The sequence below is a fragment of the Myxocyprinus asiaticus genome, chromosome 7 (assembly GCF_019703515.2).
Source record: "Myxocyprinus asiaticus isolate MX2 ecotype Aquarium Trade chromosome 7, UBuf_Myxa_2, whole genome shotgun sequence".
NCBI classification, from domain to species: Eukaryota; Metazoa; Chordata; class Actinopteri; order Cypriniformes; family Catostomidae; genus Myxocyprinus; species Myxocyprinus asiaticus.
In genome coordinates, this window is record NC_059350.1 from 4,259,878 (window position 1) to 4,361,434 (window position 101,557).

Genomic DNA, 101,557 nt, shown 5'->3' on the forward strand with positions numbered 1-101,557 from the left:
ATGTAGGCCTCTACTAGCAATGACTAGAATGTAATTTTCCCCATAACCATCATGAACAAATGTCATTTACACCACATTTCAAACTTTGTTCGATAACAAGACCAATTATACCCAGTCACTTTCTGTCAATGTTCTTTTTTTGTTTTTGTTTTTTAACCTGTGTGCGTTAACAATTTCTTAGTATGAATTACATTGCTTAGAGGTTATTGGGACTAGACAGGCTCAACTTATATTTGCCAGCCTCATATAAGGTTTCCTAAAATAAATCAATAGTCTTTCAACAAATAAGCAACATTAAGTAATTGCAAAAGCATATGGTCTTCGCATTTGGAGAAGTTTAAATAATAATTTAATCATTTAAATTGGGTTATAGCACGTCTTATACAGTATAAAGGAAATTATGACTGGAATCTCAGTTAGCCATATGACGCATTGGATGCTCCTCAGTATACTTCATTCACATAAATCTGCACTTTTGTATAAGTTATAACTGAGTGAAGAAGAATGGCTTAAATTTAGTTCACCAGAGGGAACACTAATCACCCTCATGGTGACTTCACACAAATCACAACTATCGATCTGCTACAACAAAACAACAACAGTCATAAGAATTAAAACGATGTACATTTTTAAATAACAATTATAATTTTTCTACAGAAGTTCCCTTGTTTTGACCAAACAATTTATGCAGCCGCAGTATTGTACTTGATAATTTTGAGTTAGTAGTACTCAAAGCAAAAGTTTAAAGAATGTATTTATTTGAGTTATAATGCTATAATGCAACATTTCAAGTACTGTTTAATTAGGACCACTTAAATGTTTTTATTAATGACAACTTTAGGATTTAGAGAGTAATGGTAACTTAAGCTTAATGTTTATTATTCTTACTAGTTTTAATTGCGTAATATATTTTTACATTTTGAGATAACTAGTATTTACAGTGAGTGCAATAATGTGCTTTGGTGTTTCAAAATATTCGCAGCCTTTATCATATAGCCTGCATTTAGAAATGGCGGAAAGAGATTTATCATGGCCTTTACGTTACCATACTGTGTTGGAAATAAAAGGATGAAGAAAATGACAGGCCTACTACACAACATCTGCACTGCAAGACGAATGACACAAAACTCCTATTTGATCAATTCTAATCTATTACCAAATCAACAAAGCTGTATTAATGTTCTAAAAATCCCTCTTAACATCTGAAATCACTCCCATTTGTGAGATCAAAAACTCCTAATTTTTGTATTTCACTTTGGCAGTCATTCACTTTCAGTGAATTTCTCCACCTGTCCTTGAGACATTTTTCCCCAAGCAATTCCTGCACAGCTTTATTAGCAACATTAACGTTCATTTGGAAGGAAAATACGGAGCAGTGTTTAAAAAAAAAAAACTGACGTTTATTAGTCACGTTCCAACTGAAGACTCTAAAAATGAGGGGAAAGACTGCAAATTATACTGTTACAAGCAAATGGAATGTGGATAAAGACAAACAGGTATAAATACAAAAACAACATTGACAGCACAGTCGTAATATACTTTATGACTTAAAGAGATCTACTTTACAACTCTACGCCTTTCTACAAAAAAGGTCAAGCTACTTGGAGGCGAGGTTCAGTACTGCAAATGGATACAGTACATGAGTGGGACCCGTAACAACAAATGCAAGTATTGCTGTACTGAAGGTCCTCGCCAAGTGAGGTTTGACTTCAGCTCACAATTTGAGCTTTTTCCGGCGTCCGCGTCCATCAGAGGTCCCGTCCTGTTTGCGTTTCTGGGCCTATGGGTAAAGAACGGTTATTTATTTTTATTTTTTTCTGTATTTTTTCCCTTTTTCACCCAATTTGGAATGCCCAATTCCCAATGTGCTTTTAAGTCCTCGTGGTCGCGTAGTGATTCGCCTCAATCCGGGTGGCGGAGGACAAATCCCAGCTGCCTCCACGTCTGAGACCGCCAACCCATGCATCTTATCACGTGGCTTGTTGAGCACGTTGCCACAGAGACACAGCGCGTGTGGAGGCTTCACGCCGTCCACCGCGGCATCCATGCTCAACTCACCACATTATAGCGACCACGAGGAGGTTACCCCATGTGACTCTACCCTCCCTAGCAACCTTAGGAGACCTGGCTGGAGTCACTCAGCACGCCCTGGGATTCGAACTAGCGAACTCCAGGGGTGGTAGCCAACGTCTTTTACCACTGAGCTACCCAGGCCCCAAAAAGAACGGTTATTAAGTGTATATATTTATGGGGGCCTGGGTAGCTCAGTGGTAAAATATGCTGGCTACCACCCCTGGAGTTCGCTAGTTTGCTAGTACGAATCCCAGGGCGTGCTGAGTGACTCCAGCCAGGTCTCCTAAGCAACCAAATTGGCCCGGTTGCTAGGGGGGGGTAGAGTCACATGGGGTAACCTCCTTGTGGTCGCTATAATGTGGTTTGTTCTCGGTGGGGCGCATGGTGAATTGAGCGCGGATGCCGCGGTGGATGGCGTGAAGCCTCCACACGCACTATGTCTCCGTGGCAACGCGCTCAACAAGCCGCATGATAAGATGCACGGGTTGACTGTCTCAGACGCGGAGGCAACTGGGATTCATCCTCCGCCACCCAGACTGAGGCGAATCACTATGCGACCACGAGGACTTAGAGCGCATTGGAAACTGGGCATTCCAAATTGGGAGAAAAAGGGGGGAAAAAAATCCCAAAAATAAATAAATAAATAAATAAATAAATAAATAAATAATAAAAAGTGTATATATTTATATTATATAACCTGCTGACAGATGTTCCAGGTTCTTCAAAAAGGTCAAAGTGACAAAAGCTACCGTTGCACGGGCTTACCGAAGATGTGCGAGGGCCCTTCTTTTTCTTCTCTGCTTTCTCTCTCTCTTCTAGCTCCATGTTCTCACGTTCAATGAGCGTGATCAGTGTGTTGCACCTCCTCTGAAGCTCCTGCAATTTCATGCATATAACCTTGTTAGGCTGTTGAATAAGCTGCAAAAATGACTCGTTCTGAACTTCCACAATGTTTTATTCTAACATACGTGGACCTCTGAAAAAAACAAAAGATGAAAAATGCCCAAAATAGCCCCTTTAATATTGCTGTGATTTAATAGATGCCAAGTGTGACAAAAACTCACCATGGCAGTGCGGGACTTGAGGAACCAATCAAATCGGAACTGGGGAGAGTTGCGTATGCACTGGCGCAGCTCATCATATACGCTCTCTTTGTCAAAGCCCAGTTTGTGCAGCATGCAGATGAGAAATCGATCCTCCTCCTCGGTGTAGTTCTTCCCCTTGTTGGTGCCATAGGAGATCCTGAGCTGATGAAAGGGTGCCTTATAACGGCCAATCTGGAGAGAGAGAAAAAAGTGAAACAAAAACATAAGCCTCTGAGTGCGCAGTGATCACCCACTTTTTTTTAGCAGTTTAATTTAAAAGTTTAACACGTTCATTTTTCTTAAATTGCGATTAACACATTTACCGTTAATACGGCATAAACACTTGTGTGAAGGGTGGAATCTTTGTAATGTGTTCACCCGGAGTCATTACACTGATGCACACTTCACAAAGAGACACAGCAGCAGAGCCCTTCTAACAAGTGAAGCCTATAAGCTTTGCATAAAATAGCATAATGCGGCAGTCCCATTGACATTCTATGGGCAGTACTGTCGTAATACTCTCCTATGATAGAGTGGCGGAGGTTGTTATCGCAGTAAATAAAATAATCTCTGACAGCGCTTTCCTGTCAGTGATGAAATGGAGAGAGGAGCTCTTAGCGCTCTATGATGTACAAAACAAGCCCAGATGTGACTTGTAAGGTGCATTTTAATTACCACAGAAGCAAGTCAAGTTTTAACTAATCACCAAAACTCAGAATGAGACGTTTTTGTCGAGAAGTGCTTTTCATGGGAGTTCAAAGCTTGAAGCTGGCGTTGATGCTCTGACGCGAATCATGAACGCAGCTTCACGATTGCTGTAACAAAGCAAATAGTCACAGTCTGCAAGCTGATTGATATGGTGGAGGATTAGAGTTTAAGAGATTTAATGCCCATTGCAATTAAAATGCAATCTATGTGGGGACTAGTTCTTTCAATTAGTCAAGCTCCCACTTAAACGTTTAATGTTACTTGAATTGGTGCTATTTTAGTGCATTTCTATCTTTATACTGTGGAAGGCTTTGTTTGGAAAATGTTAATAAAGCATTATTTTGTTACATATTGTTTTGTTTTCTTTCCTAAGATGGAAATAAATGAATTGACAAGAAAATAAATATATATAGTGTTAAATTTCAGCACTTTCAAAATCTGCAATTAACAAACATTTTTAGATTAATTGAGATTAAAAAATGTAATAGCTGTCAGCACTAATTTTTTCCTATTCGTTTTCTGGGATTGGGATTCAAAAGGAACATTTCTGGTACAATACAAAGTCAAGCTCAATCGACCGCATTTCTGGCATAATGTTGATTACCACAAAAATATTTCGACTCGTCCCACTTTTTCATTAAAAAAAAGCAAAAGACGAGGTTACAGTGAGGCACTTACAATAGAAGTGAATGGGGCCAATTTTTGTAGAGTTTAAAGGCAGAAATGTGAAGCTTATAGTTTTATAAATGGCACTCATTAATTCTTCTGTTAATACTCATTTTATTTGAGCTGTAAAGTTGTTTAAATCTTCATTTTTACGGTCGTTTACCGTTTACGGCATTGCGTCGTCATGTCAATAAAGTTGTGTGATTATCACACTCAGATCATGTTAAAACATTATTTACATCTTGTGGCTATACTTTTGAAACACAAAGTATTTTAACGTTTATGGATTGGCCCTATTTACTTTCATTGCAAGTGCCACACTGTAACCCAGATTATTGCTTTTTTAAAGGAGGGACAGGTCGAACTTAAATTTTGAGGGAATCAACATTATGCCTCAAATGCTGTCGAATGAGCTTAACTTGTTTTGAACCCAGAACATTGAAATAAAAAATAAAAATAATAAACCAAACCATGAATAATAGAGCCCTAAGATTTCCGCGATGCGATAAACATGGACAGAATCGCGGAATCCAGTCATAAAAACGGAATTAACTATAAAACGGGGATTGTCATGGAATTTAGTAACATCACATGCACTCTGTGTATTAATGACAAAGCAGAGCATTTTAATCACTTTGAAGTGTGTAGCACATGCAGACTAGTGCTGGGCGATATGTAAAAATGTATTTTCGCCTTAAAATATATCACGATATCCGACTATGTCGTCAACTCCCCTGCCGAGGGTCGTTAAATTCCCTGCTTTGTTGATTTTGCTTTAAGAATTAAATTCATTTATTGAACCACGAAAAACAAACAAAAAGATATTTCTAAAATCAAATGGCACTTTAAACAAACCGAAAAGCAATTAAAATAATGATGTGAATGAAAAAATCTTATATACCACCTTCCCAAATCCAAACATTTACTGTCTCCAACGGGCCCATTTGCCATCACGCAAGTATTCGTCAATGACAACAGGTGGGAAATTAGTAATAGCCTAAAAATTAAGAACTAAAGACAATTATTAATGTAAAGATAATAATAATAAAAAACAAAAAACAAATAGATAGTTCAACATATTACAGTTTCATATTAGGTGTCTAATAAATAATAAAGACTAATAAATTCCCTAGTTCCCAAAATAATGCTGCCAAATGTGTTCTTATGGAATTTGTGTTTGTATTGCATTTCATTAGCCCATACAGCGAACTGCTTTTCCGAAGGTGAGAAATGTAGTCAAAAACATCTGTTTTTCTGCCAAAATAAAAGCTCAATTAAAATAGACGTGTGAAATCGAAAAAATGCAACAGAAATATATTACTTCTGTATAATAGAAAACTCTACAGTTTATCATGCAAGTGCGCAGTGGCTGCAAAGCATTGTTTGCCTCGATTCTCTGATTGGTGGATCTTTCATTTCAGGATCATGGGTAGTGTAGTTCTTCACCGGAAATCCACTGTTAAACAATTTCTAAAAAATGAAGTGATTTCAACAGAAGCATTTACCGTCGATAAACAACCTCAGAGCTTGCCGTAAGTCTGTCTTGAAAGGTTTCTACATTATCATTAAAAATCTATTTCACGATGGAGAAAATGAATGATATTCCCTGCTGCTGCACTTTACTATAAAACCCTTTCTGTGAAAATGGGTCATAAGGTGTCGCTCACTTTGGAGTCAAGTGCTTTTTTGATGCTGATCCTCCTCTGGATTCTGGCTTCTCCTCTCTCGATCTGAGCCATGATCTTCTCAATGTCCTGCAGTTCATTGCAGCGCTCCCAGAAGACAGCTGCTCACAAATGCAAAGAATGGATCTCAATCACATGAATCCTGTACATATCGTTTAGATGCAAGTTATCAAGGGCTTATCAACATACCGGAATATTCCATGACCTCCTCTGGGGTTTTGCCCTCGACCTCACGAGCAATGTTCTCAATGTCATCTCTTCCCCACTTCTCATTTGCCTTGATGAACTGGTTGAAGTCACGTTTGGTCCAGATAGTGAAGCCCTGAAAATATGAAAAAGATATTGTGTCATAAGCATTTCAGCCTAACTTACAAGGTGAAGTGTGTCATTTCTGTGCCATTTGCAGCACCAAACGAAACTACTAAAATAATTTTTAATTTAATATATTTTAATTAGTATGACTTGATTGGACAAGCAGGCAGTTCCCCCAAACTTGCACCACTGGTTGAGTCAAATGTAGTCATGCCTCCCCAAACAAACCGATTGCAATTCTGTTTGTCGCCACTAGTGGTGCAGAAATTAAACACTTCAAGTTGGGGGGGACATGTTCTGTATATAGCCCCGTCTCAAATTCCCTTCAGCTGATATTTTACCTGTGAGAGGAGGTTCTCCTTCTCCTCTAGCTCCTCCTCATTAAGTGGTTCTGCTTCATCAATCTTGGCCTGTTCCTCTTTCTGCGCTTGGGCCGAGTTAGGCAAATCAGGGTTTCTTGGCACCTGTTAGCATGGTGGCATTTTGTATTAGAAACTTTGAAAGGGATAATTGCATGTTGAATGTTAAAGAATTAACACAGTCAAACAGGATTTTTAGTGACAGAAATACAGAAAACAATATTTAGCATACAAGCTTTTAGATGCAATGCACGATTTCAGAAAGGCTACAATACCTGCAACAGAAGCCTAAAAAGAAAATCCTAAATAATCAACAGCCAGATACTGTAGTTAACATTAACCAAGTTGTTCCAGAAGCAGAGAAAGTTATTACATTTTGTTTAAAGATTATGAAGACAAGCATTTAGTTTGAAATTGAAGGATCTAAAGATCTAATGAGTTTTTAATGGAAGCCTAAGTGTGTTCGCATCTTCAAGAGAGCAAACATAAATCTTGTCAGTTTTATTTTTTCCCCAAATTCTGTTTTCCTTTAAATTTTTTCTGAATTCAGTGTTTTAAAGTTCTAACATTTTAATCATAAAAAAAAGAAAACTTTTATTCTGTACAACAGCACTCTTGCTTGTGAGATATTGCTTAAATATAATGTAATTATTGGTTTATTATTATATTTAATATTATTAAATCGAACATTACATTTTACTATGCATATAGTAGTAATATATTTCCATCACAATTTCTTCAATTTCTCGCTTCTAATTAAAATGAGCTTTTATTTTGACGGAAAGCTGATTGAAGCGCTTTCAGTGAGTGGTTTTTGACGACAGCTTCACACCTCCGGATAAGCAATTCGTTATAAGGCAAAATGTGCTTATTATGCCACAAAAGGTTTTGATATAATTATATAAATATATAGTCTGCATGTGCTGCGCACTTTAAGGTTAATAAGCGCTCTACTCTGTCATCTACACAGAGCGCACGTGATGTTTATGATGATGTGTTGTTAGTGTATGAGCAGTCGGCTTCACACATTCACTTTGAAGTGTGCAGCACATGCAGTGTTTATTGATTGATTTCATTAAATCTCAGGCTTTTTTATATTGTTTCTTGCTCTTGCTATGCTTTGTTATTTCTGTTTATTCAAATGTTGTGTGCTGTATTGTCTTTACAAGTTAGAGATAAAGATTTACCAATGTACAGTATATTTATTTAAAAAAAGAAAATTCCCCTTTTTCTCCCAATTTGGAATGCCCAATTCCCAATGTGCTTTTAAGTCCTCGTGGTCACGTAGGGATTCGCCTCAGTCCGGGTGGCGGAGGATGAATCCCAGTTGCCTCCACATCTGAGATCGTCAACCCACGCATCTTATCACGTGGCTTGTTGAGGCTTCACGTCATCCACCGTGGCAACCACGCTCAACTCACCACGCGGCCCACCGAGAACGAACCACATTATAGCGATCACGAGGAGGTTACCCCATGTGACTCTACCCTCCCTAGCAACCGGGCCAATTTGGTTGCTTAGGAGACCTGGCTGGAGTCACTCAGCACACCCTGGGATTCGAACTAGCGAACTCCAGGGGTGGTAGCCAGTGTCTTTACCACTGAGCTACCCAGGCCCCTCAATGTACAGTATATTAAGAATGCAAATACACAATATTTCAGACTATTTTTAAGATTTACGCATTTAAATCGCCAGACAAATTTCTACCAAACTGAAATGAGTAATCTTTATCAAAATGTACATATTATGAACCAAGCCTAATGTATTTAAACTTAAATACGTCACAATACTTTATGATAATGTCGATTATTTAAAGATAACTTCAGTTGGATGGAAATTTGTCATGCGCTTGAAATGCGTGAATCTTAAATATAATCAAGTTTTGAGTGCAGGATCAACTTTAATTTCACGTTGATTTTAAGTACTCCAACTTGGATTTCAGAAAAAAAGACACCTTGTAGCCAATAGTCTTCCTGTAATACAAGATCTCCTTCTCCAGCAGCTCAAAGAGTCGAGGAGGAAAGAACTGGAAGTCTTGAACATTCGGTTGTTTAGGGGGACGTGGGGCCTGTGGGAAACAGAAGAAGAAAAGTTAATTATGACTTCTGTCTGAAAGTGTTTTCCAGTTTAAATACTGTAAGGGCTAATGTTGCCCACAATACCTTTGGTGCTTTGGGCTCGCTGACTCGCAAGGCCTCTCTGAAATAAGCGTCCACAGCATAGTTTGCCTTGCGCTCTCTCTTGGGTGGCTCAATCCAGTTAGTGATGACCTGAAATAAAAAGTAAAATAAGTTAATAAAACAGGAACACAGAGCAAATTAAGAAAATGCACATTTACATTTCCTCATGTTACCTTTTTCTTTTCTCTATAATCTTCACCTTCAAAGTTGTACACACTGTTCTCGGTGTCCATGGTGAAGTTCCTCAGAGAACTTTCTCCAAGATTGGCCAGCTTCTCCTTCATCTCCATGGTCTGAAACACACCAGCAGAGCAGTAGTTATATTTCAGAATAATAGAAATGTGATAAAATAGCACTTCTATTGCATATAGAGGCATACTACAGCATATAGTTTAGTCCAGCTTTTTGGGGAAAGTACTCTAGATCAGAGATCCCACCTTCTTTTCTCCTCTCTCCAAGATGGCGTCAATGTCTTCATCAGTGATCTCGCTCTCCTTTGAGGCAAAGACGTGAGTGGCACCGTGTCGAATGATAGATAGCATTTCATCCTTGCCCAGTTTGTTCATGTTTGGATCTACCAGTCTGCCTGTTGGTGAGCAATAGACATGAACTCAGTGGGGCGATTCTCACGAAATCAGTCAAGAAAATGAAATGTAGAAAATGAAGCCTACATTTAGTACCATTAAGACTTTTTGCATTGTGACATTATTTTCAGGACACTTAAACACATTTTACCGCCCAATTCTCATTAGCGTAATGCTTCAGGATATTTTCATTTTATTACACACATTGTTTTCAGCGATGATTCTCATTACCACAACACAGTCTTGATGCTGTTGTACAACAATTCAAATAATATATTAGTTTTCACATTCCGGTAATGAGAATATCACTATGACTCTTTTCTTTTTTTTGCAGTGCAGCCACGAAAATTAAGGGGTAAAAAGTGTGTAGCTGCCTTAAAATTAATGTTGCAACTGTAAAAATCTTAATACACTCTGATACACTTAATAAAAGTGGGCAATACATTTTTAAATCAGTCATTATTTTAAACTAGCTGATGAAACGTTTGTTTCCCTTCTTACCTTGTTGAATGACAATAGAGTCCAAGCGGAGCTTCATTTCAGCACGTTCCACAATTCTTTCCTCCACTGTATTTTCTGTGATAAAACGGAACACACAGACCTGTTTCTTCTGACCAATCCTGTGAGCACGGTCCTGAACAGAGAAAACACAATGGAAATTAGTAACCCAAACCCTTATTTTCCAATCCAGAAGAGGTTTAACACTGTTTGCATGTGAAAAGGAGTCATTTCACATTCACAATCAACTGGTCAGAAGAGAAAAGTAATGTTTTAATGGTTATTAGGACTATTGTGCACACGGACCATAGCTTGGAGATCCACTTGAGGATTCCAGTCAGAGTCGTAGATGATGACAACATCAGCAGTGGCCAGATTGATACCGAGTCCTCCAGCTCTGGTGCTCAACATGAATAGAAACTTTGAGCTGTTGGGCTCATTGAAGGCATTGATAGAGACCTGAGGATGAGATGAGGAAAGATCAATTTTACAGAGTATATTATTACTTGTTTAATTTATGGTCACTCATTGATCCTTATTTATTATTAAAGACCCCCAAAATGGCTTAACAAGTGCAGTTTTCTTTCCTGTGTTGATGTATTTCCTCAGGAAACCAGAAGTTGGGGTGAAATATGGATTTCCTATCACTAGTTGGTGATAGCTGGTCAACATGATTACTCAACAGGGGGTCAGGGTAGCTCAGCGAGTATTGACGCTGACTACCACCCCTTGAGTTGCGAGTTCGAATCCAGGGCATGCTGAATGACTCCAGCCAGGTCCCCTAAGCAACCAAATTGGCCCGGTTGCTAGGGAGGGTAGAGTCACATGGGGTAACCTCCTTGTGGTCGCTATAATGTGGTTCTCACTCTCAGTGGGGCGCATGGCGAGTTGTGCGCGAATGCTGCGGAGAATAGCGTGAAGCCTCCACACGTGCTACATCTCCGCGGTAACGCGCTCAACAAGCCACGTGATAAGATGCGCGGATTGACGGTCTCAGACGCGGAGGCAACTGAGATTCGTCCTCCGCCACCCGGATTGAGGCGAGTCACTACGCCACCACGAGGACTTCGAGCGCATTGGGATTGGGCATTCCAAATTGGGGAGAAAAGGGGAGGAAAAAAATAAAATAAAATTACTCAAAAATATTGAAATGCATGATTCCAAGAGGATGTGATAATTTTGTCAACTTTTAGGAGTACACTAGCATAAAGATGACCTCAAAGATGGACTAAAAAGTGGACTAAAAGCAACTAAGAATTCTTTATTCTCCATTAGTTGGAACAGTTCTCTTTTTGCTCAACATTCAAACATACATGAGCATTTAAAGTGACAGAACACATGAAGATGATTTTCATACCTGTCGCTCCTCATGGGGCGTCTGTCCATCCAGACGACAGTAACCGTAGTTACGCCACATACAGTAATCCTCCAGAATGTCCAGCACCCTGGTCATCTGACTGAAGATCAACACACGGGAGCCTGCAGGAAAAAAACACATTTAAAACACCACATCAAGGTAATTTGCACTTTATCAAATTTCTACATTAAGGGGAAATGTTCAGAGATTCAGCTACATAGTTTATACCACGGTATTTCAAAGCAGCCATTAGTGGGGCAGTAGGCATGGGACGTTATGGTGATCTTACAATTCAGTTCAATATACGATAAGAGGTTCATGATTTGAAAAACCTCAATTCCATATAACACTTAAATTAGTTGTTTATTTTTTAGAAAAATTTCTCATCAGAACCAAGTTCTCTCATGCACATATATATCACATCACATCACATCACACACACACACACAACCGGTCAAAAGTTTTGAAACACTTGACTGAAATGTTTCTCACAATCTTTAAAATCTTTTGATCTGACGGCGCATGCTTAAATGTTTGAAATTAGTTTTGAAGACAAAAATATAATTGTGCCACCATAATAATTTATTTCATTATAAATCTAAAATGTAATTAAAAAAAAAAAGGTTTTTGAAATTGATGACTTTACTATTATTCTAAAATGTGAAAAAAATTTATAATAAAGAATGTTTCAAAACTTTTGACCGGTAGTGTACATATGTACACACACACACACACACACACACACACACACACACACACACACACACACACACACATATATATAACAAATAAATATATAAGCAGTACAGCTAAATGCACATACTTCTCTGGCTGTTTCGTGTTTTCACGTATCCTTCTACAGTAAGGAAGTTTTCTCCGATGTTGATGTTTTCAAGTTAACATTAGAAAACTTGGGCACGTCAAAAATCATATTTTGCATAAATAAATCTTTGCAGGAAAATATGCGTTTTGTATTTTGAGTTTCAAGCTGTACATCATTTACAGTTATGGTTAATGATTGATCGATTTTCATTCATTGTCGTGAAAGAATCTTAAAATTTGCCATTTATATTCTATTTTTTTGTATCATTTTCTTTTCATTATATCACATTTAGGCTTTACATTTTTTTTTAATTATACATGCTATAAATTTATGTTGTGAAATGGCATATATAATAAAGATATGAGCCGTCACTGTTTGAAATTGTCTGTATAATAAGTGCTAAAATGGTACTGTCTCTTTAAGAATGGCAGCGGTTCAACAAGCAAACCCCCTCACAAAGTGTTTTGGTTCAGCGGACATTAATGAGAGAGGAGTTGCAGTTTTCTTACCACATCCATTCTATATGCGATTCATTTTATTTTATTACTTTTTGATCAACAACTAACTGTAAAGAACAGAAAGAATATTAAAAGACACATTCAGTAAAAGTGGAGTGCATGGATCTCATCTTTGATGGACACACATTAGACGGAAAAAATGTTCAGTTTTAATCTCAAGCACTTTTCAACAAAACAAGGCGATTTTCCCGGGATTCCAGCACTAAAATTTCTAAAAGCCAAATCTAAGCACTTTAAGGACCTTGTGTGAACTCTGTAAATAGTGTAGAAAAAAAAAGTGATGAAGAGACTGATATATGACGGATCATTTCATTTATGATCCGTCAATACGGTTTGTCATTTATTGTTACGTGATGTTTCAAAATTCAAAACATTGCCCCATCCCTAGTGTATGGAATGAAATATGTGCCACTGGGATTTGAACTTGAATTTTAGGCCTTGAATTTGAACGTTTACTTGAATTACATTCAAATGCATGTGGCACGAATTCAGATCATTAAATTCAGATTACATTTTTAATACACTGATTCAGGTTTTATATTCAGATTCGGGTAAATTTGACAAAGACATACGGGGTACTCAGGAAGAGCAATCGAGCCTGTATGTAATCAAACTCCTTCTTGACCAATCACAACATAGCTCACAGTTAGAAAAGGAAGGGTCCACTGTGAAATAGTGCCAACGCGGGATCATGGCTGAACGAGTGCAAGTTACTTGCTCTGCCCTGATGCAAACTCCAGAAGTAATTAGTGTGATTGGTAAACAGGCTGTTTGATGCATGAAATAAATGTGAAAGAACTTGTTATTAAGGGGTGCTTATGATATTCAAAACAAAGTGCAGTTAAGATGTTTACAGTTGCCGAGCAACGTCAAAACGTGGTGCATACCAGAATTAAATTTGGTTGAATTTCCAACTACTTTCATGATTCATGTCATTAACGTGATATAAAACTATCAACACTGTCATATAAAGGCAACTACTATTGAATACGTTTTTCTAAGGGTGAAAAAAATTCCCATTTCACTGCAAATTCTAGTTCCTGACGGCTGGTATTTCTCACCCTGTTCTTTCAGCTTGGGCAGCAGCTTATCCAGGACAGCCATCTTGCCACTGTTGACCACCAGGTGGAGGTCAGTGGTGTAGGGTGGGCCGGGCTCGGCTCCATCAAACAGATACGGGTGGTTACAGCATTTCCTCAGTTGCATCAGCACATTCAACAGGCGCATTTTGTCCATCTTACCAGCCGAGTTCAGAATGTCAATATCTTTCATTAAAATCTTGGTGTACCTGAAAAGAAATAATGACAGGCTAATTATCACTCTGTGGATTCACATTAAAGGAAATCACCTTTTTCACATAGCTTTGAATGTTGACAATTTTACTCAACTCTTTTTTTTTTCCTACGTATTTCAAATTCTTGTGGATGACACTAGGGTTGGGCGAGATCAAATATTAATGATTTTCCTGGCAATATAAAATCAGTGGTGTAAAGTAATACTTTGTTAATGTACTTAAATAGCTTTTTTCAATATTTGTACTTTTTTTTTTTAGCCAAACAAATACTTTATACTCTACTTTCAAACTCTCACATGTGTGTGGGTGTGTGTGTAAAAATGTGATCTCAGTGATTTGGACCGTGGCATGATTGTTGGTGCCAGATGGGCTGGTTTGAGTATTTCTGTAACTGCTGATCTCCTGGGATTTTCACACACAACATTTTCTAGAATTTACTCAGAATGGTGCCAAAAAACATCCAGTGAGCGGCAGTTCTGCGGACAGAAACTGCCTTGTTGATGAGAGAGGACAACAGAGAATGGCCAGACTGGTTTGAACTGACAAAGTCTATGGTAACTCAGATAACCACTCTGTACAAATGTCGTGAGAAGAATGCTATTCTGAGATGTGGGTTGGCACAGTTTTGGCGGCGCGAGGGGCGCCTACACAATATTAGACAGGTGGTTTTAATTTTGTGGCTGACGTATGTCTGCGTGTGCTGTAAAGAGCGCTCATGTCAAGTTGCCACCCATCCACGTTTTCCCGGGATCGTTATGGTTTTTGGCTGGCTGTCCTGGAAAAATAAGATTCCATTCGCAAAATGTCCTGGAAATTAAACATTTTCCCGACGCATTCACTCACTTTATGTGCACACATTTCAAGAAGACACTGATCAGACATGCTCTTCTATACCTCTCTTTCATATGAACCTTTAGAAAGTCCTATTCATTTCAGTGAATCGGTTCATTTGGACGATTCATTTATATGAAGCTCTCCCAAACAGTCCTTTCCCTTTCATATGAAGCATCGGGAAGTTCGATTTATTTAAGTGAATTGGTTTGTTCGGAGGATTCATGCACATGAACTGTATTAAAGGGATAGTTCACCCAAAAATTCTCTCATCATTTACTCACCAAACTCACAAGATCAGAATTTTAGCAACAACAAAAAGAAAGATGCATTGTACATAGAGATTATAGCACGTGCTAATCTCAGGTCCCTAGAGAGGCTTTTTTACCTAGAAAAAATAAAGATAAAATAAATCAAGCAAAACAAAAGTAAAAAGCGTTTGAAAATTGAAATGTTTAACTATAAAAGTTAATATTTATTGTATCCAATATTACCTATGAGACTCAATTTTAAAATAAACATTATAAAAATAACAACATGAATGGGTCACATTTTTTTAGATGAACAGATTTGAATTTGTAGTAATTTTACTTTTTGATACTTAGTATTTTTAAAACCAGGCACTTTTTACTTTTACTAATGTAGTATTTTAATCGATGACTTTCACTTAAGTAATAAATGTGTGTGGTATCTGTACTTTTACTTAAGTATGTAAATTGAGTACTTTTTCCACCACAGTACAAAATTAAGCAACATAGTTGTGACGAGGAGGGCGTGGCAGGGCCGCGAGGATGCACGCCCGCCACTGAATTGGCCTAATCAGCCGGGAGGGGGATAAAGACGAGCCGGAAGCATCAGTTCGAGAGAGAGAGACACACAAGCGGCTGCTGTGTGTGTGTCTATGTTTAAGTCGATTTATGCCATTAAAAGTTATGTTGACTGTTCTGCCGGTTCCCGCCTCCTCCTCGCCTGTCCTGTTACAGAGGTTACACCATTACAATAGTGAATATTTTGGAAATATATTTTTTTTTTGGGCCATTATGTTTCCTAAAGAGCGTGTCATTCACTGTGTGAATCAGTTCCACTGTAAATGTTGGTGAATGAATTTTCTGATTCAAAGATTCGTTTGAGTCATCACTCGAGTCTCTGTGTGGGATTTTCCATATTAAAATGTTTAAGTAAAAGATTGTTTGGCAGCTTCCATGGCGAAAAATCAAGTTAAAATACAATAAAAGTATAATGATAAAAATACTATATATATGGTTTTAAAGACCTATTTTTGCAAAAAACTCAAAATGATTCAGGACTGACTTTGTTCAAATCTTTTCAAAGTGTTGTTTTAGTAAAAGTATACGTATGTAAATATTGCTGTTTATTACTACGCAATGTTATATTGGTGCATATAAATGAAACATTCTCATTTATGTAGTGAAAAATAGCATGGAAAATCATGCCTTGATTTTAATTCTTGTATTAAATATTTTAAATCTACTTGGCAACAGTGGTTGTTTGGTTGGAATGATGGTTCCTCTGATTGAAGGATCAAGCTCAGATCATACATTTCAGATATACAGAATTAATATTTACCATTCTCTTTGCATCTTGCTGAGCCCAATATACATCTTGATTTCCTTTTTGGGGAGGAGAGATTTCTCCACGTCGGCTTTGATACGTCTCAGCAGGAACGGACGCAGTACCTGTCCCATTAGGAGATTTGTTAATTATGAACGCATATGAGCATGTGTTTGTAGATTTGTAAGGAAATCACACTCACAGTATGAAGACGTTCCACTAACTTTGTGTCTCCCAGACAGTTATTGGTGTCAAACCAGGAATCAAAATCCTACACACACACACACACACACACACACACACACACACACACACACACACACAAAAAAAAGACGAAAGTAAAAACAATTAGGGCTGTCAATCAAATAAGATTTTTAATCTAATTAATTTAAATTAAATCACATAAATATTTGCTAAGAAAGCCCCTAAATAACAATAATTCAATAATGATTAAATAATTATATTTATATAAATAGAAATAATAAATATAAATATAATAAATAATAAAAGAACAATAATTCAGATAATTAAAATGCATTACATTATTGTAGCAGACGAGTAAAGCATTGATAAGACGATACAAAATGTGGCTTTAGAATGCAATATATTGTTTATTTCCATATTATTGAACATAAGCCAATCATTGGTCTACAGTCCACAGCAATCCATTTTGCAATTGAATTCGTCAATCTGTCCAAGATAGATTTATTAAAAGGGTTCGTCTAAGGATGCGTCAATGTACACGTGCAATCTCACTTTGGTTGCATCGCGTCATAAACACAGCGTTTTTAGGTTGCTGTGTCAAGTTAAACGTAATCTGAAACACGTCTTGAGACTCCTGCATTTTGATTTGTGCAAGTTTAAATGCAAGAACTCGTTCTTTTCTTCTGCTGTCGCTGGTGTCAAGAGCCTGAGTTTGGTTTGTTGTTTGTACAGCTGCACATTGCCTATACACCTGGAGTTTCGTTTACTGCCCCCTAAAGGGCCGCCAATATATCGGTTTTACGACAGATCGGTGCCAATAGTTGCTATTTGGAACTATTGGATAGCTGAAAAATCTCAACATCGATAATTGCCAATACCTTTTTTTCTCCATGTCCCTCTGTGGGTAAAGCTCTTCATCTGGTGAGTATAGAGGCTATAAAACGATTAATTTGTTGAATATTTGTTGAACAGAGCCAAGAACTGTCATAACCACTGTTTATGGACTAAATACAGATTATTACGAATTATTTAAAAACATACACACAGGGGGGCCTGGGTAGCTCAGTAGTAAAATACGCTGACTACCACCCCTGGTGTTCGCTAGTTTGAATCCCAGGGTGTGCCGAGTGACTCCAGCCAGGTCTCCTAAGCAACCAAATTGGCCCGGTTGCTAGGGAGGGTAGAGTCACATGGGTAACCTCCTCGTGGTAGCTATAATGTGGTTAGTTCTCGGTGGGGCGCGTGGCGAGTTGAGCGTGGATGCCGCGGTGGATGGCGTGAAGCCTCCACGCGCTATGTCTCCGTGGCAACGCACTTAACAAGCCACGTGATAAGATGCGCGGGTTGATGCTCTCAGACGCAGAGGTAACTGGGATTCATCCTCCGCCACCCGGATTGAGGCAAATTACTACGCGACCACGAGGACTTAAAGCGCACTGGGAATTGGGCATTCCAAATTGGGTGAGAAAAAAAAAAAATAATAAATTAAAAAAAAAAAACCCACCCACCCACTGCTCCGATGGTAGGAAAATTCCTTACTGCGGATCGCAGACATGATTAAATGCATTAATTTTTTGAAGCGTTATTTTTATATAATTAAATCGCACTGAATTAACAAATCGACGGCCCTAAAAATATATAATCCAAAAGCACAGATTCTAAACATTAAATAGGATTAAGTTTACTCGTACCATATAATACATTCAGCTGCAAGTAAAGCATCTTAGCAAAAAAATGTATAAGTTCAAAACTTAAACACCAGCAAACAGTGGTGGTAAAGCAATAAAAGTAACGTGTTACGTAATCAGATTACTTTTGAGTAACGAGTAAAGTAACGCAACATATTTAATTTTAGACCATAATATCGGAGTTACTTTTTAAATAAAGTAACGTTGCTTTTGTACACCTCTACTGTCCCTGTATTGCGAGAAATCAGGAGTAAAAGTGTGCAAACTTCGGGGAGGAGACCGTAGTGCATGATGGGCATTGTTGTTCTATAGAGAGTGAGGCCAGAGTCACTTCTATTTAAATGAATGGGAGAAACTGGAACACCCAACCAAGAAGCTCTGACACCCAACAGTCAATGGATACAGAAAGGAAGTCCCACCTTGCAAGTAAAAGAGCCAATCATCTTTTAGATACAGACATCGGCTGTCAATCAACTCACTAATGCGCAAGCGCATTTCGTGTTTTAAAGTAATATGAGGTCAACATTTGGTTGAGTGAAACGCGATTGATTCATGCGATTAAAAAAAAAAAGAATTATAAAAAAAATAAAAAATAAAATAAAAAATCAGTAAACGTGTTTAGGCAGAGGGATTTTTAAGACTAGTCTCCCACTGGCCACGACATGATACACAGGGTAAAATACTCGCTCAATTCACTGACTTATGCAGCCGAACTGCTCCATGACTGCTCCCTGTAACTGGGAGAATGGGATAAGAAAAGCTGACTCTGGATCAGTGGCTCCGAACAACGTTCTACATCGATTGTGTATGCAGAGAAAATGTCTTAATTTCTAAAAAGATTCTACAGTTTTATAATAAACATGTAGTTTGATTCATGAAACAAACTGTTTATATGACATTTTGGTAGCATTAAAAATAATTCCATTCAAGTTGAATCAAAATGCGCCTTTTGAAGTTGTATGCGATCAACCAGTGACGTCTGTACGCACCGCGGATCAACTCAAAGCAAGCGTGCACTGAGATGACTTCAGTAAAAAATATTCATTTATTCATCAGACTTATTCCTTGAACGTTTTAGGCTGGCATTCCCCACTGAATTTTATCCTGACTTTTGAAAACATCTCAAGTTGACTGACATTGTCGATGGGCACCGCACATGATGACATATATGATGCAGGTTCAAGTGTTGGACTTTGCTGCTTTAGGTAAGACTTGGTTATTCTTCATTATTCATATATTGGCTGCCATGTTGATGGAAAAACAAATCATGCATATTCATGTTATTGATTCTTTATTATAAATATGATGTTAAGACCTACTTTCTAAATATCTGTTTGTTTACTATGTTGTTCTGACATGAGTGTTGTACAGTAGCTAGCATGACCTGTAATGTCTCTTGTATGGAATGTATAGCAGAAGAGAAAGTGGCTGTGAGAAAAAAGTAACGCTTTACTTTCTATAATAAAACAACGTAATTAATTTACTTTGAGTAACGCAATATTCTAACAAGTTACGTTTAAAAGTAACGTTACCCAGCACTACCAGCAAATAATCCTTAAACGTGTACATTTGCTGAAGTGACAGTATGTAAGAAAGAATGGCGTGCAAGCAGCACCTCTGATGAGTTAAAGACATCTGGCAGCAGGAAATTGAGCAGCGCCCACAGCTCGTGAAGGTTGTTTTGCAGTGGTGTTCCAGTCAGCAGCAATCGATTCGTCGTCTTGAACTCTCGCACAATCTCTGAAAGCTGAGACAAACAAACAGTTTGATGAATACTCCCAAGACAACCCATTGTTTCTGGATTCTGAGATCTAACAGCAACAGATCCAAATTACAGTAACTGAAGTGGTTAAACATGCCACAGTTGCAATATTATAGATGTGATTGCAAACCTTTGATTTCTCATTCTTGATACGGTGGGCCTCATCAATGACCAGATACCTCCAGTTGAACTTCTTGAAGACGGCCCTCTCAATAATTAGCATCTCATAGGAGGTAACGCACACGTCCCATTCGCCTGGCAACAGTGTGTCACGGATAAAGGCATTCTGCAGATAGGAGACAAAGCAATACATCAATATAGAGCGCAACGATCACCCACTTTTTCTTTCAGATCAGCATTGGGAATCACTCCATTTCTCACCCTTTGATCCCGGTCACCAATGAGGCAGACTGCTCGTAGAGAGGGCACCCAGCGCTTGAACTCGTTCATCCAGTTATAAAGGGTGGACTTGGGAACCAGAACCATGTGAGGTCCAGGAATGTTTCTATAGTGCTTCATGTAGCCCAGCAGAGAGATGGTCTGAAGAGTTTTACCAAGACCCTAAAAGCACGGGCCAAAACAGAATAAGTGTGAGATATTTATGATAGAGAGTTGAAACAGGGTTCTCACACAGTCATTTAGACAAATGACTGATATAATCTCTGAAGCACTTTTCTAGTTGTTTATGATTGCTAGATAATTTAGTGATTGCACGCACAAAAAGCCATTTCTGGCCAATTAAATATTTTAAAACTAAACATAACTGGGCGTTTCTTCAGCTTTGGGCACTTTTAGCACTGTGAACTTCTGGAAACTAAAGTCTCCTTTAACATTTTTCTCATGCTCATTTTTTTTTTATGTCAACAATTTTGCATTAATCACATCGTCATGAAAATACCCACCACATCTCAAATTCTTTTTTGTTTAATAGAATTCTGTGATAGAAATGACATTTTTTAAATAAAATGACTCCTTTGTCTTGCTATGGTTTATTTCAAAGCTAACATGTTTTGTATCCTAAATACACACAATTAAAGAATAGTCACACTTTCTGCATAATTTGTTACAAAGTTACAGCTTGATTTGAAATTGCCGCCCAATAAAAACATTCTGCTCACAAGAGATACAGTACTTACCATGAATGTTCTTTGTTTTCTTCAAACATCATTGGTCTCATATTTCACCTCAAGCACGCTCTACACTGACAATTTTGTCGACTTGGTTACCAAGTACACTAACTTTCGCAAACATTTTATGAGGGTTTAAAACGGTTTGCTGTCGTAGAAATTATGCCAAAACTGTGGGACAGCTGTTATTTTTGAAAAACTGTCTTTCCCACAATAAATATTGAAAAGGTTTGTTTATTTTACCATTTCTTTTGATTATCATAGTTTTATTTGTATTTTTATGGATTAATATTGAAAGTATGGCCTGTCTGGGACAAGGCTAAAACAGTCAAATATATAAAAGCCATTTAAAAAGAACTAAAAAATAATTGATGATAGCCTGGTAAAAAGGTTTCTAATTATTAATGAGACCTTATTACAAAGAGGAAAAAGTGGAAATCTGTTAGTTTTAATAAAAATCAATCACTAGAACATGAAATTGCCCAAAGTTGAAGAAACACTATAACCATGCATATTAACTATAGGCAAGATTTCATGACTTATTCAGGCCTGGAAATCACAATTTGAAAACATTCTGATATTTCCAGGGAACTACAGATTCATACCATTTCATCAGCAAGGATTCCATTGATTCCGTTCTCATAGAGTGAAATGAGCCAGTTCAATCCACGGACCTGGTAGTCTCGCAGTTTGCCGGATTTCACATCTGTCAAAATACGTTTATTGTGGTGCATAAACCAAAAGTGCAAAGAATGAATAAAAGTATGTAGAGTAGGACATTTTAATATTTATATTTATAAATGATTAATTTATTTGTACATCAAATATATACAAGTACACTGATCAGCCGCAACTTTAAAACCACCTGCCTAATATTGTGTAGGTCGTGCCGCCAAAACGGCACCAACCCGCATCTCAGAATAGCATTCTGACATGATAATCTTCTCACCACAATTGTACAGAGCGGTTATCTGAGTTACCGTAGACTTTGTCAGTTCAAACCAGTCTGGCCATTCTCTGTTGACCTCTCTCATCAACAAGGTGTTTCCATCCACAGAACTGCCGCTCACTGGATGTTTTTTGTTTTTGGCACCATTCTGAGTAAATTCTAGAGACTGTTGTGTGTGAAAATCCCAGAAATACTCAAACCAGCCCATCTGGCACCAACAATCATCCATGCAATTATCTAATCAGCCAATCATGTGGCAGCAGTGCAGTGCATAAAATAATGCAGATACAGGTCAGGAGCTTCAGTTAATGTTCACAACCATTCAGAATGGGTAAAAAAAAAAAATTATCTCAGTGATTTGGACCGTGGCATGATTGTTGGTGCCAGATGGGCTGGTTTGAGTATTTCTGTAACTGATGATCTCCTGGGATTTTCACACACAACAGTCTCTAGAATTTACTCAGAATGGTGCCAAAAAACATCCAGTGAGCAGCAGTTCTGTGGACAGAAACGCCTTGTTGATGAGAGAGGACAACAGAGAATGGCCAGACTGGTTTGAACTGACAAAGTCTACGGTAACTCGGATAACCGCTCTGTACAATTGTGGTGAGAAGATTATCATGTCAGAATGCTATTCTGAGACGTGGGTTGGTGCCGTTTTGGCGGCACGACCTACACAGTATTAGGCAGGTGGTTTTAACGTTGTGGATGATCGGTGTATATGTTGCAAATTTTTGATGTGTGTTGAACTCACAGGAAGGCGAATCGTCAAAACGAGTGCATACACTGGTGGTTTTGCTGCTCTCACTGAGCAGCTCTTCATCCTCCTCCTGCTCAGTGCGACGGTGACGGTTACTGAGGAAAGAACACAATCAGTGAGCTATTAATGTGTGTTTGCACGCACAGTCAAACGAAGTTTACTTTGAAAGGCTAGCATTCACAGATGCTAGGCATTCGCGTCAAAACCAAAGCATACTTTGGGCTTAAGAGCCCTCATTTTGGCCAAATTCTAAGGCATCATTAATAGTATTCTTCACAAAACCTCAAATTCAGAATGTCTCACGATTTGCGCTTTATGTCTCATCTTTATGCTTTGAGCATTATGTTGTTAGCGTAGTAACATTCTAACATCAAACTCCATTGAAATCAATTGTGAGTTGAGTCTCTAGTATGTTGAGGCTCCATTCTAGTTTGGAGGCTGCCATAGAAGACAGTTCATTAGGTTTTGGAACAAAGCCATAGAGTTGACACTTTTGCAAGTTATTTAAACCAATAAATGTAATGGTATCATATGCCATGCGCCATTAAAAGAAGTATCTTTTCAGCTGACTGCAATACAGGATCCGGCTGAAACGGAGAGGGGAAAACTCACTCTCCAGCAGAGAGAAGGTTCTGCTTCTCGTCTTTTTTAATGCGAGGTCGGCCTGGCTTCATCTTCAGTGGTGAGGTCGGCGTCTTCTGGGCAGCTGGTTGGATAAAATGAGCAAACACTTCTGTCTGCTTCAGGAGGTACTCAAATCTGTTGGTCCGATCTGTTTTCTGTATAAACAAAGCATTAGATGTTAGAAGCGAACATTACAGACTACATTACAGACTACATTACAGAAAACAGTAATATGCGTGTGTGTCCAACTGAAGCTGCATTAGTTGTAATGGAAAGCTAAATGCATTACCACTTTTTCTTCATATCCACCCGGTTGGTCCCCTTTTTCCTTCTCCGAAGGAGGTGATGATGACTGCGCTTCACTATCCATTGCTGTGTCCGATGTTTCATCATGTCCATTTTCTGATGTATCATCCTTAAAGATAAAACAATTGTGTTGAAAAACACAGTGACACTACTGCATTTCATGCTTAAAACAAAAAATGTACTGAAAGACCCCATGAAATGGCTTGACGAGCATAGTTTCTCATGTTTACGTATTTCCTATTTAAACAGAAAGTTGGGGTTGGATGTCGAAGGGATCGTCTCTTTTTAAATTGCCAAAAGGCTTTAACTTACGACACAACCATGAACCAAGATTTGCAATTGCTAGTCAGAAGTCGTTTTTCAGTTTTCCGGATCAGAATGCGGCCAGTCAACAACGTTGCTTTTCAAAGGTATACTCTTTTGTCCACGAGCGAATATGAATGCACTCAACGCATGCGCACTACGACAGCAGGCGCTAACGATGCGTACAGATGAGGACTGTCCGCGAGTCGTGAAAATCTGGGCCCCACGTGGACAGTCCAAAATTTACATCACACATACTGTGCGCGGAATGATTAGCAACACAGAAAACCAAAGTATACTTTGGCCTTAAAGGCTCAACTTAGAATTCCGGATCGGATCGCGCTCAGTCGACCACGTTGCCTTTTCAAAGTATACTCTTTTGACCACAAGCGAATACGAACGCGTTCGACGCATGGGCATTACTGTTTTTTGATACTCTTTTAGTACAGTCAATGGCAGGCACTAGGGATGGGCATTTATCAATAATTCGGTATTCAAATATTTAAGCTCATAAAAAAACGAGTACTCGAATATTCTATTATTTAAATGGAGGTAATTAATGAGAAAGATGTTGTAAAATTATTTTTTAGTCATAAAGGTTGTGTCACCATTATAAAAAAAACAAGCTTCTAATTATATCCAAAATAAGCTTATATCATGTCCCGTGTTTTTTTTTGTTGTTGTAAACATTTAAACAAGCAATGCGTGAAAACAAAAAAGTACAGAATGAAAGCATTTAAGCTCACGCAAAGCGAAGAAAAAGAAACTGCTAAAAAGTAGACTGACGCAATTAATGTACAGGATGAATATAAACACTCTACAAATAATAGTTATGTTTATATTGTATCTCATGTCATGTTTTTGTTGAGAAAAACAAACATATCCACGTGCTCAGTAAACTATACTCATTTGTAAACACCAGTTTAATTGATGGAATGTCCCGCTGCTAGCAAAGTCTTTCTCAGATGCCATGTTTGTTGTTTACAGAAGCGTCGCGGGGATTACGTTGCAACGGGAATGCTGCTTTCAGACGAGCTGCACATATACGGGAGTAAAGAGTACACCGCTTATACAGGACATTTAAACAGGAACCCAGCTTTCTCACAGTAAGCCACATCGCAATAACCCACTTTTTGGTGTTCATCTAAACGTACTGACAGTTTGCACATCAAATGTGATCAACTTGTGTCCGCACTCAACAGCGCCACCCAGTGCATTCTCTTATAACCACCAGTTTTAGTTTGTGTGTTCAGGATTTAACATGCATCTCACTGTATATTTGGCCGGCAAAGCGAAACTTTGAAATTCGAATAGTATTTGTACTTTTTTAATAATTATTGCAAAACAATACTCGAGTATTCGACTATTCGTGCACATCCCTAGCCGGCACATGCGCCAATGATGCGCCCAGATGTGGACGCATACTGTGCACGGAGCGTTCAGCAACGCGGACAAGTATACTTTGGCCTTAAAGTTGAAGTATGTAATTTCTGCGACACTAGCGCCACCGAACGGAATTGCAAAAATAAACAACATTTTCAAAACAGCTTTCTAAATACGCCCCTCAACTGCAGTTGTTCAAACAGTCAGAGAGTCCCACCCACAACTCGCACTATTGGCACACTATGGCTGCGGCCACATCATCCAAGTGGATGCTGCACATTGGTGGTGGTTGAGGAGATTCCCCTTTTACTATGCAAAGCGCTTTGAGTGTCTAGAAAAGCAATTTATAAAATTTCACTATTATTATTATTAATGTTGTTGGGGCAGGTCTAAGTGGGTCGCTCAAAACAAACATTTTGATAGTGCCACAGAGATATAGTGTTTAGAGTTTGAGAAAATGAACCCATGAATAGCTCACTTACAGTTGTCTCTGCATATTAACCCTTGTGCAACCTTCGGGACATTTTTGTTTATTTAATTATTTTAGATGTGTTAATACCAACAGCATAAATTTTGGGGGGAATTTTGAGATTTCAACCTCAGTTCCTATAATACATCTACTGGTGACGTCATGTTCATTTAAATTCTCGCGATAGTTCAAGACAGGGCCAGTTTTGTGGGAACACTGTCAACAAAAAGCCGGGGAGGCTCGAATGTGATGTGCTTGCTCTATTTGGAAAGTTAATTCTTCTTTCTCCTATTTTATTGTGTTTTTTTACTTCTATTTCTACTCATCTATATATATAATTTTGTCGTAAACTATAAAACTGTGGGGAGAAAAGTCATACCAAGAATTTCACTACATGTCGTACTGTGTATGGTTATGTATGTGACCAATAAAACTTGAAACTTGATACACTGTGTACACAAATAGTTACACTCAGGACCTTCAGGACAAAAATGTCCCCATTGAAACCCATTAAAACTGTAATATTTGATCCCAGTGCCATTAAAGCATAAAATCATGAATTATATGATATTATGCTTTCATTCTGGAGCCCTGATTCAAAATTTACATTTGTAATATTTTCCACCAGATGGCGCCATTTTTCTTATGTTTAGCCTATGGAGCAAATACAAGCTTTTCTCCTATTTTCTGTTTGCTGTATTATAGAGCACTGCAGGACAATTGAATAAATGATGCAAATAAAATTGTGTGTGTGTGTTGGTATGGATGTCAGAGTGTGTTTTGTATGTGTGTATTGAGAAATGTATATGTGTATGTAAAAACAACAGTGGCATTATATAAACAAAGTGGCATTTAAAGGGTTAAAATCCTGAAAATTAATCAATCTTTGGTAGTTATGATCAGGACTGATGTTGGTTAAAAAAAATTAACTCATTGAAAGTGGAAAATAATATTAATATATAATATTATTATGGCAGTTTTTTTGACACGGACATTTTTGTCCTCTACGGACCTTTTTTTAAATTGACGCACAAGGGTTAATCAGAATGAGCTTTATTGCCAAGTATGCTTACACACAAGGAATTTGTATTGGTGACAGGAGCTTCCAGCGTACAACAATACAAAAACAGCAGCAAGACACAGGTAATAATAAAAAATAAAAAAAATAGTTATACACAAACGTACATACACATACATACACACATACGTAGTGCAATCTAATACAAATCTGTTATGTACAGTGCAAATGTTTTTTTTCCAGAGGAATGTAATGGCAGAAGAGGTAGGATGTGTTGGAAAATATAAACAGACTAAGCTGTGTATTGCACATTAATTATTGCTCAAAGGGGCAGTTTTAACTGTTCATGAGATGGATAGCCTGAGGGAAAAACTGTTCCTGTGCCTGACGGTTCTGGTGCTCAGAGCTCTGAAGCGTCGGCCACAAGGCAACAGTTCAAAAAGGTAGTGGGCAGGGTGAGTAGGGTCCAGAGTGATTTTTCCAGCCTTTTTCCTCACTCTGGAAGTGTATAATTCTTGAAGGGGGGGCAGGGGGCAACCAATAATCCTCTCAGCAGTCCGAACTGTCCTCTGTAGTCTTCTGATGTCTGATTTCGTAGCTGAACCAAACCAGACAGTTACTGAAGTGCAGAGGACAGACTCAATGACCGCTGAGTAGAACTGTATCAGCAGCACCTGTGGCAGGTTGAACTTCCTCAACTGGAGAAGGAAGTACAACCTCTGCCGGGCCATTTTCACAATGGAGTCAATGTGGGACTCCCACTTCAGGTCCTGTGAGATGGTAGTGCCCAGGAACCTGAATGACTCCACTGCTGCCACAGTGCATAAGCTGGGATATAAGTATTTTAACGCTTAAAAAGTTACATACTTCAGCTTTAAGTGGGAGTGACTATCTCATTCTAGAGCATTTGATTGGACACAAATGTGGATACACCCCAGAGTGCAAGATGATGTCATTGATATTTTTGGTCCATTTTGCCATAGGAGAATTTTAGATACGTATTGCTGCTAAAACATAATTTTGTCAACTTTTAGGAGCATACTAGCTGACCTCAAAGCGAACTCGAATTTTTATTTCATGGCATCTTAAAGTAACAGAAATTACCTACCCTCATGGTCAATGGAGGCGATACATTTTGACAAACAGTATGGCAAAAAAAAAGCCATGTATGCTATAGATTTTTGTGTTTACAAATGTTTTGTTTTTGACGACCGTTACAGCGGTTAGAGACGCGCGATTCGAATTCAATCCAGTTTCACACCACTTTTACAGCGATGCACAGGTGGCGGGTAATCTCAATTGAGGGTCATCATACAGGAAGTACACAAAGAAAGTTTTTAATGCATTTCTAAGTGAATGTTTTATAACTTATGAACCGTAAGAGCTTAGTCTTCATAACAGCAATAGGACGAGCTTACATTTGCTGGATAGATGTTAATAATTGTTGAGAAGGTCATATGAAATATGACAGAATATGTATGATATAAAGTTCAGTGGACTGCTCTGAGAGTCACAAAATACCAACACAATCAAATAGCCAAATCTCAGCAAAAAAAAAAACGTACTTATAATCAGATAGCGAAAGACACCCGTCTTAACTCCAAAACAGACTATAAAAGTGCCGTTTAATGATGTATAATGATATTCTGAGTGTCAATGCGTGTGAAATGGACGCCAAAACAGCTCCTCCATTCATCTGAGTAGGAACAATACAAGCTAATAAAAACTTTCAGATCCACACTCGAGACACGCGCTTCGTTTCGGGCTTCATCCGGTCGTGTTGTACAGTCCCAGATGAACTAGAGGGTGATTGTGAAATGAATGAGATGGGAAAGGGTCCACTCACCTCTGCCGGACCGGCCGGGTCGAGTTGGCTCGGCTCTTCCAGCTGCTGCTGCTCCATGCCGCTTTCTGTTTGTGACATAATAGGCGGAACGATTCACGTACTTCGCTCCGATCGCGAGCAGTTCCCGAGAAAATACGTTTAATAGCCTATAAAGTGGATAGGTTTGACCCGAAACTTTCCAAATAGAGCGAGCACACCACATTCGAGGCCCCCCGGCTTTTTGTTGACACTGTTCCCGCAAAACTGGCCCGGTCTCGAACTATCGCGAGAATTTAAACGAACATGACGTCACCAGTAGTCTTAAAGGGAAACCCCATTGCATTTGCACTACACATGTTGTGGGCCTTCTATTTACACAAAATACTTAGGAAAGACTGTTGCAAATTTATAAGTGATCATTTACTTTAGTTTTTTTTGTTGTTTTTTTCATTGCTGTTTAAAGACTGTTGTTTATGGTTTACATCCTAGTAAATTTTAGTTTACTAAAAACTTTTGTAAATCCAAATGGAGTCATATTTAGTTTTAAAAATAGCCCACCAAAACCTACTCAGTTTACTCACATAAAACAAGGCAATTTGTATTATGTGGGTTTCCATCCAACTATTTTTATGCAATTGCGCATAAGAAATCCTGAATGAAAACTTCTTGATTTGCGAATAAACTTTCTAAATTCGCTTAAAATTTAATGCACTAGGAGGAGTTTTGCATCAGTTAAATGAATGAATGTTACATTTATATAGTGCTTTTTCTAACACTACACTCAAATCACTTTACACAGTGAACAGGGGACTCTCCTCAGCCTCCACCAGTGTGCAACATCCACCTGGGAGATGCAACAGCAGCCATAGTGCACCAGTACACTCACCACACACCAGCTATTGGTGGAGGAGAGAGTAGAGATATAGAGCCAATTTATGGATGGGGATAATTAGGAGCCCATGATTGAGAAGGCCAAATGGGGAGAATTTAGCCAGGACACCATGGTTACACCCCTACTCTTTTACAAGAAGTGCCCTGTTATTTTTAACGACCACAGAGAGTCAGGACCTCAGTTTAATGTCTCATCTGAAGAACAGTGCCTTTTTACAGTATAGTGTCCCCATCACTATACTGGGGCATTAGGACTCACACAGACCACAGGGTTAGCACCCCCTACTGGCCTCCCTAACACCTCTTCCAGCAGCAACCTTAGTTTTCCCCAGGAGGTCTCCCACCCAGGTACTGACCAGGCTCAACCCTGCTTAGCTTCAGTGGGCAACCTGTCTTGAGCTACAGGGTGATATAGCTGCTGGTTAAAATGTGCATTAAGGTGATGGAAACGGTTTATTCGCAAAACGATGACATGTTTTGACCATTCGTGCATGTGTTATGAGTGTGAGATAGCTTGATGTGACTAGCTCACCGACTGGTCCGACCTTGGCAAACAATTCTTTGAACAAAGTGCTTGTCATTCGGAAGTGTTTAACCCACAGCTGGTCAATAAAGTGGTTCCTCAAAATCTGCCAGAACAGTTTTGAGAGCAGGCGCTACCAGGTATGCGGAGACTGGCGGTGTGTGGGCATCGCAGCTATTTCAGCCCACATTATATCAGATATTACACTTATTCTGCGGTGTCTCGTGGATGCATTTAATAAAATGAGATAGTTAGGGTGAGAAACAGATCAATATTCAAGTCCTTTTTTACTATAAATCTCTACTTTTACTTTCACATTCTTCTTATTTTGTTTTTGCGATTTGCATTTTATATGCATTGTGACACCTATTGGACAGGGAGGAGAATTTATAGTAAAAAAGAACTTAAATATTGATCTGTTGCTCACCCACACCTATAATATCTCTTCTGAAGATAAGTGAATTACTTTTATGCTGCCTTTATGTGCTTTTTGGACTTTCAAAGTTCTGGCCACCATTCACTTGTATTGTATGGACCTTCAGAGCTGAGTTATTCTTCTAAAAATCTTAATTTGTCTTCAGCAGAAGAAAGAAAGTCATACACATCTGGGATGGCATGAGGGTGAGTAAATGATGAGAGAATTTTCATTTTTGAGTGAACTATCCATTTAAACCTGTTGTTTTTTTTCTCCTAATGTGCATCATTTAATGTACAGTACATTTGCTTGTACTTATTGTGTTATATTCTTCCGGCAGTAAAAAACACAACTAATCCACCCTGGACAACCTTGAGACTTTCACACCTTATACCTCAAACTGTTCCAAAATTTCATTTTTAAATGACTTTCCAAAGAGCGTGCTACATTCAAAAAAGGTTTTTAAGTTGTTGCACAGTTTATAACTCTAGGCTTGAGTCACATATAATCATAGTGCTTTGAAAAACACCATGGTATTACCATGGTACTTTTTTGTTAGTGGCTCATTATAACTCATGTTATCTTATAGTCAAAAAAGTGCATTCATATTGGTATCTCTTACATAATATGGAACCAATCCTAATTCGATTTTTTTATAACACATACTGTTCCCAATAGGGCTATTAAGATAACTAATAGGATAAATGGTTTCTTTAAAACTTTCAAAAATAAATCTTTGGGGATTTTAAAACTAGCTTCCAGTAAGATTTCTTCCAAATATACAGAAGCAATACAATATAAATAAAGCTTTGATAAACCTTACTAAATGTTCTAATAGGATTAAGGACTCAATAATTATAGATAGGAATTCTAGTGGGAATTCCATACATATTCCAGTTTGATTTTGACTTCAAATGTGCAAGCCCAAATTTAACATCCACAGCTGTTCTCCTCTAGACGTACATTCTAAAACACTGTATGAGATTTTAACCCTTGTGTGACCTTTGGGAAATTTTTGTCTTTTTCATTTTTGTTTTTTTCAATCATTTTGGCTGTTAATGCCAACCGCATAAGTTTTGCCAAATATGTGTATTTTTTGGAGAATTTTGATTTTTCAACCTCAGTTCCTTTAAAACATTTATAATACACTGTGTACACAAAATAGTTACACTCAGAACCTTCAGGACAAAAATGTCCCCATTGAAACTGCAATATTTGATCCCAGTGCCATTAAAGCATAAAATGATGAATTCTATGATATTATGCTTTCATTCCAGAGCCCTGACTACAAACTGTACATTTTTAATATTTTCCACCAGATGGCGCCATTTTTCTCATGTTTAGCCTATGGAGCAAATACATGCTTTTTCCCTATTTTCTGTTTGCTGTATTATAGAGCACTGCAGGCCAACTGAATAAATGATGCAGCTAAAATTGTGTGAGTGTGTTGGTATGGATGTCAGAGTGTGTTTTGTATGTGTGTATTGAGAAATTTGTGTGTGTGTGTGTAAAAAACAACAGTGGCATTATGTAAACAAACTGGCATTTAAAGGGCTAAAATCCTGAAAATTAATAAATATTTGGTAGTTATGATCAGGATAGATATGATCCTGGGAATTGCCGTCCGGTCTCCATCCTTAATGTGGCTTCAAAAATTTTAGAAAAGGTTGTGTATAAACAGATGCATGAATTTGTATGCAAAACCAAATTGATTTATGATGTGCAGTCAGGTTTTAGGTAGTCTTATTCCACAGATACTTGTTTACTATATTTAACAGATCATATAAGGAAACAGATTGATGATGGAAAATTGTGTGGTATGGTTCTTTTGGACCTTCAAAATGCCTTTGATACAGTAAATCACTCAATACTTTTACATAAGTGAAGTGGGATGGGTTTTCTGAACACAGTGATTGCATGGTTGACTTCTTATCTCACTGGGAGGGCTGAAAATGTAGAAGTTGGAGGGATCCTTTCAGAGACAACACTTGAAAATAATGGAGTTCCCCAGGGAAGTGTACTCGGTCCTCTTTTGTTTTTGTTATATATAAATGATATGCAAGCTGCTTGTGATTGTAACTTGTTTTTATATGCTGATGATTCTGCACTATTGGTTTCAGGTAAGGATGCTTGTAAAATACAGGAGAAATGAGGTAAGGAACTCAGTAAGGTAAGAGACTGGCTCTCAGAAAACAAACTTTTACCACTTCTTAGTTATCTTGGTTGCGTTCTTGACAATAGCCTAAGTGGCGCTAGTATAGCCTTGAAAGTTCTAGGCAAGGTTAATGCCAGGATCAAATTTCTTGCTAGACATGTTGAATTTCTAGAAAGAGAATGCTTAAGATTACTTGCATCGTGTTTAGTGCAATGTTATTTTGACTATGCTTGTATTTCATGGATGTCTGATTTGTCTCGGATGTGGATGGGAAGGTTACAAGCATCTCAAAATAAATAAATTAGATTAGTTTTAGGGATTCAGCGTTTTACTCGTGTGGATGAAACCCATTTTAGACATCTTGGTTGGCTGCCAATTGAATGTAGAGCAGTTCACCTTAAACTTAATATGGTACATAGAATAATCAACAAAAGAGCTCCAGCTTATTTGAGTACTTATTTTTCATGGATAAGTGAAAAACATTGTTACAATACCAGGCAGAGTATTATGGATCTTACTTTGTCGTTTTAAAACCACGTATGGCCAGAGGTCTTTTGAATACTCAGGAGCACAGGAGTGGAATAAGTAACCTATACATAATAAGTGTATAACAAATATAGTTGGTTTTAGTCTGAAAGTTAAAATACTTTCTTTTTTTTTTTCTAGTTAAATTGACTTACTGATGAATTATATTTTTTAATAATGAGTATATGTATAATTGTGATATTGTATTGTAGGTGTGGACATTGTATGTGAAGTAGTACTATCACTGCCGGTGTACCTGTCGCCAGGAATGTCATCTATATTATGTAATATCAAGGACCACAATGGAAATACTTTTTTTAACTTTATTGTGTTATCCTTGACAGTTTGGGTTGTGATTAATTTAACTTTTTATTGTCAAATAAATCAGATAAAAAATCTAAAAAAGACTGATGATGGTTAAAAAATCTAAATCAGTGAAAGTGGAAAATAATATTAATATATAATATTTTTATGGCAGTTTTTGACGTGGACATTTTTGTCCTCTAAGGCGCCTGCATCTGTACGGCCGTACGCACTGTGCGTACCATGAGTGCTCCGACTGCCCTGAGAAATATTTACTCTCAGAATATTTCATCAATCATGAAATGTGTATTTCTGTTGGCTGGTTAAAAGAACTAGCAATGCCCAAATGCTAGTTCTTGCCTTTTCAGTGAATTGGCCAAAAAGGCTTGCAAAACAGTCTGAATCGATTTGTGATTCAGTACAGTTCGTTCAGAGCGCTCTCTCACTGAATCATTTGGAGCGGTTTCTCACACAGTAAAACAGTATCGGGATATTTACGAATACACAGAACAAACAGCGCTCCATAGTGGAAATGTTCCAACAATCAGCTGAAACAAAAGTCTGTCTTTTTGAGAGGTAGCTTTGAGAAACTTGAGCTAGTGCTGTGTCATGTGAACAAGGGGCTGTTCAAACTGAACGTGTTTTTGCATCCGCTCGTGCTGTTTTTCAATCGTTTTCCATATAAACATTCGCTAGATAGATGTCTTTTGAAAACTGTGTCACATTTCACTGTGTTTTTAGCATCTCTCACGTGAGCGCTGCATTTTTAGATGCTGTGTCAAGTTAAAAGAACTTCAACTGATAAAAACACGTCTCGAGACACTGCGTTCTGCTCTATTCGTTGTGGTGCATTTTGCTTTTTTTAGCGTGAAAATGTGTCTGTCTGAAGGGTTACTGGAAGAAATGCTTTAGCCAACAGTTACATGAATGCTACTCATCCTCAAGAAAATAAAACAAATACTTATCTCAAAGTCACCAGAACTGAATGCTTTGGTGATGTTTTTTGGACACACACACACAAAAAAAAAAAAAAAATCCCACGGGGGAGCATGCCCCCGAACCCCCCTATATATAAGCTTTATTAGGCCGATTTCTATGCATACCCTCAGATTAAATCCTGCAGGCGCCCCTGCTCTAAGGTCCTGAGTATGTGTGTGTGTGTGTGTGTTTTCTTTTTTTAAATCTGACACTGCACAAAAAATAATAATGCATCAAAATCAATGTTGTTGCTAATCACTGACATATCCCAGACTGTGATAATCCCCCCCCCCCCCAAAAAAAATTCCTGTTTACCAAGAAATCCCCATAGCATTTAGAATATGGAAAATAATAATAATAATAAAAAATTGTTTTTGTTTTCATAAAAACAACAGTGGCATTATATAAACAAACTGGCATTTAAAGGGTTAAAATCCTGAAAATGAATGAATATTTGGTAGTTATGATCAGGAATGATGTTGGTTAAAAAAATTAACTCACTGAAAGTGAAAATAATATTAATATATAATATTATTATTGCAGTTTTTTTGACGCGGACATTTTTGTCCTATAAGGACCTCTGAGTAACTTTTCTAAATTGACGCACAAGGGTTAAATAAATCACATGTTCAATAAAACATACTATTATCATAAATGGTAAATGGAGACGGAAATGGGGCTCGACTGAACTCACGCCGCGTGTCATCTCATTAATCTCGCGCGTGAGGAATCTGGTGCGTGTCAAGCGCGCGCAACAGAATCGAGCGAGATCATTTTAAAAACACACACACATGTTCAGTTTTCAGGTAAATATTACCTTTCTTTAAACCGCTAGTGTTCAGTTCACTGTAGTACAAACTAAAGTAGTGCGGGAAGTGCCGTTTAAAAGGTGTACATTAGGTTTTTGAGGGTAATACAGAGCTTTGTTTTTCGTTATAACTGTTAGCAAGCTCAAATTGTTTGTTTAGGCCTGACCGTCAGTCTTTCAGCTGATGTTTATACCGAATAATGTTCAAATGCGTCATTTCCTGATGAAATCTCGGGTAACCAACAAATACCTGGTGTTTTTGGTTTAGCGTCGCCCAGATGTGAGATATTAAACCTTTGGCCTTGTTAGCATGTTAGCGAGGCCGTGCTAGCACGTCTAATACTAGAGCAATGCAAACCGATCAGTTTTATTTTCAGTTTTGCGTTATTATTTCATTTCGTCTCGTAAGAGTGGGGATATTTGCTGGCCAGAATGCGGTTACCGACATTTTTAGTTTATATGATCAATACTGGAAATGTGTTGTTAATACGTGACAATGTTTTTAGTAATCAGTGGAATTAAATGAATGAAATAAATCAGGTAAATACACTCATCTGCTGTATGTTGGTTCGGAGTGTGTGTACAAGCATCCCAATGAACCTCACTTTTCTATGACATGCACTGTCGGCCAAAAGTTTGGAATAATGTACAGATTTTGCTGTTTCGGAAGGAAATTGGTACTTTAATTCACCAAAGTGGCATTCAGCTGATCACAAAGTATAATCAGGACATTACTGATGTAAAAAACAGCACCATCACTATTTAAAAAAAGTCATTTTTGATCAAATCTAGACAGCAGCCATCACTCCAACACCTTATCCTTGAGTAATCATGCTAAATTGATCATTTGCTACTAGAAAATCACTTGCCATCATATCAAACACAGCTGAAAGATATTTCGTTCGTTAAACGAAGCTTAACATTGTCTTTGTGTTTGAGTTGCTGCTGTATGCAATAGACTGGCATGTCTTAAGGTCAATATTAGGTAAAAAAAAAAAAAAACAGCTTTCTCTAGAAACTTGTCAGTCAATCATTGTTTTGAGGAATGAAGCAGGGGTGGAAAGAGTATTGAAAAACAGTACTCGAGTAAAAGTACTGTTACTTCTTAAAAAAACTTAGTTTGAGTTGAGTAAAAGTACCTGTCCTAAAAACTACTCAAGTAAGAGTAAAAGAGTAGCTCATTTAAAAGTATTCATGAGTAGTGAGTATTAAGTACGGAGTTGCGACAGCTGTGCCCCTTTATAATAAAAACTATGCTGCAATTTGAAAATGTAGCACACATACCGAAATTTACATTCCCTTTTATGACTGTTTGCCAGAAAGAATAAAGAATATAGGTATTTTATAGGTGTTTGTGATTGACAACTTTTAAAATACATCACTTATCTATGATACTGTAAACACTACATGATTCTAATGGAAAAAATAAAAGGGCGACATGATTACAGAAATGAAAAGATGAAAATGTTATTTTCAATACAATGTTCCCCATTTTATATCATGATGTATGAAACAATTACATTAAAATCAGTGTAATCACATAAGTGTAATGTCTAAATTTCCCTTAATGCCGACAGAGAGAGTTACTGTTGTGCATAAAACATGTTCAGAACAATGCAAGGAATGCAAAAAAACACTAAAAAAGCAGGGTCACTTGGCGCATCATGTCTCGCACAATAGAGGCGGTGGTAGAGCAGTTGTTTGGTAGAGGGGCCACATCGGGTTTCAAAGAAATAATTCACACAAAAATGAAAATTCTCTCATCATTTAGTCACCCTTATGCCATCTCGAATGTGTATGACTTATTCTTCAGCAGAACACAAGTTAAGATATTTAGAAGAATATTTCAGCTCTTTTGGTCCATACAATGCAAGTGAATGGGTGCCAAAAGTTTGAAGCTCCAAAAATCACATAAGTCAGCATAAAAGTAGCTTAATCCATGTGACTCCAGTGGTTAAATCCATGTCTTCAGAAGAGATATGATAGGTTGGGTGAGAAACAGATCAATATTTAAGTCAATTTTTACTATAAATTCTCCTCCCTGCTCAGTCAATCTCCACTTAACTTTCACTTTCTTCTTTTGTTTTTGGTGATTCACATTCTTCATGCATATCGCCATTTACTGGGCAGGGAGAAGAATTTATAGCAAAAATGGACTTAAATATTGATCTTTTTCCTCACCCACACCTATCATATGACTTCTGAAGACATGAATTTAACCACTGGAGTCGTATGGATTACTTTTGTGCTGCATTTATGTGCTTTTTGGAGTGTCAACATCTTGGTATCACTTGTATTGCATGGACCTACAGAGCTGAAATATTCTTCTAAAAATCTTAATTTGTGTTCTGCTGAAGAAAGTAAGTCATGGACATCTGGGATGGCATGAGGGTGAGTAAATGATGAGAACATTTTCATGTTTGAGTGAACTATTTCTTTAAGTAGCACATGGGGGGCCACATTGTCCTCCTTTTGAGATACAGTGTTCCACATTTAGTTCTTGTATCTTTTAAGCCCAGCAATAGTTGTGTTCTCATTCTAATGCATGATGCACAATTTTCTGAAGTTTGTGACCGGTGGAATGTTCTGCCTGAAGTATTGCACTACAGATGTTGATACTTTTCTATCAGGCATTAGGAAAAACTTGATAAAGGCTAAGCATAATTATAAATACATTTATCATCTACTTTCCTGGTAATTTATTATACAAATTAATACATGCTCTACATCACAATATTATTTAAAAATATTATCATTAAAAATGTCACTGTTTTATTCTATTACATTTATACTTTTAAAGCTACTCAATTTATTCAGCCAAAAGTAGTGAGTGGTTTTCTTGTTTCCTTGTTATTGTTTGATTAATAGCCTTTATATGACATAGCCTACTAGACAGTGCGCAATTCAGTTACATATACACTTCAAGTACATTTTAATGCAAATGCGCTTTTTGTCCAACTGTTTACGTTCACTTTAGACCAAACCGACTGCGTTTACATTAATGCCTCACCAAGATGGGCATTGGCGGAATTATAAAGTGTATTTGACCATTTAGGCGCGTACTCGCATTAGCACACAAACATTAGCCGCCTGTCAATCAAACAGCATGCAGCTACAGACGCCTGGAAATAAAAAGTCAATATTTTTAATTTTACCTAGATCAACCAACCAGTGGTTGTCTCGCTGTCGCGAATGATGTAATGAACACCACTGGTCTAGATGTAGAACGTAGGCTAAGTATAGAAAATTACTCAAAAGTTATCATCGATATCGAGGACTTTTTTTGTTTTGTTTTTTTTGATAAACATCAAGATTGTTTTATCGCCCAGCCCTATTGATAGCATTGCCTTAATCTCTCACATCAACCCAATAATCTCAGTGATAGAAAGCTAAATTACAGGCTACATTATAGACAGAATCTAGTAAGCAGAAATATTAAATTTACCTTGATACAGTATGTTTCTTCAAATTAGAGGCAGGATTAATGCTGATATCTGGCTTGAGCAAGTTAAACTCACATGACACAGTCAAGCAATTGGCCTTTTTCACTGCGAAAATACCTTTCAGGTGCGGCCGTGGTGTTTAGGTGTTGAAAATGTGTTTGAGGCATCTTCCACATCCAGAACAGTTGGTGCCAGATCTACAGCTGCCATTCAAGTTTTTTTACTTGTGATTTGATTTGACGGGAGTCGCAAGACTCTCCCTAGCCAATCATGTTGATAGATAAAAATAAAATCAGAACAGGGAAGTAGCAATCACAGACGGTGGGAAAATAGCGCATTAAAAGTACAGTTACGGCACTTAAAATGTACAAAATTTTTAAACTACTTAAAGTACAATTCCTGGGAAAAACAACTTAATTACAGTAACTTGAGTATTTGTAATTCGTTACTTTACACCCCTGGAATGAAGTCTATACAATGCTTGAAATTGCCAAAAAAACTGAAGATTTCATACAAAGGTGTACACTACAGTCTTCAAAGACAAAGGACAACTGGCTCTAACAAGGACAGAAAGAGATGTGGAAGGCCAGATGTACAACTAAACAAGAGGATAAGTACATCAGAGTCTCTAGTTTGAGAAATAGACACCTCACATGTCCTCAGCTGACAGCTTCATTGAATTCTACCCGCTCAACACCAGTTTCATGTACAACAGTAAAGAGAAGACTCAGGGGTGCAGGCCTTATGGGAAGAATTGCAAAGAAAAAGCCACTTTTGAAACAGAAAAACAAAAAGAAAAGGTTAGAGTGGGCAAAGAAACACAGACATTAGACAACAGATAATTGGAAAAGAGTGTTATGGATCTTAACCCCATTGAGATTTTGTGGGATCAGCTAGACAGTAAGGTGCGTGAGAAGTGCCTGACAAGACAGTCACATCAATGACAAGTGCTACAGGAAGTGTGGGGTGAAATGTCACCTGAGTATCTGGACAAACTGACAGCTAGAATGCCAAGGATCTGCAAAGCTGTCATTGCTGCACGTCAACTCTGAAGTAGTTTAAAAAGTTCTGAACTTTTTTTTTTTTTTCAAATTGTAATAGTAATTGTTCACGTTATTAATGTCCTGACTATACATTGTGATCAGCTGAATGCCACTTTGGTGCATAAAAGTACCAACTTCTTTCCATAAGAGCAAAATCTGTACATTATTCCAAACTTTTGGCCGCCAGTGTATATTGCAAATTTACCCTTTTTTTGTGCAAATTATGTCTTCTGTGCTGTTTTGTAGTCCTTAAACGAGGACTGCACCCTGGAGGAGGAAGGGTTGGTAGAGGAAGAAGATGAAATTGACCAGTTCAACGATGACACTTTCGGTGCGGGGGCAATTGGTAAGATTGCAGAGGCGTTTCTATTCATAACCTGTGCTCATTAGCTAACATTACAAATGTATGTGCATTAAAATGTCTAAAATTTTAAGTCAGCTTTCTAGGTTTTAGAAAAGAGACCTAAACTATTGGATTATAACAACATCTCATTACAATAATCTTTATCCCTAGATGATGATTGGCAGGAGGAGCATGCCCGCCTCGCAGAACTTGACGAACTTGTGCGAGACGGCCCGGCAGAAGCCGGAGACACCACCTCCACCTCTGCTGACAGCACTGCCCACACTTCAGCCCTTCTACCACCTGCCTCTTCCTCCCGCCTTCACTCTGATATAGATGAGCAGGCGGGAGGTGACCTAGCAGAGTCGCTGACTCGCCTCATCCTGGGCTCGGATCCCGCCATTGCTGTAGTGGGCACTGCCAGCTCGGACAGATCTCACCTCCCTCTAATGCTGTCCAGCCAGACTCATCCATCTGCATTAGCTGGACAGTCTTCTCTACTGTTGAGCTACCAAAGACAGCAGAAGCTCCTGCACAGGGGGTCGGCTTCTCTCTCACAGGTTTGTTTGGCTCGTATTAAGGAGAAGTGTACAAACAAACCCCATTACCCAGCTGATATAATGCCAATAGTTACATGATATAGTCTAATACAGTTTAGTATAAAAAAAAAAGTATGTACAGTGGCAAGAAAAAGTATGCGAACACTTTGGAATTAGCTGGGTTTCTGCATTAATTGGTCATAAAATGTGATCTCATCTTCATCAAAGTCACAAGTATAGACAAACGATTATAATCTTTCATGTCTTTATTGAACACATCCCATTAAACATTCACAGTGTTGTGGAAAAATAAGTGAACCCCTTGTCTAATGATGTCAACAAAAGCTAATTAAAGTCAGAAGTTGGCAAACCTGGCATCCAGTTAATGAAACAAGATTGGAGGTGTGGGTTAGAACTACTTTGAATTATAAAAAGCACTCAAACATTTTGCGGTTGTTATTCACAAGAAGCATGTGCTGACGTGGAACATGCCTTGCAAAAATGAGATCTCAGAAGACCTACAATCAAGAATTTTTGCTTTGCATAAAGCTGGAAAGGGTTGCAAAGTTATCTCGAAGAGCTTAGATATTCACCTGTCCACAGTTAGACAAATTGGAGATGGTTTAGTACTGTGGCTACTCTTCCTAGAAGTGGCCGTCCAACCAGGATGACTCAAAGAATGCTCAATTAGGTAAAAAAAGAACCCTAGAGTGACAGCTTAAGACTTGAAGAAATCATTGGAACTGGAATTGGAACCCAGTCAGAGCCCAGACCTTAACCCAATAGAGATGCTGTTGAATGACCTCGAGAGCCGTTCACACCAGACATCCTAAGAAAATGGCTGAGCTGAAGCAATTCTGTAATGAAGAATGGTCCATAATTCCTTCTGAACATTGTGCAGGTCTAATCCTCAGCTACCGGAGAAATGCTTGGTTGAGGTTATTGCTGCCATCAACCAGTTATTAAATCCAAATGTTCACTGAGTTTTCCACAGCACTGTGACTGTTTAATGGGATGTGTTCAACAAAGACATGAAAGATTATAATTGTTTGTGTTGTTTAAGCACATTGTGCTTTTTCTATACTTGTGATTTTAATGAAGATCAGATTCAGAATGAGCTTTTTTGCCATGTATGCTTTCACACACAAGGAATTTGTCATGGTGACAGAAGCTTCCGGTGCTAAGAGAATACAAAAATTATACATATACAACATAGAAACATTTGAAATATACATATAAACATATATACGTAAACAATTAAATAAGATACAACAGATAAATATATAGAGGAAAATACATTAGGGCAATAATGTTGTTCAAATATGTTATATAACGATTGACAGTTATGTGTAAGGTGTAATGTATATTGCAGATATGAATGAATAGTTGAATATGAACATGATTGTTTTGCCACAGTGGAGAGTATTGGGGGCAGTTTTAACTGTTCATAAGGTGAATGGCCTAAGGGAAGAAACTGTTCTTGTGCCTGACTGTTCTGGTGCCTAGTGTTCTGTTGCACCGACAGTTCAAAAAGATAGTGTGCTGGGTGAATGGGGTCCAAAGTGATTTTTCCAGCCCTTTTCCTTTCTCTGGAGGTGTACGGTTCTTGGAGGGTGGGAAGGTGAGAACCAATAATCCGTTCAACATTCCAGACTATCCTTTGAAGTCTTCTGATATCTGACTTGGTAGCTGAACCATACCAGACAGTTATAGAAGTGCAGAGGACGGACTCAATGACCGCTGAGTACAACTGTATCAGCAGCGCCTGTGGCAGGTTGAACTTTCTCAGCTGTCGAAGGAAGTACAACCTCTGCTGGGCCTTTGTAGGTCTCCCACTTCAGGTCCTGTGAGATGGTAGTGCCCAGCAACCTGAATGACTCCACTGATGCCACAGTACTGTTTAGAATGGTGAGCGGGGTCGATGCTGGGGTGTTCCTCCTAAATTCCACTATCATCTCCACTGTTTTGAGCATGTTCAGCTCCAGGTTGTTTTGACTGCACCAGACAGCCAGCCGTTCAACCTCCCTACTGCAAGCAGACTCGTCATCATCTTGGATGAGACCGATGACAGTAGTGTCATCTGCAAACTTCAGGAGCTTGACAGAGTGGTCCTTGGCGGTGCAGTCATTTGTGTACAGGGAGAAGAGTAGTGGGGAGAGCACATATCCCTGGTGGGCACCAGTGCTGATTGTACATGTGCTGGAAGTGAATTTCCCCAGTCTCACTAACTGCTGCCTATCTGTCAGAATGCTGGTTATCCACTGACAGATAGAAGTGGGAACCGAGAGCTGGGTTAATTTATTCCATAGGAGAGCAGGAATTATGGTGTTGAAAGCCGAACTGAAGTCCACAAATAGGATCCTTGCATAAGTCCCTGGTTTGTCTAGATGTTGCAGTATTTAATGCAGTCCCATATTGACTGCATCATCCACCGACCTGTTTGCACGATAGGCAAAGTGCAGGGGATCCAGAAAGGGTCCAGTGACGTTCTTCAGGTGGGCCAACACCAGTCTCTCAAATGACTTCATGACCGCAGACATCAAGGCGACAGGTCTGTAGACATTAAGTCCTGCAATCTTGGGTTTCTTTGGGACAGGGATGATGGTAGAGCATTTGAAGCAGCTGGGAACTTCACAGTGCTCCAGTGATGTGTTGAAGATCTGTGTCAAGTTAGAGGCCTGCTGGTTAGCACAGGCTTTTAGACAAGTGGGTGAAACACCATCTGGGCCATGTGCTTTCCTTGTCTTCTGTTTCCGGAAGACCAGGCACACATCCTATTCACAGATCTTAAGTGCAGGTTGAGTAGCAGGAGGGGGGACGAGGGGGGTTGCAAGAGGTGTTGGTGTTTGTGTGAAGGTCAGAGCAGATGTGGTGTGTGAGACTGGGCTTTTCAAATCTACAGTAAAACACATTCAGGTCGTCAGCCAGTTGTTGATTCCCTAGAGCAGGGGTGTCAAACTCAGTTCCTGAGGGGCCGCAGCCCTGCAGAGTTTAGTTCCAGCCCTGCTCCAAAATGCCTCCTGAAGAACTTGATTAGCTGCTTCAGGTGTGTTTAATTAGGGTTGGAGCTAAACTCTGCTGGACTGTGGCCCTCCAGGAACCGAGTTTGACACCCTTGCCCTACAGTGTTTGAGGATGGTGTCTTATAGTTGATAATGTCTTTCAGATCACTCCACACTGATGCAGGGTCATTAGCTGAAAACTTGTTTTCCAGCTTTTTAGAGTAGCTTCTTTTAGCCGCTCTAATCTCCTTTTATAAGTGTGATTTTGGCCTGTTTATACATGATTTTATCCCCACTTCTGTAAGCATCCTCTGTGGCCTGACAAAGCTGCCGTCATCCCAGATGAGATCTAGGGATGCAAATTTTGGTAATTTTTTTTTTAACAAACACGAGTTTTAACCAGTTATTAACCAGTTAACCGATAAGCCATGAATCAAACCAAACAGACATGACAAAGCTGTATACTGGCTGAAACAAACTCGCATGACAGTTGTGCATATTTACCAATAGTTATTGCATCAGCATTTGAATGAACATGCTTATATTTCCTTCTTATATTTGGTAACAAACAAATTTTGAATGGATCGCTCGCACGCCAAATTATCCTGTGAGTTGATAACTTAAACAGTATAATGGAAGAATAAACAGTCTTCGCCTACCCAGAAACTATGCTGCTGGGTAATCCTAATCATTTATGTTTAGAAAAATCAACATATATTTACATGAGCAGAGGTCAGTATGGTACACAGCTGGTTGATGATAAACACGGTGACTGAAACCCGCTCCGAAAGCACTGATGTCCCGCTGCGCATCACACTCCTGTCTCCTGTGCAACTAGGGCTGTAAAAATATGCGCTTAGATGTCGAGGCTTGCAGATGTTTGTTTTTTTAAATGGTACCGCATTGTACTTGTGCTATTACTAAACTCCTGTTTGCATCGGAACATGTCGTCTTCACGGACGAAATGGTCCCATAGTGTGCCACATGCTTCATACACTGCCTGGCCAAAAAAAAGTTGCCGTTTGGATTTAAATAAGCAGATACTTAAGAGCCTATGATTGGGTCATTATTGCAGTGATGAATATGTTTCAGCTGGCAACAATTCTTTTAACCCAAACTGATGCCGTGTGTAGCTTCTCATTTCTTAAACAACCATGTTGGAAGACGTATCCTGTGGTTGTGTAAAAGATGTTACTGTGTTTCAGAAGGGCAAATTATTGGCCTGCATCAAGCAAAGGAAACAACAAAGGAGATTGCTGAAATCACTGGAATTGGGTTAAGATCTGTCCAACACATTATTAAAACCTGGAAGAATAGTGGTGAACCATCAGCTTCGCAGAAGAAATGTGGTCAGACATTTTTTTGAACAAATGTGATCGGAGATCACTAAAATGTTTTTTCACATTGTAAGAAATCTACAATATAACTCACGGCTATGTTTATTAGTGAAAGTAAAAGCATTTCCACATGCACAATGCAACAGGAACTTTTGAGTTCGAGGATTGGGACTAAACAGCTCTGTGGCCAAAAGAAAGCAACTTGTTTGTGAGGCTAATCGAAAAAACAACTTCAATTTGCTAGGGAGCATAAAGATTGGACTGTGGAGCAATGTAAAAAGGTCATGTGGTCTGAAGAGTCCAGATTTACCCTTTTCCAAAGCAATGGGTGTGTTAGGGTAAGAAGGGAACCACATGAAGCGACGCACCCGTCATGTATAGTGCCCACTGTACAAGCCTCTGGAGACAGTGTTATGATCTGGGGTTGCTTCATTTGGTCAGGTCTAGGCTCAGCAACGTTATGTGGCAATAAAATGAAATCAGCTGACGACCTGAATGTACTGAATGACCAGGTTATCCCATCAATCTATTTTTTTTTCTTCCCTGACGGCACGGGCATATTCCAGGGCGACAATGCCAAGATTCATTGGCATAAAATTGTGAAAGAGTGGTTCAGGGAGCATGAGGAATCATTTTCACACATGAATTGGCCACCACAGAGTCCTGACCTTAACCGTATTGAAAGTCTTTGGGATGTGCTGGAGAAAGCTTAACAGAGTGGTTCGACTCCCCCGCCATCAATACAAGATCTCGGCCAAAAATGTATGCAACTCTGGACGGAAATAAATGTTGTGACGTTGCATAAGTTTGTCGAAACAATGCCTCGACGAATGCATGCCATAAGCAAAGCTTAGGGCGGTCCAACTAAATATTAAAGAGTATGCAACTGGCCAGGCAGTGTATTTCCTTGTCTATCACAGTGGTTCTCAACCCTGTTCCTGGAGGCCTCCCAACACTGCACATTTTGTATATCTCCCTTTTCTGACACACCCAAATCAGCGCTGTGTCCGAAATCATTCACTCATTCACTATTTCCTATGTAGTCAATGGTAGTGAGTGCTCTGTATCAGCAAGGAGTGAATCACTGAAAGTGCGGAGGCCCTATTGTTCTTCAAAGGATTATTATTATTATGGCCCAAGCACTGAAAGTCAGAGGCCCTATTGTTGTTCTAAGGATTATTATTATTATTAGTGCCCAAGCACTGAAAGTGTGAAGGCCCTATTGTTCTTCTAAGGATTATTGTTATGGCTCAATATATATGGGACATATATAGTTCTCATAAAGTCGAACAACTTTCATAATCACAGTCATTAGCGCTGCCCAACAGGAAGTCGGCCATTTTGGATTGTTGGAAAATCGCAGGCTCTGAACTTTTATATACTGCTCCTAGGGGATTCATGTGACTGGCACCAAATTTGTGCAACATCATGCCAAGACATTGTAGATGCTAAATTGCGAATGGATTTTTGATATTTTGAATGGTGAAGCAATAAATTTATGGCGAAAATGGAAAACAGTCTTATATCTTTAGTGTGCATTGTGTGATTTTTTTTGATAAATTCAGCTGTATGTTTGGTAATGAGTGCTGATCACATTGATGTGGCTATAATGGGTCGTGGTCATAGCGCCACCAACTGGCAGCAGGAAGTATGGCATTTTTAACAGACTTTGAAATAGCCCTCTTGTTTTTACACAAATTGCTTCAACATTCTTTAGAATAATGTCAAGACACTGCTGATGTAAAATTGTCAAGGGATATTTGATATCTTAAATACTGTTGCCACGGCAATGCATTAATTGTTATTATTCCTTTCTTCCTATTTTGTTTTTGAGGCACTTTATATGCTTGAAATTTCATGAAATTTTGCACATTTTTCATTGGCCATTAGGTCTGGGCAAAAGTTCAGGCATGGGCATGTGTGGTTTGGGTGGGGGCTCTGTAGTGCCCCCTTTAAAATGGGTGTGTAAGACGGCCTCTGTAGCACCCCCATTTTCACCTACAGTCACCAAAATTGGTACATATTTAGTTCTCATCAAGCCGGACAACTTTCATAATTATAGTCATTAGGTCCGTCCAACAGAAAGTCAGCCATTTTGGAATTTTTGAATATTGCAGTCTCTGAACTTTTAAATACTCCTCCTAGGTGATCCTCCACATTTAGATAACATTATACCAAGACACTGAAGATGCTAAATTGCGAACAGATTTTGATATATCAAATGGTGTTGCAATGGCAAGGCATTAAATTAATGGCGAAAAATGGGAAACAGGAAATGTCTCGTATCTTCCGTGTGCAATGTGTGATTTAGATCAGAATTGAGATGTATGTTTAGTTTTGGGGCTAATCACATGGATTTGACTATTTTGGGTCATAGTCATAGCGCCACCACCTGGCAGCAGGAAGTGTGGCTCTTACAACAGACTTTAAAATAGCCACCAGGTGGAAATTGACCAGTTGTGCTTGGGCCCATCATTGCTACTTGCAGCTATATTAATACTTGTTATTCTTAAATAAGATGGTATATTAACACAATCCATTTTCATTCTGTTTGTCTGTTTGTTTTTTATAAATGTTAATAACGATTGAATTAAAACTACATACGTTTAATAAAATTAGTAATGCTTACATTATTGTATTTTTTTATTATGTTTTAGTATCTTTAAACTCCGATCCAACCTGGGTAGCGTTTCTGGGTGTAGAGATGAGAAAACCATGGGAACATAGCGGCCTCATGCGACCATAAAACAGCACTAAAGTTATCATAACCTACACCGAATATTTGAATCATCCACTAAATTGTCATTGACACTGTGTGCAGTCTCCTGAGTTACAATAATATCACCTCAGTAAATTATTTTGTGAAGAAATAATGATTTGGCTTAATGGCAAAATAAAACTCCACATCATAACATCTTCTATATAAATAAATTATGCATTTTAAAATGTATCTGTATGATTTTGGCTCACTATATTTTGTTATTTTAATCAAGTAATATTTTTCGAACAGTAAAACAATACAGTCAGCATGAAATAAAACATTGCAGGAATGAAGGAAGCTGTAAACTGGCATCTCTCGCTCGCTCGTGCTCTCTCTCTCTCTCCGGGCTTGTCAGTCCTCCCTGTGGTGGATTATGGGCAATAAACGGTCGTTGAGTGTACATCTGATGTTCACTCAAAATTAAAGTGCATTGTGGGTAAAAATGCCGGATGTAGAGAACGAGTGGTGGATAGGGGGCAATTTCGGACACAGCGCAGGTCTTGGAGTCTCCACTAATGAGCTGATGAGTTGAATCAGGTGTGTTTGAATAGGGAGCTATCCAAAATGTGTAATGTTGGGGGGCCTCAAGGAACAGGGTTGAGAACCACTTGTTTGTCAGACCGAGAGGAAGACAGTGGTTTACTTGTTAACAGCACCTTCCTGTGTACATAACATATGTACAAATCATGCCCTAATTGATTATCCCATCAAATTACCTTTCTGTTGTTTCTTTATTCAACCTATTGTTTATTTTTTAACCGATGGTATTAGTCGAACAAATTGTTAATACTGGTCAGTCGGTTAAACGTTTAAACCCCTAATGAGATCACATTTTGTGACCAATTAATGCAGAAAACCAGCTAATTCCAAAGGGTTCACATACTTTTTCTTGCCACTGTAGTCCCTATATAAAAGCATCCATTGTGCACTGTTTGCAAACCTCCAAAACTGAGTTTGTAGGTCTATGAAATTTCTTAACTGACATTGCATTAGATTTGTAATTGTGATATTTCTTTTGCTGCCTTAAACTTCTCTTTTATTCCTCCCTCTTTCCAATCTACGTTTCATAGATAAACTCTCACAGTATTTGGGAGAATAATATGGGCTTCAGTCCTGTTAGTGTTAACTCTGGACTGGTCAATCAAACAGAGGTAAAAACATTTTTTTTTTTAGATTGTTGTGTAAGGATTATTGTCTTTCTGTACTTGGTACCTAAACTCTTGTGTTACTTCTCAGGACAGTCCACTTCTGTCCATTATCAAAGAGGTTGGGCTTCCAAAGCGGCCTCCTGCACTCGGCAGAGAGGAGGGACAGGATTTCTCCGAAAGGGTTCCGCCACCTCGATCCAGCTCACCTGTGATTGGAAGTCCACCTGTAAGGGCTGTGCCTATTGGAACCCCACCAAAACAACCCATGAGTCAAGTCTTCAATCATCAGGTTAGAGAATTGTCACGCTTGTTTCCTTCAATTCATATCACTTTTGAATTGAGATGATTAATTGGCTGTATGTTGTACTCTCTCTGTGTCTTCTAAGAACAATCACCCTTCAGCAGTTCACGTGAGAGCGTCAGTGCCGCTGCGCTACCCTCCTCCCTTCCCCGAGCGTCTGTCCCCTAACAATCTCCTAAGCATCGCTGTGAGTGCACCTTCAGACTTCCTGACTGTTTTCTTGATCTTTCAAAGCTTCTCAGTAGAACGTCAGGTTCTGGAAAAATAGTAAAAATCCCATGAATTTTTATCTTAGGGTAATTGAGTGTTAAGGATAGCTTATAAATATTTAACCTCCTGAGACCCCAGTGTCACTGCTGTGTGCATTTTCCATTTCCCTTTTTGATTTTGTAACTCGTATCACCTAATAAACATGCAAAAAAAAAAAACAATTCTAGAGCAAATAGTTTTCCTAAAACTTGATAGCAACATATGTGGACAGCTGGACTAAGTTGTGAAATTTTAAATAATATCAAACTATAGAAAGTCATACCTTTTTAATCAAATTGTTTGTTTCCAGGAGTGTTGGTTATTCATGTTTTTGAGACTTTACAGACATTACATCAGAAATTAGCAAAAATAATTCTGATTCAAAGTAATGTCCAGCATCATCCAATCACTGACAACCATGTTAAAATAAAATTATACATTGTAAATCCTGAATCTATGTACTGATTAACATTGTCCCATGTCTGCCAAACATGTTGAGTGATCCAAACATCATCTGCAGCCTGAAACTGAACTTTTGATAGGAAGTTTGGATTGAATGCACTTAGCTGCGTAGAGAGCTAGAGGATGCTCCCCTGCTCCCCATTTAGTGAATGACTTAACCTCCAGTGTGCTGTCTGTCTACACTGGTCTCAGAACAGTTCAGAATACATCTTCCTAACTCCATGTAAAGCCTCTGAAAGCAACATTTTTCAACTTTTGGATGAACCCGTTGATTCTCAATGTGATAATGCACAGTAAATATAGGATTTCTAAGGAAAAATGTGCTAAAGTGTACATAAGTGTACATTGTGTTTAGCAGCGTGGCGTTTCACCATAAATGGCTCAGATTTTACAAGTGGCATATTGGATAATCTAGAGACCAGAGAAAACTAGAAACTATAGATCTTTTGACTCAATATAAAAACGTAATTATTTTTCTAACCAGATGTAGTTTGGTTGGCGTTTATCCCAAAGACAATCTCCGCTGTGATCGGCGCCATGTTGTTTTGTCACATGACCTCGAAAGTTTAACCTTTTAGTGACAGCACTAAAGAGTCTTTTGAACTGAGATCAGTCGGTCTCAATGAATTTAAGTATTAGTGAAGCCAAAATGTGTGTGTATGTAGGGTTGCATGAGGTTGTTAATTGATTGTATATGCTTCGGTAGAAGTCATCAAATGTCATTTTTTTAAAAATCATGCTTCTTTTTTTTTTTTGGGATTTTTCCCCTTTTTCTCCCAATTTGGAATGCCCAATTCCCAATGCGCTCTAAGTCCTCGTGGTCGCATAGTGATTCGCCTCAGTCCGGGTGGCGGAGGACGAATCCCGGTTGCCTCCGCGTCTGAGACAGTCAACCCGCGCATCTTATCACGTGGCTTGTTGAGCGCGTTGCCACGGAGACATAGCGCGTGTGGACCACGCTCAATTCACCATGCGCCCCACCGAGAACAAACCACATTATAGCGACCACGAGGAGGTTACCCCATGTGACTCTACCCTCCCTAGCAACCGGGCCAATTTGGTTGCTTAGGAGACCTGGCTGGAGTCACTCAGCACGCCCTGGGATTCGAACTAGCGAACTAGCGAACTCCAGGGGTTGTAGCCAGCGTATTTTACCACTGAGCTACCCAGGCCCCCTTAAATCATGCTTTTTAAAGAAATTTGTGCTGAATAACTACACTACCTGCGAATTGTGATGCAAAAGATCCTCCAATAAGACATTATTGCAGCAAACAAAGAGAGCCAAATGAGCTCTGCAGCGCTGTCAACTCCCGTGACATACTGTGAATGTTGTAATTGAATCCGTCTCCAAACACTCTCAAACTTCATGCCCTTGCTGGCTGGTTTGGTTCATGTCTTAGAACTCTTATATGGAGGATTTTATGAAATCCCTATGGAAAAAATAAATGGAACCAAGGTGGCTGAAAGAGTAGGTGGGCACTGTTGCGCTTTATTTCCTTTGATGCATCACGATCTTCATTTGAACGATCTCGATATCGATTCTTAAATCCCAAGATCGATCTTTTATACGCAACCCTCCACTACAATGAGGAAATCAGAGGAATGAGAGCAACCAAATTTTGTGCTATGCAACTAAAATGTATATATTTGGCAACTGGCTGGTAAATGTGTAGATTTCATTCACCAGTAATTGTGTAGTATAGTGGTGGAGTATTTAGCAGCGAGATTATTTCATTGCATGTTGAGAGTAAAAGTCGAAAACCCATTTGTCATTGAATAATGTCTCTTTTAATACCCTTTCTTTACAGTCAAAAAATGAAATAAAAGAAATATTTAATTCTAATCACGCATTGCACAGATCTGATAAAGCCTTTTGAGTCCCTCTCATTAAAATGCGCTCATCTACGGACGCTCTTTACAGAAATGCCGGTTTTGACAGTAGCACGTGTTCAACAAATCAATGTAGATACTTATAAATAGTACAAATTATGCAATTAAACAATAAACATGTAACAAAAATAATGTTAAATATATTTATTGATTTAATATATGGATTTGTTAATTTTTAAAAAGCCAAAATGTGACAAATGATGAAAAATGTATACATTTTTATTTTCATAATGTACCTAGTTAGAAGGTCCCCTGTATAATTAACAGCATTAGCTGGGAGAGAATTTATTTCATGTGTAAGCAAAAGTGACATCATAACTGAAATATACCACATATGAATCGATATCAAATCAAAATCGGAATCGAATCGAGAGCTTGTGAATCGGAATCAAATCGGGAAGTCTGTATCAATACCCAGCCCTACTCTAGGGTTCTGATTAGAGGTATACCGATATATCTGTTTTACCGATTAATCGGTGCCTAGTTGCTTTTTGGAACTATTGGTTATCGTCACAATTATTATTATTTTTTACTCTTTGGCTCGCGCTGGAGGTTTCTACAGTATAACGGCGGCAGAGGTGAAATAAAAACAATCTGACATTGTTAATATTAAGTATTAAAATATAAAATGAATCTTCATGGGAATTTGCTGTATCTGACAATATTCATCCTTTGCTTTTTATCCTCAGTTCAATGCATTTTTTATTTTGATTAGATAATCAAGTGTTTTAAATTGACGCACATACGTTGATACGTTGTCACATATCTTGTGAATAATACACTAAAAAAACTCAATTCCTTATTGAACCTTATCTGGTAAAATGCACTGGATATACATGCAAAATCCTTCATCTGGTGTTGATAGTCTATAAAAAGCTTAATTTGGTAAATACTTAAATATAGAGCATTGTAATGAAGTCTCCGTCATCTCAAAATAAGAGTCCCCAGTGTGTTTCGGGCTTGTTTATAGTTAAAAGTCTTACATTATTAACCGAATCTGAATTGTTTAGTTTGAACAATAAACTGCATCTAGGATTTTACTCATTTTGTACCCTTGGGTCTGTGCCCATCAAAGTAATGAAAAAGAGCAGTAATTAAAAAACTATCGGCTGATTAATCGGTTATCAGCCTTTTCCTCTACCTTAGTTATCATATTGTCAAACTCCACTATCGGTCGACCTCTAGTGCTAATATTTATGGTTGTATGCCAATATGTAAAAAGTATATGATGATGAAGGATCAACTGGCTATAGATTTAAAATCAGATGATTACCATTCCGAGGATGTAATCAGTAATCGGCACATTCTCATAGTCACGGTTCCCACGGTCAATATCGGTGAATTCTAAAATAGTTTTTTCCAGATGTTTTTATATTCATATTTCTTTTTAATGAATCGATCGAAGTGATTCACAAATTAGTCTGAATGATTCACTTAGTGAATCAGTCTGAATTTGAATGAATGGTTTTTATACTGTTTATTTTATGAATAATCCTCAGTAATCGCAAGTGACTGAAAAGGTCATTAAAATGTCATGGAAATTCATTGTTTAAAAAAAAAAAAAAAAAAAAAGTGTGGGAACCCTGCATGGTTTGATGTTTTTGTTAGGAGTCACTATTATTCTGAACTACCAATTGCATTATTAAAGTTACCCTCAATAACCTGAAGGTGGCGCTGTAATGCAGCAAACAGAAATTTGGTTATTGCCTATTTGCATATCCTGAAGTTGTTTTCAGCAGTCAGTGCAGACAATCTGGCCACATACCTGTTTTGAATGGTTTTATGGTTTAAAAGATGCTCACTCTGTCCTTTTTTCTGTTTTCTCAGAACTCACAGTTGTCTCATTCTCCATTTCCTGCTGGTGTCGGTCCTGTTCTCTCTCAGATACAGAGAGCACAACTGCTCAACTCTCAGGTGAGTTAATGTGTCACATATTTGCATTTGATGGGAAATGTGATGGATTAACCCTTTAATGATTAAGTAATGACTACTTTATGAAACTGTGTTTACCTAATTGAGAAGTATTTTAATGGAATCTGCTATTAATTTAATTTGTTTATAATTAGATTAATATTAAACTTTTGAAATAATGGAGTGTGTTCAATTGCATAATAACAATAGCATAAACCATTCAGTGGTGGGATTTACAGTATAGTACGAGTGATACTGGACTTTCCATCATGCCTTTAATCATAGAAATATGACAAACTCTCTTTTCATTGCTCATTCTGTTATCTCATGTTACACTCTTTTGGTTGGTCAGTTCCAGCGCGGTCCTGGTCCATTATTACAAGGAGGTGTTGGGGGTTTTAGACCGTTCTTTGGGCAGTCTGGCCCTAGAGTGAGTCTCCACGGCCCACTGCTCAGCCACGCACCTATCCGACATAACACCACCCACCTCCACCCTCAGCACCGCAGGATGCTCAACCAGAGGATGCAGAGCAGGGGCTCAGGGTGAGTACCATCAGCATGGCCTGGAGAAAGCACCACTTTGAAATGCCACATGTAAATGTTTCTCTCTGTTACTCAAATGCTCAGAGATCATGTCGGAGGGAGAGGTGTTGGGGAAAGGAAAAACAGAGACCCGTACAGTAATCTGATGACTCAAAGAGAGAAAGAATGGGTAGCTCGAATCCAAATGATGCAGCTTCAAAGCACCGATCCTTACCTGGATGACTACTATTACCAGGTAATGACACTTCTACACTTACTCATTCGAAATGAAAGGGATAGTTTGCCAAAACATGATACTCACTATTATGTCGTTTCAAACCCATATAACTTTAAATAAATATTTTGGCTATTTCATTTCTATTTAATGGAAGTAAAAGGGGACTGGGGCTGTCAAGCTCTGAATGGAGTCTATTGAAAGTATTACATATAATACATAAGTGACAGTTTAGAGCAGAAGAATCTAAAGAGGCTGTAGCTTCTATCGCTATTGCTGGTTGAGGATTCTTACCAATTCTTACTTCGCAGAATTACTATGAGAAGATGGAGAAGCGTCAGGAACGGGATAGAGACAACAGAAAGGAGCACACCACCAAACTCATCACTCCTCAGGTGGCCAAACTGGAGCACACCTATCGCCCAGGTACAAACCACACACAGCACAGTGGCACTAGCCAATCTCATTCATGTCAGTTAATATGATAAGAATGTAGTCCTAACTTAAAAGATACTTACAGCATAGCACTATTCAAGACTTTAAATGTATGCACTTCTGCACAGATGATTACATCAGTAAGTGATCTTTGTAGTGTACAACCCCAATTCCGAAAAAGTTGGGACAGTATGAAAAATGCTAATAAAAACAAAAAGGAGTGATTTGTTAATTATATTCACCCTTTGCTATATTGAAAGCACCACAACTGCATATTATATGTTGTTTTACCTTGTGAATTTTATTGCTTTTCAAATCAGATTGCAACACATTCCAAAAAAGTTGAGACAGGGGCAGTTTAAGTTAAGTTGATACTAATACCAATTTGATGAGTTGAAATAAGGCGATGGGAAACAGGAGATGTTAAACAGGTCAGGCAATTGTGTCATAGTAGTGTATACTGTATAAGGAGCCTCCAAAAACAGCCTAGTCCTTCAAGAGCAAGGATCGTTCAAGACTTGTCAATTTGCCAACAGATGCTTCAGCAAATAATCCAGCATTTTGAGAACAATGTTCCCCAAAGACAAATTGGAAGGATCTTGGGCATTTCACCCTCTACAGTGCACAATATAGTTAAAAGAGTCAAGGAATCTGGTCAAATCTCGGCACGTAAAGGTCAAGATGAAAACCTTTTCTGAATGCACATGATATCTGATCCCTCAGACGTCACTGTCTTAAATACATTCATCTGTAATGGATATCATGAACATGGGCTTGGGATTACTTTAGTAAACCTTTGTTAGTCAACACCACTCACCACTGCATCCACAGATGCAGGTTAAGACTTTACTACATAAAGGAGAAGCCATACATCAACACTGTCCAGAAGCGCTGCCGACATCTCTGGTCTCATCTTAGATGGAAAGTAGAACAGTGGAACTGTGTTTTTTGATCCGATGAGTCCACATTTCAAAAAGTTTTGGAAAAACACAGCCATTGTGTTCTCCGGGACATCCAAGCTGTTATTAGCGTCAGGTCCAAAAGCCAGTGTCTGTATGGGCCAGGGGTGTGTCGGTGCCCATGGCATGGGTAACTCGCACATCTGTGAGGGCACCATTAATACAGACAGATATGTAAAAATTTTGGAGCAACATATACTGCCATCCAGCGCTGTCTTTTCCAGGGACGTCCCAGCATTTTCCAGCAGGACAACTTCAAACCACATACTGCCTGGATTACAAGTGCATGGCTGTGTGAGCAGAGAGTGCGGGTGCTAGATTGGCCAGCCTAGAGTCCTGACCTGTCTCCAATCGAGAATGTGTTGAAGCACACCATCTGGCAACGAAGACCCTGTAAAATTGTGCAGCTAAAGACCTACATAATGGATGAATGGGGGAAAATTCCACTTTCCAAACTTACAAACTTGTGTCTTCAGTGCCCAAATGCTTAATGAGTGTTATTAGAAGAAATGGTGATGTTTCACAGTGGTAAACACTCGACTGTCCCAACATTTTTGGAGCGAGTTGCAATCATCTGATTTGAAATGACTGCACATTAAAAAAATAAAAAATAAAAAAAAATTCACAGGTTAAAACATCATATAATGTGTAGTTGTAGACCTTTCAGTGTAGCAAAGGGTGATTTATAATTTACAAATCACTTATTTTTGTTTTTATTAGCATTATTCATACTGTCCCAACTTTTTTGAAAGTAGGGTTGTATAATATAGCTACAGGCAGCAATTTGTAGCTTAATAGGCAACATATTAGAAATGTATCCTGTATGATTCATGACTGTTCGTAATAGGAAACAATGATTTGCATTTCATGGGAAAGAGTTTCTCATAAATGATGTCCTGTTTAAATGGTCTAATACATTGTATGCTGTTGGTGTGTGTGTTTCACAGTGCAATTTGCTGGCTCGTTAGGAAAACTCACTGTCTCCAGTGTGAACAATCCAAGGAAAATGATTGATGCTGTGGTGACCACTCGCAGTGATGATGAGGTCGGTTGTCTTAACGCCAACTAAAGCACAGATAACACTTTAGCAAGTAACTTTCTTATAGGGTTGTGGTGAGGTCCAAAATCTCCCATAATAAAGTGAACTTTGTTCAGTTCTGTCTGTTTTTAATTTTAGTTTGTTGTGATCTTTTTCTTTAAATTATAGTCAAATGTAGCATGTCACATGTCGTGTGGTCACTGCTTGTTTCTGTCACATTGAAGGAGAAACGTGAGAAACAGGTGTGGAATAAAAGGCGGCAAATCCTTTACACTGTGGAGAAGGTAAGAGATCTTTATCTACTGTAACGCTCCTTGTGTTTTCATTCTGATAGGATTAGTACAAATGACAGTCTCAAATGACATAATATGTATTGTTAGCAAATATTATACTATATATATATATATATATAAGCAAATATTTTATTATGCAGATGTACAGTCTACTGCTAGAAGTGCAAGACTTTGAGAAGAAGTTCTTGCAGACCCCTGAGCACCAAAGAGATGCCCTGCTAGAACAGCATAAAACCCACACACTGCAACTCTACAACTCCCTCAGAGAAAAAGAGTGGGACGACCGGTGAGCAAGACCTAAATTGTAAATTATTTCAATGTAGAGTTTATTTAGATAGAGTGGAGACCAAAATGCTCAAGGTGAAGACCCAGTGTAACATTTAATTGGTTTCCTGTCTGTCCTCCTGCAGAGTGAGTGATGAGCATTGTTTAATGATCATGTCTGTGCGCAAGGGGAAACGTCTCATCTCCAGACTCCTCCCCTTATTGTCACATCCCCAGGCTGCTGCTGTTGTCATGGCAATAGCTAGGAAACTCCCAGCCTTGGTCAAGAAAGACAAGCAAGACCAGGTAAAACGTTACACAATGTATGTATTTATTATGTTATGTCAACCCTAACTCAAACCTAATTCAAGTTCACTCATAAAGCATTTAATCTTTGGAGGTCTCTGAATGGCTCTATTTTTGGTCGTATTAGGCATTCCTATTTCTGCAAGGGTGTTTTTACATGGTATGTGGTGAGCAGCAAGCTATGCTTGCGATCTTGCTGCCTCTCGTGTGTACAGGCGTTTTCCATTCTTCTTGAAGCGGCGCAAAATGTGCAAATGGTAGTGCAATGATGCCACCTACTGCTTCAGCTCAGATACTGCGTCTCTGAGGCGGTAACTGTAAATATTATATTACATGTTGCATGTAAGTCAGCACATAAAGCTAAATAAAATGGCACTTATTTCTTCAATAAATGTGTCATTACTAGGGATGGGCATTTTGATCATTTTGTCTACTCAAGTACATTTCAACAAAATAGTAATAAATGTGTAAATACATAAATATTTAAAGGCACAGTCATACATTATGAAATAATTTAACTTCAGAAAACACTGTAAATATTAAAGAAATTAACAAATAGGCTTGTGCCACATAATTTTTATTTTTTTTATTTTTTTTTGCATAGCAGTTTTCATTTATTAGTGCTTATTTTGTAATATAATTATTAAATAATTGTTAAATGTGTAATTCTGTGTTTATTATTAGGTTCCAACCTTGTGAATATATTGTTAAAAATGTTTAGGCAACAGCTTGTATCATAATAAAAAAATGCAATTTCATGACAAATGCATTGATAGAATGTGAAATTTGTAATATAAAAATAAAAAAAAAGCTAAAATGTGAAATATAAATTAAAATGTACTATCCCTCTCATATTGTTTGAAGTCATTACGCTTGCATGTTGTCAAAAGTCTGGCGAGTAAAATCAAACATTTACTAGCCAATGGCAATTCTTTCTCCAACATGTCCATAGAGGGATGGTAGTGTGCTATTATGAAATAAATATATAATTGTATATATTAATGGCGTCTCCACAGAGTTCTGCATTTTCTTAAAAAAAAAAAAAAAAAAACGAAAGGAGACTTCATGTAACTTCATCTTTTTGTTGCATGTTACTTCATCTTTTTATTGGCAAATTACAAAAGTATAAATAGCATCACAATAATCGTTAAAATGGGAGGGCTCCAAATGAACATTCAAAATTCACTGAACACTACCAAAAACCCATCTAGGAAAGAAATGATATTTTCCATTTTCTAAAGTTGATTTCTGAGACGGCAACTGCAGAAGAGCAAATTAAAGGTGTTCCATAGGTCTACAAACTTCACACGTCGTCTGTCTTCCACAGATTTTTGTTTTTTTACCTGGTACACCGACTTGTGCACTCTCAGCTTCCCATTAGTCTCTATGAAAGTTATATAGCTCAGGAAATTCAGCAAAGTGTGAAAGTGGGTCTTTACAGCCTCTCAGTGGATAGAATAAGATGTGGAAACCCTTCGAATGCTGTAAATTCAATAGCATGGTCTTGAAGGCATGATCTTGCAGTAGCAAAATGAGCAGGGTCCAAAATGAACACTTGACAAGCACCAAATGAGAAAAAAATGGGCTTTGGCGCATAATTATAAAGTTACTGATAAAAGTGACATGTTTTATTCAAGTCAAAAACATACAATCCATATACAGTATTAATGAAAACATCTGTTGTGAATCTGGCATCTTCGAACAACTTCGATACCTTGTTCCTGTAGGTACTGTGTTGGTTGGTGGAACCAGTCATGATGGTAATCCAGTCCATGTCGAGTACCTCCCTCACTGATCTCCTTCAGGAGCTGCAAGGCAGTGAAGGACAGCTTACCCTCGTGCTGCAAAATAAGGTACTGGACTCTACTTTTCATCTAACTTAATAACATATGGATGCTATGTGGTTATATTTTACTTTTATCTGTTATAAATGAATCCACTGTGGTGTTGTTATCAGTTTGGTGTGACGCTGCTTTATCTGATTCTGAGTGAGGGAGAGAGAATGCAGAGCTCTGATCCCAACTGTCAGCTTATGGATGACAACCGATGGTGAGCATGTGTCTGCTTATTAAAACAATTACAGGTGTTCCCTTCATTACAGACACATAGGATGTATAAAGCAGAACAATAGTTTAAAATTGTATAACTTGCACTCTTCTTGCAAAAAACATGAAGAAAAATTGCCGTTGTAGTGGTGGTGTGTGAATGGTAGCAGTACATACAGTATAAAACATTGAAAGCCATTGCTTGTGTAAATAACAGAAGGGTACCTTTAATCTGGAAAATGTATACAATTGTAATGGTTTTTGTGTGTACTCAAAAGTATTTTTGCTGCTTGTTCAGTTTACTTAAATGAGCTGAAGCAACACAATTCTAGAACAACTTGATTTTATTTTATTTAACTTGAACCATTTGAGTTGGGACTACATGGACTTTTACTTTCAAGTGATACCTGATTTGAGTGCTTCTTACCTCCTGTAAGCAGTTTTTAATTAAATTGACAGTGGAACAGTTACAGTGTCCTTACACTTAGTCATATGGCATATACTTAAGATTCAAATAAATTAAGTTGGACCAAAAGAAGAAAATTAATTAAACCTTAGTAAATTGAGTTTGATGAGCGTAATGAAGTTGAATTAAAACTACTATAGTACATTGATTAGAACTAATCCAACTAAATTATGTTGAATGGAAGACATTAAATTGCTTTTAAAACTTTCTCAAATTTAGTTAAGGGTAATGATTGACATGAACTTAAGAAAATGGTTTATTCCAGAGTTTTTGCAGAAAGCAGCGTTCTGAAATGTCGTGTAAACGAGAACGTGAATTTCCTTACGCCGATTAAGAGAAAGCGGTTTATCACACCCAGGTTTCTCCCGGAGAACGCCGCTTCATGTGGCCATGTAAACACATAAGCGGTGTTCTAACAGGTTTTTGAGGAGTGCACATGTGCGTGAACAGACCGGAGAACAAACGTCATAGGATGGAGCCCAACGACAAGTCAACACAGCAGAAAGAATTCAACATTTCTGGGAGTACAGTGGGAAAAGTGCATACACTATAAACTCTACCCAATGTAAAATATTGACTGTCCCTCACATTTGCGTATATGCGATCATACACTGGGGGAATCCCGGAGTTTTAAGTAAGAGGGAAACTCCACTATTGCAGTGCAATTCCGCTGCAGGTCGCGACGGAAACAAACACGTCAACAACTCTGGAATACCTGGAAAAAAAGCAAAGCAACGGAGAATAAAATAGCGAAGTCTTCCTCAGATCCCATATTTGTTATTTACACAAGTGTCGTGGGGTAATTACTTTACTGTGGAGAAAGCTGCTTACTGACCAAGCCGCATGTATACGGGAGTAAAGAGTACGCCGCTTAAACAGTGCATATAAACTGGAACGCTGCTTTCTCCCAATAAGCCGCTTTCTGGGGCTGTACGCATAAAGCCGCTTAGGGTAAAATTTTAGTCTTAAATGTGTCAAAATTCTAAGAATGATGAAATTTTACTCCTAGACATAAGATCTTGCCGCCTTCCTAGACATAAGAATACGTGTGAGTCATAAATGTTCATAAGACAAGTGTTAAGACTTGGTCTCGGCTCCTAAATTGTTTAAGAGTGCTGTATCTTACATAGTTAGCAGCACAGTGACTGTGTTCTGTGGAGACAACACACTCTACAACAAAGACAGAATGTGTTGGACTTATGATAGTGGAATTTGGGCAAATGTGTTTCGTAGTTGAGCGAAATGAAATCCATCTATATATACAGTATTTTTCTGTAAATACTGAATTTTTTCTCCCCTTTTCTCCCCAATTTGGAATGCCCAATTCCCAATGTGCTCTAAGTCCTCGTGGTGGCGTAGTGACTCGCCTCAATCCGGGTGGAGGAGGACGAATCTCAGTTGCCTCCGCGTCTGAGACCGTCAATCTGCGCATCTTATCACGTGGGTTGTTGAGCGCTTTACCACGGAAACATAACACGTGTGGAGGCTTCACGCCATCCACCGCAGCATCCACGCACAACACACCACGCGCCCCACTGAGAGGGAGAACCCCATGCGACTCTACCCTCCCTAGCAACCGGGCCAATTTGGTTGCTTAGGAGACCTGGCTGGAGTCACTCAGCACACCCTGGATTCGAACTCACGACTCCAGGGATGGTAGTCAGCGTCAATACTCGCTGAGCTACCCAGGTCTCCCCCATCAATATATATTTTTTATTTGTTCCTTAAATGAATACATTGAAACTCATTGTTGTGAATTAAGCATTTGAAAAATTTGATGGGCTACATGCCTAAACTTTCAGAGGGCTGGAACAACTAAATAACATCTAAATATCACTTGATTGATCAAAATCAATCATGAAAATAATCAAAAGTGAATTCAATCATGATTAGTTGAATATCTTTGCACTAGCACTGTAACCTCCGTCAGTGACACCACTTTTCAGTAGTGGAAACGTGTTTCTATGGGACAAAAAAGACATTTGAAAAATGGTGCAGAGCTGCATCTGAAAAGAGCCCGAACCCCAAAACTATATAAAATGTTTAAAAAGCTCATTTTTGTGTGGCAGGTGCTTTAACAGATTCCTTCTGCAGTTTAATGTGCTTGAGATGTTTAACCCAGCTCATAACACTTTACTGATATATGCTTATTTGTAAATATTATAAACTCAAAGTCATGTTCAAAGTTTCCATTTCCATTTTGGAAAACAAGTCCTAAACACCGAGTCATTATTACTTCACTTTTTTTTAAATAGGCTTTCTTCATGGAGTGTGTCCATTGCTGCTCAACCAAACGGAGTGCAACAATAAAATATTGTTGACATGTTGAACGTCAAATTTACCACTAAATTGAACCGTGTTTAAATGAAATCTAACATGTAGCTTTAATGGGATTACAACAGTTTGTTTCGTGATTTAAATTGTCCTTCTACATTAAAACTGTGGAGATATTTTGTTTTGATAACGTGAAAAGCATATGCAATTTATATTGCAAAATGTAGCATTTGATTTGTTGTAGCCTTCAGTTTGCACCATGTTTGAGGACAACATTCAACAAGATGTGGAATAATGTTTTAAAATACAGTATGTTAAATTTGGCTTTCTCATTTGATTAATCAAAGTGTTAATCAACAGAAAATAACCTATTAACTAGTCAAAGCTTAAGGCTATTCTTAAGAGCATTTCTGAGACGTTTTATACATACGGCCCTTGGTGTCCATGTAAACATAGTCAATGTTTCTCTTGATCTTTAGTTAATTAGATAAAGGGTCATTACTATTACAGCGACCCTTGATAGTTTTTATCATTTGCATTTCTTTTTAAAATGTTTAATTTCTTTACATCTTGTCTAATCCTTTTTTCCAGAAATATTTACCTTTTCTGTTGTCTAATGTTTTTTTTCTTCTATCTTTCTCTTTGTCCAGGACCGAGTTGGTGTTCTCCGTAACGAGGGAGCTTTTGAAGGTCCCGTCATCAGTTCTCTCATCTCCTATGTTCACTCCTCCAAACCTAGTCTCACTGTTCTCTCGATATGTGGACCGGCAAAGACTCGAACTCCTGCAGGAGAAGTTACAGTGAGTTTTTGCACTGAAACACTCGCAACAAGCTGAAGTTTAAATAGTCTGAAGACATTAGTGCTGGAAAAGCCAAAAAAAACAACAAAAAAAAAAAAACAATTGTCTTAATATCTTTTAGCCTTTTGACAGGAACATCTGTGAACATTGTTTTGAAGCAACTGAATCATAATGTTAAAATAATTAATTGAAATGGACAGTGATTCAAAATGAATCAAGCTTACCAACTCTAATGCCATTTTTGCTACTTAAAGGAATATTCCGGGTTTAATACAAGTTCATCTCAATCAACTGCATTTGTGGCATAATGTTGATTAACACATAAAATAATTTTGACTCCATCCTGTCTCTTTAAAAAAGCTAATTCAAGGTTTCAGTGAGACACTTGCAATAGAAGTGAATGGGGCCAATTTTTGGAGGGTTTTAAGGCAGAAATGTGAAGCTTATAATTTTACAAAAGCACTTATAAAATTCTTCTGTTAAAAATCTTGTGTTTGTCAAATATGCTTTCGATTGAGCTCAACTTGTATTGAACCTAGAATATTTAAGTTAAATCAAAGATGCTTTTAAACATCTCATACTTCGAAATCTTGACAAGAAGAGATCGGGAAATTAGTCGAGGAAATTGAAAGAAAAATTGTAATTAAAAAAAACTTGGATTAATGTAAGAAAACATAGTGGCCAAATGAAAAGTGCATTAAAATCATTGCAGTATTCGCAAATGCTGCTTAATTTTATATCACCAGCAAAATCATTGCAAATATAGTGAATATTTGCCCTTGTTATTTTAACATGTTTGATTTCATTTTCAGCATATGATAAATTTGATCAGAGAAGGAAAGGGATGTGGAGATGTCATTTGGGCATTTAGATTGACTTATCTTTTTTTTTTCTTTCAGGATCACAGACTTGTCCAGGTAGAAGTTACTCTACACGTCGCAGTCAAAGAGAGACTGACCATTAATGTATTTGTGAATGAGCAGTTTTAAGTGTGGACATGTATTGGAGGGTGAGGGACGGTCCTGCAGATCATTGTCACATGTCCTTTCCTGTTATAAGAGTTACAATTAATAAGAATAATGTTTAAATGGTAATGAAGCTGTTGTCAGTAGGTTGGTTGATATAGGCGATCAGGTATATGTATTTTAGATTCCATTAGGTTCAACTGTGAGCAGAGAAAGACAGAGAAGGGGCCTTTCCCAGTGAAATAGCACAATCATGACAACATCAGACCTTATTTATAGACACGTTGATTTGAGAAATTTGCTGTACATTAATATCTTAATTTTCTTATATGCAGCTTGGGGTATGTTTGTGAATGAGTGATTATGTGTGTTTGTGAGTTTAAACGAAGGTTTAAACAAAGTTATTCGTTTTTTCCTTCTTCTTTATATATATATATATATATAGATGAGATGCCTGTGATAAAACATGAAATTAAAACTTTCTATTAAACAAAGCCGTTGTGCTGTTTTGGTCTTATCAGCTGGTGCACGGTGTTCCCACAACATTAACAGAATACACTCTTGCATGCTCTTTGGAATGGGGAATCTCACAAAAACCTCTCCAGATCGTGTTTACCAAATCAAATGATAAAAATATAGATTGTGCATAAAAAAAGGAAGCCTGTTTCAGTTACCATTCAAGGTCTGTTCCTGTTCCAATACAAGTTAAGCTCAATCAACAGCAATTGTGGCATAATGCTGATTACCACAACAAACAAAAAAAATCTTTTGACATCCTTTATTTTTGTGTTATTCTCTTTTAAAGTGATTAAGGGCGCTCTACCTTTATGTAAGTCAAAATATCAATTTTGTGTTGATGCAAACCTTTATTATGAGATCTCCCAAGAAGAAATCTAACAGCGACCTTATCCGATAACCTTGAAAATAATACAAACACCCTAGCAGAGAGATATCTCCCTCATAACAAGTTAATAAAGCTTTGGCATTACACTTATTACACTACATCAAAGCATTGCTTAAAAGAGATATGTGTAAAGTAAAAAGTAAAATGATTTAATGTATAAAAATGAATATAAATGATGTATGCATTTGATTAATTTAAGAAGTACATTTGCATATATGGATATGAATGCCAGATATGCAGTATATGAATAAAACTGTAAGGAATATAAGACGGACAATAATAGGTGAAATACTGTTGTAATGGGGTAAAAGGGAAAGGAGGAGGCGAGAACCGGCTTGACAATATAAATAATAATTTAATGATTAACTTAAAGCAAAAGATGTAACACACGCATACAGGGCAGCTGCCTGTAGCTCTCTCTCTGCCGAACTGCCGCCTCCCACGGCCTTTATCCCTCTCATCGGCTTGATTAGCTGGGCGTGCGTCATCACGGCTCGGCCCCACCCTCCTCCTCGCCACAACCGTGAAATAAAACTCTTTAAAAAAAAAAAAAAAAAAAAAAAAAAAAAAAAAAAAGGCCAAATTAAATAATAAAAAATAAAAAATTACAGTTGAAACAAATATGAAGCACCAAACAATTCATGAAACAGCAAAAATTTAAAAGGTAACATAAATATCAAACCATTGTTGGCTAACAGAAAGTGTCATTTATAAACTGTATATAATTACGATATTTATAACACATTACAACCTGTCTTTGACCTGATATTTATGAAAATACCGTTTTTATGGGAGGACCCTTAAGGTGTCCCTTGCCTAAATGTATCCCAGTGAGGTTGTTTTGTATTTATTTGTTTATAAAAGAGAAATATGATATTGAATTTTGGTTAGAAAAATTGAATTTTTGAGTTCAATCAACAGCATTTGTGGCAAAACAATAATAATAATAATAATAATAATAATTTTGACACGTCCCTGAAACAAAACAGCAAAAAAAGCTAAAATCTCAGTGGAATTGGAAGTGAATGGGGCCAGTCCAAAAATGTTACTTTGTAAATATTGTAACACAGATACACAGAAAGGTTAGTAAATGAGTTTACGCTAAAATCATGTTAACAGATATAATGTTTACTTTTTGTGGCTATACTTTTGAAACGGTGCGTTTAATATTTGTGTACGTAAACTAACGTTTATGGTCAGGGGTGGACTGAGCGTTCAGGGTTGTGGCAATGTGTTTCGCTGTCCCCTTCTGCATATCATGGCCCACTTTCGGCCCCGTTTCGCGTCTGGTCTCCTGGGAAAAGTCCTGGTTTGCCAGTGGCTAGTCCGCCTTTGTTTATGGTTTCAAACAATGGCATAGCTAGACCCTGGCTGATGGGGCTGAAGCCCCAGGTCTTTTGTTAATAGCCCTGAATGTTTTTTTGTGATGAGAAAAAAAAAGAAAAAAAAGAAGGCATAGTGTTAATTACATCAGGGTACAAAAGCAACAAGGCAGGCTTCAATTCTGGCTTCAAATATAAATTAATTCCGATTAGTGAGCCCCACCTGCATTAATTGACATTAAGTTCTTCCTCAAGTTCATCAGAGGAATCCGAACGCCTCGTGTGGGAGCTTTCTATTTTCTCTTAGAGGGGTGCAGCTTTTCTGTATTAGAGGCACTGAGGTTTTATTATGCAAGCCTTATTTCTTTTTTTTTTTTCCCAATTTGGAATGCCCAATTCCCAATGCACTCTTATGTCCTTGTGGTGGCGTAGTGACGCCTCAATCCGGGTGGCGGAGGACGAATCTCAGTTGCATCCACGTCTGAGACCATCAATCCGTGCATCTTATCACATGGCTTGTTGAGCGCATTACCGCGGAGACGTAGCGCTTGTGGAGGCTTCACGCTGTTCTCCGCAGCATCCACGCACAACTCACCACGCGCCCTACCGAGAGCGAGAACCACGTTATAGCGACCACGAGGAGGTTACCCCATGTGACTCTATCCTCCCTAGCAACCGGGCCAATTTGGTTGCGAAGGAGACCTGGCTGGAGTCACTCAGCACACCCTGGATTCGAACTCACGACTCCAGGGGTGGAGCCTTATTTCTCATATATAATCGATAAGCCTCATCTCTAATCTTCATTTGTTTTTAACAATCCACACACAAAGTAGATTTTAATGCATGTGCCAGTCAACTTGTTCGGTTATTTGGGTTTAGTCGGGAGTTGGTTGGGACTCTGCGGTAATAAAGAATGCTTATTGCAATGGAATTTCCTCAACTCAAAATAGCAGCACAGTGAGCTATAAGACTAAATAGCACAATACAAAGGTGATGTAAATGATAAATCTCACATTAAAGTCAAACAGAAAAGACCGCCTGTATATGCGCTCTGCCTGGGCTGAGTTAAACTGCTGCGTTTAAATAGCCTCTTTGGGGTGCCTTGATTTTTAAATGGTTAAAATCAAATGACATTGAACTTGTCTAATTATTGTACTTAAGTCTGCACACCAGAGCAAAAAGGGAAAAAACACTGTCTTACCGTTTATCAAGCGTTGAAACTTTGCTGGAATCATGAAATCATCAAACCCAATGAAGGAGTTTCGAGATGCGTTTATAAAAATGAAAGTTATTTTAACTGTACTCAAAGATCCCATGATGGCGTTTTATTGTCATGTTAAATAAAAAAAATATATATTATGATTTCGATATTAAAGTCGTTATATTTTGTGAATAAAGTAAAAAGTACGAGAATAAAGTTGTAGCATTATGATGTAACATTTCGCATGAGAACAAAGTCAAAATTATTAGAATAAAGTTGTAGCATTTGAAGATTTTAGTCATAATATTTTGAGAATAAAGTAAAAATTATTAGAATAAAGCATTGTGAGAATAAAGTGGTATATTAGAGCAAAAAAAAAATCTCAATCTTAGGCTAAACAGATCATCATTATTACAATGATAGTACGGATGCCGAGCCAGCAGCTTCATTAATGCAAGAGATGGATGTGGAGGACGTAGTTAAATCATACTTTAGGATAGGATTTTGCAATACAGAAATCCTTGGTCTTCTGGCGCATCAGAGTTATTAGTATCCGGACTCTGCAGCGGTTATGTAGGAAATTTAATTTATTTAGGAGAAAGAACCAGACAGACTCGCGCAGTCCTAATAGGCATTGTTATTGGGTTTTCCTCTCTAAGCAGTACTATAACTGAGGGGATGTTACCACATACAATGTCTTGATATGGACTTATATAATTCACAGCAGTTCCAATTATTTTCCGTTTCACTTGAGTAAGAGCCTATATCTGGCGCCTCCCTTGACAGGCGCCCACATGTTGAAAACTCCTGAACACCTCATTTATGAACAGAGAGCTCACATAAACTTCCCACAAATTCAGCTCGGTTGCATAGCCATGTTATCTCCCTGGTTAGTGGTGTTGTACAGTATGTAAAAACCCAGACGCTCCATTTTTCTGTTGTCCACAACATCACTTTGATGTTACATTTCCTTTCGATTTATTCTCAAATTATTACGACTTTAATCTCATAATGCTTCGACTTCTCGTCATTTTTACTTTATTCGCAAAATCTTATGATAAATGACAATTGCAAATTTAAATTGTTAAATTATATTGATTTTATTGTTAGCGTTAGTTTCTGCACAATGGACAATGAGCCAACAAGTTAATTCTCGCTTTGATCCTCCGAATTTAAATTCAAACGTGTTTGATTCGTTTATTGGGCGCCTGACATTCTGAACCGGTGCTGTGTTGCGCTTAATGTAATTATTATTTGACAGGTAGGGTGGTCATTTTTTTAAGTCATAGAAGGAAGGATGATTCTTATTTGTATATTGTAATATGGCCTGTGGGCTAAGCCCCGGATGACACTGAAGTCTAGCGACGCCCCTGGTTTCAAATAAAAACATTTCAAAGTATGATACAGTTACAGGCACAGTGCTGTGTTTGTGATTCATCATCTAACTGTATGGAGAAGTTGGTGATTCCATGTCAGTATGATTCTCTGGCAAACTTACCACAAGCACCTGGTAAACTGACAGATAAGGTATATTCAGCTTGGTAGTGTGTACAGTGTATGACACCCAGTATCCCACAGAAAGCTGTCTACATTCGAGTATGATTTGGTGATCATGAGGAGGGTCCTGGTAATGTGGAATGTGGCATTTGGATCATACTTTGATTTATTTTTGTGTGTGGTTACATGCACTTTCCCAAACCTCTTATTTCCTTGAATGCTGACAATGATGCAGTCTGTATTGCTGTCGTCATAGTAAACCACTGTTGTCATTCTTGACAGTCCGGAAGCATATCAGCTCCTTGTGAATTAAAATTGCCAACCAAATAGTAGGGAAAATTCACTTCAGGAAAAAGTTTGACATTATATTAATTTCTTCTATTTTCAAAATAGTGAAATCCAAACTCTTCCCATGCTGGGTTACACAGGAGGAACATATCATTACGAGCAGAAATACAGTGATCAGTACGCCAGTACAAGAGTAAGAGTTGTCTGGGCCAAGGTCGACCAAATCCAGAGTCTTTCAGTTCATGTATATCTTTTATTTTGATGATCATGGTGTTCACCTGATGAAGAGATGAATATGACATGGCACATTAACACAGATGATGATGATGAATAAAATAGACTGTACTATTGAAATAGTTTGTAGACATACTGTAGGAGCCTGAGTCAGATCTGTCTGAAGGTCTGTGCCGAGTTTGGTAAATGTACAGTAGCTTGAAAGCTCTACACTCCCCTCCTTTTGACCAAAAATACATTTTCTTGATTTAATAAAAATGGTTTCCTTTATCTGAGCAGTACAAACTTGGTGACTTTTCCTCCATTTGCCATCTGAACAAATAAAGAAAAAATAAAATTGGGCTTGATTCTAGTAAGTCTAAGTGGTCGTAAAAAAAAAAAAAACGTCACCTTTGGTATTCGTGGTCAAAATTGACCGACCATTGAAAATGAATGGGGAAGAAAAACAAAAAATCAGAGCAATTTGTTTGTTGATCTGTCAAATACAATCAATGAATCAGCCAAAATGCAAAAACAAAAACAGACAGAAATTACAGGGTGAGACTCTGCAACATCCTCAGTACAAAACATACACAAACACACAAAAATGAACTGGGGAGACAGTAACACAGAGCATTTATTTTTTAATTAAAAAAAAAAAACAGTCATAATGCTAAACACACTCTCAGAAATGAAGAGATGAGATGATAACACACTCACAATGCAGAACACACACACACACAAACAGGGCATCAATAAATGGAGCTCTACAGCCATCTTTTGGTCATTGCTGGCATTACAAGTCATCTGTTCTTTTCCAGCTGATGAAAGCAATCTGACACACTCACACACACACAGAGACACACACACTTGCCTTTGCTAAATACATTTTTACTATAAAAAGTTTGAAATTGCAAAATGTTTACTCTGATTCTTCTGTTTTATTCTCTAATTGCATCTTCAAAATTTTGCAATTCGTTTCTGTTTCTTGACGTTCATTCAGTAGTTATTTTATATTAACACTTTACAATAAGGTTTATTTATTCATTAACATTAGTTAATGCATTAGGTATCATGAACAAAAAATATATATTTTTTTTTTACAGCATTTACAAATAATAAAAATGCAATTGTTCATTGTTAGTTCATTGTTAGTTCATAGTGCATTAACTAATGTTAACTAATGCAACTTTTGATTTTAAAAATGTATTAGTATATGTTGAAATGAACTAACTATGATTAATAAATGCATGCTGTAACAGTATTGTTAATTGTTGGTTCATGTTAACTAATGTTAACAAATGGAACCTTTTTACCCATTTTATTTAGTTTTTTTACTAAATTGTTACAAATTATAGTCTGCTGGATCTTCTTGCATCATACATGGACAAAACGTTGTACATAGATTGTCAATGATGTTATGACATATGTTAGATAAATAATAAGAGATTTGTTTGTGTAGTATTTATTTCCTGATTTACAATTTGTGTAAACAGGAGCAAATATGCACGTTCCCAACTTGATACATGATGTCTTTTCTTGTAAAAGAAAATCCTTCTGGCCTTGAAAACTTTCTCTATAATTTTATCCCCCAAAAAATATAAAATCAATCCAATAGGCTGCTAATGATAATTACAAAATAATACACATAATGTTCTTCATTACAAAATGAATGATCTCAGAGGAATTTATATATAATAAAAAAAATTCTCCAAACAGGACAAAAATTAATTGCGTGGTCTCAGGGAAAACACACATTGGAAAAATTCAACTGACAAAAGTTTAGTTAAATTGAGCAAACAAAATATTTCTTTCAGCAAAGAAAGAAGAGAAAAACCTACCTCTTTTTTTTTTTTCAAATAGTCGTAGTTATTAAGAATCTCTTTTGTCTTCCACAGCAGCAGAAATGGAGGAGAACTCACTAACTGGGAACAAAAGAAACTTAAACAGAATGGGTGTGTCTTTAACTTCTGGTAATGGTTCTGAGGACACTAATAAGGGACTGCACAAATTAACAATTGACTACATAAAATCACATATTATATATCACATCAATAATGATCTGCTATGGACAGTCAAAACAACTACCTCATGCACTTGACTTTGCTATACTGCTTTAACATATTTGCTCTATTTTTCATTCGTATACAATACAAATGTACCATTTATATAGATACTGTAGATAGATAAATCATTAAAACTTTTTCCACACTCTCTCTAGTTTTTGATTAATTTTTTTATTTGTCCACTAACAATGTCCAACAGTATATGTACATGCATCACAGGAGATTTATGTCATTTTTCTGACGGTCATAAAAATTCTCAACACAGTTTCATTTCCAGCACATCTCAAATTCTGTGTTGTGTTTAATATAATTCTGTGCTGGAAATGACGGTGATGAAAACAAAACCACAGCTCCTTTGACTTCTTTAGGTTAATTTCATAGCTTACATTTTATGTATCCTTAATAAACACTTTTTTCTTTTTTTTCTTTAATAATTTGGAACAATTACAGCTTTATTGGAAATGAGACCCAACTTTTTTGAAAGTTTAAAAAAGGTTTATTAGGGGCAAAATTGTTTGTTGTAGTGGAAATGACGCCACAACTGTGGCACAATTGTATCTTTTGAAAAATTATTCGAAATCATTTTATGAATAAAAACATGTAATAAACATGCAATAATTTTTATTTTTATTAAGGGATTTTCATAGTTTAATATTGAAAGTCTGGGTCTGGGACAAGGCTAAAACAGTAAAATCTATACATAAAAGGCATTTGAAAAGTATCTAAAATAAATGATGAAGGATTGGTAAAACATTTCTAAGTAAGTTTAAATGGGACCTTCATAACAAAAAGAAAAAGGTTTAAATCTGTTAATTTGAATAAAAACAGACATGAAGAAACAAAGACAGATGGATGAATGATGTATGGATGAATGATGGACAGATGAATGATGGATGGATGGATGGATGATGGATGATGGATGGATGATGGATGGATGAATGATGGATGGATGGATGGATGGATTGATGTATGGATGAATGATGGACGGATGAATGATGGATGGATGGATGGATGGATGAATAAATGATGGATGGATTGATGGATGGATGGATGATGGATGATGGATGGATGGATGGATGGATGAATGATGGATGGATGGATGGATGGATGAATGATGGACGGATGAATGATGGATGGATGGATGGATGAATAAATGATGGATGGATTGATGGATGGATGGATGATGGATGATGGATGGATGGATGGATGGATGGATGATGGATGGATGGATGGATGGATGGATGAATGATGGATGGATGGATGGATGGATGGATGGATGGATGAATGATGGATGGATGGATGGATGGATGGATTGATGGATGAATGATGGATGGATGGATGGATGAATGATGGATGGATTGATGGATGGATGAATGAGATGGAAGGATTGATGGATGAATGATGGATGGATGGATGGATGATGGATGGATGAATGATGCATGGATTTATGGATGAATGATGGATGGATTGATGGATGGATGGATGAAGGATGGATGGATGGATGAATGAATGATGGATGGATGATAGATAAACTTTATTTTAGGAGCAACTATGTTTGGAAAGACCATGTTTATATATAAAGACACTAAATATGTATAAATATATTTATATATAATGGGTTTAAACAACTTTGGTCTGATATAAAGCAATTTTTCAGAAGATTGAACTATCACACATGGAACCTATGGACACTTTAATGACAGTTTCATGGTAATTTTTCAGAGCTTGACAATCTTTCACTTTCAATAAACAGAAAAAAAAAGGCCAGGATATTCATTGAAAATGCACATTTTGTGTTCCACGGAAGAAGAAAAAAAGTCATATGGGTTTGGAATGACATTACATCATTTTTGGGAGAACGATCCCTTAAAAATTCTTCTCAGTCCTATATGTAACGTGAAAATAAAACACAAAGGCTACAGATAAAAGACATGGGAAAACATTAAGAAACACAACAGCATTTCGGAGAACAGCATTTTTCTGGGGTACTAGGCCTATGTACACGTCGGGAAAGTGATCTGAAGTCTGATGACTCTTCGTCACTAAATAATGGTTGTCTGAATTCTGATGATTCTTTGTCGATAGTTAATAGTGGTCTGAAGTCTGATGACTCTTCATCACTAATTGATTCAGACTGCAGAGAGGACTCTGAGTCAGATCTCTGCTTGTTCACAGCTTCTTCCAGTTCTTCCAAGCCTAAGCTTTTGATTACTTTAATGAGACCTTGGCTGATTTGGTAGGTGCAATTATGGTCAAAATGCAACTTATCTGAATGCTGGGTCACATAAATGCTGTCAAACCTATTCAAATTTTTATCAAATGAAATAATGATGCGATCAGTATTGCTGTCATCTGTTTTGCCAGTGTAATTCTCAGTGACATAATGAGGTAGTAGTGCTGCATTCAGGGTGTTCAGGTTGCCAACCTCATAGTATGTTAGTTTGGTGTTAGGAAGAAGTTTTTCTGCATTGACTTCAGTTCTGTTGTGGAATCGATGGAAGCCAAATTCTCCTTTTGCAGGGTTGCACCGTGCAGTCATGCGGTGATTGCTGTTAATCTGAACACATTCCCTGGCAAACCACCACAGCAGGCGGAGACCATGTCTGGGCAACGGCTGACCAAATCCAGACTCTTTCAGCTGAGATAACTCTTTCAGTATTTGTATTTGCACCATGTTTCTGTCAGTTCTGTTTTTGGAAATGTAAAGGATACACTAAAAACATTGGATAAAACAAGTCTTTATTCAATAGTATTGTACTCATTTAAGTAGGAGAGACCATCACAGCAGGTCACAAAGGCTTTGCATGAATGTGTGTTTTGTCTGGCAGTGGTTTTGCATGTAAAATTTCAGTATTATCATATTCCCAGATAGCACACGTACATCTCTGAGTTGTCTGTTTTAGATCTTATCATCTGGAGAGCCTTACATTCTAATTAACATCTGCTAAACATCTTAAAAAGATCAGATTTACAAACATACTAAATCATAAACATCTCAAAGACATCTGCTGAATGTCTTATTGACATCCGAGAGGAAACGTCCCAGAGGCAACTGGGATTTGTCCTCTGCCACCCAGACTGAGGCAAATCACTATGTGACCACAAGGACTTAAAAGCACATTGGGAATTAGGCATTCCAAATTGGGAGAAATTTGACGTCTTCCAGATCAAAACACACACATCAAATAGACATCTGGGTACATGTGTTGATAAAGAACCTTTATTTTGGGGCAAGTTGTCACATTAAATTTTTCTCATGTTTTACTTTTATGCAATTAATTACCTACAATTATTGAATTAAATATTTTTGTTTGTTAATTGTCTCCATGTGTTCTGTAACATGAATTTTTTGTGTTTCTAATTTTTTCTGGTTACATTTTTGCTGAAAACCCATAACACCTTAATACATTTATTAATGCATTTTAAAACATACGTTTTCGATAAGATAGCTTTTTAACTTCACATAATATTTTTTAATTCAAGCAAAGTTTTTTCTTTTCAAAAACCAGTATGAACAGAAAGAAGTTTTCAATTGTGACAACTTGCCCCGCTGTCTTTTTTTTCTGGGCAAGAATGGAGGAATTGTTCAATAGCTTTCCGTGTAATCAATGTGTCTATTTGGAAACCGTCTTTCAAAAATATCCGGAGATTCACTGTAAAAACTCTGACTACTTGCTTTGGGGTCAGCCTTATGCCAAATATGTTTTGTAATGGTCTTTTTTAGATATAAAATTTGTAATTATAGGATTTAAAAATGTATTCACTGTTGTTTGGTCACTTAACACAAATATACAAGGCAAAGTCAGTTCAGAAGTTCAAAAATCTTAAATAGTACCTGTACACAGATGGATCCTCTGATGTTCTTGTATTGAGTTGCACTGTTTATCTGCAGATTTGATGTGTTCAGTTTCTGTTAAAGTGAAAGCAAAAACAAAAGAGAACAAAGAATATGTGCGACAAGCCACTGTGACACCCAACTACTGTCCATATTTAAAGAGAAAAGAGTAAATCTAAGAAATATTTTTATTTGCAGTCTCGACCTATGCTATTTATAGTTATTGCAGAAGGGTGGGTAGAAGCTGAAACTCAACTAGACTAACAATAGTGCCTATTGTAAAATGAGTAAAACAATGTTGACCTTAAAGGAATTTTCCGTGTTCAATACAAGTTAAGCTCAACCAACAACATTTGTGGCATAATGTTGATTACCACAAAAATGTATTTCGACTTGTTCCTACTTCTCTTTATAAAAAAAGCAAAAATCGAGGTTACAGTGAGGCACTTACAATGGAAGTGAATGGGGGCCAATTTTTGGAGGGTTTAAAGGCAGAAATGTGGAGCTTATAATTTTATAAAAGTGCTTACATGAATTCTTTTGTTAAAACTCATGTATTATTTAAGCTGTAATATTGTTTAAATCGCCATTCTTACAGTCGCTTTAGGGTTTTATGGCTTTCTACGTTACGTCATCTTGGCAACAAAATTATTAAATGGGATATAACTTTACACAGAAAAGGTTAGTAAGCGATTTTATCACACTAAAATCATGTTTACACACATATTGTTTATGTTTTGTGGCTATACTTTTGAAATAGTGAGTATTTGAATGTTTACAGATTGGCCCCCATTCACTTGACACCATTGTAAGTGCCTCACTGTCACCCAGATTTTTGTTTTCTTTCTTTTTTTTTTTTTTTTTTGAATTTTTTTTTTTTTTGTGGTATTCAATATTATGCCTCAAATGCTGTCAATTGAGCTTAACTTTTATTGAACCCAGATCATTACTTTAATATACAAGAAACATATGTAACGGTAGCTAGCTGTGTGTAAACCTCACTCCCCTGGCCTCAAGAGACGCTTTAAGAGTGTGCCCGCCTCTCATGCCAGAGACCCTGGTTCAAATCCTGCCTGGAGTGGGTCAAGCAGGAAAGGTTACAGTGGTGCTGTGACCTGGATGGGAGTGAGGTTTAGGGGGGTGAGTGTAACGGTAGCTAGCTGGTAGGTAGCTTTGCAGTGTGTAAACCTCACTCCCCCGGCCTCAAGAGGTGCACTAGCAACTGACACTAGAGGCTGTAGCCTTTAGCCTCCTCGTTACTGCACCCACCTCCCACACCAGACACCCCTGTTCGAATCCCGCTCGGAACGGGTCAAGCAGGACCGGTTACAGTGGTGCTATGACCCAGATGGGAGTGAGTTTTAGAGGGGTGAGTGTAATGGTAGCCAGCTGTCAGGTAGCTATGCAGTGAATAAACCTCACTCCCCTGGCCTCAAGAGGCGCACTAGTGACTGACACAAGAGGCTGTATCCTTTAGCCTCCTCGTTACTGCACCCACCTCCCACACCAGACACCTCGGTTCGAATCCCATTCAGAGCAGGTCAAGCAGAACTGGTTACACATACACAAATCTTGTAAAATTATTCAAAATGATCATTCAAAAATATTAAATTGGTGTTTGTCTTTAATCATTTAAATGATGTTCTTATCTTGTTAAAACTCACTGTATTTCCTTTATTATTCAATCACATTTTTTTTGGTCATTTAGCTAAACAGAATTACTCAAAACTAAATTAGGGTTAATTAATTTTATTAAGACTAAAAACAAATATAAATAAAAAAATAAATAAAAGTAATATCAAGATTGCAAACATAACACATTAAATCAGCTGAAAAGTGATTTTAAAGGTGCACTCAGTAATTTTTTCCTCATTAAAAAAGTTTAACTCCTAAAGACATAAATTGTAATTTTGCAATATATGTATGAAATCATGAGCACTCACATTATAATGAAGACTCCAGTCATATCAGTAACCTTATAAAAGCTGTTTTATTCTACATGGAGAGGGTCCACACATGACCAGCCGAATACTACTCACTTAACATCAGTAACCGTCCTGTTATTGGACACTTTCACTCATTGATTAAAGTAATCATGGTTGACTGTCAATACTAAATTTCTACAATGGCATCTGAAACTGAAAACTATTGATTTTATATGATGCTGCATCCAAGCCACTAGGTGTCAGTGTCAGTACAAGATGACACAAAGACAAAAGTTACTGAGTGCATATTTAAGAGAAGCTCTAGCAGCATTTATTTGACTGGAAGCTTGTTGCGTCAGCAGAGTTGGAAACCTGTGTTTGGATCCCAAGCTGAAACCAGGAAGTAATCGTGTTTGCATAATCAGTGATGAGCATGATTCTGAGGTTGCATTTTCCCCTCTAACATTACATTTTTACTCCACTGATGGTTAGGTTTAGGTCTGGGGTTTGGGTCGTGGGGTACAGTTTATAATATGCATTCCTCTTCAATGTATAGCGTGTACAGCTAAAAAATGAGCTTTTGGTGCAACTCCGTAGACAAAATGGAGCTCACACCACCAGAGCCGTAGACAGGAATTTTGGGCCCCTTACCTATTAAAACAATACAATAAAATAAGCCCCCCCTGGGCCTTTGGGCTCCTAGAATCATTACCATCTTTCACCCCACTAGCTACGGCCCTGCACACCATGTGCCAATACGCCCATCAACACTTACCACTTTGGCCACTGGGGGCAGTGTTTTAAATTTCGGTTAGCGCAGAGCTATTTTAGGTAAAGAAAAGCCAACCTACTGTTTACAATTTCACTGTGAGATCAGTCTGAACTTTCACTATAAGCTTAAAGTCCAAGAGGTAAAAGAAATTCAGTGGGCAAGCAAGTGACTCAATTTTATGAAATCATCACACAAGATATGAAATGGGTAAAAAAATTATTTATTCAAATAGCATTCAAAGCTCACATTATTTTACACAAAAATAGACCAGAAATAGCTTCACATTTCATAATAATTGGAGACTGGTGTGTAGCATGTCTGCTTTTTAGAATGATTAAGTACAAAGATAGTAGTGAAGTTAATATTTTTAAGACATAAATAGGGCCACTATTAAGGCTACATAGTAGAGCTACTCTGTAAATCAAACTGCAAATCATATAATGTGTAAACTGTTAACAATTCACAAAACATCTGCTTGAATTCTCTGTACTTTTTTACTGCCCTTGCCAAGACCTATGGATCCATTCCAAAACTTAGTGAGCTGCATCAATGCCTCCTGTCACATAGGCATCCTAACTGAAATGTAGCCTCTTAAGAGACCGATTTGGAACGCACTTCATGGGCAGCCACTTTGCGCGCCATTCAAATAGAACTCTGCATGCACAGCGCACAGGATACTCGACTTGCAATAGATTTCAATACAGGTGACGCAAGTATGGAGCTTATTTTCTGCCAAAAAGTAAATACAATGATAATAATGATAATGAAAACCCCATGAACCATTCCATTTTTACAAAGAATCTGCAAAGTATGTGAACTTTGCATTTTAATTTGAACTATGTCACTAATATTGCATTAAAGGTGCTGTAAGTGATTTGTAAGTGCCATGAAATATCACACCTGGCTACAGTAGCGATTCTTGCTTGTATGGCGCCCTGGGCGAAACCCGCTTTAAGACGCTCCCGTGTGGGGGTTGATGATTGTAAATGAGAATGCTCCCAAAGTTGTTGACCTTGTGGGACGCCCCCTCGTGCCTCTTGCCGCTCCCCCACAAGATGCTGCCCTGGGCAACTGCCCATGTCGCCCATGCCTAAATCCACCACTGCCTGGCTAGTTACAAAATATGTCCATACATTGGCCGTGGTCAGATTGTTTGTTTTGGCAATCAGAAGACTTTCTGCCTGTCAACCATTGTTTGCATTCACAGGGCAGCGTATATATGCTTGTATAAGTGCTTATACCGTGTCGGTGAGGGGGGACCCATCGCCCTCCCTCCGGTCTCCAACACAATGACCTTTAGTGTGTGTGTGTGTGTGTGTGTGCATGTTTTTTTGGAGTGTAGAGTTGTAGAAAGAGGGGGCTAATTGGGTGACTAATTAAACATGGAAGTTCCAGAATGGCTAAAATCGTTTACAGCACCTATAAAATTAAAGGGGTCATGGATTTCTTTTTTAAAATATTTTTGTTTTATCTTACCCGAGGTCCAATGAGAATGTTATAAAAGTTTTTTGCACCAAAACGGTCACAATTTAGTAATATATGATAATTTTCCACCCTGTTTTTGGCCCTCTGTCTGAAACGCTCAGTTTTGGCCTAAGCGCCTCCTTAAAACTTCAATGTAAACGGTCACTGCTCTGATTGGCTAACATCATGCAGCCCCTCAAATTCAACAAACTCAATCGTAAGAGAATGAACCTCAACATTATAAAACAAAATTGCAGTGTTTACACATAACGCACATCCAACACACTGCATCTGAATATATTAAACTGTTCATCTCAAGCACAACTGTTAACACTCAACACCATAAACTATCAAACAGTCATGACATTTTAAATATTCATGAATGCCCCATCCTTCAATAACAGTTCCTTTGCAAAGCTTGAATCATATTATGACTTGTTCACAAACAATCGACGATGACATGAGCCGAAAAAAAACCTGAACACATCATACTCCAAAGAACGGTGAAATTACGCACACACATACTGATGGTGCACATCACCGGAAACACACCGAAACTGTCAAAGACCTCCATCTTCCATCGTCAAAGACGTCCTATGTTTACATACACCAACAATTAAAAATAGTGCAGATGGGTGAAAGAACACATTCAAAACAACATGAGGCAGCAGCTGAATGAAACAGAATTGCTTCTCCCTTTCAGAGTTGTAACTTGACACCGCGTCTTTTAAAAACGGCGAGATACATGACAACGGTCAAAGAGTCTGTGTAGTTCATGTTCATATACAAAATAATTCAAAATAGTCCAGATGGGTCCCCTTAGGAATAGTTAGCCATGGAAGGCCTCCTCTCTTGACTTGAACTGCGCGCCAGTGGGCGGGGCCAAGGGTGCGATAATGCATGACGTCAATGTGTCGTGACGTCATGATGAGACGTTTCAGCAGGGTGGCAACTATAAATGCTCTTTTTAGACTGGGGAGGAAGTTTTGAGTTCTGAAATTTACAGTATGTTTTTATAGTACAGTTACCTCTTATATGTCTAAATATCAAGGAAAATTTGATTTGATTTCATGACCCCTTTAAGAAAATTAGATTTTGCTTCGCTATAGGCTATGCATCATTTCATTTCATTTAAAGCGACTGATCTCAGTTCAGAAGAATCTGGGCTGTCATTAAAGGGTTAAACCTTGGAGTCATGTGACAAAACAACATGGTGCCGATCTCAGCTGAGTTTGTCTTTGGGAGAAACTGCAAAAAAATCATGCAAAAAAAAAAAAGAAGTTTCTTAGGGGCTAATAGTTACAAATCATAAGGGGAATGGAAAATGCACACAGCAGTCACGCTTGGGTCTTAAGAGGTTAAAACTGGCAGAAAATAAGCTCCCTAAGTGAGAGGAATGATGTGATACTAATGAGCGTAAATATGCATACACACATTTTGAGTGAAATAGTTAGTTTTACATTATTTTAAAACTATTTTCATTGATACTTTTAAGTACTGAATGGATTATACGATTTATAATTAAAATGTCATGCTTCATCCGCCATCTTGGAATTTTTGTTTTTACCGAGTTTATCACAATGAATTCTGAGATTGCCTTCTTGGGCAGGATATATATTATGTTACCTTGATTACATATTTACATTTACATTTTGGAACAGCTAGTGGGTAGCGTGCCTATGGTGATGTTTTAGAAGAGACACTAGGAGTTCTTAAAGTATGGTACAGAAACGTTCCAACAATCCTTTCTTCCTGGGTATGTTCTCAGGGTGGTTTTGTGTTGGTGTGTCATCTTCTATCCATATGTCTATATTGCTGTTTGAAACAGGGGGTGATTCCATGTCAATATGACAGTCTGGGTCATTATATCTCAAAGGTGAAGGAGAAACTGGCTGATTAGATGTCTCAACTTGGTACTGATATATTGTGTCCCACTGAAGACCCTCTGGGCTGTAATACCACAGAGGTGCAGGAGAAACTAGCTGATTAGATGTCTCAGCTTGGTACTGTGGATGATACCCAGTGTCCCTCAGAAAGTCGTCTATATTCAGGTATGATTTGATGGTCTTGAGGAGGGTCCTGGTAATGTGGAATGTGGCATGTGGGTCATAATTTGACAAATCATTGTGTGTGGTCACATAAACTTTCCCAAAGCTGTTCTCTTCATGAACACTGACAATGATGCGGTCTGCATTACTGTTGTCCTCTCTGCAGTAAGTGTAGTCTTCAAGAACATAGTCGGGAAGCATTTCAGCTCCTGGATAATTCAGATTGCCGACCACATAGTAGGGAAAATTCAATTCCGGGAGAAGTTTCACTTTATGTTTGTTACTTCTGTTCTCAAAAATGTGAAATCCAAAATCTCCCTTCGTTGGGTCACACTGGAGGAACATGTCATCATTACAAAAACAAATACAGTAATCAGCAAACCAGAACAAGAGTTTGAGTCCATGTCTGGGCCAAGGCTGACCAAATCCAGAGTCTTCCAGTTCGGATATACTTTTTATTCTTCTGACCATGGTCTTCATGCGTTGAACAGAATATGACTAGATTATAATAAAAAAATAAAAAAAACACATTTAATGTTTGAATGTCTGCACTGTAAATTATTTAAAGTAAGTCAAATATAGTGCTGTCCAACACAAATATATTTGTTTACATTCTTTGTAAAACAAAAATGCACAGTCTGGGGTTTCTCAGTAAAGATAAGAAACAAATACAATTGTAATTTTTGACAAGTGCAACCTCTGAAGGTTTTTTTTTTAACCAGCACAATGTAGCCTACTCACTTTGTTAAACACAGCAACTTTTCTTTCAGTGTAGAGTAAAAGGAGAGCAAAAGAAACACTTAAAGGTAACCTCACCTCTTTGGCAATTTTTACATATTCATTGTTTTAGCAAGAATTTCCTGTGTGCTTCCGTTGCAGCAGTAATGCAGAAGATAAGCTCACTTGGGAAACAGAAACTTAAGCTGGCAACCAAGTGTGGGTGTGTCTAATCCAACATGAGCAAATGTCACAGTCTGACTGAGACAGTTTAATTTATAAACAATAATATACAGAATTACAACAAAATTGGTTTATTTACCTTTTTCAAACCCATTGTAGTTTTCCATAAATTTCTGTACACCATTATTGGGTCTCATGTTAAATGCTAGATTTCCTTATGAGTAGATGACATATGACAGCAGTGTGACATGTTATATAATGTCATCTAAAACAATTTTACAGCACCTTAAAATGATTTAGTCATGAGTGCACTTTTCATAATTGTGTATTGAAAGACTAAGTGGAATATTTGTAATCTGTCCACAAAAATGTGTTTGTCACAGTGCAGGACTAATTTAAGTGAACAGCAAAAAGCAAAGACATGAGGAAATAATTCTACTGTGGTGTTATAGAAGTGCAACTGAAAGTAAAATGACACTTTAACCCTTAAAAATAATGACACCTGTGATGTTCGATGACCCGTATTGAGTTAAATAGATTTTCAGTAAATTTACAGCATACTTATCTATAATTTATAAACTTGAGAATTGGCATAGGCTTAACTTTTCAAACCCAATAAAGGCTTCTTTAGTAGCATTTTAACTGGAAAGAGCGCCACCTATTTGTGATATACAATATCTTTAACATTACTGTGTGGATTTACAGTATTTAAAATAAGCTGATATTCATATTACTTACACATTTAATTAGTATAAGAAAAACAATCATGGTTTATATTCTGCAACATCACAATCATAGGAATATTGCAAAAAAAAGAACATATTATTGTACAGCAAATATATTGTCAGCATTGTCAAATTAACATTGTGCAGTTGAACAACTACATATAACTAAGTGTGTGTGTGTGTGTGTGTGTGTGTGTGTGTGCGTGCACTACACACAGTTTTGGCAGTATGTGCAGGTCTGTGTTTAATATCTGCAAATATGAACCCTATAAAACTGTGCGTATCATATTTCATAAATGATTTTCTAAAAACTCTACATAATCAACATGATAAATATTTTGCTGAAATCCTGTTTTATGCAATGTATTAGATGTCTACTGCCTTCCAGAGAAGTTTCACAGCTGCACTGGAAACCAGCAGTATTTACCCCCGGGTCAGATTAAACCCGAACACGTGTAGGCAAAAAACGTTTACATTCTATTCTGTTCTATTCTATTCTATTCTATTCTATTACAAAAACCTAAAAACATTTTTTTTTTTTTTTTACATATTCATTTAGTCAATGTTGAGGATAACCCAAAAGCATTTTGACCAAATTTAAGATTAAGTCTAGTTTTTCACTGTTTTTAACTCTTAAACGGGTCATAAATGACCTGAACATAACAGGAGGGTTAAAGGGGTCATTAAATACTATTTTTTTTAAATAATTGTATAAGTAAATTTTTTTGCACCAAAACAGTCATCATTTTATAATATATGATAATTTTCCACTCTGTCTCTGGCCCTCTGTCTGAAACGCTCGGTTTTGGCCTAAGCAACCTCCTTAAAACTTCAACGTAAATGCCCATGGTTATGATTGGCTAACATTGTGCAGTCCCTCGAATACAGCCATATCTGAAACTTAATCGGAAGAGAGTAAACAAGCTCCACAACATTATAAAACAAAATTTCAGGGTTTACACATAATGCGCATCCAACACATTGCATCACCATAAACTACGAAACAGTCATGAAATTTGAAATATTCATTAATGGAACTGTTTACTTACATTTACATTACATTTACATTTAGCAGACGCTTTTATCCAAAGCGACTTACAGTGCACTTATTACAGGGACAATCCCCCCAGAGCAACCTGGAGTTAAGTGCCTTGCTCAAGGACACAATGGTGGTGGCTGTGGGGATTGAACCAGATTCTGATTACCACCTATGTGCTTTAGCCCACTACCACACCATTTTACTGATTACGGTTTTGCGATCGGGTCCAAGTGTTTTTAACTGCCCCATCCTTCAATAACAGTTCCTTTGCAAAGCTTGAATCATCGTATAAATGGTCTACAAGCAATCCACTCTGATATGAGCTGAAGAAAACCCTCACATATATAGTCCAAAGCACGGTGAAACAAGACACGCGCACACATAAAGAATCATCTTGCACTAAAGAACACATCACCGGAAACGCATCAAAACGGTCAAAGACGTCCATCTAGTGCATGTTTACATACACCAACAATTAAAAATAGTGCAAATGGGTGCAAGAAGGCATCCAGGACATGTCTTTTAAAAGCGGAGCAAGATACGTTACAATGGTCAAAGACGTCTATCTAGTGCATGTTTATTTACAAAAATCATTCAAAATAGTCCAGATGGTTCCCCTTTGGTGTTCAGGAATAGTTAGGCCACACTAGGCTATGAAATAAAAAATTATGAAAAACAATATCCATGTAGAGACTTAAAAAAAAAATCTGCCATGAAAATGACTTATATTCCCCTAATATACAATATTTAATATAATTATAGTGCAATATACAGTATCTAAAATATATACAATATTTCTGCCAAAACACCATAGTTTCTACAGTTAGTGTTACTAACTGGAATGCAATAAGAATGGTGATGTGTGGATTTAAAAGAATGTAATTACCATTTTCCTGTTGTTTTCCTGTTTACATTGTCACTGCTGTTTAGAATGTTGGGGCTGTTTAATTTGGTTTCAAAGAGCTTTGCACAGAGTCTTTAAGGCTTTCATATGTTGCACTGTGTTTATCACAGGACTGCGCAGTGCGAGCGCAGAGCAAGTTTGTCAGAGCCGTGCTGGAGGGCCGGTTCCTGCTCCCACTTTAATTGGGTAGTAGCGGCGACTGGAGTGGTTGACCGACCCAATACTCGACCAGCCCACCAGGAAAAATTCCCGGTGCCACAAATGGCCAGTTCATCACTGCATACTGCCAGCAGCCATATCATCCTGCAGCTCTTGCCTGGTTGCCCACTAAAGCTAAGCAGGTTTGACCAGTACCTGGATGGGAGACCTCCTGGGGAAAACTAAGGTTGCTGCTGGAAGAGGTATTAGGGAGGCCAGTAGGAGGTGCTCACCCTGTGGTCTGTGTGGGTCCTAATGCCCCAGTATAGTGATGGGGACACTATACTGTAAAAAGGCACTGTCTTTCAGATCTGAGGTCCTGACACTCTGTGGTCATTAAAAAAATCCCAGGGCACTTCTTGTAAAAGAGTAGGGGTGTAACATCGGTGTCCTGGCTAAATTCCCCCCATTGGCCCTTCTCAATCATGGCCTCCTAATAATCCCCATCCACTAATTGGCTATATAACTCTACTCTCTCCTCTCCACCAATAGATGATGTGTGGTGAGCGTACTGGTGCACTATGGCTGCCGTTGCATCATCCAGGTGGAGGCTGAGGAGAGTCCCACTATACTATGTAAAGTGCTTTGAGTGCCTAGAAAAGTGCTATATAAATGTAAGGAATTATTATTATTATATTGTTATATTGTGGACTAATTGCAATAAAATTGGTCTCATTTTTCAGAGAACCTCCCCAAATAATGAAAAAAGACTCCAATTATTCATAAATAATATTGTATGTGTTTATAATTATATGATAAACAGAAGGTGTTTTGAAAAAGAAAAAAAAAATAGTTGTTGTCCTAACTTTGTAAACATGTATTTCTGGTTCTGTTCACTCTCTCACTTTGAAAAAAGTGAGGTAGAGTGCCACTTGCCACTTGATTGCAGCAAGCACTAGAAAAAAAATATTTTTCTCTATCACATTCCACCACAATATACAAATCTGAAACATAGGTGGCACTCTAACCCATTTTAGCCCTCACAGATGTGCTCGTCCATAGACATTCAGTCTAATTTTCAGTTCATGCACCACCCTTATTGTTTCATTAAAAATATTGGTCTCTGAGTGGACTAGAATCTCAATCTAGGCGTCATTAGAAAGCTGAGATCCTCCCCTTTGTGATGATCTAAACATTTTGTCATCAGTATTCAAAAACATATTTTTCTGATGATTTGTTTAGCATGCTTTTCCTGCTGGATGGCATATTTTGTTCTGGACATCTAAGATATAACATTGGATTATTCACACAAGCGAGCTCACAGACAAGTAAAAAAAAAGTATTTTTTAAACTCCCTAAGGTAAAAGCAGATATAAAGTTTTTGGCTACTTGGCTACTGGGCTTACAGCAGCAGTTATCAGAGCATAAAAGAGACATTTGTATTTGATGACTTACAGAATCATATTTCACCTTGTGATTCTTTTGAAAATCTTTCAAACTGTGATATTAGGGCAACAAAATAAAATGTACAGTCATATTCCTGAGAATGCATGTAATTTGATATATGATTGTCCATTTAGGTGCTATTTGAAAGACTTTTGTTTCATATAAATATTTCTACCCCATTACCTCTAGGGGATGCTAATTTGCAACATGAATTCTTTTTAAAGACTTATTTTGTTATTTTATGTCAAATAAATGTAGAAGTGATGGTTATCTCCGAAAAGTTCAGATTCGAAGCTTTAAAATGATACCTCATATGCCTGACTTATGTATACGGATACTTTAATGTTTTAAACGTAAACTTTTTTGTGATATAGCGCCCCTCTTTGGACCCACCGGCAGGTCCATGACGTTTATTAATGGCCCCTCTAGTGATGTTGGAAACTCTCGGAAGTAGAGAATATACATTTTAATACATGCTTTTATTGCATTGGGGATTAAGTTTTGATTTCTGAAATTTACAGTATGTTTTTATAGTAGAATGACCTCTTTTATGTCAAAATATCAAGGAAAATGTAACTCCTCATGACATGACCCTTTAAGCCTTCATAACATAACATCTAAGAAAATATATTTTACCGAATAAGCTGTTAAGTTCTGCTTGTAATAAGTCTTCTTGCAAGTCTGCAGCTGTAGTTACGATGACGCTCTGCTCACGTCTTGCTCAAGCTTGCAATGTGAAACAGGTGTTATTCTGACCAAACCATCTGATCAACATGACCGACCAATCAAAAACCACTTTTTTACCATCGGGCTGAACCGTTCGGAGCACACTTTACTGTGCTCAACCATGCTAGCGCAATGGCTTTAGTACGTGGCGACTCACGATTGTCAATTTGCCATCGCCAAGATAACTCAGTTGTTTCTAGTAAGCTTGCAAAGTGCGCTACGATGAAGTTACTAAAATGCAGTAATAAAAATAGTGTATCTTGGTGTATCTTCATTATTTTATGATGAATATTTGAACTAGTATAGTACATTCTTTTTCTACACGCCTTTTTCGTCAGGCATTTGCTTTCTTTTTTTGTCACATGGGACATGTCTTTCCTTTGCTTTAGCAGAAAACCAGGGGAAAAAGCAGTGCTTCTTTACCTTTACCTTTGCTTCTTTTACGTAGTTTGCTCATCTGCAATACGCCTACGAGACGTTTCCTCTCAGATGCCAATAAGACATTTAAGCAGATGTTTTTGAGATGTTTATGATTTTAAATATTTGTAAATCTGATCTTTTTAAGATGTTTAGCAGATGTTAATTTGTAATCCCTGATAGCACACATACATTTTTGCTGCTGTGCAAAAGGCTTATTTGCATGCGAGTGCAATGAGTAAGTGTTTACTCATGGGTTCTGGGCTTGCTCTTATAGGTCCAAAATAGTTGCACATCCTTCACAAATAGTCTGAACATAAACAAATACTGTGGCATTTATATACCATGAAACTGAATGATAAAAATTAGGGATGTCCTATTACCTATACTGGTATTGGAATCAGGTCCGATACCGTGCTCATGCACTTGTACTTCTGCTCAACCGATACCATCTGATGTACGAATGTTATTACATAAACATTCAGTGCATTAATTAAAATCACGTTATGTCCTAGTGAGATTATTTAACCGCAAAAGCTGCAATTTAATGATATAAATATATAGTTTGCATGTGCTGCGCGCTTCAAATATGAGTGTTTGAGAATGTGTGGAGCTGGTGTTGTGCTGACATAAAGACACAAAATGATCATACCTTTAAGAGATCTTTGGCTCAAACACGGAAAACACCATCATGAGCATTGTGCATTTTGTTTGTAGCAGATGACAGCGAACAGGGCACTTATTCACTTTGAAGTGTTAGGCACATGCAGACTACATATTTACTTAATTTATATAGCAGTCTTTTGCGGTTTAATAATCACTTTAAGTCAAGTAGCGACCGGCTTTTCCGGATTGAGAAGCTACTGTTAAAGCAACACAGAAACAGTTCAAAATAAAAGTTCAATTTTAATGGAAAAAAGTATGACAGAAATAGATCACTACTTTATAGTTATGTAATACTCACTGTATACTGCTAATGCTACTACTACTACTACTACTATTACTACTAATAATAAATCAATAGTAATTGTATTATTTTCAAGCAATATCTCACATCTGTGATGCTCTGCTATGCAGCACTTTATATGACAATGTTATATTTTTGATTGTGCTATGAAGTTCTGTAAAGAGTCCAAAAACAGTCGAGTCAGAAATACTCACAAAAGATGGGGCAAACAAATCCATAATGATAAGTCGAAACAAGTGAAGGCAAGCCATGCAGACAGTCGCAAACCAAACAATAGCATGAATTTAAGACTGCTCAGAGTCAGAATTATAGACAATAACCAGTCTTTGTAAGACCTTTATAAACTCATGCTATATAAATATATCCATACTGTAAATAAACAACAGATGATTGATTTGAACGTGTTATTGACACAGAGAGCTAATAGAAAAGCAGTGACCTCTTGATAAGAGGATTCTCAGGAACAGTTACAGCAATGGAATTGCCCTTTATAACTACAGAGTTAAGGCTGTAAAAGGAGTATAAAAGCAAAATTAATAAAACAAAATAAACAGAAAGAACACAATGCATCTCAAGGGCTATTGGATTGTAATTTATGCTGGCATCAATAGCAGAACCATGAACCAGAATTAGGCCACACATCCTGCCCATTCAGTCACCCAAATTAGTTTCTTCAATTCAAATCAATTAATTTATTATCATAGGTTATCAAAAGTTAGTGCAGTTCATGAAAACACTTTGAGTTTGACCATTTATTTTGGTGTGGACCTTAAAAGACATTTAAACTTCCTCAACAATGAATTTAGCAGAATGCTAAACATGAGACCGTGACTTCTCATAACCGTCTTACAAAGGTTATCAAGCTCAACGACGATGCTGATGACGACGTGGCCTGACATAAACTTTTCTGAGGAAATCTGCCCTTTCCTTGTTTTGGATGATGCTGATGAGACCTTGGCTGATGCGGTAGGTGCGATACTCATTGAATTCCGACTGGTCTAAATGCTGGGTCACATAAATCCTGGAAAATTCGTTCTGGGATGAATCGAATGCAACAATAATGCGATCTCTGTTGCTGTCATCTAAATCGATGTTGTAATTCCTGCTAACTTGAACAGGTAGTAAGTGTAAACCCTTGTGCAGGTTGCCCACTTCATAGTATGTCAGGGGAGTTGCAGGAAGAAGACCTTCTGTATTATGGAATTCATGGAAGCCAAAGTCTCCATCTTCTGGGTTGCACAGTGCACGCATACTGCCATCTTCTTCATCGATTTCCACACATTCATCGGCAAACCACCACAGCAGGCTGAGCCCATGTCTGGGATATGGCTGACCAAACCTGGAGTCCTTCAGCTGGTCCAATTCATTCAAAGTTACCATCATTTTTTCTGGCAGTTCTGTTTTTGGAGAAATTTTAAATCATTAAATAAGGCCACGTCCAAACTAATACGTTTTCATTTGAAAACGCAACATCTTTTTCTCACACTGAGACAGTGTGTTTGACAACAAAAACTGAGCTTTTCGAAAATGCTCTCCAAAATGGACACATTTGAAAATGGCGTCTTCGAGCTGTAGTGTGGATGGGGAAGATGGAGATATCTGAAAATGATGGGGTGTTTGTTGTCATGTGACGCAGTCATGTCATCCATTAAACCCAAAACAATCAAGATGGCGGCCCACATTGTAGCGCCGTTGTTGTGTCTGTTATTCACTTTGAGAGCGTTGCTAAAGTTAAATGTTACTTTGTACAACCTTCAAAATGAGTTCCTTCAAAGTCTACTCGGAATTGCTGTCCGGCGACGAAACATGAGGACAATTACGTTTCAGCTTTTACGTGGAATGGCGATTTTTTGCATGTGCAGTAAGGGGATTTAAGTGCTTTCGTACGTTTTAGTGTGGATGAGCAACTTGAGGAAAACGCTTGAAAACGCCAATGTGGACAGAAAGCATTTTGAAAACCAAAACGCCATTTTCAAATGTATCCCGATTAAAGTGGACGTAGCTTAAAACTGGCCTTGATCCAATAAAATTCAAATACATTTTGTATATAAGCCCGGACGTCCCGTTTTCGACTGAAATCATCCTGTTGTTAACATCTGCAAAGCATCTTAAAAAGATCAGATTTACAAACATTCTAAATCACAAACATCTCAAAGACATCTGCTGAACGTCTTATTGACATCAGTGACATACATCTTATAGACGTATTGCAGATGAGAAAACAGCGTTAAAAATACATCTTTCAGATATATACACACATCAAAGAGACGTCTGGGTGATGTATGTGTGCTATCAGGGATTACAAATTAACATCTGCTAAACATCTTAAAAAGATCAGATTTACAAATAGTTAAAATCCTAAGCATCTCAAAAACATCTGCTAAATATCTTATTGGCATCTGAGAGGAAACGTCCCATGAGTCGGGACAGTGACAAATAAGCGCTCTTCACTTTTATCGGATATTTCCAATAAACATGCAATCTGGGTTCATGCAAATTTACTTGTGTTAGATAGAGCCTAATTTGTGAAACCTTTCACAATCACATTTGGCCGCGTTTGATTGCGTCTTACTGCTCTACCCCCATTGCCTTGTGTAACAATAACAATATAAGCTGTCAATGGATAAAGCCATCAGAGAAATCAGCTTATAATTCTAAAAACTGAGCACCTAGATGGGTCACACTAGGCTTAAATTGACATTCATGATTTGTGGATTTTTTCACAGATAATTATTATTATTTTTTTTTTTTGTCATTTAAACCTTTTTTGAATCCTTGAGTCAACAGGTTACCTGAGAAATCAGTGTTATAGGCTTAGTGTTATAAATGCTCTGTGTTTTAGTCTTTCCCATTCATTTCCTATGGTCATTTTTGACCCGGAACACCACGAGTGTTGCTTTTTTGTCACGGGGGCTAAACTTATCAAATCCAGTCCAATGTTTTTTGTGTGTTTAGATGGCAAATGAAAGAAAAGTAACCAAGCTTTGGTCCACTGAGATGAATGAAACCATTTTTATTAAAGAAACCAAAATAAAATGCGTCAAAAATGACCCGAATGCCACACAAACTTTATTTGTCAACAACAAACCAAAGTTATAAAACTGAGTCAAATCAATCTGTGAAAGTTTTCACAAATCCTGTTTTGTGAGAAAATAGTGTTTTTCCATCATAATTATCATGTTTCCAGAATGTGACCTCTCAATGCTTATAACATTGATTTTTCAGGTAAACTGTTGACTCCAGAACTCAAAAAAAGGGTTAAGAGACAATAACAGATCTGTGAAAATATCCACAAATCATGAAGGTCAATTTGAGGCTACTATGACCCATCTAGATTGTCAGTTTTTAGAGTTTTAGCACTTTGTCACCGTCCCGACTCATGGACTTAAAAAGAGTTGACAGGAAAACAAACTGCTGTGAAGAAGAGAGTGATTTCAGTCTTCTAGGTGTTCAACTTTTGAAGCTATTTGCATTAGAAAATGAAAAGTCTTAAAATGAAAATGACCGACTGCAGAGCGGAGGATGATGTCATCTGAACTGACAAATCGTGAAGAATAAAATGCAACACACGTCTCTGAAAGCACATAGCAGATTTATAGCTAAAGTCTGAATTTCAAACCGCAAACTATCTTTACCATGGTTGATAAATACAATACTACTACTACTACTACTACTAATAATAAATAAATAAATACAAATGATTTTTTTCTCAATAAAAATTAAACTGCACCCATACAAAAATAGATAATCCAAGATACTTACTGTTTCCCTAAAATTAAAAACAAGACAGCAATTTAAACACTTAAAGAAATCATATATCCCCATTTTATATGATTCCAAGTCAAATATGACTAAATGACTTCATAAGGTGTATGTGTGCTTAAAGGAATATTCCGGGTTTAATAAAAGTTAAGCTCAATTGACAGCATTCGTGGCATGATGTTGATTACCACAAAAATGTATTTAGATTCATCCATCCTTTTCTTTAAAATAAAAAGCAAACATTTTGGTTACAGTGAGGCACCTACAATTGAAGTGAATGTGGCCAATTTTTTTTTTTTTTTTTTTTTTTTACATTAAAATACTCACTGTATCAAACGTTTTGCCACTAGGAATAAAGGATATGCATGTAAAAATTATTTTACTGTGATAAAATCACTTACAAACCTTTTCTGTGTAAAGTTATAGCCAATTTAACAACTTCGTTGCCATGATGATGTGATGTCAACAAACCTTAAAATGACTGTAAAAATGACCATTTAAACAACTTCACAGCTCAAATAATACATGAGTTTTAACAAGAGAATTACTGTAAGTGATTTTATAAAATTATAAGATTCACATTTCTGCCTTTAAACCCTCCAAAAATTGGCCCCCATTCACTTCCATTGTATGTGCCTCACTGTAACCTCAATTTTTGCTTTTTGTAAAGAAAAGGAGGGACGAGTCGAAATACATTTTTGTGGTAATCCACATTATGTCACAAATGCTGTTGGTTGAGCTTAACTTGTACTAAACCCAGAATATTCCTTTAAGTCCACACCTTAAGAAGTATGACAGTTTATCATTATATGACAATTAATCCTCATAATTGTGACAAGCCCTAAAACACAAATTAATTCATTAAACTTGAGCTAAATTCCATAATCATGACAGTCCTATAGGACAACTCTAAATTAAATGAATAACACTGAAAGCATATAAGCATATATGTTACTCTGTGGGATAGCTGATAACTAACTAATGGCACTCAAACTTTAGTAAATAATCATAAAAAAAATCACACACAGACAAGCATGCACATATTTTACCATATTGTTTGTTTTTATTAGGGAGAGATTATATGGCTGTCACACATCCAAGCACTGTTTGTCTATATACTTTTTGCATATGCAGAGGCTTGTTTCTGAGAGTCATGCTATCGCAGGCCTCTCAGCATGAGGCTCCCCGAGGCCCCAGGTAGTCAGAGACCCCGGGGCACTGGCCCCATTGGCCCAGTTTATAGTCCATCCTTGGGTATGGTGGAAATGATGCCAAAACTGTGGAGTCATCATTTTTAAAAAGTTTAGAGAAATTATGTACAAATCATATACAAAATAAGCATCGAAATGGTTAATGTTTATTTCACTTGTCGCTTATAGATGATCTTTTAAACGTAATTATTTATGATTTTTTTTTTTACTGATTTTCATAGTATAACATTGAAAGCATGTGCAACACACTCTCACAGCGAAATCGTAAAGATTTGTACAACTTTTCTAAATTTGGCGAATTCGTTTGATATCGTACGACTGCACTCATATGAAGAATTCGTACGGCTTTCACTACAGCCAATGACGTCACTGGACATCGTTTCCATCTAATACTAGGGCTGCAACTAACGATTATTTTGATAATCGACTATTCTAGCGATTATTAGACCAATTATTCGACTATTCGGCGATTTTTGCAATGATTAATCATTAGCTCTTAACCGATTATTCAGCTTGTGCCCCGAGACAAAAGGTTGTATTAAACGTGCTTGTTAACAATAGAGGACAAAATCATCTTTTAAAAATACCTCTAAATGACATTCACTGAATTAAAGGGGAAAATACTTTTTATTAAGTTTAATTCAGTAAAGAAATTCACTGCAAAAATATCCTATTGTTATCAAGTGTTTTTGTCTTGTTTTCCATTTAAAATGGTCTAAAAATCCTTAAAACAAGAAATATTTACTTGAGAAGCAACATATGAGATATTTAGACTTGCTTTAAGAGAATGTATCTTTAATATAAGTGAATTTTATAAATAAGCGTATTTTTTCACTTGTTCATACTTCTGCGAGTGCAGTAAAGACAAAATACACTTATATTCATGATCTATTCTCTAAAAGCAAGTCTAAATATCTTATATGCTGCTTCTCAGGTGAATTGAAATCAACATTTAATAACTCGACTTCTCCAATCATTTAGTCCGCTTAAACCCCGCCCCTTTAAAACTGGCAGGTACAACTCCATTTACTAGAGAGCTATTAATAATAGCTGTTACAGCTGGGCTCACGGTTTCAAACCCTTCCTTAACAAGACGAGCTGAAATAATGTCTGTCTCACAGCTGGAACATTTAGCCTTAGAAACAAGATCAGCTAGCTGGGCAGAGGTCACTGGTTGAAAACAAGTTAATAAATCAGTTGGTGAACATATCATAGGGGGATCATATTTTGATGGCTTAATAGAAGCCTTGATCTCCAAAGTAATCCATACAACTCCGGTGGTTAAATCCATGTCTTCAGAAGAGATATGATAGGTGTGGTTGAGAAACAGATCAATATATAAGTCCTTTTTTTTCACAGTGCAATCATGCTGCCATCTTCTTCATCAATGTCAACACATCTATTAGCAAACCACCACTGTAGCTTGAGACCATGTCTTGGATCTGGCTGACCAAACCTGGAGTCTCTCAGCGGGGACAAATCATTCAGTGTTTTCAGTTGGACCATTATTGATGATAGATTATAGTTTGTATTCTAAGATTGCATTTATACATACATTTGCTCTATAATGAACTTTGCCAGGACTTTTTCATATGGTGCTACACCAAGCATATACTGTATATAAAGTGTAGATTATATTATAAAAATATAGTGAGCAAGACAAACAAGCTGATAGCTTGAAAAAAATTTGAAAGACCAAAGATACTCTTTGCATTGGCATATTGACATTAGTGACATACAACAGTAGGTTAAAATCACACCTTAACATTAACAGTTATGGCAGCATGTAACTGCTTAAAATTATGTATGATTTGATTTATTGTAAGTAAACTGACATTAATTACCATAAACCAAAATGGCTTAAGACATTTTTACTTACAAAAAATAAATAAAAAATGTTGTTTTATACATGTCAATTGTGAATTAAAGGACTGGAAAATTATTGAAAGTAATGATTAGGTCAAGGACTGAACTGAGTGTGCACATACTTGATATGATCATAATAAGTTATGCATTAAGATATTAGTAAATTAAATTGCTTTAATTAATTGCTTGAATATTTCAAATAAAAGAGGAATAAACAAAGTAGATTACAGTATACCTCTCTCTCTCTCTCTCTATATATATATACATTTTACAATCTTCAAATACTTGGAGTATTTAGTGTGCACCGTAAACACCACTGGTGTGGCAGGTGAGGAACACCAAAATGGTGCCTTGAGTTGGCTCTCTTTACATTTTTACAGTGTAATAATCAATAAAACAAATACATAAAAATCATATATATTTACGAGAGGAGTGGTAAAATACTTGCATGGAAACTATAGCCTCGCCCTCACAAAAAGACTCATTATAGTATACTCATTATGAAAGACTCCAGTTATAACAGGCCTAGTATTTAAATCAAATAAAAAAAGGAACAAATAAATTATATACAAATAAAAGACATACTTTGAACCTTTTTTCAAGTGCACGTGATAAACACATAGGCTACTTAATATACCATGCTGAGACAGAACTTTCATCTGCACTCACTACACAAATAAATAAATACATTAAATAATCAAGGAACAAGCGGTTCAAAGCGTGGGTCACCAAATACATTTTATTTCAAAGCACCAGAAACCACATGTGGAAAAGAAAATGTCCATGAATAGTGATAGAAACTGATACATATATAATAGAAAGAAAGAAAACATAAATGATTTAAACAGGAGACATAATAATAGTTTAAAATAACTCCTGTCAAAAAGATGTAAACACATGGTTTAAATTGGATTGAATGAAATATGTTTATATCTTTATATTTAAAGAATGGCACACCAGGAGTTGTTTTCAGGTTCTCTCTCAAATGCACTTTGCTGTGTAACATGAATATGCTGCATTTGAGGAATTGAGAGCAGAGAGAGATACCTCTCTCGATTCATGTTCTTGATGATCTTGAGGAGCCCCACGCTGACACGGTACGTTTTACTATTGTCAAACAGTTTTTTGTCACTGTGTTCTGTTACATACACCCTGTTCAAGGCACCAGAATAATCCAGGCGCACAATAATGCGATCCTTGTTACTATCTGCTTCATTATGGCTGTAATTTGCCCTGACATAACTGGGTAGCTTGTCTGCTCCCTTGGCATTCAAGTTGCCCACCTCATAGTACGGAAAAGTCTGAATGGGCACAATGTGATCTTCATCTTCAATTGTGTTTAGGAAATTGTGAAAGCCAAAGGCTCCATTTTGAGGATTGGAATTGAGTACAACATCATCATTGTATAACTCTATATACTCATGAACAAACCAATACAGTAGGTTCAATCCATGTCTGGGCGCTGGCTGACCAAAGCCTGAGTCTCTCAGCTGGGACAGTTCATTTAGTGTGCCTTTCACCATGACTGATCACTGTAGAGAGGAGAATTAAGAGACACAATCAAAAATTAAAATAATAGCAAAAACATACCATTTGCCAGTGCTATTAATAGATCAGTGAGGAAAAAAAAAAGACTGGAAAATCAGAAATGTACCTTTGTTTAATCCTCCAAACTTTTGCAGCGATTCGGGTACTTCTAAGAGAAGGTATTTCTCTGAAAAGAATGTGGTAGAATCGTATTTAAAATTCAGTCTTTATTTAAAACACTTGAAAACACACTTTTTTTTTTATTGTACCTTGTTTGTTGACGACTGATCCTCCAAGTTGTTTGCAGTGATCTGATTTTTCTGTAGCCTTTTCAGCAGATGAAGATAGTGTAATTCTTTCCTTCTGAAAATGCTTCTTATAAAGATCGTCTTCGGGACTTTAAATAAATGTGAGACACACCCATATTGAGAACCGGTCAGCCCATGGATACACCCCATTCAGTGGTACAGAGATGGGAAATAGAAACCTAATATACTAGTAGTTTAAAACAGCACCAATTCTCCTAATTACACCTGGACACAGTTTTCTTGGTTGTTGGCAGATAGGATGTTTCAAGCTTCTTGGAGAATTCACCACAGTTCTTCTGTCTATTTCTGCTGTCTCAATTGCTTCTGTCTCTTTATGTAATCTCAGACTGACACGATGTTCAGTGGGGGGCTTTGTGGGGTCCATGACATCTGTTGCAGGGCTCCCTGTTCTTCTATTCTCATCTATTCTATTTGCAAAAGTAATGTTTGGGAGTCTAACATTTATATTTCTTATTGACACATTAAAGCTGAAGATATACATAACCATCTTAAGACAAATGCTTTTGTGAAACATCTTATGTGCCTAAAACTTTTGCACAGTGCTGTATATATATATATATATATATATATATATATATATATATATATATATATACACACACACACACACACTAATTAATAATTAATAATTAATTATAATAATTATAATTTATAATAATTTTTTTTATAATAATTATATTTATTTATCACACATTATACATTTGCACATATACAGTGAAATTCTTTTTTTCACATATCCCAGCTAAGCTGGGGTCAGAGTGCAGGGTCAGCCATGATACAGTGCCCCTGGAGCAGATAGGGTCAAGGGCCTTGCTCAAGGGCCCAACAGTGGCAACTTGGCAGTGCTAGGGCTTGAACCCCCGACCTTCTGATCAGTAACCCAGAGCCTTAGCCGCTGAGCCACCACTGCCCCACTAATATGATCTGGAATGATTTCACCATGATGCCATCTGACCAGGCTTAAATACGGGACAAATCACGTCCCTTACTGATTTGATACGGGACACAGCATTTCATCTTTAAATACAGGACGATCCATATTTTAAGGGACAGGTGGCAACCCTAGCCTTACAAGTTTTAAAGATGCGAAAAGAAAAATACATCAACAATCTTAGCTCATGTTCCCCCCATTTTTACATTGTCTTGAGTATGTGTAGTATCCATGTAAGTATTTGCTTCAAGGCATTTCTAAAACACTTGTCTGATTCACTTGAGCAAATCAGTTCGTTCAAATGGCTCATTTCAGTTAACCGACTACAGAATCGGTCAAATCCATCGAATTTGTCATCAGAAGTCCCCACACGGCTGTTCTGTAACTGCTGATCCCAGGAGATTGTCTGGCACCAACAATCATCCATGCGATTATCTAATCAGCCAATCATGTGGCAGCAGTGCGGTGCATAAAATCATGCATATACGGGTCAGGAGCTTCAGTTAATGTTCACATCAACCATCAGAATGGGGATTCAGTGATTTGGAGCATGGTATGACTGTTGGTGCCAGATGGGCTGGTTTGAGTATTTCTGGGATTTTCACACACAACAGTCTCTAGAATTTACTCAGAATGGTGCCAAAAACAAAAAACATCCAGTGAGCGGCAGTTCTGCGGACAGAAATGCCTTGTTGATGAGAGAGGTCAACAGAGAATGGCCAGACTGGTTTGAACTGACAAAGTCTATGGTAACTCAGATAACCGCTCTGTACAATTGTGCTGAGAAGTATATAATCTCTGAATGCTATTCTGAGATGCGGGTTGGCGCTGTTTTGGTGGCACGAGGGGGAATTACACAATATTAGGCAGGTGGTTTTAATGTTGTGTGTTATATCCACACGAATAACACGCATGAATGAAATAGAAATTCTTGCTCAAGAACTAGCAATGTTTCTTCTATATTAGACACTTGCCTGATAAAAGCTATTTCCAAAATGGTGGGGACAACACTGGCCAAGGCAGCAAAAAAATAAATAAATAAATAAATAAATAAAATAAAATAAAATAGGGTGGGGACATGTCCCTCCCAAAAATGCTGCCTATGTACATTAAATACTGCTGTTTATCACTACTTCTGTTAGGTTTCAGAGATCAAAAGCTGTGTTGTTTCTCTTATATGCAAGTGATTCACAAATGCAATGTGAATCGGTTTGAACGAATCATTAAAAGATAAAATAAAAGAACAATTCATTTGCGATTCAGACATCAATATCTACTTGTTCTCTGTGTTCTAATGTATCCCGATACTGTTTGACTGAGTGAGACACCGCTCCAAACTATTCAGTTCATGAGTGAGCCATCCGAGCGAACCAGACTGAATCACGAATCAATTCAGATCTTTTTGCTGCCACATTTGGCAAATTCACTGAAAAGAATAGACTCATTCACGAATCTAAATAATCTGATTCTTAACTGCTGACAGAATTACAGGACACACCTCCTGATCTATGAAATATTCTCAGGAAAAATGTTTAATATAAAAGGTTCATAAAAATGATTGTTTTAAAAACCTATCAATAATAGTAGAGAGAACGATTTATTTCAGCTTTTATATCTTTCATCACATTCCCAGTGGGTCAGAAGTTTACATACACTTTGTTAGTATTTGGTAGCATTGCCTTTAAATTGTTTAACTTGGGTCAAATGTTTTAGGTATCCTTCTACAAGCTTCTCACAATAAGTTGCTGGAATTTTGGCCCATTCCTCCAGACAGAACTGGTGTAACTGAGTCAGGTTTGGAGGCCTCCTTGCTCGCACACGCTTTTTCAGTTCTGCCCACAAATTTTCTATCGGATTGAGGTCAGGGCTTTGTGATGGCCACTCCAATACCTTGACTTTGTTGTCCTTAAGCCATTTTGCCACAACTTTGGAGGTATGCTTGGGGTCATTGTCCATTTGGAAGAACCATTTGCAACCGAGCTTTAACTTCATGGCTGATGTCTTGAGATGTTGCTTCAATAGATCTACATAATTTTCCTCATGATGTCATCTATTTTGTGAAGTGCACCAGTCCCTCCTGCAGCAAAGCACCCCCACAACATGATGCTGCCACCCCCATGCTTCACGGTTGGGATGGTGATCTTCGGCTTGCAAGCCTCACCCTTTCTCCTCCAAACATAATGATGGTCATCATATGACATAATTTTCTGGAATTTCCCAAGCTGCTTAAAGGCACAGTTAACTTAGTGTATGTAAACTTCTGACCCACTGGAATTGTGATATAGACAATTAAAAGTGAAACAATCTGTCTGTAGACAATTGTTGGAAAAATGACTTGTGTCAGGCACAAAGTAGATGTCCTAAACGACTTGCCAAAACTGTTTGCTATTATGAAATCTGTGGAGTGGTTAAAAAAATGAGTTTGAATGACTTTAACCTAAGTGCCAGTCCATCGACATTAAAATCAACATTTCAAAAGTATAGCCACGTATGTAATAACATTATTATTTTTAAGTTATTTTCAATATTACAACTTCGTTT

General features: G+C 37.6%; 5 protein-coding genes across 8 annotated transcripts; 1 reads left to right on the top strand and 4 right to left on the bottom strand.

Moving 5' to 3' along the window:
• Positions 1–910: 910 nt before the first annotated feature.
• LOC127444244 (SWI/SNF-related matrix-associated actin-dependent regulator of chromatin subfamily A member 5-like) lies at positions 911–29,229 on the bottom strand. Its single transcript, XM_051703513.1, has 24 exons — positions 28,985–29,229; positions 23,949–24,074; positions 23,648–23,814; positions 23,030–23,130; positions 21,932–22,032; positions 20,581–20,760; positions 20,330–20,485; positions 20,053–20,184; positions 16,748–16,816; positions 16,561–16,670; positions 13,910–14,136; positions 11,508–11,629; positions 10,457–10,609; positions 10,154–10,286; positions 9,506–9,654; positions 9,242–9,361; positions 9,051–9,158; positions 8,843–8,956; positions 6,871–6,993; positions 6,407–6,539; positions 6,200–6,318; positions 3,138–3,350; positions 2,839–2,949; positions 911–1,780 (listed from the first exon to the last, which is right to left on the bottom strand). The coding sequence occupies exons 1-24, from the start codon at positions 29,060–29,062 to the stop codon at positions 1,715–1,717; spliced, it is 3,111 nt and encodes a 1,036-aa protein (XP_051559473.1). The 5' UTR covers positions 29,063–29,229; the 3' UTR covers positions 911–1,714.
• A 3,674-nt stretch (positions 29,230–32,903) lies between these two features.
• Positions 32,904–65,087, top strand: patl1 (PAT1 homolog 1, processing body mRNA decay factor). Of its 3 annotated transcripts, none has more exons than XM_051703519.1 (18): positions 32,904–32,945; positions 40,294–40,393; positions 40,562–40,950; positions 49,100–49,180; positions 49,266–49,466; positions 49,564–49,665; positions 53,907–53,993; positions 54,343–54,533; positions 54,618–54,768; positions 55,059–55,173; positions 57,089–57,186; positions 57,405–57,464; positions 57,614–57,759; positions 57,884–58,043; positions 59,771–59,896; positions 60,001–60,092; positions 63,479–63,628; positions 64,528–65,087. In XM_051703519.1, exons 1-18 carry the CDS (start codon positions 32,919–32,921, stop codon positions 64,547–64,549), a joined length of 2,298 nt encoding a protein of 765 aa, XP_051559479.1. In that variant the 5' UTR covers positions 32,904–32,918; the 3' UTR covers positions 64,550–65,087. The 3 variants fall into 3 exon arrangements, with proteins under 3 accessions (XP_051559479.1, XP_051559481.1, XP_051559480.1); XM_051703521.1 differs by lacking the exon at positions 32,904–32,945 and adding an exon at positions 35,422–35,559; XM_051703520.1 differs by lacking the exon at positions 32,904–32,945 and adding an exon at positions 36,069–36,101.
• An 8,284-nt stretch (positions 65,088–73,371) lies between these two features.
• On the bottom strand, positions 73,372–76,055 carry LOC127444064 (uncharacterized). Its single transcript, XM_051703231.1, has 2 exons — positions 75,920–76,055; positions 73,372–74,771 (listed from the first exon to the last, which is right to left on the bottom strand). The coding sequence occupies exon 2, from the start codon at positions 74,756–74,758 to the stop codon at positions 74,027–74,029; it is 732 nt and encodes a 243-aa protein (XP_051559191.1). The 5' UTR covers positions 74,759–74,771; positions 75,920–76,055; the 3' UTR covers positions 73,372–74,026.
• A 2,770-nt stretch (positions 76,056–78,825) lies between these two features.
• wu:fc75a09 (uncharacterized) lies at positions 78,826–83,034 on the bottom strand. 2 transcript variants are annotated; one of them, XM_051703047.1, is made up of 2 exons: positions 82,945–83,034; positions 78,826–82,626 (listed from the first exon to the last, which is right to left on the bottom strand). In XM_051703047.1, exon 2 carries the CDS (start codon positions 82,606–82,608, stop codon positions 81,793–81,795), a length of 816 nt encoding a protein of 271 aa, XP_051559007.1. In that variant the 5' UTR covers positions 82,609–82,626; positions 82,945–83,034; the 3' UTR covers positions 78,826–81,792. The 2 variants fall into 2 exon arrangements, with proteins under 2 accessions (XP_051559007.1, XP_051559008.1); XM_051703048.1 differs by having other exon boundaries at positions 82,870–83,007.
• Positions 83,035–96,961: 13,927 nt separating this feature from the next.
• LOC127444037 (uncharacterized) lies at positions 96,962–98,614 on the bottom strand. The gene is made up of 3 exons (XM_051703174.1): positions 98,026–98,614; positions 97,884–97,943; positions 96,962–97,761 (listed from the first exon to the last, which is right to left on the bottom strand). The coding sequence occupies exon 3, from the start codon at positions 97,750–97,752 to the stop codon at positions 97,171–97,173; it is 582 nt and encodes a 193-aa protein (XP_051559134.1). The 5' UTR covers positions 97,753–97,761; positions 97,884–97,943; positions 98,026–98,614; the 3' UTR covers positions 96,962–97,170.
• Positions 98,615–101,557: the final 2,943 nt, after the last annotated feature.

Bases quoted from the DNA above. Each gene is read 5' to 3' on its own strand.
- LOC127444244 (XM_051703513.1), bottom strand. From the start codon at position 29,062: ATGTCACAAACAGAAAGCGGCATGGAGCAGCAGCAGCTGGAAGAGCCG. The intron at 20,486-20,580 runs GTGAGAAATGGA...TCCTATCTGCAG, and splicing joins TTGGTGACCGGGATCAAAGG to AATGCCTTTATCCGTGACAC. The intron at 6,540-6,870 runs GTAAAATATCAG...TCATATTTTCAG, and splicing joins AGGAGAACCTCCTCTCACAG to GGCTTCACTATCTGGACCAA.
- patl1 (XM_051703519.1), top strand. From the start codon at position 32,919: ATGCTTGTAAAATACAGGAGAAATGAG. The intron at 58,044-59,770 runs GTAAAACGTTAC...TTGTTCCTGTAG, and splicing joins AGAAAGACAAGCAAGACCAG to GTACTGTGTTGGTTGGTGGA. The intron at 59,897-60,000 runs GTACTGGACTCT...TGTTGTTATCAG, and splicing joins CCCTCGTGCTGCAAAATAAG to TTTGGTGTGACGCTGCTTTA.
- LOC127444064 (XM_051703231.1), bottom strand. From the start codon at position 74,758: ATGGTGCAAATACAAATACTGAAAGAGTTATCTCAGCTGAAAGAGTCT.
- wu:fc75a09 (XM_051703047.1), bottom strand. From the start codon at position 82,608: ATGAAGACCATGGTCAGAAGAATAAAAAGTATATCCGAACTGGAAGAC.
- LOC127444037 (XM_051703174.1), bottom strand. From the start codon at position 97,752: ATGGTGAAAGGCACACTAAATGAACTGTCCCAGCTGAGAGACTCAGGC.